Consider the following 140,159-nt stretch of genomic DNA (forward strand, 5'->3'; position numbering starts at 1 on the left):
GTTCCTCCTCATCTTCATCCTCCCTGTCTCTCTCTGTTCCTCCTCATCCTCCCTGTCTCTCTCTGTTCCTCCTCATCCTCCCTGTCTCTCTCCTGCTCCTTTGCCTGCAGTGTTCATGGCTCTACTCTCCTCCTTTAAGTGCCTGTTGCTGCACTGTGTCAGTACTGCAGCTGATGTTGAAGCTCCTGCAGCCCCGGCAGCAAACATATCGGTTATTTGGATCAATTTGGCGACATCCGCCTCGACAGTTTCAACTTTTTCGACCTGCAGTGTTTGAGGTCGATTCAGAGATGTGACTGGGCCCGCCCAGTGTCAGCAAATAAAATAAACCAATGGGCTGCTGTCGCCATTTCATGGGCCGGTCGTTGGCCCCACTTTTTGGTTTTTTTCTACATATCAATTAGTTTATAGATTAAATTGTATGGGCCCAAAAGTGCGTTGGTCCACTCAGTCCAGCCCTGGATGTGTAGCAGCACCAAATATAGGACTGAAAGTAGCAGGACCAGTCGTGTCCATGATGGTACAGTGGTGCCTGAAAGTTTGTAAACTGGTTGATTTTCAACATATCCTGGTGTTCAATCTACACAACCACTCATGTCAATCAAAAATCTTTCTATATTTATTTATTAATCTTATTATATTTGAAATGAAATTATCCCATTTTCATATTTGTTTTCTCCTGCAGATCAGAGCTGGATTCACATTTGTGCTGAAATATTTGGGGGTGTTTTCCTTCTTCTATTCTATTCTATTCTATTCTTTTATTCTATTATTTCTATTATTATCTTATTGCTTCTGTATGCTGCTGTAGCAAAAAAAATTCCCCTCGGGGATTAATAAAGTAAATAATACCTACCTACCTACCTTTGCTCCTCCTCAGGAGGGCGGTCACGTGCTCTGACAATACACGCGCTACACATGAAAAATGCAGGCGAATTGCGGCACGAACGCACTTCCATACTTATGACGTTGTAGCCCATATGTCCATGCACGTTAAAGGTAGCTACTAGTGATGGTGAGATGAAGCCTCATGAGGCATCGAACCACTTCAGCCAATTGGTTCGAGAAAGGGTTCATTACTCGAAGCTTCATGTGCACACGAAACCACCTACTGGCCAAGTGTATAATGACAGGCAGCTGGATCTGAACCACATGTGATGCATTGAATGTTTGTGTCTGTTATGGCTGTTGGGAATGACTATGAATTACAAAAATGTATGACCAAATAATTTCTGTACATAAATTATCACATATGTGCATAATAAAATATCTTTTGAATGTATTCTGTGTGTGTACATTTTCCCAAAATGGTAGTATCATATGATATGGCAGGTTGTGTAATCATGTTTTTCTGTCACTTTAGGAACATGGCATGGGCTTAAGCAGGCAGAGGACAGTGGAAGTGCTTGTGGAACTAGGAAGAGGGGACTGAATATGCTTGTGTAACTTGGACAATGATGTACAGGACAGGGGACATTTTATTCATTTTTATTCAGAAATAACAGTTTCTCAACAGTTTTTGGTTTTATGGATGTCCACATGTCCGAAGTAAGGCTAACAGCAGCCACCTTTTCCACTTTAGCCTTAGCCTTCTCCTTAGCTGACTCATACTTGGCCTCCACCATGGCCTTCAGAGCCTAAAGGAAAAAATATATAGTGCTGAACTGTGAGACACAATAAAGTACTCATTTGTTTCATGCATGCACCCATACATACCTGCCTTGTAGGGAGGACATAATTAGGATCCAGTTTGGACACAAATGCCCTGAATCCAACATCATCCACAATACTGAAGGGCTGTGTGTCCTTCACTACCATGGAGACGAGGGCTTCATCCAGCTCTTGTTTTCTGGTGGCTGGTTAAAAGAGAATAAATACAGTGTCTGTTACCTGTCTTTATTTGCACAATAAACAAAAGTGAACAGGGAAAAATTGTGATGGTGCATTTGTAATATTGTAATGACTTACCTTGGCTGGGTGAAGCTCCAGTTTCCTCCTTATTCTCATGCAAGGCACGGTAACGCCTCAGCATGGATGAGCTGTTGTTATTGTACCCCAACTCCTTGGAGCACAATAAACACCTCACCTTTGAATAAAATAAGAAACTGAAAAATACAGTTCTTGATAAGCAACCCTAATGTGTCTGAAATAGCTTACCTTATTAGGAGTTATCAAATCAAAGTGTTCCCACAGGGGAAATCCTCCTCTTCCCAGCTGGCTCCATCTTATCACCTCCTTCTCTCCTCACTCTCCTAAATCTCCAAACTATCTCTCTCTCTCTCTCTCTCTCTCTCTCTCTCTCTCTCTCTAAACTCTCCAAACTATCCAAACTCTCAACTGACCTCAACTCTCCACCAACAACCCACATTTTGAACGGAGCCTGAGGGGTTTATATTGCCGTCAAACCTCCCGGCAACACCTGAACCACTTCCCGAAGCAGTCACGTGGTACAGCCGGCAGCGAGGCTTCGGACGTCATCATTTTTGGCTCCTCCCCTAAATGAAGCAAGCTTCGACACACGCTTCGAGGAAACGCCCCCTCCATTACTCGACACACGCTTCGAAGCGTCGGCACACCTCGTAACATCACTAGTAGCTACATAACTATTGTACCTGCTCACCAGCCACGAGACAACAGGAGGATTTTATTATCACTGCAACATGCCAGGCTGTCGTTTTAATGACACACTAATGAAAAATATAAACGATGGATTCAGAGGAGCCGGAGAAAAGAGGGTTTACTGCACAACCTGCAGAAAGCAAATTAACATGTACATGATGTGGGAGTCGGCACTCACCAGCCATTCATGAGGTGAGAGTTCAACTTATCAAAAACTTGGTAACAGCTGAGAGGAGCTGTGCACAATTTAAACAGGTGGCAGGGATTAAAGCAGTAGGACTCAATTAGGCACCACCAGAGCTGCTTCATTTTATTTTTAGTTCACATATCGTTTCGTTTCCACGAGAGAAATGCAATGTTTTCTTTTTAACATTTATTATTTGTGGGAGTTTTGCAGTTTTTCGGCTTAAGTGCAATTAATTTGCAGCACTGTTACTGCCGGAGGCATGAAACTCAGCCAATCACTGAGGTACATAAAACAAATCTGACATCAGATAGTCAGCCTAATTATGAAAGAAAACATTGTCTATTATACCCAGCCTAGATGCAATTGGGTCTTTGCTAAGATATGTTTGTTTTTATGTGAAGCACAAAACATAAAATCATTGTGATGACTTTGTGGGCACATGCTGCACCTCAGAAAAACCTACTCTCAACTTTACAGACTCATCGTTTCACTTGTTGAGTTGCAGCAATGATTTGTTTAACTAAGACTGCTAAAGCCTCGTGTTAACTTCAGGTAAAATTTGAAACACATATGTGCAAACTAAAGGCTGTGGATTTTACAATAGAAGTGTTGTACAGGAAGATATCTAATGACGAACAGCTGTGGTGGAAAAATAATTGAGTCCTAAAACTTGCATTTTCGTTCTTTCAGTTTGTGCTATACTTTATACTCCACTACATTTATCTGACAGCTTTTGTTTCGAGTCACTTATTTAGGTCATGTAAAATGTAATCAACAAAAAATTATATAAAATATTGTAACAGGAAACATAAGATGCATGCACGAGATTTACTTGTGAAACAAAGTGTTTTGTTACGTCCTTCCACCACAGTTTTATTGTACATATGTGCATGTGGCTATAAGACAGACTTGAAACGGTGCCAGGCTGTCCATTGGATGAGACGGAAGCTGCAGGAAGAACAAGCTGCTGCAAGTGGATAAAAGAGCGTTACAGAGCCAGAGTGACCACTCAAAGCAGATATGGGATCAGGACGGAGCGTGTGTCGGATCCAGCTGTTGCTGCTGGCCTTTCTGCAGGTGTTGTCCTCTCTGATTTGTCAGGCTGATGGCTCTCCATTGTAAGTAGACCTGCCTGAACTTCACACACCCTTCCTGAGCTTGAACGCTTGTATAGAATAAATTTTAGGTTAAAAGGGGTAAAATATTATTGACCCTTCTCCGCTGATGTTTTTGCTATGGTTGTAAAAACAGTTACTTTTCCTGGTTCCTCTGACACACATCTGACAAATAGTTTTCATCCCACCAAATGAATTATTCTGTATTCACAATAAATGCTTTATTATTGCTAAATGTAATTTCTTACTAGCAGTAGCTTATTCTGTGTCTCATTGACATGTAAAATGAAGATTAACCTTTTTTTTTTTAAAGTACTTTCAATACTGACGATCTCCTACAAATTCAGATGTTTTATTTAAGTCAATAAGAAAAAAAGATTTGTCATTTACTGTTGTGTTTTAAATCTTATGATATACATCAGTGTGATGACGGTATCAGGTTCTATTAATCACATTTTTACCGTATTCTGAAAATTGTACTTCAGCAATGGAGCAACATTGAAATACAAACAACAATCAGTTAATTATTCTTTACTTTCCCATCACTGACAGTAAAAACACAGGTTGAATATCAGGAGTATTTGTTTAACTCTACAGTGTCATCTCTGTTTGTGGAACATAAGTCAAAGTACTTTAGTCTTTCAAATGCCAGTAAATGTTGTTTAGAGTTTGCACAGTTGTTTGTGTTACAACAGACCACTGTGCAGAGTCCAGAAAAATGATGGAAGGTTTTGTTGATCCAGTGCTGCAACTGGACCAACACAATTAATTGATTATGGATTGTATGCAAAAAAAAAAAAAAAAAAAAAGAAGGGGATCATGATCTTCATTCTGTCCCTTCGCTTTCCAAGTTTTCACCACATTTTATTAATTTTTTTTCTTTCATAATGCACCTCAGAGAGCAAACAAAGAGTACGGAAGCATGCTGATGTCCTTGCCTTTAGCTCAAAGCACCACTGTGCATAGATACAACCTCACAGGGATACTAAATGGAGGGAACTTCCTATATTTTGTTATAATGCACATTTTACTTAAGTAAAAACCTAAATAAAAACCTAAGAAAATTTGTCCGAAAGGCCAAATATCCCTCACAGCAGTTTGATTTTTTTTTTTTTTGTACAAGCAGCCCTGTGATCTCTGTCTCTGTCCTCTCTCTCCAGGGAGGTGATGTCCGCCCCCAACATACTGCGAGTAGGAACAGCAGAAAACATCTTCGTAGAAATTCAAGATTGTGCAGTTCAAAGCGTTCATGTTGAAATCACCGTGAAGAATTTTCCGACCAAAACCAGACGGCTGGCATTCACGACTGTGACCCTTACAAACAAAAACAACTACCAGGCCTTTGGAAATATTACGGTACTGCAGAGCTCTTACTCCTATTTGATACAATTGCAAAAAAAAATGTTTTCACCCCACTATTTTTTTTAAAATTAGCATTTGAAAGAAGCTTCCTCCCCCCCCCCCCCCTTTTTTTTTTATAATCAACAAATATGGAACCCAGTTAAATTATTAGCATACATATGCTTTAATTTGCAATGATTGTGCTTTGGAAAATAATATTAAAACTTTTATCATCTAAAGTTTTTAAATTTGATTACCAAAGCAGCTGGGAGCTTTTTATATAATTATGAGGTACTGTCATTTTATTTGCAAATGGAGACTTTTTTTCTTTTTTTGTTTTCTGTTAATTTAAAAAAAAAAAAATTATATATATTGCAGTAAAATCAGTTATTGTGTCCTTTATTTTAGAATTACTTATGCAAGATATTTACAGAAAGTACTTTTGAAAATAGAAAAAAAAAGTTTAGATACAGAGAACTTATTATTAGTAGTATTATTATTGGTACTGTTTTGATAGTGCTGGGAGAGAAAAACATTACAATAAGCCTGGAAATAACGTTTCTTCCTTTTTATGTAGCGATCATAGAAAATTGTCAGTTCAGCCGAGTTGGTTTTTGTCCATGCATTACTCCTTCTGCCCACCAGATGTCCCCAGTTTTCAGTCCATACCACAGACTACATAAAATCGAACATAGTCTCGAAGATAATGCAGAAGTGCTTTAAAGTGCAATACCACTGAGGGGCACTAATTGTTTTCATTTTGCAGATATGTAGATTCAGGGATTTTAAAATTGTCAGCCATCTTTCAGTTCACGCTGTGTCTCTTTATACTCAGATCCCTGCTGATGACTTCAATAAGAATCCCAATATGAAACAGTATGTTTACCTGCAAGCTGCATTTCCTGACCGAGACCTGGAGAAGATTGTGTTAGTCTCCTTTCAGTCTGGTTACATCTTCATCCAGACTGACAAATCCCTCTATACGCCCAACAGCAATGGTGAGTCTGGTGCTGCATCGCTGCTGCTACACACAAACCCATCTTTCCTGTGCAACAGCATTTCAGAAAACAAAGAGAAAATGTAAATAGTTTTATTATATGAATATTCTTCTCAGTCAATAATACAAATAAACAGCAATAAATGGGAATAGACGTGCACCAAACAGTGAAAAATTTTGTCACTAAAACACGATACACCCTTAAACATGTGTACGTAGAGTCGTTTCCAACCGCAGATTATTTTACCCTGTGAAGTTTAGCATTTTAAAAAAACCCAATTATATTAAACATGATTAAAAACAAATATCACTCTTCTTTATAAAGCATGTAAGTAGGCTGGTGACCTGAGGTATGAAGTTTTTACAGATGTAAACTGTAACTTCACTGCTCGTTGAAGGCATACACCTACATTTATTATTAACACTGCTCATAAAATCATTATCATTTTAATATATGACTTCATCTGCTCCTTTTGAATTCATCAAAGCAAGATGTTCAAAAGTGCGTCTCTACCACGAAGTATATCTTTGAACTTGATGTTGTTTTCTTGTGTGCTAACAAATGTTCTCAACTTAACGCAACCAGTTTTCTTTTTTTTTTTTTTTCCAGAATTCACCAATATATCTTGTGACATTTATTAAAAAAGAAAAAAAAATGTTCAGTTGACAGGGACTCGGTTAAGTTGTTATTAGATGAAATCGGATTTAAATTTAGGCCACGTGATAACAGGCATCACAAAAGATGCGGTGCTATGTTGTTGTTTTTTTGTTTCAAATAATATAAAAATAATAAGGGACAGCGGAGCACTTTCTCTAAAAGATTCCTCCAGCTCCGCTGTCACAAGGACAGATACAGGAGATCATTCCTGCCCACTGCCATAAGACTGTACAATAACTCACCTCTGGCAAAATCCATCACAGTACAAAAACACTGTTGACTGTGTTTCTTGGTTGCTTGTATATTATATGTATATTATATATATAGATATATACTGTACCGTATGTATATATATATATATATGTTGACTGTGTTTATTGGTTTGTTGTATATAATATATATAGATATTTAATGTACTGTATATATACTGTATGTACTGTGCATTTTATATTTTATATTTATGTTTTATATTTTATTGCTTTTCTATTATATTATTCTATTCTATTATTATTTTATTCTATTGTTTCTATTATTGCTCCTGTATGTATGCTGCTGTGGCGAAAAAATTTCCCCTCTGGGATTAATAAAGTATATACCTACCTATCTACCTACCTAATCTATTTTTCATGAATATTAAACATTGCTCAGTATTTTAAAACTACAAGCACAGTCATGTGAAACATGCCGTCTGCTGCTGTCAGCTGTGTGGTGTTTAGTTGCTGTACATGTTGTGCCTGGCAGGCAGTTGACAGCAGACATGAAGTAAATGATCAGAGATTTTGTGTTTGTCTCTCTCTGGCAGTCTTCTACAGGTTGTTTGCTGTGACTCCCGGCATGCAGCCCGTGGGAATTGACGCCAACATCGATACTTCAGTTGCCATTGATATTTTGGTATTGTACTGTATTTTTCACAAGTTGATAACTGGTATTATAAAGGTGTCACTGGGAGTACAAAGTCTCTTGAAGGAGCTCCAAAATACGATCACCATACATTACACCTGAGTAATGTAACTAACATAGCTAAAACATTCATCCAGCAGAGGCCAGGTGAAAATACTCACATGCACAAGTTGCACACGACTTATCCCTAAAAAAAAAAAAATACAGCAAACAGGTAAATTACACAAAAAAAGGCTTAAATCAATGAGAAAATATACCACATAGTAGCCACAAAACGTGTTCAAGTTAGAGTTTTCCATGTATGATTTTCTGCTATAGGGGAGAGATTTAAAATTTGGTGATGTTCACTTTTAATATTTGCTTAATGTTGTTCATTTTTTAGACACCTGACGGCATCATTGTCCAATCTGACATTTCAAAACTGCAGTCAGGAATCTTCCCAGGAAATTACCAACTTCCTGAAATTGTAAGGTGGGTTTTTTTTCCCCAGTGTCCCAACATGGCTCTGAAACTTACATGTAACTGTGTCTTTTATGTCCGCCGGCATGTCATTGTTGTAATGTGTCTTTTGTGTGTGTGTGTGTGTGTGTGTGTGTGTGTGTGTGTGTGTGTGTGTGTGTGTGTGTGTGTGTGTGTGTGTGTGTGTGTGTGTGTGTGTGTGTGTGTGTGTGTGTGTGTGTTTGTGTTTGTAGCTTCGGACTGTGGAAGGTGGTGGCGAAATTCCCCAACAACCCACAGCAGAGCTTTACTGCAGAGTTTGAGGTCAAAGAATATGGTTCGTCCATCTTAAAGTTTCCCTTTCCCTTTCCCTTTTTCACCTGATTGGACACACAATTAAATGCACTGTATTTCACAGTGCTTCCCAGTTTTGAGGTTAAACTGTCACCCGTGAGCTCCTACTTCTACATGGACAGCCAACAGCTCACCATCAACATCAAAGCTACGTATGTGAAGGTTCTCGTTTTTTGGATTGAGAGGCCGAGTTTGATTCATAGATTAGTAGTTAGTATTGCTCTGTCTTTCTGCATAGTTAGTTTAACCATTTACTTGTGGTTTTAGGTATCTGTTTGGTGAAAAGGTGGATGGGACAGCCTATGTGGTATTTGGTGTTATCCAGCAGGGTAAAAAGTCAAGCTTTCCAAAGTCTCTTCAGAGAGTGCCGGTGAGCACATGTTTATACTTTTAATGCATCTGTCTGCCAGTTGATCGTTCCCTCTTGTGTGTGTGTTACTTTTATCTTTCGCCCTTTATCTCTTACAACATTGGTAAATAACATCTTCTAATTGCTGTAACTTTAAATCTCTAACACCCCCACTAAGGGCCATTCCCAAATCCACCACTTGGCCTTACCACTCCATTTTGCTCGTGCCCGTGTAGGGTCGGGTGTCCCGCTTCTTTTCGGGATCGAGGGGTAGTTCATCGAGCCCTCTGAGTGTCCCTCCAAACGGAGTGATTTCAGATTTGAACTCCAAATGGTAGACAAGAGTGGTAGAAAAATGCTTTGCAAACGGAAGCGGCGTAACATGAAAAATAGTCCATGAAATAAGATTTTTTTATAAGATTTTTTATCTGAAATTGCAGCTTTGGGATAATAACGCTATTTCTGGGTCAAACAGATTTAATGAAGTCTTGTTTGTGAGCATTAATAACTGATTCTCTTAGATACATGATTTTGTCATCATACTGTATATTTCCATAAATGTAATAATACAATTTCTGAGACATACAAACTTATGAATAATTAATTCAGGAGAATTGCAGCTACTGTTTGCACAAAAGAGTGGTGTCCCATTTCCTTATTTTAATTGAATTTTAAGCCCCGCCCCTTGTAGCTCCACTCTGAAGGGCCACTACCCAGTAGAGCCTCTCCTAAATGAGGGGTAAGGCCACAGGATGGGAAATGGGATTTTCCTTGATCTATTCCAATCTATTTTCACTGGCTGCCACACTTTACTCTCATCTGCTGTGGGCCATCTGCCTGTTATGTCCCATTCACATCCCCCTCTTCAGTGTGTGCACCACTGTCCTCTGTGCCTGGGGTACTATTGATATCCTGCGAACTAGCTTTCTACCCGCCGCTGGACTTCAGACAATTCTCTTGACCGACTACTCAGATCGTAACTCAGATTCGTTCTACAATGTGCTAAAAAAACAACCTCTGAAAGACTTAGAAACATGTCAGAGATGTTACTCTTCTCCCCATGTCTGTTAAATTCTCTTCAACTGAAATAAGAATTCACGTCTTCAGAAAAAGGACTCACTAACTAACCCATTTTTGCATTATGTCACATCAGATCGTGAAAGGTAATGGAGCAGTCATCCTGATGAAGGAGCACATCACAGACATCTTCACAGACATCACCGTACTTGACGGGAGCTCCATATATGTAGCTGTGAGTGTGCTGACAGAGAGCGGTAAGAAACAGAGACTGAGTGTTTTCACGTGTAAAGCGTCACGTCATGTGGGAATCATATCGATTCTGCTGAGTATCTAGTAATAACTAGTATTGAGTGTCGACATTAGCATCTTTGTTTTTTTTTTATTGGATATGTGAAGTCCATTTCATATTTTATTGGACCTTATGTGATGTTCATCTTTGCTGACTTTTCCTGGTTAGATAAATATAAAAGACTTGAATTGTGTTTTAGGAAAGGACCCATTTTTGTGAGTTGAACTGGTTTTGTTTTTTTTACATGATTGCGATGTGCATGTGTCACATACAGGCAGCGAAATGGTGGAGGCACAATTGAGAGATATCCAGATTGTCAAATCACCCTACACCATCTCCTTCAAGAAAACAGCCAAATATTTCAAACCAGTTGTGTCCTTTGAAGTAGTGGTAAAGTACTAATTTACATTTCCATCAAGGGTCTTGAGGGTGGATCACAAAGTTCTGAGACTGCTCCTGTTGCATGCCAACAGAGCGAAGCATCGTGACATGATGTAAACTTTGTGAGTAAATACTCCAACTTTCGTCGCTTGATCAAAATCAGCACCCGAGTTACACATTTTTGCGAGCAGTGGTCAGATCAGAGTTTGTGACAACTTATTGGTGAACAGAAAGAAGTGGCAGGGAGCAAAATCCAGTGAGAGGTGGTGGTGAGGAGCGATGATTGTGTTGTTGTGGGTGAGAAACTTGTACGTTTTCATCATCATATTGGAGAACCCAAGTGCCATCGCACCACAGTTCAAGTCATTTGCACTGAATGTTTCCACTCAGACACCTCAGAACATCACGGTAGAACTCGGTGTTGACAGTCTGACCCTCGGGGACAAATTCACTTTGTGGAGCCCAGTGAATGTCAAAGAAAACCCGCCTGTTTGCAGACCTGATCTGATGCGCATTTCCCGGTTTTGAACAGTGAACTTCCGCCCCTCGGAAACACAACTGTCACTCAAAGCACCTTGCCCGGCTCATTGCGTCATTGCCGTAGGCTCCCTGAAGCATTTAAGGGTCTCCGTTGCAGATTTCTAGAGACACAAAATTTGATGTGCACAATCTGGTCATGTCCACAGAGAAATCCGCATGCGAACAGACCAGCGCTCACAAAATCGTGTACAACTGGGGAACCGATGATAATCAAGCGACGGAATTTCTAACACTTACTCATTAAGGTTATACCTTCCACCTGCTCTGTTCACGTCACAGTGCTACGCATCGTTCGCACGCAACAGGAGCAGTATCTCTGAACTTGTTGATCTACGCTCGTTAAATCAGGGTGGGATAAAAATCTGATGACTGTCTCCTTAAAAATGATGCGCATACTGGGTCATTCCTTATTATCTTAGTCAAAACGTTTGTTATGGAGCTCCTGCAGTTTACAGATGATTTAATTATTTTCACAATAGTTCTAGACGGGTCTAAATCATCTTTAATGTGCTTTTTTTTCTGAGGCAGATTGAAGTTCTGTATCCTGATGACAGTCCGGCGAAACAGGTTCAAGTGGTGGTCAATCCTGGTAAGAAGCCAGGCCAAACTGATGTCAATGGCATCGCAAGGGTTTTCGTCAGTGCACAGGGGCTCAACGAAAACTTCACTATTACAGTATGTCTTCAGATTATTTTGATTGTCATTTAATCTTTTGCTTCATTGAACATAATCAAGGCATTGTCTCCTGTGTTCTCATCTCACTGGTGTTGCGTATTTTGGTGTATATGGCTCCGTGACAACCAGGTGTAAGCATTATTTTTTTGTGGGGGGTTATCCTAATCTCGTAATTGCAATATCTCAACAACGCTTTGATTGAATTTCTTTCAAACAAACTCTCACTTGATCCAAATAATGTTCTGATTAGATATTCGTGGTTAAAGGTCACTGTTGTCTCATGTCCGTCCCAATCTTGTGAAGATCACTCTGACCTCATGTCTGTTGTGAACCTCAGAAATGGCCCGAGGGACTTTAAATTTGGCACAAATGCTCACTTGGTCCCAAGGATGAACTTATAAGATTTTGGTGGTCAAAGGTCACTTTTATCTCATGTCTGTACCAATCTTGTGAATGTGGTGCCAAAACTCAGGACGGAGTGGGAGATTGTGACCACATTTAGTCTTTAGGCGTGTGCTGAATTGGTGATCTTGGGTGACCACCTTGAAACTGTGGTGATTGTAAAAATCTTCTGTGCTGTCGGATTGAAGATGTGTGAAACATCCACGTTTTGGAATTTGTGGCAACGTCCATATTTGAATCATTATCTGCTGTCATGGCTACAACTTTATCTAATTGTAGGTAAGAAAAGATTATCCTCATATTTCAAGTTCTATTTCGAGAGTGATGCATATGTCGTGACCAAGTCATCTTTTTCGACTCTCTGTAACAACAGGATAGAACTGGAAAGACTTGATGCTTTATAGGTCTTACTTTTTTTGTTGTTGTGTATGCTCACCTGTGTGCTTTTAATTACAGGCAAAAACCAATGATCCCAGTATCTCACCTGAAAGACAAACCTCAGCCAACATGATAGCTCACCCATTCACCACTAAAGGAAACAATTACATCCACATAGGTGAGGAGGATCCTGAGATGAAATCAGATGATAAACTCACTGGTAATGGTGGTAACAGTGTCATGGGTGAGACACTCGTATATAGGCTGAGCCCTAATTATGGGAAGTTGCAATTGCAGGCATTCATACAGGCGAGCTGAAATTCGGACAAAGCCTGACAATTGATATCAACCTCTACGGTCGGGAAAATAAACAAACCGACATCACATACCTGGTGAGAGATATTTTGCACCTGTGCATGTGTGTGGTTGTGGACATGCATTTTTTTGTTTTGTTTCATCACTCTGTATATTAGGCTGGACAAGTGTTGATGTATAAATCTCTTTCCCCAGATCTTGAGCAGAGGTCAGCTGGTGAAATATGGCCGGTACAAGGTGAGAACAGAGTTTCTGATTTCCCTGCCGGAAACCATTACCAGAGAAATGATGCCGTCGTTCCGCGTCATAGCCTACTACCATACAAATGCGAATGAAGTGGTATCAGACTCTGTTTGGGTGGATGTGCAAGACACCTGCTTGGGATCGGTAATTAGATTACAATTACAAAACACTTACGCATATATTGGTAAAGATGTAAGCACATGCATTGATTTATGTAAATGCTTTAGCTAACACAAATCCACTCCTTCTTCCTTCTTTAGCTGAAATTGGAAGCAGTAAATAATTACTTTTCCTACAATCCTCGCGGAATGTTGAATCTGAAAATCACAGGATATCCAGGAGCCAAAGTGGGACTGGTGGCAGTTGACAAAGGCATCTACGTCCTGAAAAATAAGCACCGCCTGACACAGAAAAAGGCATTTTTTTTATTCTATTTTTCAAAATATTTGATGTATTTGTATTCGTATATTTGAATTACTTCCACTCCTCAGGTTTGGGACATCGTAGAGAAGTACGACACGGGCTGCACACCAGGTGGAGGGAAGGACAGTATGAATGTGTTCTACGATGCTGGTCTGCTGTTTGAGACCAACACCGCTTCTGGGACACCGTCCAGGACAGGTGACACCACTTCACTCTTCACTGAGACTTTCTCCAACTGTCACTCTCTGAGTAAATGGTCTGCACTTATATAGCACCACACACGCTCACACATCAGTGGAAACAGAGCGGCCGTGGAAAGTGCTTGTGTGCCATCGGGAGCAACTTGGGGTTCAATGTCTTGCCCAAGGTGCAAGTGGGTATTGAACCACCAACCTTACGATGAGTAGGCAACCATCTAAACCACAGCCTCCCTACACACAACTGAATTTGCTTTGTCACCTGTCAAACAAGCAAACGCTCCACCAAAGATACTCTTCCCAAACTCACGAATGCAATATCTCGGAACTGCTGGGAGGGAACTTCTTTAAATTTGGCATAAACATTCATTTGGCTCAAGGATGAAGTGCTTAGATGTTGGGGATCAAAGGTCGAGGTCACTGTTATTTCATGTCCATCCCATTCTTTTAAACGTGATATCTCAGGAACGCATGGCACAAACATTCACTAAACTGATTTGATTTTGTTGATTGATTATTCTTACAAACATTTCACACAAATGTCTAATAGGATTGTGAAATAGTCCTGTAAAAACACTCCAGGCCAATATTCAAAACCATGACCATAACTGAAGAGGAGATTGAGACCATATTTCACATCTCGTTGGATACTCAACTGGTAACAATAATCTTGGGTGTCCACCTTGAAACTGATGTGATTGTTGCTGTGAGGTTGATGATGTTTTGGAATGTGTAGCTTATTTACAGCAAAATCAAACTTATAAGAAGGAGCAACTTTAGCTAACAAGACTAAAATAAAATAAATTTATGGGAGTCTATGGAGCCGGAGGCTTTTTGGAGCCAACCTGTAGTGGCCTTTGGTGGTATTGGAGCTTTAGGCCCTTCTGCATCGGCCTCATTTTCCAGACCCAGAAGCTACGTTTACTTTTGTATACAGTCAATGATTTTAACACACTGGCTTCTTCTACATATATTATGTGGCGGGTATTTCTAATTTGAACAGTGTCACTTCACCTGGCCATCCAGACATGTTTGATACTTTCTGTGTTGTGTTTTAGAGACTGTAATTTTTTGCCTTTCCAGATTTTGAGTGTCATACCCCCAGCAGGAAGAAACGAGAAACCACTATAATGGAAGTCAGAACCAGCCTGGGTAAGAATCACAGCTCCAATTACCCAACATCCACACAATCACTGAACTTCTGTATGACAGCTACAAGTCCTTAAAATGTTTTAAGGATACAGCCATAAGACCTCTTAGTTGTCATGATTGTGTGCTGGTCAGATTGTTTGAGCTAACTTTCATGTTCAGATGATTTGCTATATGCAAATGTATAGTTGTCACAGTTGTGTGTCTGGAGAGTAAGGAGGAGGATTCATATGCAGACTGTGACCAGGCATGCAAGAGCAGTTTTATGGTGGTTTATGGATTAATACAGAAGCTTACATGCAGGTTGGCAGGCAAACAAAACCAACTTGTTTTGGGTTTTTTTGGAGCCAGAAGTGACCCCATTTGAATGGCTTCTTCCCAGTAATGTCAAACAAACCAGCCAAGCCCCAAACATACCTCTCTGTAACACCTAACATCTAATTAATTATGGAATTATTTTCTGATCCACTACCAGAACACTTATACTATATAACAGGTACATTTAATTAATGAGAGCATGATGGCTTGTGGAACATTTTTATTGACCTTGTAGTTCATGACACAAGTTGACACTTTTTGAATGGGAGTCAATTGGAGGCAAAGTTTTTTTTTTTAGTTTTTTTAGCCAGCCTCTACTGGCTCTCTGTGGTATTTCACTTTAAGGCACTTCCACATTGACTTTGTTTGGGTAAAACATGAAAACAAAGCAGGACTCAGAGGTGAACTGTGACAACTGCGTGAAATTACTACAAATCCAATATTTCTGAACCTGATTTCATTATCCTTATTTTCTGGACCAATTGTTTTGTTTTGAAAAGTTGCAACAGAAAAATGTTTCGTAGTTTTTCCATCAGAGACAGTAACATTTCACTTCTGTCACCCATATGTATTGTTAGTCGAAATAAGCTTGTTAGAACTGGACTTGTTAACCTCTGTGGTGCTAAACAACACAAGGACTATTACAAATGTCTTATTATAAGTGAAAAGTTTTATTTTGTGTTTCTGTCTGCATTCAAGACGTGTGCTATGCTTAAAAAAAAAGTATTTACATCTCTAAATAACCTAGTCTATTTGTACTTTACCAATGCATAAATGTAAGTGTCACCTGTCTTTCACACACAACCACCTTTCCTTCCAGTGAGTCAGTATAAAGACAAACTGCAAAGTGAGTGCTGTTTGGATGGCTTAAGGGAAGTCCCCGTTTCATACACCTGCGAGAGGCGCAGCGAGTACATTGTGGACGGTCCAGACTGCGTGGCGGCCTTTCTGCACTGCTGCACAGAGATGGAAAGACAGCAAGCACAGAGGAAGAAGGACATCTTAATACTGGCTCGCAGTAAGAGATGGAAAGAAAGGATGGGTGGTTAGATTCAGATTATACTTTAGAAAACAACACTGATTGAAAATAGTAACCTTTTCATTGACTTCTTCAGGTGAGAAGGATACTGGTTATAAGGACAGCTATGATATTACTTCTCGCACCAATTTCCCTGAAAGTTGGCTCTGGTCAGATATCACCCTGAGCGCTTGCCCTGCGGAAACACCTAAGTGGTAAGGACAGCAATAGAAAACAACGCACCAAAACAAAAATCATACAACCATTAAAATTTCTCTGAATATTCTTTTGCTCTTAAAACTTATAGCACTTTGTTCTTTCTTTCAGTGAGTCCACATCACTTGTGAAAGAGGTTTCTTTGCCAGACTCAATCACCACCTGGAAATTCATCGGCATCAGTCTGTCAAGTACTCGCGGTAAGGATTGTCTCTCTACTATTGTCATTCTTTGTCTTTACATTAAATGTAGTTTGAAAGGTTTTCTTCTGGTGAGATAACTGCAATAATAATGGTGTGATTCTGTCCTGGTCCTTTGGTATTTTTATTTGATTAATATATCAGTCCATCAAAAAAGGTGAAACTGCACGCATGCATTTTTTTTAAATTTTTTTTTTTTTACAATATATAACGCATACAAATAGAGAGATGAGAAAATGTGATTCGATTTCAAACACTGCATGCACATCGCTAGTTCGAGCAGGGGCTACTCAGGCAGGACAACTGACTGCATGAAACTTTCAAAGCTTTCAGGAGACTGCGACAGTAGAATACTGAAGATTGGTCAGGTTCTGGATAAAGCATTTGGATTTTAAACACTAAAATTATTTATCCATGTCACCGTCGTCTTCCCCTCCTTTCTTTACTGTTGTTTTATGTTGCAGGTATCTGTGTGGCTAAACCATTTGAGGTCCCTGTCCGCAAGCAATTCTTCATTGACCTCAGGCTGCCGTACTCTGCTGTCCGTGGAGAGCAGCTGGAGATTAAGGCGATCCTCCACAACTACAACCACAAAACTATCACTGTGAGTCGGGGCTATTCCAACCCGAATGGTTCAGGGTGCGCCGTGAACATTACAGTGCTATGCTACATTTGCGTGCAACAGGAGCAGTATCTGAACTTTTTCATTCACCAATATCCATTAGTGGATCCCAGAAAAGGGTATGCATTATATAATATGCAATCCCTTAACTAAAAACAATGTGAGTCTATACTGCGACTTTGTTTAAAGTCTGTTTGAGAACTGTTCAGGGAAACGTTGCAGCAGTGCGAACTGGACTGCCTGATGGTGTCGCCTGTGACTCAGCTTATTAAGTTGACTGCAAGGCCGGATAGTTTTCTGACACCAACTTCTACGACAGAACTACTCTGTAAAAAGGTTCAGGTTCTCATGTCCACAGCACAAATTTGAATGAGTCACCTGGATATTTCTTTGAAGCACCTATGGGTGTTTTTTTTTTTATTCTCTACCCTCTCGTATTTTTATGTTTTCACAGTTTCATCATGACTAAAACTGCAGCTGTTGCAAATAACTCAGTCACAATCCTCATTTATGTTTTTTGAACATTTAAAATTATATCTAGTGACGAAAACTCCTGAAAAGCCAGCAAAGCAAAGACAAATACAGAGAATTGTTAATGTAAAGATGTTACACTATCTCATCTCTTTGCTTTGATGTAAACTGGCATCTTTCAGAGAGTTGCCGAATGGAAAATTGCAAGAAGTTGCAAGTTTCAAATCATCTTGTTGCAAATCTTTGATCTGAACTGGCACTAAGAGACTTTTCATCTGACCTGGAGATCTTAAACCCATAAGACAATACAGTTATTAACATAGCCAGTCTCATTGGTAACAGTTTCCTCTTGAGGACAATTTATAATTTTTAAATAGACCGCATCATTAATTAACTAAACTTAACTTTTTTTTTATACTTATTTTGGGACTGAATGTGATTCACATCATTGTCATATTCACTGAACCACTTAGTTGTCCATTTAATATATTTTCCACTCATTTTGCCTTAAAATTTGTCTAAGTCAAAATGTCAGATTCTTTCTTTGAACCCATATTCAGGTGCGTGTGGCTCTGAAAGAGGTCGATGACGTGTGCAACGCAGCTTATAAGAAGGGATGGCATTATCAGGAAGTCAAAGTTGGAGCGCAAACCACACGATCTGTACCGTTCATCATTATTCCCATGAAGGATGGAGAATTACCCATTGAAGTCAAAGCAACTGTTAAAAACTCCGACCTCAACGACGGAATCACAAAGAAGCTGCGGGTGGTGGTAAGAGACTAATAGAACTGTTCTCAGTTCAAAAAGTTCAACCTGCGTCTAAAGTAATAAGCATTCAACTTTACACTTTCATCGCAGTCCAGTAACTGCCTGAGAAACGTGTTGCATGGCCACTTAATATCCATTTACAAACACATCAGACTTGCTTGTCTCAATTTTTATCCAGTTCTCAAATTTCATTTGAAATAAGGTTAAAACAGACTGTGAAAGACACACTGTTTTTTAACGTCTGTTTTTTTCAGCCTGAAGGTGAACTGATGCGTATTCCAAAGACTGTCACACTGGACCCTGCTAGGAAAGGAGACGCAGGTAAGCGTCCTGTTGAAGTAGCTGCAATAAGCCAAAAACTAATAATATCTGTTTTTCTATTTTCAAAACACTTAACTTGCTTTACTGTCTCTTTCCTTAGATGGTGTACAAGTGGAAATTATCAACAGTCAAATTAGTTTAGAGGATGCAGTTCCAAACTCACCAATGAACACACAAATCTTTATGACAGGTGAGATCAGGGGGAATATTTTCCAGAAATATATAAAATAAAAAATAAAAAAAAAAAAAAATATATATATATATCACACAATGAATGTTTTTAGTGGAATGACTATGATTCAGGGAATATAAATATTGTGTTCAATTAGTCATGCACATCAGAAAGTAATCAGACCCCTCAATTTTGCACATTTTTTTGCATTTGAAATTGAATTTTAAATGAATAAAACTTGAATTTTTAGTTCACAGATCTACACTCAGTAACCCATAATGAGAATTTTTTTTTAAATGTTTTCAAATTGTTTTGCAAATTTATTCAAAATAAAACTGAAATGTCTCATTTATAAATTTGTACACCCATTTACAATTAAATCAAAAACATAATAAAGTGCACAAAAAATTACAGGGTCTAAATACTTTCTGAAGTGACTGTTATTATTCCATCTTATTGCTTTAACTGTCCTTGAGATGTGTCTCAAACTTTAGTTAGTTTTGGCTAACTAGACGTAGTTTAGAAAGTTGCCCACCACTGTTTTTAAGGTCCAACAATTTACACTACAGTCCAAGAAAGGTGTGCATAAATGGAAGGGATCTGAATATTTTCAGAGGCGGCAGCATGTTTCCATCTGCACAATAATGCTATCACTGCAAATACTGGAAGGTGTGTTTGTCTTACAGTATTCGCTCTCAAGGTTGGTAAACGGATTATTTGTCTGATGCCGTTTTAGGAAGCACAGAAGGCCACCGGCTGCTACATGCCAAGTGTAAAATTATCCACAGGGACTGCAGATTGGGAAACACAAGCTCAAAATTAAAAAAGAAAACATTCTTATCCACAGCTCTCCACATACATCTTTACAAAATGTGCAAACAAGTCGACTCACCATTGCATTGCAGCTGCGTGTACAGTACTACATTACATTACATTTCATTTAACTGATGCTTTTATCCAAAGTGATTTACAATAAGTGCATTTCAACCATGAGGGTACAAACCCAGAACAACAAGTATGCCACACTCACCTATTATGCTATTTAGGGGTGACAGAGTGTCTGGGAAATTTCCTTTTGCACTGTACGTTGTTGTTGCTGCCATGGAAGTCTTGCATTTGCAGTTGAAAATGACCCACTAAGTGGTTGTGTGGACTTTTTTCCTTGTCTATACAGGAAGAGAGCAGATAAGTTTTCTCATGGAGAACGGCATCAGTGGAAAATCTATGGGTACTCTGATCCGCCAGCCCGGAGGCTGTGGAGAGCAGAACATGGCCGCCATGACCCTGCCTGTCATTGCAGCTACGTATTTGGATAAGACCAACCAGTGGGAAGCTGTAGGCACTGACAAACGTGACAAAGCCCTAAAACACATAGAAACAGGTAGGCTAAAAGAGATGCTCTCCGACACATTGAAAAAGGTTTTCTCAAATACATCAGCAGAGAATTGAACGGCAGTCAGTAAAATGTTGGTGTGTTTGATTTTGTCCAGGCTATACCACTCAGGCTGCATACCGTAAAGAGGATGGGTCTTTTGCTGTGTTTCGATTCTGGGTCAAAGGCAGCACCTGGTGAGGCACCATTTACACACAATCCTTTAAGTCCCATTCTAAATACTGGTTAGTTATTGGATTGTAGTTTATTGTATTTTATGAACAAATGAATAAATAACATAAAGCAAATGCAAAACTATTTACCATCTCTCTTCTTGTCCATAAAGGCTGACAGCCTATGTTGCCAAAGTGTTTTCCATGGCCAATAATTTGGTGGCTGTGCAAAGCAACATGATCTGTGACGCCATCAAGTTTCTCATTCTCAAGACGCAGCAACCCAACGGCTTGTTTAAAGAAGTTGGATACGTGTACGATAGAGCAATGAGGGTCAGTGCATTGATTTCAGTAATGCCAATTCTTAAACCTGGTTCTTAAAAATCACCTTTTTATATGTGTGTGTTCATGTGCAGAGTGATGTGCTAGGCACAGATTCACATGCCTCCATGACGGCCTTCTGCCTGATAGCCATGCAGGAGTCACGCGAAATATGTAAGAACACTGTTATGGTGAGTACATCGCCTGCATACATTGATCTCCCTCCTACCTTCTTCTTTATATTTCATCCTCAGGACAGATACAAAGTACAGTATACAGATGTGTACATTGGAATAATCAACCTGAACATCTGGTCTGAAGATGCAGTATTTTACTGTTGTTTTAAAGGCACATTGTTAAGATGGTCATTTTAAAAAAGCGGCGCACAAAAACGCATAAGATTAAAAATCCAATGTAACAGTTTAGTATTGTGTCCATGAGTCTGCTTCATTTGCGGGTGAGGAGATCTGTTTCCTCTGCAGAAATTCCTTCTTTCCCACTACTTGGAAAATCTGCCATTATAATAGCAGCTTTTAAAGGGAGATAACACTCTGATTGGTTTATATCCAGTTAGAACACACCTATGACCCACCTTGAACACCTGGACACGTTCTTAAATGCACATGTCCTATGTGTTACACTCCACTTAGTTCATTAAAATATAGCTGTCAGTTGCTGCTTTGGCATGGAGTTGACTTGTTGAGGGGAGGGGCTAGAGAGAAATTTCCACATAATGAGAATAGAACATCACTTTTCGTGATATCAGGACGAGTTACCTCAAAGCTCCCAAACATGACAGCTGGACCTTGACTCTGTATCTTTGTCTCATTAAGCTTTTGGATTTATTAGTGCTTCTCATTAGCTGCCTGTGCCTTTTGTCCAGAGTCTGCCAGGCAGTATAAACAAAGCGGTGGCCTACCTGGAGAGACATCTGCCCAGCCTCACCAACTCTTATGCTGTTGCCATGACATCAAATGCCCTGGCCAATCAAAATAAACTGAATCAGGACATCCTCTACAATTTTGCTTCACAAGGTTTTATGCAGTACATACACGTACGAAGAATATGTGATTAAAAAATACAGAGTATTCAAATAAAGTGTGTGTTCCACAGATGGATCCCACTGGCCGGTACGTGATGAAAGAATTCACACGCTGGAGGCCACAGCTTATGCTCTTCTTGCTCTCATCAAGGCCAAGGTGAGCACGTCGCACCTACACGAACATACGAGAGAGACGGAATTCATGTTACTAAGACACAGGATTTTTTTCTTTCATGAAGTGTAAATGGTAAATAGTTATTTGGTTTTGGTTATTCAACCTAAAACTCATTTGCTCTTTTATGAACACACGGCAGCTCTCTGTTTGTGCCATTGTTCGATAACCCTAAAGTAATTGTTGCGATGTTAGAATGATTGCCAAAAGCTTCTGAGATCAGACTTTTACAGTTACTAAGATAATTTTACAAAGCTCTTCTTGCTTTCTGCTATTAAAGGCCTTTGAGAAAGCCAAACCTATTGTGAGGTGGCTCAACCAACAGCAGAAGGTGGACGGAGGCTATGGATCAACTCAGGTAACAGAACTTTGTAATAACACTTTTTAACACAGCTTTTCTTTTAGTCTGGAAATATGGGCTCCTGTTCTTGATCATGTCTCTCTCTCCAGGCTACGATTATGGTGTACCAGGCTGTAGCCGAGTACTGGGCCAATGCTGAAGAACCAGAGTATAATCTGGATGTGGACGTCTTTTTCCCGGGCAGGTCAATGGCTCAATTGTACAAATTAAACAAGGGAAACCCCTATACCACGATAACATTTAAGGTGAGAGCACAAACACAGAGGGCCTCATTAAAGCTGCGTTAATCTGATGTCTGACCATACTGAGCAGAATTTATTACCCAATTAGTCTTTCATGTTTCAGCACCTCCGTCATCTGTTTAAACCTGGAGATACAGTTTTAGCATTTTGTATGCACACCATATTATTCCTGGTCTATGATCATTTATTTATGTTTTCATTCATCGTTTTAGTAACTAAATGCTTATATAGTTGTTTTTTTTTAACCTAACTATTGTTTCTAGTATCATGACTTTCATCTTAGCCTAATGTGTGTATGGTGAACATCGTGAGCCCTTCACAAGATATCATAGAGAAGTCATAGAAGGAGGCGTCAGGTTCTTAAAAGGTGTGTTTACTGTCCTGACATTTTAGGTTTTTTTTAAGCGGTCCTGGATGTTAAACCACACAAACTATACAAAGCTGACCTATAAAACTAACTTTCTTTGTTCTCTGTTTTTATGTGGTTTTGTTCTGTCCTATGAGACATGTGGAAGAATTTCTTGCTGTCTCTGTTGCATTATTTCATAGATAGAGAGAGGACCTAAGTGCAAACACACCAGAACCTAGAGGCTTATTACAAACAAAATCACCAGGTCAAGATGAATAAAACACGGGCAAACAAAAATACAGGGATTGAGTCTAAAAAACAGAGGTCAAAAACACAAATAAAAAGAGGCATGGAGCTGACACAGAACTAAATGACAAACTGAAAAGCAAAAGAGGGCAACACAGGGACTAAATACAGTAGTGAGAGGAGAACCATGAGGGACAGATGAATGGGGCAGACGATCACACAAGCGGGAAAAGGCAGACAGTGAAATAAACTAAGACACGGGGAGCAAGTGATTACATAATGGCAGAACCATAACTGTATCTATAGTGTTCATTGTATTTTTTTAACCAACAACTTGGTTGTTTTGTGTGTTATTCAAGTTGTAAGTATCACAGGCAGTTTTCCACAACACAGTCCAGTTAGTAAAATACAGGCAGGACCTGCAAAGTCAATGCAACTCAGTCAAAGTCAAACATGTACAACGGCAGGCACAAAGAACCAGTTTGCGTTTGGTGTCCAGAAACTTCTGAAATACCCGGGCTTTGCATGTGTGCAACGTTGCTGACAAACTAGTCATTTGTCAGTGTGTCTTCCTGTGCTGGCTGAACACATCTTCCTCCTTAGAAAAGATTTGGTGAGAGCAAATCTTACAGCTAATATAGAGCTGCAGAGTTCTTGTGATTCTCTATGGATTTGTCACGTCTAAAGTCAGATTCAAAGTCAAGCTGGCTATCAGTCTTGTGTGTTTGTTAGTTCCTAATATTCTCATCATCGTATGTAAATGTAAATATTTGTTTGCCCCTTTTAAATCTCAACAGTTCAAACACATAAACAAGGATGTAAAAGTCAGAGCCAATGGAACAGGAGAAGCTACGTTCAAGGTAAGCATAACACCTTTTTGTTTGATATTTTATCATTTGTTGTGTGTCCTTTTTTTTTTAACCCAAAATGAGACTAAAAACTGTTTTCATTATGCAGTGAAGGTTGTAAATGTACTGGCAATGTTACCACCATACTGGCTTTTATTTTCAGATCCTAGCAGACACCAGAACATGCACATTGCAGTTTAAATTCTGAGATATTGAATCTGCTGTGTGAAAACAGTGGAACTGTCATAGAGTTGAGCAAAGAGCACACATCAAATTTTGTGTCAAATCTTTAGACCTTTTAAATACTTCAGAAAGCCTACGGTAAATAAATGGCCTGCAACTATATAGCGCTTCATCACCTTAGTGGTCTCAACGTGATTTATAGTGAGCGTTCTGCTCCAGTTTCAGATCCATGGTGAAATTGCAAATCTGCACGTACCTCTGATCACAAAAATGTGTAACTCAGGTGCTGATGTTGATCAAGCGACGTAACTTGAAATACTTACTCATGAAAGTCCTGCCTTCCCCCTGCTTCAAGCACATTACTGTGCTGTTCTCAGTTTGTGCCCGACAGGAACAGTTTCTGAACCTTTTGATAGTACCTCATAATATTGGTGACATATTACACATTCTGTTCACGTCACAAGTTATATTTTACATTAAAACAGCAATTTTAGTTCAAAATAAAGTGAATTCCAGGCCATCAAAATTGTACTTAGTTTGTTAGCTTTACTAATTGCAGTTTGCTTTAGCTATCACTAGTATTAGCCTACATTGATGTTCAGTGAAGCACTCTGGCACCAAATATGGCTTGATAAAATGCAGCTGTGAATAATGAAATTGTAGCTCACCATTTGAAATATGTATTAAACTTGGATGGTTACCGTGGATACAAACCAAATTGCAGTGGGTTCTTGGTGTATTTTCCAGCAGCTGATTGAGATTAGCAACAAAAAAAAGTTAAGATAGCACAGTGACTGATTTTTCTAGCCATTAATAATGGAAACAGATCAACGCATCAACACCATGTACTCATCACAGTAAAAATGGACAAAGACATTAAGCACGCACACATACTGTATAGTGAATGTAGAATAGGTTTACAATTGTCCTTACATCTGTCTACTGAAGCGTGGGAGTCGACAGCAGTAGTGTTCGAAAGGTAAATTGTGATTTTAACAAATTGAGATTTCATAATAAAAGATGTATGTAGGTCATATCTTAAGCCTTCTTTGACACCTTGGCAGTTCTTTAATTTGAAAATGTGTTTTTGTCTATTTGATAGATGGTGTCGCTTTTCTACGCTCTTCCTAAAGAAAGGGAAAGTAACTGTGAGATGTTCAACCTGACTGTGCAGCTCCTCCCAGGTAATTTTACTCCCCCGTCCCTTTCTTTCTTTTGCTGCTTGTTTTTGTTGTAGTGATTTTTTGCTTGCTCATATTTATCTATATTGTTTGCATTTTGCTGTTCCAATAAAAACAAACAAAAAAACAACATCAAATATTTTGCTCTTGCAGTGAAAATTGGTGAGGATGAGAAGATTTACAAGCTGAAAATAAAGGTTTTGTAAGTACCAATAAGAACTCAAACTGACAAGTTGTACAATAACATGGGTGATACAGCTTCCATTATTTCACTTCCACACACTCTATTTTTTATTTAGTTTGTGTATTTCTCTCGTTTATTTTGCTCTCTTTCTATAATCTTACATTTCTTACCTTCTGTTATGCAATTTAAATTTCCCTACTCTCCTGTTACCAGTTCTGTCTCACCCTGTGTTTGTCCATAGTTTAAAATTATGTAAAATATTTTAAATCTGTATAAAGGTTGTTTGTTCTCAACCGTTGTTTGTCTTGTGTGTCATCATTTTAATTATACCATCATCCGTATGTGTAGTTTCAAGGACAAGGAGCGCAACACAACCATGTCAATCTTGGATATCGGTTTGCTAACTGGCTTCACTTTTAACAAAAATGACCTGGAATCAGTAAGAACACACAAACACACAGGGTTAGACAATCTTACACACATCTTGAACTGTAACTTTTAAACTCTGTGTGTGTGTGTGTGTGTGTGTGTGTGTGTGTGTGTGTGTGTGTGTGTGTGTGTGTGTGTGTGTGTGTGTGTGTGTGTGTGTGTGTGTGTGTGTGTGTGTGTGTGTGTGTGTGTGTGTTTGTAGTTGTCTAAAGGACATGCTTCCTCTATCAGCAAATATGAGATGGACACATTTCTGTCTGAGAAAGGCTCGCTCATCATTTACCTGAAAACGGTAAGAATATCTTTGTGGCTCCCTTCATTAGATTCAGACATGTTAACCAGAACACTGAAGCTCCATTCATTCTTCATGTTGCTCCAGTGGTGCTTCTCGTTGATGTGATCCGGCCTGTTGATGGTAGAAAGAGCTACTACGAAGATCTTTCCTAAAATATAAAAAACTTTGACCTAATTTCTACTGATACCTGCTATTTAAGGATCAGTATACCCTAATTATTTTTGTTTTTTCTCTGGTGGTATTTATCATTGTGGATAGTTCTTGTTTGTGTTGATTAAAAAAAAAAAAAAAATCTTTCAGCAGCAATCCTGCTTTGCAAAAACAACAACCTGGTTATGTGTTCGAGCTCAGGCACCATAAAAAGTTTTAATTGGAACTACAGTGCAGTAACTTTTACAAAATGAAAGTGTCCGAGAGCTACTTATATTTGGTAACATTTATTCACATAGCCGAGCTCCACCCAAACCAGCTGAATAAGCTTCTTTTATGAAAACAATAACAAATTCGTCCTCAAACCAGACCCCTGTTCTAAATGATAAGAAATTCTGCTATTGCATGTGTGCATTTAGGTTGTGTTTTGTCTCTTCCACACACCCTAAGAAACTTAACCTTTGTTGGACACCCCCACAGATTTCTAACGTACAGCCAGAGGAGATCTCTTTCAGGATCCATCAGGACATGAAAGTGGGCGTCTTACAACCAGCTGCTGTGTCGGTCTATGAATATAATAACCGTGAGTCTTAGAGATGTAAACTGTAACAACATATGCAACCTCAGACAAACATATACCAACAAATGCCTGTTCAAAAATAATTAAGTGGTACTTCTATTTACCTTGAACACATACATTTACGATGTTTAATGTATATTTGCTGATTTTCTATGATCCTCAGTACAAAGTATTTGATAGCTACCACCTGTTTTTATTGTTGCAGAGAAACGTTGTTTGAAATTCTACCACCCTGAGAGGAGAGATGGAGAGCTCCTGACGCTCTGTGGTAACAATAATGAATGTAGATGTGCTGAAGGTAAAAATGAAATTACTCAAACTACCTGTTTAAACATATTTATTACATCTGAAACTCTACAAAATAAAAAAAACACCAACATTCAGCTTCAAGGATGGAAATCATGCCTTTACTAATGGTGTGTATTGTGAAAAAAAAAAAAAAAAAGCAAGGATGGAAGTAATCAATTATAGTTCCGACCTTTACTGTAAGAAAGGTATTTAATAGCTTTGATTTCTTTAATATATTTTTAAAAAATCTATCACCTTTAATTGAGTTTTTTTCTATTTCAAGCATTGTATTTTGCTTCATTTTAGTTACCTGGGTCAGTGGAGATCCAGGGCTTGTAGTCGTGACAACAATTTAACAGAATAGTAGTGTCCTCACGCATGCATCACCTTTGATAAACAACCTTTTTATTTGTCTAAAATTACATTAGTGCAATGAAACGGTAACCATCACTGTATGTAATAATTATTGATAACTATGAATATAAAAAGAACACAAATGACCCCAAGCATCTTTTTTTCTGCATCATATTCTGCGTCATATAAAGAGAATTTTATATCGGCAATATATATTGTCTGATATATGCCAATATGACTTTTTATTTTTAATATACTGATATATCTGTGACAATAAAATCATTAATTTGAGTTGTCAGATAACCATTTACTTTGTGCCCACTCTGTATTTCCAGAGAAATGCAGTCTGCAGAAAAATAAAAACATTGAAGATGGGGAACGCCTTAGTAAGGCCTGTGAAATCACAGATGAGGGCAAAATAGATTTTGGTAAGTGTGTGTGCGTGCGTGCGTGCGTGCGTGCGTGTGTGTGTGTGTGTGTGTGTGGAGTAAGAAAGCACACATGTGAACTAACAATCTGCAACCTGTCTTTTCACAGTTTACAAAGTAGAAGTGGAAGACATTAAAGACGAGTTGTCCACTGACATTTACAAAATGCGCATAATAACAGTCCTTAAGGAAGGTGGGTGTTAATCTCTTATGGTCATATATATATAAGTTAGACACAATTTATGTATATGAATATAGTGGTGTTATAGGTAGAGGAAGTTACAGTATATTACTGTTGAACATATGAGGTCAGTAAGAATGTTGTGTATTTATCTCATTTGAGCTGCCTGACCTTTAATTTACTCTGCAGTAATATGTTTTAATAGGTTTTAAAATGAAGTAACAATTTTCCAGATTGTGTTTATAGTCAGGCAGAAAAAAAATCATTACCATTTATGTAAACAACATACAGTTTGATGTTTCCTTTCATTGCAACGCAGACGATACTCATCTGTACTTTTTTTGATAACTTGCTGACTCAGCTTAGTTATCTTGTCTGTATACTGTACTTGCAAAGCTGCGGTGGAGGATCGGATTGCAGACACTATCCTTCAGCTAATCTCCTCCAAAACAGAAATTCTCATTACGTCCCTGGAGCAGTTATGGCCAAGTTTTTCTCTGCATGCGGTGTCACCGTCAAGATCCTTGGAGTTATTTTAGATCAGAACCTCACCACCGGGCTCAATCCTGTTTTTTCCCCTTAAGACATATCTCCAGAATTAAATCTTGTATTACTTTGAATGATCTTCAAAGAGTTATTCATGCCTTGAATCAAAGTGTATTTACATCAGAAAAAAAAAACGTGATTGCACAGCTTCACTGTGTCCAAAACGCAGCTTTCAGACTCTTTACCAAATCTGAGAAGCATGACCATATCTGTCCTGTTTTAGTTTCCCTTTACTGGCTGCCTGTCCATTTTAGAATTAATTTAAGGCCCTGTGTGGTGCAGTACCGAGCTACCTGACTGAGCTTCTAAATCTTTGCCTCCCAGCTCATAGTTTAAGGCCTTGGTAGCAACTCCCCGATCAAACTTGCAGACTAGGGGTGACATGGGCCTTTACTGTTAGGACTCCAACTCTTTGGAATAGCTTAGCTGAGGAACTTCGATGAGAAAATTATTTTACTTTGTGGCCTCTTCTTACCGTTATTGTATTCCTTACTAATTCTATCGGTTCTTTAATGTGTTTACTTTTATCATGACTTTTAACTGTGGTATTTTACCTGTCCACTGTTAGTTTGTATTTGTATTTGTTCCAATTCTTTTATTGCCCTCGTTTGTGAAGCACTTTGTAACTATTGATTTGAAAAGTGCTTTATAAAGAAAGGTATTATTATTATCATCATTATGATGATTTGATGGACAGTGTGTTTTGGAGTGCAATACTAATGCTCCTTTATATAGCCTCTTGTTATTCCGTTCTTGATTTCTCTTCTGTGTTCTCTTCTCCCACTTTATATTTTAACTGCAGGAACTACTGATGTGGGTCCAGAAGATAAAGTGCGCGCATTTCTCAGTTATCAGTACTGCAGAGAGGCTCTCAATCTGAGAAAGAACAACACCTACCTAATCATGGGCACATCCAGAGACATTCGCCTAAATCCCAGGAATCAATTGTGAGTTTTTTTCTGCGTGTGTGTGTGTGTGTGTGTGTAGGTCCATTTTCTGCGCGAGTCGAAGACCCAATTTTTCACAAAAACACCAACAACTGCTTTTGCACTTCCTCATTTAAATGACACGCCAACCTGTTTTCACCTTTGCACCGTTCGTGCTAAATACCCAAGAAAGAGGCATGTTTTAAACTGATCGTAGTGATAAAGCTCCTATTGTACAGCATGCAATGATATTTCTAATCCTTTTTTATGATGATTTCCTTTTGACATGTTATATAGACTGTAGAGCACTTGGCAGAATGAAGGCTGAATGTGCTTTTCACTTTGTTCTGCTCAGGTACGAGTATATTCTTGGTGAGAGAACCTGGATCGAGTACTGGCCCACAGACACAGAGTGCCAGAATGATCACCGAATGTCCTGTTTGGGTATAAACGAACTGAAGAATGTGCACTCAAAATTTGGATGCCCGCTGTAGTGAAACTAAACAAAATAAAAGACTGATGTTGTTTCAACTTGGCCTTATTTTTATCATGTAAAACATTGATTACAATCAGTGCAGTGATGCACATATTGATTATTTAATTCACATTTCAAAAACTGCTTAAATGTTTCACATAAAACAAAAAAACTGTTCTGTATAGTGTAACAACCTCAAGCCTTGATACTTTTCCGAAAATGCACAAAAGCAGTCGTGGAAAAACAAGGGGAACGATCATAGAAAGGATTACACACATTTGCAATTAATTAAAAAGTTACTGAAACGGGATCTAGAGTGATAAACTTTAGTGTAACTCCATTTAATCTGTGTTTTACATAGTTTGGACTTCCAGTCCAGTTTGCAGTTTTGGTTTCATAAATCAAGGTTCAATGTTGTGTTTAGTTTACATGGTGGTTCTTTATGACAGCCACAGTAAACAATGTCCAGAACAATGAGAACATTTTATTTTGTTTCGGTGCTGGATTTTAGTCGATGGATCACTGTGTGTCCCTGCTGAACCAGAAAAAAAAACAACCTGACAGACTGAATACAACTGTTAGTAAAACTAAGAGAAAAGTCAACCCCTGTTTGTCAATGGTCTTAAATATTTTGGTATGTGTTGGACTTGGGCTCCTGCTAGTACAAAGCCAATATGTGTCAGCCCCCAGTCCTGCGTGTTCTTTAATGAGGCAATAGGAGAATATGTCAGGCTTCAAGATATTTATTTAACAGCAGCAGAATAACCAGTTTACAGAGCTCTGGGTCCAGACTATGTTTCCCTGACCGCAACAGAGTATGTGTCAGTTCACGAAGTCTGATCTCCTGACTTTCCCTGACCCAGTCTTCTTATAGTACTGAAAACAAAAAGTCATGTGTATTGATGTATCCGATGTTGATTGGTCGAGGTGGTGGTTGTCTTCCTTCACACCCTGGAGTCCTCCAGACAGCTGTCTGCTCCTGTTTATGCCTCAAAGAACAACAGTATGTGACCCCACAGGTTGCCGACCCCCTCCTGTGACCTTTTGGTTTGGCACAGTACTTTCACTCTCATTCACAACCACACCCTTTTGTCTACACCTTCATTCACAAGCACCCTTTTGTCGACACCTTCAGATGAATAGTTGATAATACGACCTATATATAATTAATATGATATGGCATACACATATATTGCATTATTGTAAACATAACCTAGCACAGAATCGCACATATGCGAGCGCTAAAAAACTGCAAACAGTCTTTCTGCTCAGTGTGTCAACAAAAACAAAATTTCCAGCAGCAGTATTCTGGACTTCACGTGAAAGATTTGGACCTGCAGTTTAACAAATGACCATTGAGGGGCAGCAACACGCCACAATTGCAACTTCTTGCCTACCAGAAATAGAGACGGCGAAGAAGAAGAAAAAGACTGACGTACTTCCTTTAGCCAATCCGCCGCTGGGTTTTGTTGGTGTTCTTGAAGACGAAAAGATTCAAAGTTGAACTTACAGACTCAAAGACTGGCGGCCCCAGAGCTTGTGAGCCAACCGGGGAACACGACGACAGAAAATTACCGAGTGGCTCGTTAAACTTGGTTCACGTAAGAGAAAAACAAAAGCTAATCCGATTTCCAGGTGGACGTGCCTCTGAAGATACTGCTATGGCTAAGGTACAAGTGTTAAATGTTGCTGTACTGGATAACCCAAGCCCTTTTGGAAACCCGTTTCAATTCGAAATAACGTTTGAATGCATGGAGGATTTGCCGGAAGGTGAGTATATTATTCAGCTAACGTGTAATGTCAGTTAAATTACTCTTTATTGTGTGTAAGCTATTACATAGCAGCTACGTCTGCGCGCATTCTGCTTAAGTGTCAACTTCACTGCGGGTATGTTATGTGTGGTGCACCATTAGTACTTAACTAGCGCGTTATTTTGTTAGATGATAATTTAATATTGTCCGCCACTGCGGCTGCTTGGCGTCAATTCATTTGACAAGTTGTTGAAAATTGGCGCTGGCGCGTTTGTGCTGAGAGCCCCGCCTCCTCCCTGCAGTGATTGGTTCGAAGGCCTCCGTCGTCGTTTTTTCCGAGAACCTGATTGGTTAATCACGTGAAGTTACTGTAGCAACAAACATGCTCAAAGAGTTTGCCGCGAACCGCGGGGAGAGACAACCGGGAAGTGCTACCATAATTATAATTAATAATTCAGTGTCAAAAAGTGCCTAAAATAAAAAAGTGTTATTAAAACATCAAAATGCTTTTTCTGGGACATGTTTATTCGTGTGGATGGCTTAAGACATCAAATCAAACAGAGGATAGAGTCCAAATGTCCGTTTTCTGTTGTTCACTTCAGTATAAAGAGCAGCAGGCTCGCTTAGATATCTCCAAGCACAGTGCACAATGTGTGTGTAACTGCCTTTTTTTTTTTTTTTTAATTAAACTGAACAATACTTTTTGATAAATGTCTCTGTTGCTCTGTGCTCTCAGATCTGGAGTGGAAGATCATCTATGTGGGTTCAGCTGAGAGCGAAGAGTATGACCAGGTTCTGGACTCAGTTTTAGTCGGCCCGGTTCCGGCCGGGAGGCACATGTTTGTGTTTCAGGTGAGTTTGCTGAGTTGGAGCTTATCATATGTTGTTGGTCCTGTTTCAAAACAACTTCACCACAAAGCACATTGAGTGAAAATGTCACTACTTGCATACAAAACCCTTAATTACCGAGATCCATCTTATCCTATAGATCTCATGGTACCATATTATTCAAACAGAACACTTTGCTGTCAGAGTACAGGCTTAGTCGTGGTTCCTAGAGTTTCCCAGAACCTTTACCTTTCAGGTTCCTCCAGTGTGGAACCAGCTACCAGTTTGGGTTAAGGATGCAGACACCCTCTTCACTTTTAAGATCAATCTATAAACTCATGGTTGTCTTGGGGCTGGCCCAGATGTTTGCTGATTTCCTTAGTATTGATATTTTAACATTGATAACTCAATGTGGTTGTCTATTATTCCGTTTACTGTAATTGTAAAGTGTATAACTAAGTCACTTAGCTGTGCTCTCCTTTTGCTCTGTGCATATTTGTATACCACTATTGCATGTTTTAACATTTTCTGGACACTGATATTTGAATGTGGTATTCTATTCACTGTAGTATTGCCACCGTGTTGCATGGTGATTTTTGTAACTGAATTGAAAACCATAGAAGTATACATAATGTATTTTGAGTTCCCTGGTTTGATTCATTGTTATACTCTGTGTTGCATTAATGTCCCAGTTACAGTGGTTTAGTGTGGTTTCTTCACCTTTACTTGCGTATCCACCCCACTAGGCTGATGCTCCGAACACGGGGCTGATTCCAGAGAGCGACGCTGTAGGAGTGACTGTAGTCCTTATAACCTGCACCTACCGTGGACAGGAGTTCATCCGCATCGGTTACTATGTCAACAACGAATACACAGACCCCGAACTACGGGAAAACCCACCTCTCAAACCAGACTACACTCAGGTAACACACACACACACACACACACACACACACACACACACACAGAGGTGCACAGATGGCAGTCCTTGATTTCTGTCGAGCAGCTGTTCTCAGCTCTCTGTATTTACTGGACTGAGTCACAAAAGTGCCTAATTTGAATGTCTTTTTAAAAAGGACAGCAGTGCATGAGCTGTAGATGGCTGAAACATAAAGTGTGGTACATGTGCTGCACTTGTGGAGAGGGTCTGTGGAAATATGCAGTTTTCTGCTGCCCTCTGGTGCTCTGAAATGTACAGTTACAGGCAACAGTAGCATCAAGAGAAGCATAACATGAACCATTTGGAGAGTTTATTCAGTTTTTAGTGTGTTCTTTTCTCTTCATTTGAAAGCAGCTATCGGTTCAGACTGAGTGTAGGTGTGTTTTTATCACTTTAGTAGATGTAGCAAAATTTAAATGATACATGAATTCATAATAAAGATGCTGCTTATTCATATTTCTGACTAGTTTAACACGGATGTTAAAGTTAACATTTTCTCCCTCATCTTGTTTACATATTTAAAACTTGATCTTCCCATAAATGCCATATAGAATCGACAATTATTATTTGTGTAATGTTAGTAATAATGCTGTTATAGAAGTTTGCACCATGGTCAAAATATTTATCAGATTGCGCTCCTGTATTTGTTGGGGAGTTTATCAGTTAGAACTTGGGGTAAATTGAGTCACTTAAATACAGCAATTTTTGTAATTTTTTTTTTGTAATAAAAAAAAATAAAAAATCAATATGCTGATTCCTGAATGCATATTTAGTGTATTATTTTCATTGAACCACTGTAATAATGGTGTATTATTGAACTTATTCCCATGGTGTAATATTGTATAATATTGAATCCCAGTACCTGTGGAATAGCCAATACTTAAAAATCGGAAACTCGGCGATACTACGTCCCGCCCACCGACAGCTGTAACCCAACTGCACCACAGACCTGTCAATCAAACAGACAAGCCCCCAAAAACATGTCTTTTGGATGCTTATTTTAATGATGGGATTATTTTCAGATGGACCACCAGAAAAGTAATAAGAAGGAGTGACTTTAGCCAACCTCTAGTGGCACTTGGTGGTACTGCAGTTTAAGGCACTTTTGCATTGGCTTCATTTTTCAGACCCGGAAGCTACGTTCACTTTTTTTTTTTGATTATACAGTCTATGGCCATAATATTATTGAATCAGGAAAAAAAAAGCATGCAGTCCTAGCCCTACTGTGTTAGCGCCCCCCTGAGGCCCGAGGGTGGAATAAACTTCCACTGGTACTTGATGATAAACCAACAGCCATAATTGGGGAAAAATTAGCCATTACATAACAGTGTGACAAAAAGTTGAGATTTGCCTTAACGTACATGTGTATGAAGTACAGCCATCTCCCTGAGCTTTTCTGTGTCTCTTATGCTGTTAATGAGAAAGTCCACAGCAAGGTTTCTCTGTAATGATTCCAATAATAACGTTGTTTTGAACGACATTTTCCCTGTTATCTAATTTCAGTACGAACATGCAAAGAATGTACACACAAAATTATTTTAACTGCAAGTTGTTGTTTTTTTACCTAAATATCATCGCAGCTCCAGAGGAATATTTTGGCCTCCAACCCCCGTGTCACCCGCTTCCATATCAACTGGGATGGCATGGCAGACAAGCTGGAGGACAGCGAGAACGTTGACCCGTCCCCCAACATCAGCGGTATGCTCCCTCCCTCCTGTATACCAGGAAAGATGCCGCCTCTTGGACTGATGCCGGACAACTCCATGGACTGCATGTAAGAGTCATCAGATCAATATAATGGACAAGGGGCCCTTCAAATCCATTTACTCACCCAAATCGCAAACACACATTTGAACAAGGAGGCCGTGGATGTGTCTGCATGACGTGTGGACATCAACAGGAAGCACGGACTGCCGACAAGGACATTATTTTCATACAGCGCACAGAAATGAGATGGGTTTGGGACTGTTGCCAACTTTGGTTCTCTCTTTTTCAACACACTCGTAGATCTGCACAGCCAGAATTGCCTTAATTTATCATATCTCCATCTTGGATTGTGTTCATGCCGAGGTAAAGAAAGTTGGAGTGATCAGGGTGGAGCGGTCTTTAGACAGGATCGTCATGTTCACACATCCCTGAGACTTTCAAGTCATACTCGTACGGTGATTTTGATATCCGTGCAGTGCCGTTTATTTTGTCCTCTTGAGAACAGATCAAAGCCTCGGGCACGGCTTCGTGTCACAGTAGATGTAGCACTAGCTGCTTACATTAAAACACTCCATTGTTCTGAAGGTTTGTTTCTTCTGACGCAAACCTGCGGTTTAAACGCCGCCATTTTCAGGAGCCTGTTGCAGGAACCAGCGTTTGACGACAACCGCGTACTCCCAAGTTTTTTTCCGAGGGTTATCCACATTACGCTTCTTTGAACAGACCCCAATTCACATACTGTTCTCTGATCTGTTACCTTAAAAGCCGGTCTGTAAGTATGCGCAAAACATGTAGGTAAAGGAGAAACGGAGGCAGTCTAGCTGTGTGGAGGATTTAGGCTTACTGTAAATAATGTTTTCCCAACGCTTGTTTCGTCTTCAACATGAGAAGACCTGACTGTCCATTTTGAACTTACGGTTATATTCTCTGGCTCATTTTTTACAACAACAATGATGTGGTTAATAAAGTTTGTTTTGTTGACCTTGTGCTGCTTATTGATAATCACAGTATCTTACTTGCAGCTGCTTTCCACTCTGACTGGTGAGGAAGGAAGCGCAGCAGCACGTGTGTGTGTGCACATCGGCCCACTCTTCACCCTCCCTTCTCCAGCTCCTTTCATTTTTCCAATTTCATTCATAAAATGCAGCAACACCACTCCACCATTTTCACTCCAGCCTCATGTTGCTAGGCAACTGCAGTATAAAAATGGAGGGGGGAGGCGGCGCTGTCTACTCTCACCCATTTTATCTTAGTTGAAGGGACTAACTCCCCCATCCATCTGTTAGCTCTGTCTGCGTCTCACATGTTTTACACGGTTGAGCACGACAATGAAAAGTGCCGGAGTCTGTTGCGCGCATATTCATATTTGACATTAAAATCCATATGCAGGATTAACTGTCCCCCAATAGCAGCCTGTGGCAGCGCTCCATTGATTAGTTGACCAACGGGAAATGAGTCAAGTGCCACCTGTCAAATAAAAATGCCAAATATTTACTTTTCTGCTTCAGATCCCTGTTTTGGTGTTACAATGTTGGGTGCACAAAACAAGCCATCGCCATATGTTTTGTGGAATGTGTAATAGGCATTTTGTTTACCATGTACTTCCTCTATTTTACAGAGATTTATTATGATAATAACTACAAATGAAAACAAGTTAGCTGCAGTCTAAAACTGTAGCTTCGTCCCAGAAGTATAAGATTAACCTGACATCGCCACCCACGCCATATGGCAGGTAAGCACCGATAACAAAGCGTTGATAATAATAATACATTTCAGCTTGTTGCATAAAATGCATGCTTGCACAGAATAAGCAATTTAGAAGGTGGCTGCAGATCCCTAATATGATGTCAGACCCTGCAGTGTAGCTGAGGGATCTCCTATTTATAGAATGAATGTTTGTTCATACTGTAGGTCCTTTTTAATCTGTTTTGTTTAACCAATACAAACTCAGATTATTATTGAAATCAGATATTCGGATGCAAATCCATGTGAAATCGTCTCTTTCGAGGATCCTGATGATAAAGGGCCCTTCGTCATCTGCGAGGCTCGCCCTGCAGGTGATCCAGGTGCTGGGGCGAGGAATCTGACTCACTGGGAAAGATTGTTGTGCACGGATTGACGGACAGTTTCTGGCTCTGCGTGTTTTCATCCTGCACCGATTGTAAAAAAAAAAAAAAAAAAACAACCTGTCTTTTATTTCCTAAGATTAATTTCCCACTAAATAAAGTCGTCCTTCCATGCACGGCAGTCTGCGAGATGTTTAGAGGTCCTGCCAGCCAGACCGCGCCGCGCGTGCGTTAAATTCTCACCAACATTTCTAAAAATAGCTCGCTGTTGACGTCACTTAGCCAAACGTGTATCAGTCGCTTTCTTCGCTTCCTGTCAATCGTTCCTGACAGCCAATAGACATCCTCGCATTCACCGAGATTCCCACGGTTCGTCCGCATCAAGCCAATGGAGGACAGAAACCAGAGAAAGTGGGCGCGTACGTCGTCGGGAGGAAAATAATCGGTGACGTTCCCCTCGCTCGCTTTGTGTTGGGCGGTAGGACCATAGACGTTTATATGTCTATGGGTAGGACGCTGATAGATTGCGAATGGCCAATCAGAGCGCTCCGCCGTAGAGATGGCCAATCCGGAGGCTAGTTTCAGCTGTCAATCAAAGCCGGTTCAGACAAGTAGGCGGGACGTTCACTCGGCTGTAGTTCCGTCATCTCGCTCGTCTCCGAGGCTACGGGGGGCCAATGTTGATTTGGGTGAATTCCCGTCGTTGCCGGACCCCGCCGAGGTTTAATTCTTAAAAGCTGGGTTCGGTAACGAATAGGGTCAGTTTTTTCTATTGAGAATTGTATCCCCGCCTTCGGTATCGTTGTTTTTTGGGCCGGGGAGAGGTGGGGAGCCGGGGGGGGAGGGGGGGGCTCGTTCGGCGGGGGCTGCAAGGAGGGACAGGCGAAGACTGGATCCTCCGTGTTCAGGCCAACTGCGCCGAGCTCGGCCTGACGGTCCAGTGAAGCCCCAGCGACCGAGGTATCTCAACGGTAGCTCCCCGTGGATTAAAGCTCGATATCGGTCACCGGTTGTTGGTGACCGTGGATTGAGTGAGCGCGCTTCACTATCCTGTCTCGCCGTGGCGCCGCATCAGCAGCTGTCAGGCTATTAAAGACCAGGACCTCGGAGTTAACGCTCGGTACTGCTGGATTTAGGAAATACTGTTCAGACCTAATCAAGATTAGACCGGCTTGAGGAGGCTGCAGGGCGGCCAGGAAGCCACGGATCGCCCGTTGACAGGTTGTCATCATGGGCAATGCGCCCACGGCCAGGAAGGGCAGCGAGATGGAAAGCGGTGGGTACCGTCGTCTGTGCACATCACTCCTGATCACCTGCTCTGTTAGAGCCTCATGAAATGACCAGAGACGATGTGGCACAGCAGGCTATGTTAGCTTCACACAACATGCTGTACAGCGGCCTATTCCAGCCATCTGATTTATGAAGATCCACTCGTATGTCTTTGTTGTAAATGAATGAGCGTGTGCCATGCAAGCGCCCCCCCCCCAAAAAAAAAAAAAAAAAATCTAAATTACGCTGCTACATTTCAATTCAGGAGCATGCCATAGATGTAAAGGTGTCTTAAAATGAGGCTTTGTGGTACTGTTCACTGGTGGACAGGGCATTTCCTAGTGAAGGTAGAATGAAACAGGGTGTAGTGCTGTTTCCATTACCAAATCACTTTATGAGCTGCAAAACAATTGCAAACAATTGTAGGCTGCAAGGACCTTGGCATCTTCACATCCTCCTGTACTCAAATGTTGGCGAGATCACAACACGCTGTGTCAGATATTTCCCAAACGCTCTGTGCCTGTTGCTCTTTGGAAAGAGGTGCTGCTGAACCTGTGAGTGGGACTATTGGATATGGTGGACCCTTTGAGGTCCGGAGGTTTGGCTGAACGGGTCTGATTGTGTCTCCTGTAGTGTTTTGTCCAATGCAGGATGGCTGTGATGCAGAAGGATGAGAGTGTGAGGCTGCTGGTGTATTTTTTTTGGGGGGAGTAGTGATATTTCTTGGACTTTTGTTTTTTACCCTGACGTCTAAAGTACCAAATAATTTCTTTCTTTTTCTAACATACGGTGGCAAAACACCTCACTCTGTTATCAAAGAACCGGGGATTACGTGAAGTAACCCTACGTTTGTCTACAGGAAATGCACCTCAACCTGGATATTGGTCAACTAGGTTGGATATTGTGCGACCAGAGTGTGTGATTATCCATGCAGTAACGGTTCATTGCTATTTATTAACCAGATACTTGGGATGCACGATAGTATCGGCACATCGTTAGTATCGGCCGATAAAGGCTTTAAAATGAACTATTGGCAAATAAAACTTTAATGCTTTAATAATTTCTTGATGCTTGACTAAATGCTCAACGTCAGGTTGGTCTTCTGTTAATCGTGAAAGAGCGTCCAACAACATGTCTGTGTAAACATTTTTTTTTAAGTGTCCAAATTATATAGCAAACTTGGTATTTGCAATGATTGCCCGGCGGCGGCCCGGTGAGGAGGAACCACATGGCATTCCTTCTACACTGCACATGTAATAGCCAATATTAAGAGCTGTCATCCTGATCATTAGTACGTATTTATGAAGGACAAAGAGAATATTTGCCTATACTGGTATCGGCACAGTAGCGCTGTTGCCTCAGTAAGAAGTTTCTGGGTTCAGATCTCGTTCTCTGACCTTTCTTTGTGGAGTTATGTTCTCCCTGTGCCCTGGCGGGTTTTCTCCGGGTACCCCAGCATCCTCCCACCGTCCAAAACCATGCATCTTAGGTGAATTGGTAACTCTAAATTGCCCATAGGTATGTGTGGCTCTGTGTTTCTGTGTTGGCCCTGGCAACTTGTCCAGGTTTGTACCCAAAGTCAGCTGGGATAGGCTCCAATCCCACCCCACCCCCCTCACTAAAGCGAAACCATGCACGTAATTAAAATATTCCAAAAATGCAAATGAAAACATAAGACATAACCTGAGATCTATTTAACTGAAAGTCTGACTGGTTGAATTCATAACGTATACAAGGTATCCTACCTCTTATTTCGTGGTTTCTTTCACTCTCTCTCTTCACACACACACACACACACACACACACACACACACACACACACACACACACGCACACGCACACACACGTATCACTAAAGTCTTTTCTTCTGTAAACACTGCTGTTTTTTCCCCCTCCACAGTCAAGGAGTTCCTTGCTAAAGCCAAAGAGGACTTCCTCAAAAAGTGGGAGAGTCCTGCACAGGTTAGTGTGTTCTCCTAACGACATAGAAATATGATAAACAAAACTCTTTCTATTTTGATCGTCCTTTTTGTGCACGTGTTATCATACATACAAACAAGTCCGAGTTTTCAGTCCCATTCGTCGTCACTTAAGCTATGTAGTATGGGCTGCTGTCTTTAATTTCTCTTGCTATTGAACAATGCCAGTCATTCCTATTTGAATTACACTTCTTTAAAAGTAATGTGCAGTCCCAAGGTTTTTTATGTTTCATCAGCTGCCAATGCATGTAAATGACAGCCACTTCTTTAGATCATTTCAATATATTGGGATGGCGATAATAAATTGCTCATAAACTATATCAGTTTTGTTGTTTAGGGGCTAAAACTGAAATCTTAGTGATACTGTAATCATATTGTCTGTAATATTGTTCAACCATACTGAAAAACCCACAAAATGAGTTACTTAACCTTTTGATTTATAAAGAGGTTTGTCATATTTATGAATCTCCATGTGAATTTGATCACACCTTTGCATATCATATATAATATGAATCACGTAGAGATATTTTGGGAAAATATTGTTTTTCTTTTCTTTTTGTGGTGTCGATTTCAACTGTATCATTCAGCCCTAAAGAAATATGTTTAAAAACTCGGATGTTGTGTTCCCTTTCATGCTACAAATATTTTAGGTCTCCCAAAAAGTGAACATACTTTACAGACAAAGATCAAACACATGTAGGATTTTTATCAATATTTCTTAACTTAATACATTATATCATTTTCTCTGAATCATATAATGGATTTGATGTATCAGACACTGACTATTCAGGTTTCCAAACTAAATTGTTACATTGGTTGCACTGATGCTCCTGACTTTTTTTATTTAGATGCACCCAAAATCTTTCACCATGTCTTTTCTGGCCCCACAATAATAGTGAAGTGTTACCTTTTTTGTCATTTCCCATACACATTGGTGAGCACAATATTTAGTCCGACAGATTCTTGGCCACGTGCAGCTGAAATGGTGGCACTCTGGAGCCCTGATTTGAATAAACTAAGACCTCTTTGATTCTGATTGGTCAAAACGTGTGTATTATTATAAAATATGTATTTTTGTATATGTTGCCATGATGCAGAAGTCACTGTTGTGAATTGATATTCATCAAGCTATTCCTTCTAGTAAGATGCAGCTCCTGTTACATTACAGTATTTAAAGTTTTTTTTACAAGACCAATAAAGATGACACAAAGCTTTCACTGACACGTTTTTTTTGCCCCCTATTGTGAGTAATAGTTATGTTTTGATGACTGGAAAAAGTGGAAAAAAAATGGGACATTTCATTCTGACTCAGCATGTGTCAGTTTGACTGCATTTTTTTGAAAGATAAATGTGTAGATCTCAATGAGGATTGTTTTTACAGTCTTACATAATAGTATTTCATACAAATCACATTTACATTGATATTCTGTACATTTACAATAAAGCCTGTATGCACACATGTCTGTTGTGCATACTGTAAAACAAATTATTGTCAATCGTATACACCATGTTTCATATACATTGTATACTGAATATGACATGCACATGCAGTATACCTCACACGCACAGAATGAGCGTTAAATGCGAGTATGGGACAAGTGGAAAATAGAAATTCACTTCCACCGACACCATCCTCTACCTCCCATTTCCCCCCAAAATTAGCTAACCCTTTTTGTTTTGTCTGTTCAGAACACTGCTGGCCTGGAGCAGTTTGAGAGGTTGAAAACCCTGGGCACGGGCTCATTTGGCCGTGTTATGCTGGTGAAGCACAAAGAAACGGGACAGCATTATGCCATGAAGATCCTCAACAAGCAGAAGGTCAGTATGGGTCGGAGTTCAGAATGTCAGCCGGGTCACAGGACAATGGAGGGTGTTTAAAGGTGTCTGTTATCGAAGGACACTCACAGTTTGTGCTCCTCCAGGATGGTCATAGAAAACATGGAAATGTTATTGGTGTGAAAATTGCACTCACAAGACTGTAAAATGAACTTTTTGCAGAGATTTAAATACACGTGCGAGCTTTATCTGAATCCACCTGTGCTGAAGCAGGCGTCAACTGGAGTGGCAGAGCTGAAGTTGCCTTTATGCAGAATACACCATGTAGAGTAATTTTAGTTCCCAATTTAGAGAATTGTGCCTAAATTTCCCCATGTCATATTTATAGATATTTTTATTGATAAAATGCTCAAATGGGAAAATATATTTGGCTGTGTTGGTAAAACTGTTGACTGTCAGTATGTTCTGGTGAAATGGTAAATTACCTCATCTGTTGGTCTCGCAGTGACTTGAATGCTGTTCACACTAAATATGTTACAGTAAAATACAAATAAAAAGAGGAACCGTGTACCAAAGCCATTGTAACATGAAAGGGGAACAATTAAGAGTTTTCTAGCATCTTATAGTTACACCAATATCCTGTTAGAAATTATACTAGAATTTCTACCTCACAGTTGTCTGCCTCCTCCAGCCAGGCAGGTTGCAGGTTAAATCCATGTATGTCCACATTTTTATAATACATGTTGTGAAAGAATATCTGTACGTGCTCACATGCTTGGCCAGTAAAGCTGAATGACAGTAGACAATTCTTCAAATATGGATGTTGCTGCAAAGAAGCTACGAGTTCTTGAACGCGGATGCTTCACACACATATTCAAACCAACAGCACAGAAGTTTAAAGTCAAGACAGTTGAATTTTTATAGCACATATACAACATAAATACAACAAAGGTTGCCCAAAGTGTGCACAATATTAAAATTAGAATTAAAAACAATCAGAAGGACTGAAAATGTTTTCAGCAATTCAAGACAAAATAAGTAATGAAACAAATCGAAATAAATTTCAACCAGAGGAACACACAAGAATATGCATGAGTAGTAAATAATACTCAAAAAACATGAAACTAAAATTAAAATAAAATTGGACCTATTCTGGAAATGCCAAAACACACGTTTGCAATCTTGAAAACGTTCAAAGACCTGATCTGAAGTCTTTCTTTTTTTCTGATTTGAATTTTACATTTGTTTTATTATATAATAACATATAGCCACTGTTTCTCCCTTTCTAACTCTAGGTGGTGAAGCTCAAGCAGATAGAGCACACTCTGAATGAGAAGAGGATTCTTCAGGCTGTCAGCTTCCCTTTTCTGGTGCGGTTGGAGTACTCATTCAAGGTATGGAGAACTTTAGAAGGTGTGTGTGTTTAGACAATCCTGTGTGTGGCCGTGTGATGACAGTGAGTGACTGGTTTGTTTTCTCCCGTCCACTCCAGCCGTTATCCATCACACTACCTCCATCACACTACCTTTAGTGTTTCTCTGATATGTTTGTGAATGTGGTCCATTGAAAACGTAAATGTTTTACCTTAGTACACCCACATAGTTGTCTGATGGCACTAGGCCTGTCACAGTTATTACATAATCATAATCATAATTATTTGAGCTGTCCGCAACCATCTTGAAAAACTGTTTGAATTATTTCCTTTCAACAGTTAAAAAAAAACCAAAACGGAACTAACAGAAATGTTGTAATTTGATCACTATTTCCACATCATTTTCCACCGTTTTGAGGTGTGAATGACGCTCCTTTAATGATGTCATCTGTCTGAGTCGCCTTCTTCTGTGGATAATCAGCGCCATTAGCTTCGAATGTTTGACTGACCACATTTCGATGAGCCTCTGTTGACATAAACATATGTTGACAAATGTTGACATATTTAGTTGCAAAGGCAAACATCACATCACCGCTAGAAAAATGGTGGCTCATGATACTGCTGATGAAATGTCCATTATATTATATCTTAATCTGTGTTTGTTGTAACTCATTGGAGCTGGAAAAATGGTCGTAGCCTGCCAATCTGATAGACGAAGCCAATGCTGAAGTGGTTTTAAAGTGCAATTACATTGAGGGCCACCAGGGGCTGGCTAAAAAAAAACCTCTGGCTCCAATAGACTCCCATTTAAAAAGCGTCAACTTCTCTTGTGAAATACAAAGTTAATTTTTTTTTTTTGCCACAAGTCATAATAGTGTCATTTGGTAAATTAACTTCTTCTGATCAGTGTGCTGTTGGGCCTTCTAAAAAAGATTAATGAATTAATCATATTTCTGGCTTGAAAGAGAGGAATGTTTGGGGGGGTGGGGGCGTGCCCGGTTTAATTGACATGGCCGGGGTGCAGTCAGGTTTCAGGTGGACGGGCCTTGTGTGCTCTGCTTCTCCGTCAGATCCAGCCCTCACTCGTCCCCAGATCGACCAAATATGGTCACTTCTGGCAAAAAACAAAACAAAAACAAGATTGTGACGACCAAAATGCCAGAGTCAAGGCTTCAAAACAGCTCATAAACCAATTTGTGACATAACAGTGGGTTTCCACTTGGAGCCAAAACAGTAAGCTGAAAGAGGCTAGAACGCTCTGTAGAGTTGAGGAGAGGCTCGCAGAGTTGGGGATAATTAACTGCAGGTTTGTCACTGCAAGCAACACCTCACATTATACATTCACACGTCGCACACAATTTACACGCATGTGGTCCATAGTTAATATAGACTATTGATTAGTACAGTTTTATTCATCTGAACTGTGAACTTCTCTGGTCGCCTCTTATCAGCTCATCATGAAAGACCACTCCCAAGCATTGACGGCGATCTTTTCTGCCTCATCGTCATATAACTGTCCTTTTGTTTGTTTAAAAAAAAAAAAAAAGTCGACCGCCATCTGTAGTGTTAACTTTATGCAATTCATGTTGCACTCATCTGTCAGGTCATCGATCTCATCCTTATTATGACTTCCACCACCGCTGACAATCCTGTTAAGGGTTTTTCATCAGCAAATATAGAGTGAAGTTAGCTTTGTTGGCCACATGAGCGGTAATCTTTACAAGAGGTTGTTTGCACCTGGTTGTTCAGACGAGCGGATGGCCGTACTCCAATTAAGGCCTTATTCAGGCTAAGCTGTTTAGATGCACCTGGATGCCGAGGGCCGGAATATCCTCAATGCCTTAAATAAACCTATTAACATAATTTTCCTCCTGTCCATGTGTGTCGAGCTGCTAGCAGATGGTAGAAGAGTCAACAACAGACAAAATCAACTCAGCTTGTTTAGAGTGACTTAGTTAAACTGCTGTTAGATGCTCTAAAGAACATGCTGTAAAACAGGTTTTGGGAATAACATTTTTAAGTCAAATTATTATACAAACAGTTACAGGCACTTTATCATAAATACTTTGTCATGATAACAATTTCAGTAATGGTCAGTGAATGTGATCAATAAAAAAAACAAAAAAACAATGTCAGTCAGATTGAAACTGTTGTTAATTTGCTTAATTGTGTGTTCACATCCTATATGTGAGTTGGTGACACTAACCTGTGTCCTCCTTTCACTCAGGACAACACTAACCTCTACATGGTGATGGAATACGTACCAGGTGGAGAGATGTTCTCCCATCTACGAAGAATTGGCAGATTTAGGTCAGTGTCCGTTATGCGGTCAAGCTTTACAGCCAGAAAGAAACAGTAGACTTTCGTATTCTATTCCGTTCATTTCTACTTTATTCTGTGCTCTGCTGTTCTATGCACTGAGCTGGTGTGTTTTCGTCTCCGTGTGCTTTTTGTGTGTGTGCAGTGAGCCTCATGCTCGGTTCTACGCTGCTCAGATCGTTCTGACCTTTGAGTACCTGCACGCTTTGGACCTGATCTACAGAGACCTGAAACCTGAAAACCTGCTCATAGACCAACAGGGCTACATACAGGTGATTGTTTTATATACCTGCAGAACTAATGACATTCCCATCAGCCTCAGTGGTGCTTTGTGCAATTTTCTGTGTACTGTATGCTGAATGGTGCGCCATCACATTGCTGCTGCCTCGTAGTGCAGATTCTGCCACCCTCTAGTGGTGAACTATGAAAATAACAGCCGGTGACAAGATCACGCTGCTCCAGGATGCTCGTTCTTCTCCCGCTCTCTCTACCTCCGTCCGGCAATTTCCTTCCTGCCACCTTTCATGTAGTTAGTTAGTTGTGTGTCTGCTGATTTGTCTTTTGTTTGTCCCGTCACTCATTGTCCTCTCCTCTCTCAGGTTACAGATTTTGGCTTTGCCAAACGTGTAAAGGGCCGGACCTGGACACTGTGTGGCACCCCAGAATATCTGGCCCCAGAGATTATTCTCAGCAAGGTGAGCCACCATTCTTCCCCTTTTACAGCTGTGTGAAATCGAAGGTGGTCAGAGGAGTGCGATAGAAATTTGAAGCTGCTGAAATTACTCAGAGGCTGTATTCAAAATCAAACATATCGGACATTTATTCTTGCAAGAAGGAGCAAATACATGTACACTCAAAGAAAGGTGTCCAGCATTGCTCGAAGTCTCTCCTCCGTAGTTCAGCTTATATACAGTGTGACAAACAGTTGACAGTCACCCCCATTCCCTCTGTATATCTGATTTTGTGGATAATACTGAGTGAGGTCGTTGGTCACAAGATAAAGGTACAGAGACGTCGTAACTGAGACTATAGAACCATGTTGTGCAACGGATAGACAAACATTTGACAAGTATGATGAGTTCATTATTTTTCCATCAGAAGTACAAAAGGATTGTTTCCACAAACTGTAAATACATTACAACACCTATTTTTTAAAGACACTTAACATGGTGAGGCTAAGACCTTATGCTATTATAAACTTCCTAACACGCGGTATTAGGGTTGCTGATATTGAGAAAAAACACAATCTTGATTAACGTTATATAACGCTGTATATTTCTCCTTCCTCGATGAACCCACCAGGGGTATAATAAAGCCGTAGACTGGTGGGCGCTGGGTGTACTCGTCTACGAGATGGCAGCAGGGTACCCACCTTTCTTTGCTGATCAGCCCATTCAGATCTATGAAAAGATCGTATCAGGGAAGGTGAGTTTGACTGCTCGATTGAACATCTGTAACATTTTGGTGGTTTAGTCGAGAGACTGACTTACAGTATATCCTCTGGTTTATATTGAAGAAGTGTATTCCAGTTTGGTTTATATTTACAGTGCACCTCAATTTTGAAAATGAACAAGGAATGTTAGCATTTCTCGTGCACAGCATTTTCAGATTTGGGTCAAGCGTGCCTCTGCACACTTTGGAGTATTTTCCCTTGAATTATGTTATGTTGTGTTTGGTTTCATCTGAATTTTGTGGTCATTTTGAAGATGACTTCACCACCTTAACGGTAAATGCAACGAGCAGTGTGTTTTGTTGTTGTTGTTCTTTATAGAGAGACAAGCCATGATGTATACTGTCATAGACTTTTCCGTTGAGAAGGTTTTGGTTCTTTCAGTCTATCCACCATGTTTTCTATTGTTAGTTTTAGAAAATATGTTTTGATTGTATTTATTCCAAACAAATTGTTTTTGCCTGAACTGTAAAACGCATCACTTTGTCAGGTCACCGCATGGGAGCTGTGAGCGCCTGAAGTTTAGACAAGAGTTTGGTCCTTTTTTTTACTCAGACTCACCGAATATAGAAAGCATAAACCGACCATTGATCAGTTATTTCAGCCAATGTTCTCCTCGTCTTCTGCTATCTGTGTTTTTACCATTTTCCAAATCCCTGTCGCAACGGGAAACATCGACGACGACAACAACAACAACCTCTTGAGTGGTGCCAAATCACAACATAAATCAGCTCAGGGCACTTAACATAGTAAGGTCTTGAGCTCACAACATTAGAGAGAGAAACCCAGCGATTCCTAGGAACGACGGTGAGGAGGAAAACTCGGGTGAGAGGAGAGCAGAGAGAGAAAAGAACAGTATAGAGAGACAACAAACAATTAACAGTGGACAGGTTGATGGGGTCAGTAACCACAGATCAGAAACATGCAGCTCCGTAGCCAGAAATAAGCGGCAGAAAGCTACAGGGAGAGAGGACAGAGAGGGGAAAAAAAGCACAAACTACACGAGAGAGAAGAAACAAAGCTTTAGATCATCCAAATCATCCAATATGGCCGCACTGCTTGGTTATTTATGGTCTTAGTCGTTATAATGCCAGGACTCGCCTCACAATGTGCAAATGTCCCACCAAAACAAGTTCCCCACCCCGACTCTTTTTTACAAGGCCACGCCCTCGTTTCCTCCTGAGTTTAGCGCCACACAAGATGTAATCGGTTTAAGGAAATTCAAACAAGCCAGGGCGCCCCCCCACTCCTCCCCCCACCCACCCACCCTTTACCAGAATGACGTATGGATGCAGCCAGACCATTCCTCAGTGCGGTGGCGATAGGTCCGGCTGTGTAGAATAAATCTGGGAGGCAGGAGGTCAATTAGGATCACTCGTCCTCCCCGATTTCGCTCACCAAAGTGCCCTTGAGCAGGAATGTATGTAATCAAGTGCAGTCACATGGCTGCATCTATAAAAACACTACCTGAAGCTACGGCTGCTTCATTCGTCTCCTCGTCGTCTGTCCTCAGGTGCGTTTCCCGTCTCACTTCAGTTCAGACCTGAAAGACCTCCTGAGGAACCTGCTACAGGTAAAAAAAAAAAAAAAACGTCTCAGTGATTCCGATGTTAAAGTTTAATTTTCTTTGTTTTAATGTGAAAGTGAGGAAATGGTTTTGGTATTATCCTCAGGTGGATCTCACGAAACGTTACGGGAACCTCAAAAACGGCGTCAACGACATCAAAGGACACAAGTGGTTTGCAACAACTGACTGGATCGCCATCTACCAGAAGAAGGTTTGTGTGTGCGTTTTCTGCGTATGTGGTTGACTTCCCCGTTTTGTTAAGTTTGCTTTTCAACGAGGGCTTTTCTCTGTCTTCAGGTGGAAGCTCCCTTCGTCCCAAAGTTCAAAGGACCAGGCGACACCAGCAACTTTGACGACTACGAGGAGGAGGAGATTCGCGTCTCCTTCACTGAGAAATGTGCCAAGGAGTTTGCTGAGTTCTAGAGTTAGAGAGCAAGGGAGGAAGAAAGAAGGAAGTAGGGAGAGTCAAAGGTAGGCTGGTCAAGTGGGAGACGTACGGAGAGAGCACCGTCTCCTGTCCAAACACAAGCACCAGCTACAAACAGAGGATAAATGGGATAGAAAAGGGAAAAAGAGCAAGGAGACTGATAACCAGCAGTGTTGCCTTTTCTGTTGAGTTTCTGTTGAATTTTATTTATTATGCTGTCTTATTTATGGATCCCTTTACAATGAAGGTGTGCTTCATGGGTGTAGGGAACCCCACTAATTTAGAGTTGCCTCTGCACATTTTCACCCAAGATCCTCCCTTTTCTTTGATGCTTTTATTTATCTTTAATTATTTTTTTTGCACCACAACACAGAGAAATCAGTCATTCTGTTCTGACCTGCTTCAGTCTGTCAGTCTTTACATGAAGACCAGCGAGTCTTGTGTCAGTTTATGTCCCAGTCCGCACAAAAAGTTTCTTGAATTTAAACCGATTACTGGGTAACTTGCTCTTTGCTTGGTGAGCAAGAAGAGCATGTCGGCAAAAAGTTATAACGAATCACACACGCATATGTATGTACTGTCAAGTTAGGAGACTTTGTTTCGCATTTTTCTTTGAACTTTTACTCTCTCGTGATGGGCCAAAAGACAAACAAAAAAAATAGACGCATTGTGTGCTCTAACAAATTTCAGTCAGAGACAGATGACACTTAGAGGAAAAAAGTCAAATACGTTTACTATGTAACTCCATCTGTTATTCTTATCATCGTTAGCACAGCCAGAATCAGCGCATATCTACAATACTTCATTATTAAATGTTATTAGATACTAGTGGCTCCAATGATATCATGTCATGCTAACAAAAAAATATGATTAAGGGATGGAATTATCTCAGTTTTAATGGTGTTGTGAAGAAACACCGTAACATAAAGGTATCTCAGGTTTGAACATATCACTTAATAGACATTTTATCAATGTAAAACAGAAGGAAAAGCAGGAAAATCTGCGATATAGATTTGGCAATTTAAAGCTCTGGTTCAAATCAAGAGAAATAAAAAGGAATATTTCGACTTTTGTTTAGCGTCTTCCATAGATTGCCCTTCCAGAAGATTTGATTTTGCTGACTCGACAATTTGGTTTTCATTAAAAAAAAAAAAAAAAAAGAAGCACTTCCTGTCTCAGCTAATAGCTAACTTACTAGTCAAGATGATTCTGCTTGTTGAATCAACATTTTGGCCCTTGTCAACTAAAAGACACCGTCTTATGCAGACTACCTCAAACTGCTTCTGGCTGGTGTTCCTTGGAGCCCTTTGACCAGTCGCTGATAGCAGTCTGGATAACTTGCTTCATGTTTATGTCCATCTTCACCATCACCCAGTCCTTTTCTCTTCTTACCTGCATATTAAGGCCACACTCCATGTGACAGCAACTCTGTTACCATTGACGTGTTTAAAACATGCAGTTTTTGATCCGTTTTGTTTTTCGTGTGTTGGTGATGATGTAAAGACGACTGCCACTCCGTGGAAACAGCTTAGGAGAAGATAGAGCACCCGGAGGGGAAGAGAGCTATGTGCTGACATACCTGCAAACTCGTCGCCTTTCGGTGACACTCACCGTTTTTCGTGTCAACCAGGTTCATTCACGTGAATCCTGTCGATCCGGAGAGTTTTTAGAAATGTGTGTGTGTGTGTGTGTGTGTGTGGGTGTGTGGGTGTGGGGGAGGGGCCTGACATTAACAAAACGTGAGGGAAGCTTTTATTTTCGTAAAGGCCATTAATGTGCATTGTTACTCTTGTCACGTTTGGACTCACCATGTTTGGAGGCTCCAGTGCGGCACATTATTTGCTGAGGTTAAACTCGATTGCCTCTTTCATTAATGGTTAGCACAGCTAGCAGCGCGGGCTAATCCGCCTGACGGCCAACAAGTAGCTGGTGACGGTGGAGACGGTGCAGGGACCTCGACGAATCAATCCAGGCCAAACCGAGCCAAAGCACTTTTATTCAGATTTGCTTGTTGCCATTACTGGTCAACTGGCTAATATGCTAACAGGCCCTGACAGTTGTGTGGAGTTGAACTTTTGGCCGTATTTTTGTGCAGTTTCCTCATCTCCGGTCCCAAATCCCCTCCCCCCCCAAAAAAGACAAAATTTTGTCCCAAACTGAATTAACCTTTTTATAACGGCCCCAGGACGCTAGTTTGTCACAAACCCTGTAGACCGAAGACAATCTGCAATATCACAGTTATCTTTTATTCATTACAATATTTGTGATGTTTACCCAATGGCTCAGTGAGTAAATTTACTGAAAACGCAATCAGTTTTAAGAATGAGTAATTATTTAGAATTTCTCAAATTTTATGAAAAACTGAAGGCTGCAAGAAAACCAATAATCAATTTAATAAAGTTTATTAACAATTATGTCTGCTTGTGCAGAAACTTGCATTTAAATATGATTAATTGATCACATGTTCAACTTTGTAATTTTATTTTGTTAGGGTGTTTCTTCTATCTTCAAAGAATTACAGTTTTACTATATTACTTTCTAATTTGTCATACGTGCAGAGTTATTGTTTATCCCCCTCTGTCTTAATTAAGGTAAATTGAATATAGCGCTGCAAAATACTTAATTTGCGTTTTAAAATCACTAAAATATTCTTCCGGACCTGCCTACCTGACTTTAGTTTCATATCTTGTCACCTTTTTCCTCACAGTCGCGGGTCTGACTGAGAACAGACAAAAATGTCATTGGTGCATGTTCTACAACTTGTCAATTGAAAGTAAACAACAAATAGCACTTCGGGGGTTCAATGTCTTTTCAGTTCCTGAGCGATGATGGCAGAGTAACAATGTCCAAAATGGTGCTCACTGGAGGATTTGTTCATTCAGAATTTGTCAAATGAAACCGAGTGACACCGATGTCTGTTTTAGACACTAAAATGCCTTCTTTATAGTTATGTTTTAATGTGCCACCATGTGAAGATTTTCTAATTTGGTCGATATAGGCGCCTCGGTGTTTCTCATAATTTAAAACGGGATATTTTGAATTCACGAGTCCCTCCTGTGCAAAACCGTTCAGACACGGAAAAAGATAACAAGCCTTTTCCCAGAATTACACATTTGCTATTTGTAATTGTTTGTGTATCATCTTGTAATATGGAACGATATTTGAAATGACCCACCATGAAGGAATTTGGAACTTGAGCTGTTTCAGATTGTTTATAGCCCATAGCATCGACCTGCTGCGGAGGCCCGGGGCCGCTCTTAAAACGCCGGTCCCACTCTCTGTACGTGGCCCTAGATTTACTGCGTGCTAATTTGTTTTAAACACACATTAATTTAGGAATGTGCACCACAGAAGCACAGTATCAGAAGAAGTAAAGAAGGTCTCAAAGGGTCACTCCAAAGATTCAGTGTTGCACTTCACTAAAACTCGCAAGAGCGACGCAGCAGAGGCTGAGATATCCTGACTTGTTGTGCCTTGTGTGGCATGAAAATACTGAATCCTACATCATCCTACAACTCTGTGTATCTGTGTCCAGTTTGCAGGCTGTCTGGTACTCTTCAACCCCGTGTCTAAGACACATGGGTGGCGTGGCATGTCTTATTTTGATTAATTTAGCCTGGAAGATCATTTTCAGGATAAAATGACACCACTTATGATTCACAAAATAATACAGTACGCATCCAGTGCAATCAAATATCACACCAAAGCGTGTAAGGCACCCGTCAGTCCACCAGAGGATACCGAGTCACATAGTGTCACGTTTTGCCTCACCGAGGGGTGAAAATTACTCGGAAGCATGACCAGGGGTCGAAAAGTCTTCGGATATAAAGTAAGAGTGACCAAAGTGGTTGGATGAAGCAAACCCAGGACTTTCACCGTAAACTGTTTGTAAAAGTGGACGTAGCTTCCGGGTTTGAAAAATTAGGCCAATGTGGAAGTGCCTTAACCTGCAATACCACAGAGTGCCACTAGAGGTTGGCTCAAAGCCTCCCGCTTCAAAGACTCATTCACCTTGTCTCATGAAACTCAGTCAGTCAATTTTTTTCCCAAAAGTTATTTCAGTGTCACTAGATAAAGTCATTCCTTCTTATTAGTTTTCTGGTCGTCCCTCTGAAAATAATTAGAAAATAAGCTTCTAAAAGCTGTGTTTCGGGGGCGTGTCAGTTTGACTGACAGGCCTGTGTTCCAGTCAGGTTACAGCTATCGGTGGGCGGGACGTATTATTGTTAGGTTTCCAAACGTGGTCGCTTCTGGCTCCAAACCGCTCCGAACTAGCAAGACGGCGACGGACAAAATCCAAACTCAAGGCTTAATACCGGATATTCAGAAACCAATGGGTGACGTCACTGCTGGTTGCTGCTTGAGCAGCAGACTAAGATTTGAGGCCATCGGAAAGGGATGCAAATTCCTTAAAAGAAATCCTTTCCCTACCCTAACGAGAAGTACCCCCCCCCCCCCCCACACACACCTAAACCACGTGCCCATTTGTAGCAGCTAAATCGATGGCACCTTACTGTTCACGAGGTCAAGACGTGACACTGACACGGTGTCCTGACGTGCGTATCACAGGCTTTGACGTGATACCACGTTGTCCAGTGATAAATAATTGCCACGGAGTAACACGCGTTAGGTTTGTTGAGTAGTGGAACCACTCGGAGACAGAGCCTAAAAAACAGGCAGTGATGATGGATCCACCTTCAGGCTCCTTATAATGCGACTTGATACTGTGCTTCAGTCCGGCATATTCCCAAGCGAGGGTACAGTTGAAGTGCCACAGTAAACCTGGGGGCTTTTGAAAGAAACGGTTCTCTTCCAACCTGCTCGGCCCACGGTCCTCCTTACTTTTCATATTCAGTGAGCGACGTTTCCACTTCTTTCTCATTGAGCAGATGAAACAGACTTAAGGTTTTTTTTTTTTTTTTTTTTTTATCACTGAAGCTGAAATCACACTGGCAGATAAATGGTGTGGAGAGCTGCAGGCTGCACATCTGCCGTAGTCATCAGCTGGCTTTATTGGTTATTACGGACTAATTTACAAACCATTATTATAATGATCATATTGTTTACATCACTTGTTGAGACTTCACCTCCACTGTATTTCCCCCATGTCAGGTTTAATGTTGACTATCTCAATCATGGACAAAATGTTTGAAGTTACAATTCCAATATGATTATGTGTGTCCTCCCGTGTTTTTGCAGTGATACAACTTCCTCTCAATGCAGGCACAATGCTGGTACATACTGTCGCACTTTTTAGGGAAACGAGACCCCAATGTAAACCATGTTAACCCCTGCCACAAATACACACACACACACACACACACACACCGCAAAGGGAAGCGTCTATAGTCACGGGAGCAGTGACATAAAAACACGAAGTGTAATATTTTGCAACATGAGTATCATTCCAATAAAGTTTTACTTGTAAAATTCTACTGAAGTCGAGTGAGCTTCCTGGATGTGTGTGGCTGTTTGGAGGTTCGGCTGTTGCACGTTTGTGGGAAAGTGACGAGAAGAGACGTTGTAAATGTTGTCGGCGGTCGAGCGTCTTTCGCCGTGAAAGTCAGGCATGCATCGCTGCAGCCTGATGCGGAGCGGAGCCGTCATCCACCCATCTGTTGACCAGCCCGGCTCAAATCTGATTCGCCACAACGCTCCAAAACACCGCGCCCAACAACTCGCTCGTCTCCTGCGCGCAAGTGTGCGTCGGTGTGTCTTTGTGAAGAAGTCGAACGGGCTGTTATGAACCGCGGGATGATCTGATTAAGACTGCGAACAAAGAACGGAGCTCCGGGGCTCCAAAAGCGAACCGATTCCACCTTAAATTCAATTTGGCGTCTTTGGCGGAGACCTAGGCGCCATCTTCGGTCCACCTTAAGCGCACGTTGTGGCCAACAAACGCAAGCGTACCAGTCAGGCTTCCGTCCTCGTTCTCCAGCCGGGGATCGCACTTTGGCTTCCCAGCTTTGACACAGCGTCACTTGTGAAACAACAGGGGGAGGAGGAGGAGGAGGAGGAGGAGGAGGGGGGGGGGAAAAGACGCACTCGGGCCAAACCTCACCCGCACCAGCGAGGAGAAGATGTCCGAACCCAATAAGTACCGAGAGTGGATCCTGGAAACAATCGACTCTCTCCGCTCGAGGAAAGCCCGTCCGGATCTGGAGAGGATTTGTCGAATGGTCCGGAGACGACACGGGTCAGACCCGGACCGAACCAGGACAGAACTGGAAAAACTGATTCAAGAGCAGACGGTGCTCAAAGTTAGCTACAAGGGGTCCATATCGTACCGAAACGCGGCGAAGGTGCAGAGGAAAAGCAGAAAGAAGAGTGAGTTTACGGCCGCTGGCGGCGGCGGCGGCGGCAGCAGCAGCGGAGGCAGCGCGGAGGCAGCGAGGGAGCGGACCAAACACGACCATCCGAACAACAACGGAGACAGCTCGCACAGCTTCACCGACCAGGAGGAGGGAGAAGAGGACTCGGAGCCCAGCCCAGATCCCCACACTCAAACATCAGCCAGCAAGAAGCTCAAGCCTGCCTCCAGCCCGAGTAGCGGAAACGGGTGCCTCAGTTGTGGCGCAACAACGGGCTGCGCTGTCGGGAGCGGCTGTAAAGAGGAGAAAGCAAGTGCACCGAGAGACAAGGGATTAGGACAGGAGGGAGCGGGGGACTGCCCGTCACCCGGTGTCGGCCACGGAACAAGCGCGCAGGACGGCGGGGATGCCGGCAGGACAACGCCGGGCAAAGCCGATGCGGCTGAAGGAGGAAAAGAGCCCGGTTTGTCCGGAGCTGACACCCAGAGCAAAACTTGCTCTGGGAGCGTCAGCAGCCTCCCTCAACCTCCGAGACAGAAGCAGGCTGTTCCCCTCAAGCCCAAACTTCGAGCCGGGGGAGGGAGCCCCAAAACAGCGGGGAACCACGCCAACTCGGACCTGGGCGACAGATTGGTGGCTTCTGTTCGCAGCCTGTCCGAGAGGAGCCTCCGTGGGGGCTCCGCCGCCGCGACCAGAGGCCACATGAAGCCGCTCGGGTTGAAGGAGATTTTGGGCTATCTGAGCAGCCAGGAACGACTGTCGGAGGAGAAGCTGACCCGAGGCAAAGTCAAAGTGGTCATGGAGAGAGAGGTGGCGAGGGGCAGGCTGCGCAGGACCCGCTGCGGGAACATTACTCTTCCTCTGAGGGGGATGGTGTTGGAAGAGCCGACGCCGAGGAATGCGTCCGCTGACAGACTTGCAAAGAGCACACTGCAGGACAAACACACCGTGAAAAAGGTGAGCAACGCCAACTTAATATTTCCAACACGTCCCGACTGCACAGGACACGCTGAGCAGCGGCTGGCTCGATGGCTTGCTGATAAATTAATGATCACTGGTTTTAAACCGCGCGCACGGCACCGGGGCGCGCTCGGCTTCCGTCGCCAAAATACATATTTCTTTCTTGTTAAACCTCGATGTTTCGTGTGTAAAAGTGTCTGAGGGGATTCCCCCCACATTTAGGAAAAATGCATTGTTGTTTCACTGTGTCGGTTCACTGTCAGCGGGATGCGACTGTGCCTTGTGTTGCGTTTGTCCTCTGTCGCCTCGGCAAACGCGTGCGTGTGTATGTGTGTGCGTGCGTGCGTGCGTGCGTGTGTTTGTGTGCAGCTCGGCTTCCTGCACAAAAGGTGCGGGTTACACCGGAGAGCAAGACAGCTCTGGAGCGCCCCCCCCCCCCCCCCCCCCCCGGCTCTCGGGACGAGCACGCGCGCCACAAAAGAGCGTCTCTGCATGGCGCGAGCACGAGCACCCTCCGTTTGCGTTGCCACATCACTATTTTTTTTTTTTTTTTTTTTGGGTCAATAACATTTGATTTGGCTCCTGTGAACTTTAGCTGTGCGGATGTGAGCGCGCGGTGTCTGGGCCTGCCGCGCGGTAGGCGGTGTCTGTCTCAAAACTTGAGACGTGCCGCTCCCGCGCTCCTGCGAGTGCTTTTCTCGGTCGCGCGGGGCTGGCTGGCGGAGGACTCAGCCCAAAACAGCCGGGCATCGCGTTTGTGTATATTAACATTTTGAAGCGCCATTTCTGAACCCCGCACGTTTGTTTTTTTGTTGTTGTTTTTTTTTTGGTCCTCTTCCCGTCGGTATGCCCGCATCCCTCCCGCTTCGTGCCTCATTAAATCCTTTGTACCGCTTCTGCCGGCACGCTCTCCTCCCTCTCCTGCTCCCCTGTGGGTAAAAAAAATATAAAAAAATAAAATAAAAAAATTTGAGTAGGCTACAGTAGGCGGTTATCGTTATTTCTTATATCTGTGTCTCTTTCCAAGTGAGAACTGTGTTAGGCTGCCCCGAAGAAGTGCAGCAGACCTGATATGCTGCTCAAACCTCAAATCGCAGAAGAACTAAATCCACCTGCGAGAATGAGAGAAGTGCTTCATCTCCACTTTTGTAATGTCAAAAAAGATCTGACACAACTTTTATGTCACCGCAGCCGCCGTCGCCCTCTCTGCAGGACAATGAGCCAATGGAAACAGCCAGCAAGGAAGAGGAACAGGGCGAGAACGAGGAGGAGGAAGAGGGGGAGGAAGAGGAGGAGGACGACGATCCCAGGAGTTCTGATGAGGAGAGAGGACTATCCCCGGTAGCCATGACAACCGAGCCAGGGCTCATTGAGAAAACCACAGAAGATGAGGAGATCCAGACAGCATCAAAGAAGGAGAGCCCCCAGCAGCAGCAGCCACAGGGTGACAAAGGTGTGTGTGTGTGTGTGTGTGTGTGTGTGTGTGTGTGTGTGTGTGTGTGTGTGTGTGTGTGTGTGTGTGTGTGTGTGTGTGTGTGTGTGTGTGTGTGCGTGTGTGTGTGTGTGTGTGAGATGGATATAATGTCATTACCACAAGCCTACTAATACTCTTCTTCCACCACACTTTCATGACCGCTGGTTCTCGAGTGCCTTCCTCTTTTCAAATAAAATTCCCAACCTTATATTTTACTTTTATCAATGTTTAATTTAAACTTTAAGAAGTCATTTCAATTTGCAACACGACCACGTCGGCCACGAACGCCACCTCTTGTCTCTCCTCCCGTATTGTTATTTCAATTTCACTTTATGTTTTTATGTTATATGTCTGCAGTGGATTTCCCCCCCGAGACGCAGCCGCCACCCGTTCAGGGAGCCTCGCTGTCTCAGTGTAACGGTTCACGCCTGCAGGACGGCGCCGGCGACTCTGATCCGCTACATACGGAGGCAAAAGTGAGTCCGAACACGTGTATCCGTACCGTTAGTTTTTTTTTTTTTACTGCTGGATGATGGGTTTTCCCGCGAGTATCAAAACAAGTCAGTAAGGTATACAAATATTATCAGAGTATTACGTTGTAAAAGTTATTTGTAGAATGACCCTTTTCAGAGAGTTATATACGAGTAATTATACTACAAGTTAAACGTATTATGGATTTAAGATAAAATGATGAATAATGACTACAGAGTTTAGTGAAAGATAACAAAAAGCACAATATCTTGACCAAACCCGCCGGTGGAGGTCTGGGAGGAAGAGAGGATGGAAGATAAACCTCTTAAACAGGCTGAGATCCATTTTATTGAGGTTTATACTATTTCTCAATGTCGTTCTCTAAATCCTCCCATCGACTCCCGAGCCAGGAAACCAAACCAACCGTACAAGGAGCACAAAGACAGGGAGTGACGTTATTATTCATGCTCATATCATTTTCTCAGCTGTTTTATCTTGTAGCTGGTTAAGGTAGAAGCTACAAAGTTGAGATACTTTAGAGTCCAACTTCACTTTAATACAATTTTTAAGTTACCCTTAACTGTCACCGTCAAAAAGATGGCGTGAAGGAAGAGTGTTTAGGTTGCATAAAATATACAGAAATAATCCAATTTAGTTCAAAACTTTGTTTTCCGAAATAAAACCCCCGAAAAATTCCACCTTTGTTCTTTCGTCCTGAATGAAATCCCTCCTCGTCTTCATCCCGTAAAACGACAGCAGGGTCCATTTTTGAAGGGTGTTTTTACAACCTGGTGTGTAATTTACGTTTATTGTGACCTCTACTGGTCGTAGTAAGCACGACGGGAGCAATGAAGGAAGTTGGGGGATGGAGCATAAAATGTGACAAAAAAAACAACAACCCTCTTTTCCATTGCTGCTACCGGCTCTGCTTTACTTACTCTACTTGCTTTTGGCACCAGGTACGTCATCTGGATTTCTTTTTCCCACTGCAGATAGAAGAACCCGACCGATACACCGGATGGCCACTATTGCCCCATCACAGAAATAACCGGATCAAAAATCCAGTATCAGTCGGGTTCTTGTTGATAATATACCCTCATGAATCTTCAACGCAATGCAACACACACACACACACACACACGCACACACACACACACACACACACACACACACACACACACACACACACACACACATGGACAGTGCAGCGTATGAAGGAGATCTCGTTCTTGATTCTCTGTATGAGGCTGTTCGTCGCAGCCAGTGTGACCTCACGTCTGTCTCCTTCACGTGAACGTCATGTCTCGAACGCCCTTAAGGGGATTCATTCAGATTTGGCACAAACATTCATTTGGTTGAGAGGATGAACTGATTTGTATTTTTTTTGGGGGGGGGGGGGTCAAAGTTCACTACGATCTCACAAAACAAGATTTTGGCCATAACTGAAGAAATATATTCACAAATTCATGTCTCGCAGGATAAAATGGTGAAGTCGTGACAGTTTATATCCGAAAGGTTGACTTCACTGTTGCATCAAAAATATTCTGCAAAAACACTTTTCTGGCCATTATTCAGCACCGTAAACTGGGGAACAGACAGGGACTGAGATTGTGACCGTATTTAACATTTGGTCAGATACTGAATTTTGGAAACTAATCTCGGGTGTCCACTTTGTTATCGGGATGATTGTATAGATATTATTTCCTCTCAGTTTGAAGATGTGTGTGAATTGTTCACGTTTTCAAATTTGTAGCTTCTTTGCAGCAACGTTTACATTTGAAGCATCCCCTGCTGTCGTGGTTAGCACTGCGTTTTCTATCAGAGTCAGATTTATCGGCCTAATTTCCTCAAAAGTCTTCACCACATGTATTATCAGCTTCCTTGACTCTGGACAAACCTGCATACATAAGCCATCTTTACCGGTTGGCGATGGTGCACAACTACGAGGCGGTGATCCGGCTTCGTGGTTAAAATTTGACTCGGACTTCTTGGAGATAGACGCCCGTCTGACTGGTGGCAGACGGGCGTCTATCTCCAAGAAGTCCGAGTCAAATTTTATCTATCTCCAAGCAGCCTGTTTTATCGTTTCAGAAAGTCAGGCTGAAAAATGCCATCGAGTCACAGACCTTTTTGTCTGTTTAAGACCGACTTCAGCTCTCTGAGGGGTGACTCATCAGCTTTGTCAAACTTCTTCACCCCCGACCCCAACCAGTCCACTTCATACCTTTTAATATCATCATTTACACTCCCACAGCAGATGGTCTCGATGCCCCGCTGCAGCTTTGTCTTTATGCATCTCGATGCAGTCCGCTCCTCTTGTCCTTCATTTTAGGCGGAGGTCGTATCACTCTGACGCTTTTGACATTCCTCTGGCAGATGTCTCTTTGCGTTTTGTTTGACCGTCTTCTCTTTAATGTTTAATGTTTTAATCGCTGCTCATAATTGTTTTTAAATGTCCTTTTCTTTTGATGCTTTTAATGGTTATGTTGGCCTTGTTTTTGAACTGTGCTGTACAAATAAACATGCCTTGCCTTCTCCTCTCTCCACGAACCGAATCAGATGCACCATGATGGAACAAACCACACCTCCCCAGGCTTTAACAGTGAGTTTCGCCTTTCTCAAAATGTGCGCGCATTTCTGCATATTTGTGTTTGGTGACGGGGAGTAACACTCGGCTTAATATCTCCTTCGTAGGCTCGGAGTGTAAGACGGAGGTCGGCGTGTCGTCCTGCCTGCTCACTCCCACTGCCTCCCCGAGAGACTCCGGCCTGCCTGAGGAGCGAGGGATTAGCGTTAGCAGTGGAGGGTGAGCGCAGTAGAGATGCCGGAGAAACCAGTGCATGTTTTTAGTTCATCTGCAATGCAAATAGTAAAGCACAAGTTAATGCCTTTTTTTTTTTTTTTTCTGGAATAATAAACATGTAGTATATTATTTATGTCAAGATTAATATAAATTAGAAATGATTTTTTTTTTGTACATGTCAAACAATCCATTTGAAGTCCTGCAGCTTTTACAGTCAGAAATTGTCGACTTAATTCCTTGTTTTATCACACCTGCAGTAATTTTACATCCACCAGCAGCCTGCAGTCATGCGAGGTTTAGTAGGCATTAGGACATCTATCTCAAATAATGTTAGTAAAATTAACAAATAAAGTTACATTACTTCGATGAAGTAATTCAAATAGATACATTACCTATTACATTTTTAAACTAGTAATCTGTAACCTGTTACATTTGAAAAGTGACCTTCCCATCAATGTCCAATATAACCCTGATTATGATTGTGATATCCTCTTAAAATTCAACATTTATCAGAATGTAAAATATCACTTCCATGTTTATATCAACCGTAACACAGAGCAAGTTGAATTCATTCATCCATAAAGACAACAACTGATGGTCACCAAAACACAGGAAATAAATACACATGAAATAAAACCATTGATAAAAACAACACCAACCTATATTTCATAATAACACTCCATACATGTTCACAATTTCAATCTTCTTCATGTTTTACAGTAAACAGTCACTCTAACCGCCGTCTTCCTCCTCTCTCTAGGTTTATTAAGTCTGAGGGAGCCAGCGGGAGCCCGGTGGACTGGACAGTGTCCGATGTTGTCAGTTATTTCACGGCAGCAGGTTTTCCTGAGCAGGCTGCTGCCTTCAGGACACAGGTGAGTAATCGTCTTTGACCACCACTAGGGGGCGCCACAGACAGACAGACTTAACACGGGTCCTATAAACTGAAAAATATAAAACAAAATGTAACCGGCATGCACTCCCATGCCTCGCTGTGCTCTCTTCATTAGGAAATCGATGGAAAGTCTCTTCTCCTCATGCAGCGTAACGATGTTTTGACGGGCCTGTCGATCAGGCTCGGCCCCGCCCTCAAGATCTACGAGCGCCACGTAAAGGTTCTGCAGAAAACACACTTTGAGGATGACGACTGCTAACGACACACACGAACTACACGCAGACCGTTGCGTTTTCAATCTACATATAGCTCAAGTAATGTAAAATATGCATGCATGATATACAGAAAGATACACTTCTCTTTTCATCTCATGTCAGGCAACACACACACACACACACACACACACACACACACACACACACACACACACACACACACACACACACACACACACACACACCTCTGTTTCTCTTCCTCCTGGACCTCTACAACTGGTGTGGTCCCTAAACAACACAGAAATGAGACTGCACTTTCTGGACAACACGGATTTTCAACCAAACAGCACAAATACTGGAGGGAGAAGATAGACTCATAAAACAGACATTTGAAGATGCAGAGGTTCAAAATTATCACGCAATTTTTCCTTTCTTTTTTTTTCCTTTTTTAACAATTAAGCACTTTGCTATTTTATTGATGAAACAATGCGAGATGTTTTGTGTTTAAACTGCTATGTTGTGCTGACGTTGAGGCACAGCTTGAAAGAGTTGGCGGTCATTCTGTGTGTGTGTGGGGGGGTGGGGGGGGATTTCGGTTGTGATCTGGGGGTTTCTTGCCAGTTGGTGTGTGTTTGTCCGTGAACATGTAGACTCAGCATGTTGGACAGAAAAGAAACACTTTAGAAGTTGACCAGATGAAATACATTCCCAGAAGATAGAGTAGATGATTGGGATGCTGAACCATCGTATTCATTCCTACATGTGGAGACTAAAATCCGGTGCAGGATTGTTGTTCAAAGCAGTAAACTGCTAATTACTCCCCGGATGTTTGGAGGACGTTGGACCTCTACGGCTTGTAGATCGTCAGGGGATTTTTTTTTTTTTTTTTGTAGCCTAATATCTCATGAAAATCTACGACATCAACTTGTTCATAATTGTTTTTGAACAGAGCGTTCATGATCTGCTGCTCTGGCCTATGCACCACGTCAGGGGCCGGTTTCACAAAGATACACAGAGGCCTGTGGCTTCGATCAAAGTAGTCTGATGCCTAAATGCATCTCTTGTACAACACTCTGTAGTTGTTCACTATCTTGAAGGAATAATCTCCGCGCACTTATGACCCCGCCCCCTTTTTTGGGGGGGTGAAGCAAGTGACGCTTGCTGCTAATGTGAAATAGCGCTTTAGAAACAAACTATAAGAAAAGCATTAGGGTTAAATTAGTTTATGTGACCCAAAGACACACTGTCAAGTAAATATATGTTCACTCTTTGTACCATAGAAAATTCAGTCTCCCGTCCAGCACCAGGCTAGTCCTATAACCCCACTCAGCGTCCAGAGGTGACCTACATGGACTTCTATTTTCATTTTACTGAGTCTCCAGGGAAGCAAGTTACCAACTAATTTTTTTTACTTTTCCATCACGCTCTACAAATCATGTGCTAGCTAACAATAGCGCTGTGTTCTGACAACTGGCCAAGCGTAAATTGCAACCCACAGCGTACTGTTGTCTTCCCTTCACTTAGCTTGGAGCCATAAAGTCGTTCTATCGGGATCTTTTTCAGGACACGTCAGGGGAACAAATAGAAAATCAGCGTTTTTGACGTTATTGTTGGTGTACCTTACTACGCAGCAGCTCTTCCGCGTGGACTTATTATTTTCGTTCAAAGTTGAAGTTTCGGAGAAAAGCCTCAACGTCCTTTGATTTTTGCGGGGCAAATAATAACAGAAATCCATGTAAAAAAAAAAAAAAAACGTTTTTGTAAAACAAATCTGGTCGTCTCCTGCAGGCACAGCACAAAATGTTGGCCAATCAGGAGACAGTGAGGGCGGGTCTTAAACAGACAGGAGCTCACATGGCTGAAAGGATGAACTGAGGAGCTACATAAAAGCCCTGTATAAGATAAATAAATACAAATTCAATTGTAAATCATGCAAAGCTACTCTATAGTGGCATCTTAGAATAAAAATAAAACGCTTGAAAATGAGCATTATATGTCCCCTTTAAGCAGTGGATGAATGAAATTAAGACTTTTTTTTCAAACTAAAAACTGTCTGATTGATTAACTGTATCGAACTGTTAAGCTGTGTCGCCTAAATATAGAGCTTTCTTCCTGAACTTATAAGCTTCATTTCAGAGTAAACTTCAGAGTTTCAGGTCAGTCTAACTTGTATTTAACTAATCTGAGTGCAAACTTAAGACTGACCCGAACACTAGAGGCCGGCCTAAAACATCTTTGTGAAACCGGCTCCAGAGTACCCTGCAGAAATGTTCAAACACACCAGCTGACTGAACTGAAATCAGCTGAACAATCAACACAACTATGTAATAAAGTGAACATGTAAATATATTCAAGCAAACTCATTTAGTACATTATCCATTTGTTAATTATTGGAATAACATGGTCTAACTGAAAGATGCTATGGCAGGGTAAAGCTGAGTCAAACAATCAACTAATCTCATACCAGCAGCATTTTAAACAGTTTTTAATGGTCAATAATTAGCAAACAAAAAACTCACTCCCACCTCCAACTACATCAGCACACATTCCAGGTTACTTTTGTTTACCTGTTATTTTTGTTTTGATTTCTTTTTTTCAGCATGTTAGTTTCATTTTGTGAAATGTTAATTTGATCCATTCTCTGTACTCTGATCATCGAATCAGATCTCATGTTTCTTTGTGCATTTAAACCTCCTCTACCTCTCACTTTCATTCTCTTTCCTCAAACACTTTTTTCATGTTATTACAGCGAGTAGAAGTTGTCTGTTACGGTGTCATTTAACATAATTTCATTCTTATTTGTTAAATCTGTTGGACAGAAAACGGCTTGATTCTCTGTGGGGAATGTACCCTCTGTGCCCTCATGCTAGTCTCCTGTCATTTGTTAAAGGACATTTATTTAGTAATAAAAGATTCAATTGAAATACCACAGTGTGTGGATGCTCATTCTGTGAAAGTGTATTCCATGTTTGAGGGCCGTGTGTGTGTGTGTGTGTGTGTGTGTGTGTGTGTGTGTGTGTGTGTGTGTGTGTGTGTGTGTGTGTGTGTGTGTGTGTGTGTGTGTGTGTGTGTGTGTGTGTGTGTACCAAATGTTCATGTGTTGTGTGTGAGGGAGGGAATCACCGTCGGTTTAGAGCAGCTGGACGACATCAGCAGCTCCCTTCAGTCACAAGCAGTCGAAGGTGGACAGACCATGTTGCCCTCTAGAGGACTTCTTCTGGAGATGAGACAGACGACATGTCAGGTCTTTTGGAAAGAAAAAAAGAAGAATTTATTTTGACTCATAAATATTCCACGAGTCTTGGTACCAGCCAGGCTTCAGCTTCTATTTGCTGGTTCGTAGCAGGGGGAGGAGGAAATATCACTCTATATCTGTTCTGGGACTCTCTCCAAGGTAAGTGCTTGGGATTCGTCTGTGTACGCGAGTGGGTGAGTGTGTGTGTGTGTGTGTGTGTGTGTGTGTGTGTGTGTGTGTGTGTGTGTCCGTGATGGGGTTATAATAAGACATGGGAGGCAGATGGGCGTATTTATACCTGACCTGATAAACAGGCAAGCTGCAGCTCCTGTAAACATGGTGGTTCAAGACAACAGAGGGGAAAGAAAACACTGAGATTCTCTGCTGGGAAGCAAAATAAGACCGAATCTGAAATCGTTGGCAACGATTAGAAACACCCAAAGTCGGCTACTGAATCCACTACAGCACACAACTGAAGAAGACAGTGGAAAACTGGGGTGTATCTGAAGAGACAAAGGAGAGCAGTCATGCCCGGCCCAGGAGGAGCAGAGTGAGTGAAACAGCACTGTATGTTTGTGCATGTGTCTGTGTGTGTATGTTTACTCATGGATATTTCAACATACAGTAAAATAACACGTTTTATCTAGTGCTAAATTACAGTGCATTTTGATCATGTTAATAAAAAGATCGAATATTTTCTAAGACATTTAAGACATTTTCACATGTTTACAGACTCAAGTAGTTGCTATGTGCTGAGCCAAAGCGATTCTAAATACAGCGCAGAGTCACATGAGGAAACCAGAGCTTCATGTGCAATGTGAGAGTGTGATGATGTGATTCTCGCTGGAAGCCCAAAGGGAGAAGATTTCTCCACTGCCATCCTGAAGCAGAAGCAAAGGCCGAACAGGCTCATTGTGGACGAGGCGCTCAATGAAGACAGCAGCATTGTCAGCCTGTCACAGGTGTGTGTGTGTGCGTGTGTGTGTGTGAAGTGTAAATACAGCCAACACCAGAGTCCTGTTTGTTCTTAGCCTAGTGTGTGTGTGTGTGTGTGTGTGTGTGTGTGTGTGTGTGTGTGTGTGTGTGTGTGTGTGTGTGTGTGTGTGTGTGTGTGTGTGTGTGTGTGTGTGTGTGTGTGTGTGTGTGTGTGTGTGTGTGTGTGTGTGTTTCTACTAGAAAAAGACAGAGGAGTTGCAGCTCTTCCGGGGCGACACGGTGGTGTTGAAAGGGCGGAAACGGCGGCAAACGGTGTGCATCGTCCTGACAGATGGCACCTGTGGAGATGAGCGGATTCGGATGAACCGTGTGGCGCGCAACAACCTGCGTGTCCGGCTCGGTGATGTCATCAGGTAGATCTCACACCTGTGTCTTTCTGTGGAGTTACCGTGTCGGTTTTGAGTTCCTTTTATTGTAATAACCAATAGGTGCCTGCTGATGTGTGTGTTGTCACAGTATTCATCCCTGCCCTGATATCAAGTATGGGAAAAAGATCCACGTCCTCCCCATAGATGACACCATTGAGGGTCTGACAGGGAACCTCTTTGAGGTTTTCCTCAAACCCTACTTTCTGGAGGCTTATCGGCCTGTGCACAAAGGTACAGCTCCGCCACTGATCATACCACAGTAACATCAGCTGTTTTCATAACATCAAAACATGAAATTGGATTTGTTGACTTGCAGTTGTATGTCTTCCACAACTAGTCAAATCGCTGTTTCAACCGTGTCTGTAGCCACGACAGCATACAATGCTTCACATATACAGTAGATATCGCTGCAAAGAAGCAACAAATTCTAAAATGTGGATGCTTCGCTCACATTTCATATTCACCGGCAATGAAGATCTCTACAATCACCACAGTTTTAAGGTGGACACCAAAGATTACTGTCACCAATTCCAAATGTCAAATATGATCGCAATCTCTCCTTCTGTTCCTGAGTTATGGCATCCCAAATTCACAGTGACCTTTAACTTTTGATCACCAAAATCTAATCATTTCATTCCTGAGTCCAAGTAAAGGGTTGTACCAAAATTAAAGAAATTCCCTCAAAGTGTTCCTGAGATATCGTGTTCACAAACCTGGGATGGACAACCTGAAAACATAATTCCTTCGGCCACATCTGTCACGTCTCGGCGTGGAGAAATAACATGAGATCAACTCAACAACATTCACTGTGGAGGCTCTTGTCTGTGAGTGTTGTGATTTCTTCTCTGTGTTGTCAGATGACATCTTCCTGGTGAGGGGGAGCATGCGGGCGGTGGAGTTCAAGGTGGTGGATACGGACCCCAGCCCTCACTGCATTGTTGCCCCAGACACTGTCATGTTCTGCGAGGGACAGCCAATCAAAAGAGAGGTTGGTGAGACATTTGTGTCTCTGGTTTGTGTGATAACAGTGTGCTTAAACATTCAGTAACACAGTCTTAATCGCATCAAGGAATTTGTGCAAATTTTTCAGTTAACTGATGTCATTCCACTTCATCCTGTTATGGTGGGACCATGAAGGCTCATCATACTGTTACCATAGGCTGTATATAAAAATGGATGTGGACTTTGGGCCACTAAGAAGTGAAGTCACTGCAGAAGTGCCCTAAAGTACAATACCACTGAGGACCACTAGGGGCTGGCTACAATAGACTCGCATTCAAAAAGCATTAACTTCTCTTATGAAATACAAAGTTAATTAAAACTGCAAGCAGTGATCTGTGGGCCCTCGCAGGCTGCACGTCGGGGATCCAGCGGGTCGGGGCCGCCGGCTCCCCGATGTGTAGCACGCAAGGGTCCGCATATTCCCGCTTGCAGTTTTAACTTTTTTCTCGATCTCGTTCCTTATTCTTCTTAAAAAAAAAAAAAAAAAAAGCCTTTTTTCATAAACATCTTCAAAAACTCATGAAACTTGCGTCAGGCAACAACTTTCATGAGTTTTGGAGCATCGTTTGACCTTAAACATCAACTTCCTGTGTCACGCCGAAACATCAAACTAAGCCGCATCGCCCTGGTTATATATGTACAATATACTATATACAATATACTCTGTACTCTGTACTCTAGAAAAATTAATTTTGGGTCACTTTTTGGACAACATGCTATAGAATGACTTTTTTTGAATATTTCGGATGACATAGTATGACTTTTTTGTTTAATCATATTTTGGACAACATACTTTGGATATTTTGGGTGATGACCTTTTTCTGAACTGACTCACATGCCTCAAGTTACTTCTCACTGTAAGGCAATTCTAACCAGTGCACAATGAAGAAAGTCACTCTCTATTAGTATGACTGCACATACAAACCCAAACCTGTGTGGCTTACCCTTAGAGAGACTTGCCTTAGGAGGTCTTGCCCTCCGTGCACCACGTGGCTTATTGAGGGGACTCGCCCTCTGTAAACCATGAATTGTGTGATACCTGGGGCTATGAGTCCAGCCTGGCGTCGGCGTCCTAGACCGCTGAACTATCTTCGGCGCCGGAGGATGAGTCGCGGCAGGAGAAAGTGTTTCACGGAGTTCACTCAGAGCGTCCAGTGACTCAACAAGTAAAAGATTCTACTTCACCAAGGTTGCTATTAATGGTTCAGATTCCACTTGGCCTATTGATGGTGATTCAAATTGAAAAAGTTTTGCATACACTACACATTACAGGAAGATATTTAATATCACTGCAGACCCCCTTGAAAACATATATATCTACTATCCAAAGAATGTCTGTGGCAATTTTGGTCGCATTTGAATGAATATTTATGGACGGTGCAGTTATAGGTTGCAGTGAGCCAAAGATTTGTCACAATGCTGTCTGACTCCTGGGAAGATTGGTGGCGCAGTTTGTCGCATCGCCACGGCGACGCCCTTTCACAAAGTCGAACGAAATTCTCAATATATCATCAACCACATGTTTAGGCTATTCTGACCCGACTTTAGGTTCATGTGATCAACCACCTCAACGTAGCATGTGAAATTATAAAAAGTGTCATTTCCAGTTGCCACCAGGGGGCGCTTTGACTATGAGTGAATATTACCATACAGGTGTCTTCAGGGGCAAACTGTTATCATACCTGTAACGTTTGGAGAAGTTCGGTCCATGTACATAAGATTTAGAGCAACTTGTAGTTTCATGGCGACACGCTCAAATGGCCACCACGCCATGGGCACATCCATTGATGAAAAAGAATTATTTTAACAACTTTTAACCCCAAACATGTTAAGAGTGCACAGAAAAAATTTCAAGTCGGTCCGACAAAATCCCTTTGTTAAGGAGTTCGTTAAAGTACATGTGCAAATCGCCAAAAATGGTGATTAAATACAAAATGGTGGACTTCCTGTTGAGTTGACATAATGGTGCAAAGTAACTTTTTTGTATGTCTAGGTGTGATATACCGATTTTCGTGCATGTATGTAAATGTAGCCGCCGGGGCATCTGTGTAGGGGACGCTAGTGAGCCATTTGGCCACGCCCACTCACGACTCCACTAAAATATGACATTTTTCGCCAGGAGACATTTTTTTTACCAACTTTCATGAGTTTTTGAATATTATAAAGCCTCCAAAAATGCATTCAAACTTTCAGGATAAAAAGAATAATAGTTTTACAAATAATAATAGGGCTTTCGCACCTTCGGTGCTCGGGCACTAATTAATGTTTTCCAAAAGTCGTTAGGATTTCATTTGGTAAATTCACTACTTCTTATCAGAGTTATTGTGGTCTTTCTGAAAATAATTCTGTAATTAATTAGATATTAAGCCTCAAAGAGAGGTATATTTGAGGGCGTGCCTGGTTTGAGTGACATGCCTAAGGTGTAGTCATGTTTCTGGTATAAGTGGGCGGAGCATAGTTTCCTCAGGTTCTCAGTCAGATTCACCCCTTGCTCCTTCCGAGCTTGTCCAAATATGGTCACGACTGGCTCCAAAAAAACAAGATGGCGACGGCCAACATGCCAGTCAAGACTTAAAAAATGCAGTTCACAAACCAATAAGTCGGTTGTCTCCTGACTATTACATACACCTGCAGCCTGTGCTGTTGAAACAAGGCTTCAGTAATTCAGCTTGAACGACCTCATGTCCCCTCCAGAGCCTCACCACTGAGTCTGTAGTTATCAATATATCCTGATATGTCAGTGCTTTTGCACTGTGACAGGACGAAGAGGAGAGTCTCAATGACATCGGCTATGACGACATTGGAGGCTGTCGGAAGCAGCTGGCTCAGATCAAAGAGATGGTGGAGCTTCCTCTGAGACACCCGGGACTTTTCAAAGCCATAGGAGTTAAGGTGTCTCACACACACACACACACACACACAATCAACGGTCCTCCCATTAAAACAGCCCATTTCTTCTTAATTTAACATTAGAAAATTCTCTTTTCTTGACTCTGTGTTGTTTCCTCCTCCCTCTCAGCCCCCCAGAGGTATCCTGCTCTACGGACCTGCAGGTACGGGGAAGACCCTGGTTGCCCGAGCTGTAGCCAATGAAACTGGTGCCTTCTTTTTCCTCATCAATGGTAAGGCTTTCTTCTTATCTCACTGTTAGAGACAGGAAAAAAATCAGCTGACACTGTAAAAATAAAGTGCTTTTTGGGGTTTTTTTGGTTGGAAATTAGATTTTTGCACTGTTTCTCTTACTTACGTGGGAACATGGTACATATCATTCGGTGACTAGGTCCTGAGATCATGAGTAAGCTGGCAGGAGAGTCCGAGAGCAACCTAAGAAAGGCGTTTGAGGAGGCGGAAAACAACGCTCCCGCCATCATTTTCATCGATGAGCTGGACGCCATCGCTCCGAAGAGAGAGAAGGTAAACAACAGGGGACAAGTCAAGAGGCCTGATTTCTCTTGTGTCACACCAACGAATGTGCAGTCGTGTGTTTCTTTTGTCCATACGCAGGCAAATAACAGTGAATTATTCTTGACTGCGTGCATGTGTGTGTGTGTGTGTGTGTGTGTGTGTGTGTGTGTGTGTGTGTGTGTGTGTGTGTGTGTGTGCGTGTGCGTGTGCATGTGCGTGCGTGTAGACTCACGGTGAAGTGGAGAGGCGTATAGTGTCCCAGCTTCTGACCCTGATGGATGGCTTGAAGCAAAGAGCTCACGTGGTTGTCATGGCAGCGACAAACCGGCCCAACAGCGTGGACCCTGCTCTGAGACGCTTTGGTGCGCGAAAGCCACATGCACACACACACACAAACACACACACACACACACACACACACACACACACACACACACACACACACACACACACACACACACACACACACACACACACACACACACACACACACACACACACATTTACAAGCATGCGGATGTCTCTCCAGGCAGGTTTGACCGTGAGATTGACATTGGAATCCCAGACTCGACCGGCCGACTGGAGATCCTGCAGATCCACACCAAAAACATGAAACTGTCTGACGACGTGGACCTGGAGATGGTGAGCCTGCAGGAACCAAAAATATTGTTTAACAACTCATATAACAACTGAAATGATGAGCTGTTTAACAGATGAATCATTCAACTACTAGTTGGATAAGCACCTAATTGGTTGGGTAGATTTTAAGGATAAAAAAATAAAATAGTTTCAGCTTTTAACTTTGAGCATTTGGGGTTTTTCTTTGTCTCATGTGACACTGAACTGAATACCTTTTGGGTTTTAGACTGTTGGTTATAGAAAACAAAAAAACTAAATCTTTCACCTGAGAAAATTGTTGTGACCATTTTTAACTGTTTTTTTAAACATTGGAATGAAACAATTAATTGAGAAAAGTAATCATCAGATGAACCAAAGGAAATTGTTCTTTAGTATTTTTATTATAGATACAGTATGAACTGTTGACAAAGATCAGACTCTTATTTAATGAGAACATTGCTGATGGAATTAAATGAGTAGGTTTTTAATTATACTGATTGAGAATCACTTTGTTAAATTAAATTAAATTAAATTAATTATTATTAATTTTTTTATTTTGCCGGACCTCCTCTCAACCCTCCTCAGTGTAAGTGCTTTAAAATAAAAAAAAATACTCTGAGAAAGAATATACATAGGAATATAGGAATCATGCATGATTGAGCGTACGTATGTATGTATGTGATGATTTAATATTCAATCTCACAAGTTGAAAATTCCCTGATGACATCTATCCCAATCCTGACATGCATGTTTGCCGCTTAATAAATTCATATTATCGTCCCTGATTTGCTTAACATGTGTCAGATCGCCAAAGAGACACACGGCCATGTGGGTGCCGACATGGCTGCTCTGTGCTCCGAAGCTGCTCTGCAAGCCATCCGCAAGAAGTTGACCCTCATAGATCTGGAGGACGAATCCATCGACGCTGACCTCCTCAACTCACTGGCTGTCAGCATGGACGACTTCCAAGTACAAAAACACACACTCACACATTTAGACTTCCAGACTCTGTGTGTGTATAGAAATTCAATAAAAATAAATTTCTTAAGGAATGAATGAATGAAGGCGCTTTTCTTCAGTGGGCGTTGAGTCAGAGCAACCCGTCAGCTCTGAGGGAGACGGTTGCGGAGGTGCCTCAGGTCAACTGGGAGGACATCGGAGGGCTGGACGAGGTCAAGAGAGAACTGCAAGAGCTGGTTCAGGTGGAGGAAACACTTATTTCAACACTGCACAAAACTGCAAACACGAGTCTCAGCAACAACGTGTCAAAGCTTTACTACATCTTTCTCTCCTCAGTACCCCGTCGAATACCCTGACAAGTTCCTGAAGTTTGGAATGACCCCGTCCCGGGGAGTGTTGTTCTACGGACCTCCAGGTTGCGGGAAAACCCTGCTGGCTAAAGCCATCGCAAATGAGTGCCAGGCGAACTTTATCTCCATCAAAGGACCTGAGATGCTCACCATGTGGTTTGGAGAATCAGAGGCCAACGTCAGAGACGTATTTGATAAGGTGAGCGTTAAGAAAGGAAAGAAAAGAAACACCTCTTCCTTTATAATTTAACCTCTGACCTCCTGACCTTTCCCCTCCCGCCTACAGGCCAGACAGGCGGCCCCCTGCATCTTGTTTTTCGATGAGTTGGACTCCATCGCTAAATCCAGAGGGGGCGGAGCGGGAGACGCAGGCGGCGCCGCTGACAGAGTCATCAACCAGATACTCACAGAGATGGACGGCATGTCCGACAAAAAGAATGTTTTTATCATCGGTGCCACCAACAGGTGTGCTTTTTTTTTTTTTTTTTTACATTTCTGCAATGACGAGTTGGGTCATAGAAGAAATTCTTTACTGATTTCATCTCACCCTTTTTCTTCGCTGCCCTCTGCTCTCACCAGGCCGGACATCATAGACCCAGCCATCCTGCGACCGGGTCGTCTGGACCAGCTCATCTACATCCCGCTGCCTGACAAACCCTCACGCACAGCAGTTCTAAACGCAAACCTACGCAAGTCCCCTGTCGCACGAGTGAGTGACACAAAGACAAATTTCTCTATAAATCCTTTTCTTTTTTTTTCATTTATACACTAAAGAAAACCAACAGAAAGTCGGAACGTTTAGTCGTAACAGCAGTAAAATGAATTAAATTATTACAGCTATTCACCGTTCTTACTCGAAACATTAAATTATTGTTGTATTAAACCATGAAAACAATTTCTATGCTGTAGCTGATTAGTCCACAAAAAAACTGTTTATTTATGTATACTTTGTCAATGCTTTATCTTTAATTAGTGTAGTGTATGTTTTGTATTTAAATCGTCTGATGAAAAAAGAGCATATAAATGTAGTGGAGTAAAAACGTGAAATATAATAAATATTTAAGTAAAGTGGCACAACCATAACATTATAAAACATTACGCCGCTCTCGTACGGTACTAGTAGCTCTCTGTTTTTGTAGAGACACACATACACAAAGAATGTCACAAAATAATGTGAATTTAAAGACTCAATATTTTCACATTGCTTTAGTTCCTGTCTCTTTCGCTCCTCCTCTCTGCAGGATGTGGATCTGCAGTACCTGTCTGGCATCACGGAGGGTTTCTCCGGAGCCGACCTGACCGAGATCTGTCAGCGGGCTTGTAAGCTGGCCATCCGCGAGGCCATCGAGGCCGAGATCAAGGCCGAGCGTCAGAGGCAGAACAGACCAGGCATCCCCATGGTCAGCTACCCCCAATGTTCTCCATCCTTACTGCTTTTCTCTCTCAATAATACACACACACACACACACACACACACACACACACACACACACACACACACACACACACACACACACACACACACACACACACACACACACAAAGTCACATCTCAAAGTAGTACCAGGCTGTGTGTGCTTGGTGCAGAAAGAGAATGTGGAAGATAAAAAGTTCCCTAAAGGGCGGCTGTATGTTTTGTAACTTTCAGCCTTTGGACTGGGAACACACACACACACACACACACACACACACACACACACACACACACACACACACACACACACACACACACACACACACACACACACACACACATTTACAGGGTTTATTGTTCTCAGATGTGATCCTAATGTTTTTCTCTGTCTGAAGGATGAAGACTTTGATCCAGTCCCAGAGATCAGGAAGGACCACTTCGAAGAGGCGATGCGATTTGCTCGTCGCTCTGTTAGTGACAATGACATCCGCAAATACGAGATGTTCGCTCAAACTCTGCAGCAGAGCCGAGGTTTTGGAAGCTTCAGGTACACACACAAACTACAGAAAATGTAGTAATGGACGAGTTGACATGGTTTTGGTTCCACTCTTGTAACTTCCTTTTTTCCCCACCAGGTTCCCTTCTGCTACCGGTACCCGGTCTGAAAGTCAGGGTTCAGGCTCCGGATCAGGGAGGCCCGGTCTGTACAGAGAGGAAGGTGTTGACGATCTCTATCAGTAACAAAAAAAACTGCACCCTGTGGTCCTTTCTCACCGTTGAGATTCACTTTTTGAAGAATGGAAATAGAAGAATAAAAGAAGTGGAAATTGGAAGTGATGAAGAATGTTATTTAAAAGAAGATACTTTCTGAAACATGTAATATCATAAATGAAAAAAATATCTGTCTCAACTAGTTTCGATGAAAAAAGCATATTAACTTTAGGCATTTGAGGAATATGAATATATGCATATGAAGAATAAATCTTTCACACTAATAGCTCAACGCTTTTGTAATCCGTTTGCACTATAAAAGCTGTGTGTATGTATGAGTGTAAAAAGTAATAAATACATATATGCCTTTATGATCACATCTTGGACTGCTATATTTATTTTATTACTAGAATTTTAGAGTATAGTTCTAAACAGAAATATTTCTACATGACAAAGCTTGTTTGCCTACCAGGACGTCCTGGGACAGCATTGAGCTTTGGGCTCTTTTTTTTTAAATTTTTTTTAAATCCCCTGATTTCTTCTACTTTCAGTAGAAGCATTGTGAATATGCTCATAGCAATAAATGTGTGTTTACAGAAGACATTTTGACATCAAAGAAGGAAAAGCACAGGTTTAAAAAAAAAAAAATAAAACTGATGACAGCTGAATTCTGTGTAGCTGCAAGAGTTCAAGTCCTTGTGTTTGTTTACTACCACCGCATACTGGGACACTTGAATACAATACAAATCGTTTTTTAATCAGTTTGTCATACATATTCATTGTCAAAGTTTTATGGTTTACATCATTAAATGTTTACAAGTGGAATTTTGTTACCGAACGTCTGAGTAAACGCCGATTTGATCCGAACACCAGCAAACTTTCCCAGCGGAACCTTTCGTTACTTATCTGGAAGGGACGGTGTTTGTCGGAAGCACCGCCGGGGCTGTTTATTTCCGGTGACGGGCGGAAGTGGGCTGCAAGGGGTTTCGTTTGGAGGTGACCGAATGGCGGTTTGCTAAATAATTAGGGGAAAAACATTACGTTAACGCCCGAGCGCAAGCAAACAGAGTACCTTAACTTCAGTTGCCGGAGTACAAACATCCCCGGGTGCCATGGGAGCTCACCTGGCCAGGCGATACGTCACGGAGACGGACACGGAGCCGGACCCGGCCAAGAAATTCGAGTTCGACCCCCAGTTCGGCTTCGAAGAGAGGAAGGAGAGAGGTCGGTGTGCAGCTGGGAGAGGATTCATGGCCTCCTCCTCTCCTCCCCTCCCCCACAGCATCATACAGTGTTCAATATTCATCTGCAGTTGATTTATCGATCCGTCGTGCTTTCGTAGCGCGTTTAGCTGACGTTAGCTTCGCGCTAAAGTCAGCTGGAGGAGGTTTCGTGTGAAGTTGAGCTGCTTGTGGCCTACTTGTCTTCATCTTCATCTTCATCTTCAAACTGTGGGCTTCACATATTTTGGTGTATAAAGATGGAAGAAGTATTCAGGTCCTTTAACTTTTAGTAAAATACTAATATCTCGCTGTGAAAATAGTCTTAACACAAGTAACAGTTCTGCCCTCACAACCCCTAAAGTACTTTCAGTATTTTCAGTAAAATGTACTTCAAGTGTCAAGTAAAAGTACACTATGTAGTGAATGCTTCCTGCCGGTGTTTTACCATTAGATCTGATATTATTATTATAATAATAATAATAATGCGACATTATTCGTGCAGTTCAGTTGTATTTATTTAAAGTTGAGCTTTTTTTTTTTATTATTATTTTTTTTTTTGACTTCGAGTTCATCAGAATTCAAAATCGCCAAATTTGGAAATGCGTTGATTTCACGAGACTGAAAAACTAGTGTTGATTTCATATTAATAGGCATTTCAGTGCTGCGGTTATTCACACCTGCAGTGTATTTGTATTTAGTGTTTGTGAGCTTCTCAAGTATGAACACCGTACAGCAAGTTTTGTTTTTGTCTGCGGTGGCAAAATGTCAGGGTCCGGTCCGATTTCTCCTTGAACATCCGACTTTTACAGAATGTCAGCTGAAATGGTCTTTTAGTTTTATATTAGAAGTAAATAGCTCGTCACCCGCTCAAGCCAAATTTCACCAAAGTCCCGTGTTGGATAAAGAACTATGTTTTTACTTGCGTTTTCATTCGGACTCTTGACCGTTTGGTGACTGAAGATTTTGTGTCTCTCCTCCAGAGATGATAGCGAGCCAGGAGCAGATGAACTTGGCCCAGCTGCCCGTGGAGCAGAGGGACTACTGCGCCCACCACCTGCTGAAACTCATGAAGTGCAAGCGGGACAACTGGCCCAACTTCCTGGCCTGCAAGCACGAGCGGCACGACTGGGACTACTGCGAACACGGGGAGTAAGTGTCCACATGGCCGAAAGAGACGTTTCGGGTCGGCTTTTGTAGGACTGCTGCGTCCAGGCGGAGGCGCTTCAGCAGCGGCGGGTCGTCTTGACAGCGTGAAAGGTTGTTTGTTATGTATAGAGACGCCGGTTTATGGTGGGTGCGTCAGTAAAGCTGTTGATACCGGGTGTCTACATGTGCAGTATTCAGACGTCGTTCAAAGTTACAGTCTCGCAAAATCCAGTTTCATTCTATTTGGAGATAAAAGATAATTGCACCTCGTTTTTCTTTTCTTTTTTTGTTTAGGACTTCCCAGAAATCCAAACAAATGTAGCGTGCGTGATGTCGGTCAGTTGAATAGCAAACCTGTTGCGTGAACTCCCGTCTGCCCCCCTTCGCCGAACGGTGCGCCGGGTGTGATTATTCCTGGGAATGTCGCTGCGGACTTCCAGCTCGTACAGTTTGTAATGCTGCAGCACTAAATGATCACCGAATGCAGAAGCGTTCATCAGAGGGCCGCAGGCTCACTCGGCGCTGGATTACCTCACTTTTGACAACGGGCGGTACCTGAACAGACATTCGAAGGACAATCCCAGGAGATCATAACTTTTAAGTTGAATTCTCATTCTATAAAACAAGAAGTGACGAGAAGGAAATTTGCAGGAAGTTAAAACTGTCTGGCTTCTTCTCTGTAGCACACTTTGCATCAGTCCTTAATATCGACAAAACTTTTACCACGAGGTCCGTTTAGTAGCTCTTCTGGAAAATGGGAGTCACCCTGTTGTTGTGAATTGTTCAAATTCCGTTCTTTGTGAGCATTTTAAGGACCTCTCATCAGAGTTCATTTAAAAAAAAAAAAAAAAGTCGAGACCGTTTAAACCATGTTGGTAGTTTTCCTCTTCGAACATTTTAGCTGCGCAAAAAATCTTGACGTCCTCCCCGCAGGTCAGGATCGAGTTTCCCGACAATATTGTGGGTCGATGGTTGAGTCGCTGTTAATTTGTAACGCCACTTTAACAGGAACGCCGATTTCAGATGTAACTATTAAAACTCTTTACATGGTCAAAGTATAATAATGTATGTCCATCCCAATAACCGCATACGCCTTCATGTTTCCGCCTCCAGCTACGTGATGCGCATGAAGGAGTACGAGAGGGAGAGGAGGCTCCAGCTGAGGAAGAAGAGAATCGAGGCTCAGGCTGAAGCTGCATGATCAGTAAATCCTCAGTCTTTGTATATACAAACCTGCTATTGTTCACATTAAACAATATTGTTGAAACTCTACCACCAAGAATCTTATTCATGTGAAAACCATACTGTGATCCTCTGTAGACTAAAACCGTTTCACCCTAAAAAAAAAAAAAAAAGAAGACCTCAAGACATTTTGGTTTACTTTTTTTTTAATAAATTACTTCAGATTCTGTCATGGTTTCGGATTTGGATTTCAGATGTGTTGAATATCATCACAGTGTGCCGATTCAACCCCAAAAACAACAGGATCGGATGATAAAAGCGAAGCGGCGATATTCAGTACGTCGTTTAGTAAAAAGCAGGTAGTTCGAAGGTGGAAACTGCTCTGGGAGACCAAGCGCACAAAAGTCAGTTAACCAGTCAGAACGGGTTTGTTTGTCTGCAATAAAAAAAATAAAAATTGAGCAAGTGTAGCGTTTTACATTTTTCACTCGACACAAACGGGGCTGACGACAGGAAGAGGAAGGTTGGACACACTTAGGTTCTTTCAGTCAGTCTAATAAGTTCCAGTGTAGGTTTTTTTTTTTTTTTGGAGAGGGTGGGGGAGGGTAAAGGGAAGGGCACGCCCTCCGTTAGCACTGGAGAGGTGGGGAGGTGGTACTCGACTCCTACAACCAAGGGGAGCGGCGGGACTAGTCCTCTACAGGACGAACGGCAGGATGGGTGAGCGGAGGGGAGGGTAGTCGCGGAACTCCTTCAGGTAGCTGCGGTGCTTCCCCTTGGCCCAAACGGTCATCTGGATGAAACCCACCAGGGTGAAAAAGGCCACCGGCAGACACTGGGTCATCAGGGTGAAGCCAAACCAGGAGCCCAGCTGCAGGAGGAAGAATCATCCCAATCAGAAAACCTTCTCGACCCCCCTCCCCCCCACGGAGGTTCATCACTTTGTTACAAGTGGTCAACATGCAGAGCCTAAAACGTGATACTGGTGGTAATTATAATATTTTAAATGAATAGAAAATGTACAACGGGGAGCAAATGTTCAAAAGTGGTGGACAGATACATCGGAGGTGCTCAAATGATTTCATATGAAGGACCAAAAATGTATCTGGATGGAGGGCTGCAGGCAAAATTACATTTAATTAAATTTCACCAAAAATGTGCATTCCTAATCTAAAATAAAATAACAAAAAAATGATAACATTACTCTTTAACCTGTGCAATAAATAGTAAGTTTAATATCTTGCAGAAATTATTGTCAAAGACAGTCGTTTTACCATTTTTGTTTATTTATTTTTTTTATATTCTTTTGGTCACTTGAGTCGCCGCTCGTCCTCCGATCTCGACGAGCAGCCCAAAGTGACAAAAGACACACTGACAGCACACAAGCATTAGCAGGAGACACTAAATCCCATAATTCTGCAGTCTTAGGCCAATGTCATTTAATAGCTTCTCTGTGCTGCAAAACCCATTAAGTACTTTTTAAGCTGTATCAAATTTATCGTTTCAATTAGGATTTCCAGCACCTAAGAACAATGAGAATAAGCACGAGCTTGTCAAACGCTGCGGTCCGACCCCGCTCTGAAATAGATTTATAGCTTTATAGCGAATTAACCGTCATGCGCAAAGGTCGACTGAAAAGTGTGAGTAAATTAAAAAGTACTTCAACAGAGTACTGATGGGAGATTTTACAACGGTTTAAGTGCATGTTTATGGCGATGCAGTGGTAAGTGTTTGTGGGCACTACGTGGTGGTTACATTTCACTCGGCGCTTTGGGGAACCAGGAAACGAGTGGAAGGTCAAATTATGTTGGAATAAAGGAGATGAGTTTGGACCCAGATGTACTGACACCAGCAGAGGGCAGCAGCCACACGCACAGTCAAGCAAACGAATGTAACCGAAGGGAGCGACCTTCAACAACAAACTTTATCTCTATAAAGTTTCATAATTGTCGTATCTCGGAAAATGAATATAGTAAAAAAAAAAAAAATCAAAAAAAAAATCCAGGTGACATAATACTTCTTAAGGCACTTAATCAAACGCTAAATGGGGCAGTTGTTTTGTTCTCGGAGAAAACTGCTCTCGGCTACCATGGTGACTGAAACACGTTACCTCGTAGGTGTAGTTGGGGCAGGAGACCAGCAGGAAGATCCAGGTGAAGGGGTTCTTGGTTGGATAGGGAATCTTCCTGGTCTTGGAGCCTGGATACGGGGAGCGCAAAAGAGTTAGGATATTTTTCCATCCATCTCATCGTTCATAGCTTTACATTTTTGGCCTGATGTCCTTAATAAACTCACTGATCTAATTTGACTTCTAAAGCACAAAAGACCAAAGTTCTCCAGCCAGCTTATAAAATATAAAATATAAAAATCTCTCATATAAACGTTTTTTTTTTTTTCTGTGAACAATTTCTGTTAAGTTTTTTTCACGAGAAACTTCTTGCCGTGTCGTGTCCCACGCTACACTGAAATCATAATTTAGCAGTATGTCAAATATACAACCAAATATGTTCTCTTTGAATTTTGATTTTTTTTTTCTTGGTTAGTCATGATACAAAGATGAATTATTATGTTTTGATTGAAATCATTTGTATTGAGTTTACGTCACAGATTATGTCGGAAGTGTTTTAACCACACGGTACCGTAACAAACGTACAAATCGTTTCCATGAATCACACTTCATTTCTCACAATAACACTTCAAATATCTTTAGGGATTAAAAAAAAAAAAAAAAAAAAAGGGACAGAAGGCAGCGTCCCTGAAAATATGATTAAAATCCACTGCGGCCAGAGAAGTACAACTGTGTGTCTGAGCGATGCACCGGTGTGGCTGCGGTGTTCACCTGGAGGACGAAGGTTACGGAGAGCGATGTGGATGGAAAAGTTGCCGATCTGACAGAACTAAAGAAAGAAAACATTGACAATGTCACACAAGTAATTCGATACTCAATGTGTGTGAAGCAAAACATGAATGTTGTCTGAAACTGATCAAATTCCCTTCTGGAAAACCAACCAGAATATCAACAAGACAAAAAAAAAATACAACACGCAAATCAATACATTTGACTAATCTTTGCAATTTTTGTGTGCAATTTCTCTGCAGTAAAAAAAATAAAATTAAAAAAAATATATATATTTACAGCCATTTCTGTGACGTGCAGAATGATTATTATCATAGGAAGTGATTACATGACTGTTTTGTCATTAGGTAGTAGTTTAAAAAAAGAAGAAGAAAAAAGTCATAACTTTTTTTTCCCTGAACTTACAATATTAAAAGATAATAAAGCATCCATCCATCCATCCATCCATCCATCCATCCATCCATCCATCCATCCATCCATCACCCCCCCAAAATAATGAAAACATTCTTTCTTGAAAAAAATAAAAATAAAAACACCCACTTGAACATTTAAGGAAAGCTGCTGCAAAGTCTTTTTGATGATAACATCACAAAACAAACAAAAAAAAAATTCAATTCCACAGGGAGCCTTTAAATTATGTTCCAGATAATAAATCAAAATAACACATTTATTAGTCAAATTAAAATGCTGCGCGAATGAATTAAAGAACAACGTCTTGAGGTTAGAAACGTTCTTACCAAGAATATGATGAGGGCGAGTCGGATCTGCTGCTCCCCGTAGACTGCAAAAAAGAAAATGAACACGATCAACGGTAAAAAAAAAAGAGTTACAATAACAGACGAGCGTGTGCGAGTGTTGCGTGTGCGAGTGTTGCGTGTGCGACCGCCTCGGTGCGGGCTCACTCACTGGGTGGTGTATACAGCGGGTGGTTGATGTAATAGGCCATCCACGCCGCAAAGCCCCAGTAATAAGTGCAGTTCTGAACACACACACACACACACAACGTGACAGAAAGGTGGTCAGTGAGGTGTTGTTTTTTTTCTTCCTGGTGTTGGTAGAGATACAGCCATCCTCCCCCCCCCCCCCCTTTTTCTTTTGAAATGACGAACTTTTTACTCCGTTACAGTTCACCTCTGCAGACGTTTAATCTGCGACAGCGAACGACGGAGGTCGAGCGGGAGAACGGGGATCACCTTGAAGATGTTGCGTAGCGGCATCGTGCCGTGAGAGAAGCGGTGGACGAACAGCGTCTCCAGGAGCCTCTTGACGTAGTGGAAGGAGTGACACATACAGGCGAGACTGGAGACACGGAGACGGACACGCGGACGCACACACACACACACACACACACACAATAACACACTTGCATTAGCTCCAGGATTTTAAGGTTGATATATCCAACTGTCAGATCCATGATCGACAGTTGAAGTATTTTTCTTCAGCCACGTCACGAGGGCGGATCAAAACGTTCCGGGTCTGTTCCCGTTACGCCCGAACGGCACGTAGCACCGCGACCCGCGCCGACCGGCGGTAAGCTACAAACTGCGCGAGTAAGTGTTCCGATATCTCAAGTCAGCTGTTGATCAGCTGATCGGACGGACGTACTCGCGTCGATTAAGTCTGATCGTTCCCGGGTTTCGGCGGTCGGGCGATTACTGACGTGTTCGTGCCAGAGGAGGGACGGAGGCGCGAGGCACGACCGGCAAGAGGTGCGTAAATAACGATATTTTCCCCCCAAGCCGGACGCGCGGAGACGCTCCGACTGGAGGACAACGAGGCTCCGCTCGAGATACGCAGAGCTGGCGAGGGCGCGTCGGAGACACTCACTGCACGACCCAGTGTTTGCTGGTGGTGAAGTCGTATTTGGGTGCGTAGATGAAGGGAACCCGGAAGTAGAACATCAGGTAGATGACCAGGGGGCCGGTGTACTCGGTCAGAAAAACCTGGAGACAAGGAGGTGGAGCAGGACGTCAGAGTCTCAAAGGCTCAAAGAACGAGCACATGCAGTCGTGTTTTTGATCGTCTGCAGCCGTACCGTCAAAACTTCTATAAACTGGCTGGTTGGTGGATAAGAAAAGATCCAGCTTTGTTCACACTTCACACTTCACACACTTTTTTTTTTCCACAGTGGGAAATCTCAATACAGCTCCGCTTGATCCCGTTGCACCGTGATGTATTTGCGCGGACCGCGTGTCGTACTCACTGTGACCCAGCTGATCTGAGCTCCCAGGTCTCTGAAGTAGAACGTTGCCGTGGTTCCCACAGGAAGATGCTGCAGAACGTCCTCGTCCTTCAGAGACTTCCCCTCTGAGAAAACGCAGACAGACGCGCACTTTACTTCATTTAGAGTTCCGGCACATGACTGCAGAGACTCGTACTACCAACTCGTGCACACTGACAAACGGTCGCATTGAAGCGGACGTACTGGGGTCGAGGCGAATGGACTGTCTGGCTGGGTACCACTGAGGATCTGAAACAGACAAGATAAATACTTCACAAACGTCTCGAGACTCGAAGTCAGTTTTTTTTTTGTTGTTGTTTTTTTTTAATGTGCCGTTGGGGGATTCACTCGATCTGAGGGCTGGGCGACAAAATATCAGGAGTGCGCACGGAGCGGGCGGAAGCTTTAATCTTCAGCAGTAAATAGTAAATCCTAGTTGCGTTGCTTAATCAACATCTGCACCCGAGTAACACGTGTTTTTATGACCTGGTGTGTTTTGGTGATGACGTTGCGTTGCACATCGAACTCGGGAAAGCCGTGTTTTTCACTCAATGTTTAAATACTGACTTTTTTCTTTTTCTTAAAAATCATCAGTCGTGCGGATATCGTGACAAAGTGATCGGAGTCAAACAACAGAACGACTCGAACAGTCTGGTTAGTTCTGGAAATGACATCGTTTACCTAATAAAGCCTTTATAAAAAAAATAAAATTTAAAAAAAAAACCACATTACGGGATTATGATATCCAAAATCCAAGACAATAACAAACCTCATATCACCATATAATAATAATAATAATAATATCCATTTATTGCCCAGCCCTACGTGATGTTGAAGCAGATTTATGAGGCTTTAGTCGCCTGCAGAGAGATGACACTCACGGCTCTTGTGGAACATCGACTTGATCTCCCCGATAGTGGCATTTGGCTCGACCTGCAAATAACACAATAAATAAGCTGAGGGACACACACACGCACACACACACACACACACACACACACACACACACACACACAAGGAACAGATAATAACCCTGTTTTCCATTCATGATGATAGTGGTAAATTTAGCTCTGGCTGTGCCCACACACCCACATGGCAATTTAACAGCTGCTATTAAGGTTTCAAAAGAGCCCACCCCCCCACCCCACACACACACACACACACACTAAACAAACCTTTTGCAGGCTGCCAGCTATCCCCAATTTAAACACAATGACGACTAAACAGAAATATGAAGAGCACACAAAGGTGAACATGGACACACACACACAACACACAGTTGTTACATGATAACAGAGCAGTGAAACCCTCTGAACCCACGAATCGGTTGATTCAAAGCCATCATCACTTTCCCACTTCTTGGATCAAATGGTTTTGTGTGTTAAGAGTTGAGGCAGGCTGAACTCTACCGTCCTCCCTTCTGTGATGGAAAAATATGAACACTTTTTTTTACTGTTCATTTATTCAGTCAGAAATGTTGTGAACGTTTGTACTGTGGCGAGTTCGGCAAGTCTTTAGGCAGCAACAGGTTTGTTCGCTGTACATACTGACGGTTTATTTGGAGTATTGCATGAATATTTGAGTAGATTTTAATCAAATAATTAGTTACTGGTGTCAGAAATAAACTTTATATATATATATAATTTAAAAAAATATTTTATTTTATATAACAAAAAATATAAAAAATTTAATAAAAATATTATTATTATTATTTTTTAAAGGACAATTTTTGCATGTTCATTGATTGGTTTCTCCAAAAATGTAAGTAGCAAACCTTCCGTTTATTTACCTGCTGGCCTCGACTGCAAGAGCCAAGATGCATTAATGAAATAAAGCAAAGTTGTGACTCAAGACTCGTACAAAAAAAAAAGAGGAGATTTTTCCATCTTCCACGTGACTGAGTGAAAGCTCAACCTGTAATTGCAAATAGCTGTTGCACCACCGAACCTCAAGAGGAATTTAAGGCACAAATTCAATTGTTAAATAACATCTCGCATATCATGTTGGTTGGAGAGCACTGAACTTAGCTGATCCTCTTGACAGTCCCTTATTTCAGCGTTCAGAACGAAGAGATGCTAGATTTCAGACACCATCACCATGGAAACCCTGCTAAGCCGACCACCGGGTCTAATCCAGTGAAGGGTAGCGCCTTATACTCTGCGCTCCTGAAGAGCAGCCTTTCGTAAGCTGAGTCTGGCCTGGCCGACAGCACCGTGCCCGATGCAACTCTATACACCACCGGGCCTCACACCTACAGTACACTAAACCCTCCTAATGCAACAGCACTAACCTGCAGGCCGCGCACCAACCGATAAAAATCTGCCTAACACAACAATAACAAAGTACAGGCCAAGTATTTGCTTCTGTAAATATGGCTGGTAAAACAATGGGCTTAAACGTCTTATCGAAATAAATATGCCTAATACGACCGTGATACCCTTCAGTCCCGACTGTAAACATAACTTAAGACCGGTCGACGTCACGCTGTTGTCGGACTACAGCTGTAAAACGCGCCGCACTTTAAAACGCTTAACTTTCAAATCCCTCGAGTGAGAAACAAAAAACACAAACAAGTGGAAAACTGAGTCTCCAGTGTTCCTGAAAGTTAAATTTGATGATTCGGTTTTACAATTTAATGGAAAAAGTTCTCCAGTTGCGGCATGAAGCTATTAAGATGCTTTTTTTTTTTTCAATTAAACTAGTTCTTAAGTATCAAAACTCAATAATATTCTGACGAGTGTTCAAAAAGTCAGAAGATCAATTCGAAAGCTGCCAACTGACTATCACAGTATACGCAGCAGAATTTCCTCCACCTGTAATAGTTTCTTCACATTTTTTTTTTTTTTTTAAACCATAAATGCTTCATCAAAATGACACCAGAGCGTTTGTGTCGGTATTTAACCGCGCGTTATGAACGTCTGTCACCGATATCGTGAACGATGTGGCGTCGTGCATTCGCATTTCGCTGCACGTAAGCACCCGCGTGTCTGAGGCCGCACGGTGGGCTGTGACGGCGGATGCAACGCCCTTACGCTCCAGGTGAACTGCGGCATCAAAATGTCAGGCTTAAAGCACGCGGGCGATTGGACGTGCACGGGCAGTCGTGGAAAAGACTTCTAAATCCGACTTGACGTAAAGAAGACCCGAGTTCTCACCTTGTCCAGGAAGCAGAGCTTGTCCTTGGTCTTGGCGTCCAGGATCTCCACCTCGAAGAAAACAACAGCTTTTTTAGCTTTTTTGGCGGGCTTGCGTTTGCCCGGTGCCTGACCCGCCGGCGGGGCCGCCGCCCCGTTAGCCGGCTTTTTACTGCTGGTGGCCTCGAGAGCTAAAGCATCCATGACCGCGGTTCTCCTCCTGCTCTCGGTTTAATCCCGTCGTCCCCTCGCTTCTCTCGTCACTCTCCACCTCTCTACTGTCTACCTCAGACCCGCGTCGAGCCGGAGGGTACGGGGGGAGGGGGGGGGGGGGGGGGGCAGCTGTGGAAATAAATCTGTCTCGCCCCTGCTCCTCTGACCCTCCCTCTTCCTCTTCTTCCTCCTCCTCCTCTTCTTCTTCTGTCATTCTCTCACTCTCCCTCCCTCGGTCATTCCTTCACTTCTGCTTTATTTAACTGCCAGTCGACCCCGGCAGCACGAACATATGCCGCATGTGTGCGCAGGGTTGCGTGCGCAGGAATGCCCAGCATCCCGAATGGCGAGCTGTCGTCTGGGTGTACATCTCGTGACAGAAACTTCTAGAGCCGAGAGCTGGAGTTTCCTTCCAGGGCTGTGAAGTTTTGAAATGTGACTCGATCCCTAAAACGGGCACCTGACAACCCCGGACGCCTCTCAACTCCCGGGCTAAGTGGCAAGATGAAGGTATGATGACAAACAGCACCCCCCTTTTTTTTTTTTTTTTTCATTTTCCTAGTATGCCTCCCCCCCCCCCCCCACCTCTCCCTTCCCCCCCGGTCTTCCTCTCCCCAGCTAAATATAAACACCTCCTGCTAACTCTGCATAACCAGCCCCTCTCCCGACAGACCCCACACCGATCTCCCCTGGGGTTGTAATGTCATGGGATGTCTTCTGATCACATTACGCTGACATTAAATTGATAACCAACTACAATTCCCATGTTCATCGCTAAACACCTGAATGCATCGCGCTCACTGGACGTCCAGCGTGTTGCTCCTTGAAACCGAACTGACCATTCAGATCTCTTAGTGAGAGAGAGAGAGAGAGAGAGACACACACACACACACACACACACACACACACACACACACACACACACACACACACACACACACACACACACACACACACACACTTTCCTGCCACCGCGGGGTGATAATACTCCAGACTCTTGAGGGCTTAGTCGGGGCATTCCCCTCGGTGACGCCCCCCCCCCCCTCCTCCTCCTCCCCCCCTCCTCCACCTTCCTCCACCCCCCCCATCTGTCTTATGACGAGCAGTCTGGATACAGTTTCCGTCATGAATGAAAGACATACGGTCACAAGTGGCAGCGGAGAGGTTGAGGACATGTATTCTTTTCATGGTTAGAAATGTACCAGCATGTATCCATAAATAATTTTCTGTCATGTTAAAAGGTGTAATTTCATCAAAACACTCAAATTAGCCAGGGGCCGAATACACATTTTTTGTTTTGTTTGTTTTGTTTGTTGATACAAACACCTTGTGCTGCTAATAAAGTACTGTTTGCGTTTATTAAAAGTCAATGATTTATGGCCATCTATCTGCATATCTTCCCATTACTCTTATCTACCGTATCACAAGCATCACAAACTAAAAACAAAATGGAACCATTTAGTCTCTGAGTAAAACCCAACAGTAAAAATAAAATGGGGCTTTCTAGTAACTCCTTTTTTATATATATATATATATATATATTTGCAAAAGGCATCCTCCATTTTTGCAACTTCCAATAGTGTTTTTTGTGTGTGTTTTTTTCCCCAATTGGCATAGTAGAAATAAAACAGGCCACGTACACGTAAAACAAGCAGGACACAGGACACCAGCGGTTCAGACTTCATGGAAATGAACGAGTCTCTGTCGTTGTGCCAAGCATGCCCAACTGAGCCCCCCACCGGCCCCCGCCCCATCTCGCCTATATAAAACCTCTGGCAGTGACAGTCTGTGCTGCTGACACAGGGTGGACTGAGGGTGAAGCAGGCAGCAGCACTGACCGCTACGGTGGACTTTAATCGTGCGATCAGTAGACCCCATAGTTTTGTTGGGTTGGCCGTGCACCTCCTGCTACAAGGTAAGACATTTTTTTTTTTTTTTTTTTTAAATGTCTTGAGAAATTCATCTAGATATATATTTTTGGAGTGCTTTTGCACACACAGCCCAGCAACGATGTGCGAGCAGAGCAGAACGCTGTGAGGTTGACGAAGCTCTCTGGTGTAAATGCGAAGAAACGACGATTTAACAGGTCAAATGACACAAACTAGAAAACATGTTCGGTTTGATTTTCATGACTGTGTGTGACTGTTAATACAATATGTCTTTAAGTGTTTTTAGTGCAGTAACACACCGAGTGAGTTCCAGCTTCGTATGCTTTACTCACAAAAAGTAAATGATAAAATGAATGTAGGGTTTGGTACTGAACTTTAATAGCAAGGACCAAATTGCCTATTAAGTATTGAAAAAAAAAAACAACTTCAAATTTGAATACCCGAGGCGTACCTGTCATTAGCGTCAGTGAGCTACAAGCCTACAGCACGCTTGTACCAAGATCTGGTTGTGCTGGTAATTGGCCAACGGTACAAGTGGTACTACATTATGTCCAGATATGAGGCTCATCGTGTTGTACTTCAAGAGGCTGGACCACGAGGAAAATGTCTCTGAAGAGCTTGAAAGTGATCAGATTTAATGCCAATAATGGTATGAAATGTCAAGGAGTTCATAAATAAAGAAATAATTGACACAGTATTGTAACGCAATAAAAAGTCAAAACAGTAGCCAGACTTCTTGCAGGTCATAGAAGAGGCCTACGATCCACACGGAGCTGATAAAAGCTGCTGATGAGTGTGAATAATTTCAACGAACCAGATTTATTATCAACTAAGTCGTGTTTAACGACACAAGTTCGGGGGGGCATTGTCTGTCACTTCAAATTACATGCTAGTCCCCGTGGTTTCTAAATACGAATGCTTTCGTCTCACCGTGAACTTTGCTCATATAAATGTTGTTTTGCCTTTTCTGACTTTAGGTCTGAAAAGCCACATCTGTCAACGGGGCGAAGGGGAACCTGAACAGCCACTGGTTGTGTTAAGTTTATGACAAGACTGCTTCAAATCCTGTCCGGTGGGTTTTCAGGTGCACGCGAAACCGTTTGAGAGAAGCTCTCGGTGCTTTCTGAATAATAATAATAATAGTAATAATAGTTAAGTTATGACTGGAAGCTTTTCATATTGGTGTTAAACAGTAAAACAGGCGCGTGTGGACAGTCAAAGCCTGGACTTTTTCTTCTTTTTTTTTTGGCACAGTTAACATTTTCCCCCTCTTTTAAGTATGTCATTATCTCACGGACAGGACTGGGTTGTTGTTGTTGTTGTTTTTTTTAAACTGAAAAAGAAAGAGTTAACTCAAGTTAGTTTGACAGAGCTGAGATTGCACACTTGATTGTTCACCTGCATTGTTGGGTAAGAACCGAGGTAAAAAAAAAAAAAAAAAAGAAGAAGACGCGCCATGAGTCCATCCAGCCACAGATGGCGATGAAGCCGAGCATTTATCCTGCACATGGTGGGGGGTGTGGGTGGGCTCTTTCTTCACCTCACCGAGAAGCACGCTTAAACGTAGAGAACTTAACGCAACGCAAGTACATTTGATCGTAACCGTGGGCGCAGTTATTGTTTCCGGCACGATATTGATCCACTAAAAACCGTGAATTCAACCCACAACGGGCCACATTACACCGAGTCACATAGCAAACAGCTGCAGCATGCGATCTTCACCGCTCACATTTAAAGCTCTACATCTGACTCACGTCGGAGTTCACACTTTGGAGAAATAACTGTGAGCTTCCGAGTTGGTCTCATTTATTAAATTCCGGACCCGTAAAGCGCCCCGTTAACGGCTAGAGTTTCATGGACACTACTTACCTCGTAGTGCTTCATCTTGGCAGTTAGCAACCCTTCCTTAATATCCCAGATGAGTGACAGGGAAAGCGTCCAATCAGCGGTAGTAATGTGCAACGGATGAGGACGCTGTGGGCGGGAACTACGGTGGTACTGTGGCCAATCAGCATCGGGAACGGTCAAAGCCATACCCACGCTATCAGCGAGGTAGCCAATGAGAGTTGAGCAAACGAAGAGGTTGCAGCTACACTAAACTAAATTAGGATTTCTTGAATTTTGAAATGCAGCACTCATCCAAATGGTGACGACAGAATGAGGACAACTTGATCAATAAATGATCTGGTGACTTTTCTAATCTCTTCCATGCTGCTGTCAGTATTTTCTTTTTCATTCTTTTGGTTTGTAAATTTGAAGCCACTAGATTTTAAAACTGTCCCATGTGAAGTTTGAGCTGTGTGCACTCTTGTTTTAAAATATTTGGTCTCCATTGTTTCAATACTTTTTTGTGTACATTGTGTTTTCCTTGCGTATGAACAGTATTGTATAAATAAATTTGCTCTTTCTTGTCATTTTCTTATCGCAAACGAGTTGGGTTGGGGCATGAATCGACTGTATGTAGGCACAATTACCCAATGAAATTATTTATTACAGCAGTAAACAACTCAAGGTCAAAATGAGCCCCCCAAAAAATGCCTTATTGAAAAGAGCAGAGGTTTTCAATTTTGGTGTCCAAATCTATGTAAACGTACAAGAAAACTTCAGAAAATTATAGACTGTAGGTGCAAACACATACTTTAATTTATACACGAAAATATAGAAAAGTAAGGGACATTCTTAGGAAGTTGAGCTCAATTTAAAAAAAAAAAAAAAATCCTCCTCTGGTGATTTGGGTGGGTCTGAACGGTAACCACCTTTTATCTGGCAATGCTTAAAACAGGTTTTGCTTCACTTAACAGATGAGTGTCGCATACATGATGTAATAATCCCCTTTTCACAAGCTAATGTTTACTTTGCACTGCAGTTATTGAGACACAGGGCAGGCACAGAGGGCAGACTGGGAATCACGTGATAATGTTTCATATGGAAAGAAAAGACTTTCTTCTCCTACACTCCTGGTCTGTCTTCATCCAACTCGTGTGACAGGTCAAAACCTTAGACTGTATATAAAAAATGGACATAACTTCCAGGTCTAAAAAGTGAAGCCAATATGAAAGTGCCTTAACGTGCAATACCACCGAGGGCCACTAGGCGCTGACAAAAAAAACCCACTTTGGCCCCAAAAGACTCCTATTCAACTTCTCTCATGAAATACTAAGTCAATAAATGTTTTCCACAAGTAATAATGGTCTCATTAGCTAAATTCCTTCCTTCTGATCATCGTCTTGTTTGTCCTTTGCAAAATAATTCTATAAATAATTAGATATTAGGCCACAAAGAGAGGTATGTTAGAGGGTGTGTCTGGATTGATTGACAGGCCTGTGGTGCAGTGAGATTTCCGCTACAGATGGGTGGGCATTGTGTCCTTGGGCTTTTCCAGTGTGTGCATTTCTGGCTACAAAAAAACAAGATGGCATCGGAGAAAAAATGACGAATTAGAGGCTTCAACCGGCAGTTCACAAAATAGTGGGTGACATCACGGTTGGTTGCCGCGTTCTCCAAACTAAAATTACCATCTCACGGTCGTATGCCTCCACCAGCCTGTCAAGTTGTAGTTTAGATCCATATCTGTACAGACTTATGTAATATATGTCGCAAAAATCCTGATATGTGTTCACATGCTTGGCCAACAAAGCTGATTCTAAAAGGACACAAAATTCAAGCCATTGGGCAACGCTCCAAATATGGATGTTGCTGCAAAGAAGCCAAAAAGTCTAAAACCTGGATGCTTCACATGCATTTTCAACCCGACAGCACAAAAGATCACCATAGCTTCAAGATTGGTTTCATCAGCTTGGTATTTTACCAAAACTCCCCTTGATGACGTTGAATAATGGCCAGAAAAAAAACCTTGTTTTTTTGAGGAACATTGTGACGTCACAGTGAAGTTGATCTTTAACCTTTTGGATATAATGAGTCATTACTTTATAATTTCATCCTATTTTTTTGTCAAACGGCTGTGTGACTGCTGGAGTTATGGCCACAAATGTGTTTTGTGAGGTCACAGTGACCTTTGACCTCTGACCACCAAACTCAGTTAGTCTCCGAGTCCACGTGGATGTTTGTGCCAAATTTGAAGAAATTCCCTCGAGGGAATATTGCACACGAGAGTGGACTGAATCAACAGATCTCTCATGAGGCATAAAAAAAAGTTGATCATTGAAAAGAAACATGTTTTAGGGGACTGAGCCGACCTGAGGACAAAGTGCACCAATGTTATCCCCTCCATCTCTTTGCTGTTCACCACTCTGTCTGCCAATATGCAAGGAATTCAGTAGTCTATAATCTGGGCCACACCCGAGCATAACAAAAGTTCCTGACTGCAGTCTATCCAGTTTCAGACTGCTTGCCAAAGAGACATATATGGAAGTACTTCTTCCTGTGCAATATTTGAAAAGTCCTGCGGCATAATCAGCTAAATAATGAAGTAACAAGGTTTCTAAAAGGCTAATCTATTCCTAATTGCTCTTGTCGTGCTGTTTAATGCCCCCCCCCCCCCCCCCCACCGAGTCCACGGAGACGAATTAGAAGCGGCATGTTGTGTGCGGGGAGAAATATTTCCGACAGCGCTTGAAGGCGGCGTGACGTCACGCCTCGCTGGGCGTGTCTCTAACTAAAGTGTTTCAGTTAGGATTGTTCTGGCTGCTTGTGGACAACTCTGGAAGTTTCGACGCTGTTTATAAATAAAATATTCAGGGGAGAACCGGTCAGAGTTGAGACCGACAGCCGAGCTGCGGAAAAGCTCATCAAACAGCCTACTCCGAAAACCTTTAGTAGTTCACGGTCCGCCGGATGGTCAAAATGGGTAAAGACTACTACGACATTTTGGGAATTAAGAAAGGAGCGTCGGAGGACGACATCAAGAAAGCTTATCGTAAGCAAGCGCTGCGCTATCACCCCGACAAAAACAAATCACCGGGATCCGAGGAGAAGTTCAAAGAGATCGCCGAAGCTTACGATGTTTTGAGCGACCCAAAGAAAAAGGACATCTACGATCGTTTCGGGGAAGAAGGTAAGTTTTCTGAATCGCTCAAACGTCGCAGGTTATTTGATGAGCGAGGTGACGTTACGAGTTACGTAGAGACGGTGGCTGACACGTAACAACATTAAACATGCGACGGGACGTCAACGTTATCTTGTGCGTGTGTGTGTGTGTGTATCATGGCGCTGTCGAGGCTTGTCTTCCGAGCCAAGGAGAGAGGTGAGGCTCCGCTCGCGGTAAAACTCACTTCACATGTTTATACACGAACGAGGTGGCGAACTAACAGCAGACAATGTGTTGAGATGAGTTTCGGGGAGGAGCTTGGGGGGCGGGGGCGGGGTGATCAGACCGGAAGAGGCGGGGATTAACGTACATTTTTATAGGATGTCACTAAATTGTGATGTGTTGATTTTAATCCTAGACTGTGTATACAATATATATATATATATATATATATATATATATATATATATATATATATAAAGGACGTAGCCTCCGGGTTTGATATGTGAAGCCAATGCACAAGTCCCTGAAATAGCAATACCACTGATGGCCACAAGGCGCTGGCTAAAAAAACCAAAACAACAACAAACCTGTAAACTGTAAACTTTTTTTTAACCAACAGATTTTACATTATTACGGTGTCATTAGTTAACTTCATTTACATATTAGGCCCCAAAGAGCAGGTATGTTTGGGGGCATGTCCAGGTTGATTGACATGCCCCGCGGCGGCGCAGCGTTTGTGGTGCAAGTGGGCGTGGCGTAGTGTCTTAAAGCTCTCATGCTGCCCACCAATGGACGGTTGCAACACGGAGAGTCGTGTGCATCGTACACTTTGCGTTTATTGCTGGGCGACGGCAACATAAGCGTCCACACACAGGGACTCTCCTCCTGAACACACAAACACAACCCCATTTGAACGCAGCATCGGTCGGGCCTCTACCCCCTCGTCCCTCCCCAAGTCCGTCCAAACAGGGTCACTTCCTCCTCCAAAAAAACAAACAAAAAAAACAAGATGGCAACAGACAGAATGTCAGACAAACCAATGGGTGGATTACTGCCTGATTTAGATGCACCAAAACGTTAATGGTGAGACTGTGCAGCAGAAAAGTATTACTGTTAGTTATTATTCTCGCCCGTTTCTACACGACCACAACTTAGACGAGAGCATGATGAAACTGAACAAAATGAATAATACAAAATATAACGCATCCGATACTAAACCTCGTGTAAAGATGAGAAGTCTGTCCAATAGGGTGCCTGAAGTGTTACCATAGCGATAGCGTAATGTTATATTCATAAGTTCGCTCGAATCACATGTTTGGTTCCCGCTTGAATAACGACGCTCATTTTCTTAAAAACAGTAAGCAATTTAAAATAACAGTCATAATTTTGATGGCCAGGTTTATCCGCTCAGACAGCGGTTTTGCTATTTTGCATGTGACTCTCTATTGATTTGACACCGAGCCAAAACATTTCAAACATGAGATCTCAAAGGGCATGCACCTATAAAAATAATTTCGGAAGGGATTTTGTCAGAGTTTGTTTTCGTGTATTAGGTTTCAGAGAGCTTTACGGTCACCTCTGTGTTGTTTATTAAACATGACAAGTGTTTTGTCGTTGCCATGGTTTCTTGGCCACTCTCTCTCTCTTTTTTTTTTTTTTTTAATTTTTGCTTCAAGCGTCGCATCTGCTTCTGTCCTTTGTCTTGCAGCTTGTTCGCAAAATCAAAACACAAAATAATCCAGTGGATAAATATATAAATAAATTCAAATGATTCAGATGTGTGTGTATGTGACTTCAAAACTTTTATTGATGCGAAAAAGTTAAAGTGAGTGAACGTTAAGTCTAATATTATTGTCGGTGCACGTGATGAATTGTACACATCTTACAAAAAGAACAAAACCAACATCCACAAGTGTCACAGCATTTCAATTCTTTTTCAAGTTTTAACTTGATTGTTTCTCTCACGCAGGTCTGAAAGGCGGAGGCCCCATGGGGAGTGGCGGTGGTGGTGGTGGTAGTGGTGGCGTGGGTCCTGGCACATTCAGCTACACCTTCCAGGGCGACCCTCACGCCATCTTTTCAGAGTTCTTCGGTGGACGTAACCCCTTTGAGCAGTTCTTCGGTGGCCACAACGGAGGCATGAACGAGCACATGAACACCGATGACTCCTTCACCCGCTTCGGGATGGGGCCCGGCGGGATGGGGCCCAGCGGGATGGGGCCCGGCGGGATGGGGCCCGGCGGGATGGGCGGCGGCGGGATGGGCGGCGGCGGGATGGGGGGCTTCCCCCGCTCCTTCAGCTCCGGCATGGGAGGAATGGGCGGTCACAGAAGCGTCGTAAAGAAGCCGCAGGACCCCCCCGTGATCCACGACCTCCGGGTGACCTTGGAGGAAGTGTTGTCGGGCTGCACAAAGAAAATGAAGATCTCTCGAAAGAGGCTGAACCCCGACAGACAAACGATAAGGACAGAAGATAAAATCCTGGAGGTACAGATAAAGAAAGGTTGGAAGGAGGGCACCAAGATCACGTTTCCTAAAGAGGGAGACGAGACTCCCATGAACATTCCAGCGGACGTGGTGTTTGTGCTGAAGGACAAGCCGCATCCGGTGTTCAAACGCAACGGCTCCGACATCGTTTACACCGCCAAGATCTCACTCAGAGATGTAAGAGTTGTAACTTTTTAAACATGTTGTAAAACTGCAAAAATACTAATCTGCAGAATTCGTTCGAGTACAGTGAAGTTCCTTTACGAATCCAATTTTTTTTTTTTTTTTTTTTTTTTTTTCTCAGGCGTTATGCGGCTGCACAGTCAACGCAGCCACGCTGGACGGACGGACGTTGACCGTGTCGGAGACGGACATCGTGCAGCCCGGGATGAAGCGGCGAGTTAGCGGGGAGGGCCTGCCTTATCCCAAACGGCCGGATCGTCGCGGTGACCTGATCGTGGAGTACGAGGTCAAGTTCCCCGAACGGCTCAGTCAGAGCGCTCGGGACACCATTTCTCAGGTCCTCCCACGATCCTAAAACAAACTGCAGGACTCCGACGAAAGCTGCCAATCACTGTTGTCAATCTTCACGTGGACTTTCATGGGAAGGTTCAAGTCACTCCAGACAATTTCAGGACGGACTCGTGGGTCAAACACGACCTTTGGAAAACTGCTCACCTTGAACGAGTGCTGCATTTCACAGGCTACAGTGTAAATATATGACCAATGTTGCGTGATGTTTAGTTGACTGTTTTAATGTCTAGTACTCCTTCGGAACTCCTTTGTTCATAATAAAAGTTCTCGTCAACAAGTTTTTTTTGGTTCTTTTGTATGAAAGACGAAGATTTGTATGAAATCGTTTACACAGGATGGGACATTTACAGTGTCTACAAATGGAAAGAAAAAAAAATTCCTGCACTGAAAAACCTGCTTTTCTCCGACGGAGAAAGACTTTGTGTGTCTGAACGACCGGAAACTGTTGGTTCGCCGATGTTCAAACAAAACCTAGTCTTTTTTTTTTTTTTTTTTGTCGGACTGTCGTTGAGGAAAGAACAAGAAAATAAAATCTGGTGCTGTAAACATTAAACAAACCGGTCTTACAGTCATTCAGTAATACTATGTGCTTTAAATGGAGTTCCCACTGGTCATGGAATCTCTGGAATATCATGGAATTATAAAAAGTCTATTCCAGATATAGAAAGTCACGAGATTTGATCTTTTTTTTTGGGCCCAAGTGACAGAATATGGAATTTTATTGGTCGTATTTATTATAAATTGTATTTTCCACTACGTTTTTTTTTTTTTTTTTTTAATAGCATAAATTAACTTGTTTCCTGAGTGGTTTCATCACCTTCCCACTCGTCAACAATCGCTTCAGTCAAGTTGTGCTTTTTCCTGTGCAGCTGCTACCGAAGACAAAGTCAGGAAAATAAGAACGTCAAGAGCTTCGGCTACAAAACAATCACTTTAAAGATTGAGTGAGTAGATGGCAGAAAAGCCAGATGTTTTGTAAGAATGTCTGTTGATCTATTAAAACATGGGAGAGGCAGCCCTTTTTCAGCCTTTTTCAGCCACACCAAGCATGCTACCCTTATGGTTCCTGTTCAAGCAGTCATAAAAGTATGTTTTACACTGAAAACAAACTTGTGAACTTGTAAATATAACTTGCTGGGAAAAAAATGTTGTCTGACCAGCACAAAGGCAGACAGATTTTCCGTACATAATAGGTCATAGAAATACATTTTGAGAGAGTTTATTGTTATTCATATGTATTTATCACTTCCACTTCTGTAAGTGTGCTAAAATCCGTTATGTCCACAAAGTTTGACATCATTATTTCTGACCAATGATGAGGTCTAATGACCAAAGCCTCCTCTGCTTTTAATATAAATAAACACACATCTTCATGATTTCTTTTTTTTAATTTAAATTTAGGTTAACTGTAGTATTGATCTAGAAAAAGATCTGCGCACTGCTCTTCAACTGACGTGACGTTGCTCCCCTTAAGGGATTCCTGCTTTTCCTCTGCAGGATTGAGAAACAATTTTCGGATAAACTTTGAACAGGCTTTAAAGAGCTGAAAAATAAAATCAAAATAACGTAAAATGAATCACAAAAACAGGCTCCGGAGCACTTCCATTAGGCAATAACAACACGACACACTGCAGCGCTGATAAGGGACTCCGGGGAAAGAATTTAAATGTACTTTTTCCTCATACTTGCGTCCAAAAGATCTCATCTAATCACGTATTTTTTCTGAAATATAGAGTGGTTTGAAAAGATTTTGGATCACAAGTCCATCAGCAGCCACAGATCCGCCGCCTGTGTCGCGGTTCACTGGAGGTGACCGTCATATCTGTTTATGTAACAGCTCAAACTGATTAATATAATGGCTGCGCGTTCACCATCACCGTGTTTATCATAAAGATTACTTTGAGACATTAAGGGAAGTATTTCAGTTTTGTTTTTTTCCAAGGCCTAGGGCAGGGTCCAAAGAAAATGATAACAGCGCTGTAGAGGCGCGTGCTCTCCCTTCACATCACTCACAGTCATTCAGCCCTCTGGGAATATCTTTGCTGGAAATAAGCCCGATTTGCAGGGCAAGTGGGGTTCGAGTGGTCATCTTGCCGTATGAAACGGCCCCCTGGCTGCCCTCTAATACCCGTGACAGTCAGCAGACAAACCGCTCGCCTGGTTCGATGCCCTCCAGCTCGGTGTACTGCAGATACACTGAAGTGCACACAGAGAGAGAGAGAGCTGGAAGAACCTGATGTCAACACCGAGGAGTTTACATCCCATCACAGTCATGAGCTGGCTCAAGCACAGAGAAAAAATAAGAAGGGAAAGGGGACTACTGTAGCCTATACAGTCTATTTAAAAAAATAAAAAAATAAAAAGCTAAAGTGGCATGGCGAAACAGCATCATACCCATTCAGTAATGACACAAGCTCAAGACAAACAAGCAGCTGCAATCGTTCCTCTACACAATTACATCTTTGTAGTTTCCTCAGCCTTTAAGACACTCTTGTTTTATGGTAATAATCAGATGACTCATTTGAGGCAGGCTGCTGCATTTGTCTGGATGCTGCAGTAATTCTTTACTTTTACTTCTAGTTTTTCTAACTTGGATAACAGAATGAAGTTTCTTCATGCCATCATGTTTTTTTGCCTCTCATGTGAGTTTTCATGTATTTTTTTTTTTCAACCAGAATATATTTTTTATTTGTAAAAGTTGCAGTCTCAATATAATGTGAACTTATATTTGAATTTAGGGCAAATTATTTACAAATTTAGGGCAAATTATTTATGATGTTAACAGATGTTTCAATTTCTCCCATTGACATTTTTCTTATCAGGAGCTTTGAAGTTGTGGCAAAGTCCTCCAACGATTCCTTAAACATACAAAATATTTTACTCATGGAATCTGTGATTAGTTGAGTTGCTGTGAATTACTCATTTTACCGACACAAACAACAAGTGGTGTACCGAGTTAAACAAGCTGAAACTTTTCTTCATTTAGTAGAAGTGGACTTTTTCACTTTAAAACTTAATTACATTCTGACTGTTGAAGCAAAAGTTTTAAAACGAAGGTGGTTAAGATGCATATAGCATATAACCACTAAGTCGAGGCTTAAGCCACGGCGGCATTTGTTGCATTTTAGGAGTGAAACATGCCTTTTGTGATCACATATAGTTGAATGAACTGGGCTAGATAATTCAAAGTACCTTTAAAATAAAATAAATATATGTAAGTAGGGAAGAGGTAAAATGCTGGGGAATAAAAAGTGATAACAATTTTGTGTTGTAATGGTTAAAGTTTCTTATTTTTTATTTGATACTTATGTTTAAATGGTAAAGTAATATTATTATTATGTACGGCGGGGGATATTTCAACATTTACAGTAATAGCAATTAGAAAGATTTACTTGTGAAAAATGCACTGTAAAGAAGCTTTTAAATAAAGAGTACTTGTTCTTACTAATATTGCTTAAAAGGTTCAGTGTGTTGGATTTAGAGGCATCTATCGGCAGAAGTGGAATATAATATTCATAATGATGTTTTTGTGATTGTGTATAATCACCTGAAATTTAGCCCTTAATATCAAACAGAGGGTGTCATGTTGCACCACCATGTATCTTTAGGTTTACTGTTTGATTGGATCGGCCAGAGGGAGGCTCACTCTAAACTCTAGTGCGTGATTGGGTGTTTCACTGTCAGCAGTCAAGTGGTCCCTAAACCTGCCCTCCACCTTAATCCGAACCCTAGTTTAACTCCGTCACAATGTGAGAAGCTCTCACAGGGACGCTGTCCCTCCCGCTGATCCAGTCTACGACCACACAAAACAGGGTTTTGAGTATTTTCTCCTCCACGCTTGGAAGAGAAAGGTGAGGTGGGTGAGGCACAGGTGGGTTCAGGTGTTTGCAACCACTAGATGCCACTAAATCCTACACACTGCTCCTTCAACGTTGGGTAACAAAAAGCTGTGCTTTTATAGCTTGAGCTGTAAAAATGTTTATAAACTTGGTAATCAAAAAAAAAAATCATGGTTTTATTATCCTTTTAAAAAGGATTTAATACTGAACAGTACAATGAAGCATCCGTTTGTGTGGCCTCTGTTTAGTGCAACTTCAATGTAGCTACACATATCGATGTTTTTATCTCGTTATTAGTAGACTTCTGAAGAGTCAAGAGGTTAAAGTATGTTTTTATTACACAGTTCTTTTTAGTGCCACTTGTAGTTTGACTCATTTTCACAACATTGCTGTGTAATTAGAGCTTTATTATTAGGTCTTCCCCAAACGCAGACCTGGTACTGCCTTGAATTCCTTCACTTAAACCCATTGGTAACCATTAAGTGCCAATGGAGTAGGTGTCAGTATACTTCACAACGTCATCCCTTAAAGCAAGGAAATAAACCACTACAGTGAGAGACAACGCTCACGCGTGCATCACTGCACAGAAACGGTTAAACTCAAGCCGAGGTAGCCGCCAGCAGCTAAGATCAGGCTCCTTTGTTTCATCCGGCAGCTGTGTGTGCGGAGGCCGCTGACGTGTTGGAGGTGAGCGGCCATGTCGGAGGAGAAGTCTCCGTCCACTGCTCTGGTAGCTGGACCCCAAACAACAGCGCCGAACACACCAAGCTGTATTTCTGCAAAGGAGTCTGCTCCGGTGGAAATGTCCTTATCGAGACGAAGAAGCCGAGATCTGCTGTGGCACGGCAGGGGAGGTACAGCATGGAGGTCGACAGTGGGTATGGCGTCTTCGATGTGACCATAAAGAAGCTGAAGAGGGCGGACGCTGGGCGATATCATTGTGGAGTGGAGAAAACCTTTAACGTGTTGTACCAGGAAGTCAATCTCAGAGTCCTAGTTGGTAAGTTTCTGTTTAATTGCTTAAATCTTCCTCTCGGTAAACGGGGTTAGTGGTTACTGTAAAAGGATTAATCCGCCATGTTTTCCACACGGTAATCCTGTTAAAACCAAGTAAGCTCCTTGTCTTGTAAAAACAAACAGTTTTGTCTGCAGTCTAAAATCAACCAAATAAGAGAGTCAACAGACTTTTAACAGATTATATAAAGCTGGCGTTGATCTGTTTAGCCCAGCAGAATATGTTTGTACCCGTTCTCCTATTACTGGTTTTGTACTGCAACTCTGAAATTCTGTATGCGATCTATATATACTGTATATCTTGTGATCATGCTTTACTTTTTTTTTTTATATGCAAAGTAAACAGTAACAATGTCACATGAACACACACACACACACACACACACAATCTCTGACCAGTCCCCCTCCATCCTGTTCTCTTAAAGCTTCCACTGTTCCTCCGAGGTCTCTTCCCTCCACCACCACCACCACCCTGGAGGCCGAGGCAGTGACTCTGTCCCGCACCGCTTCACTGTCACTAGCAGCATCAACAACGTCCGCCTCAGAGGAGAGAAAAACCAAGGAAAAAGCAAGTAAACTCACAGGTATTTAAAGGCCACCTGGATCCAATAGCAAGCTTCAAAATGGTTAAAAAAAAAAAAAAAAAGTCTATGTGTGACTCGGCTTCATAAAAATGGCGTGGTCATTTTGGACTACAACCTAAAGCAACAATCTTGAAGAGCTCCGTTTTATTCCCTTTGGGGCCTCGTGGCGATAAGCTGTTACTACAGCCGGGTTTGGAGACTTCTGTTTTTTTGGGTTTAGATGACAGGTGGACCCCCCGGAGATCCCAACAGTGTTATCTGTGTGACGTGAGTTAGTTAGAAGACCGATCCTGTAGTGTTAGCTTCATCCTCTCTGGCGGAGCAACCGTTTCCAGGGGATTTGGAAATCGCATCACTTATTGTTCGCGGCGTGTGATTTTTCCTTAACAGACATGCATTTAAATGACAGTCTTGGAGATCGTGACTTCAAGTATACATTCACTCAAAAATGTGTTTTGCTTGTCACTGCTTCTGTTTGGTGTTTGAGTTTGACGGTGCAGAATGGTGAATGTGTATTTTAACACCAGATTGTTGATTTCACGTTCATCTGCTGAAGGGGGAGAAATGTGTCTGTGCTCACTGCACATTGTGGATGTATGAACTTGATTTTGTGGCATCACAACTTGGTTGGATGCCAAAAGTGGTCAAATATGTAAGTAAATGTATGTAAAGTGTGTAAGTTAAACAAGTTGAAAACTCCAGTGGACACCGAGAACGCCGAAAATAAACTGAAGTAAAGGACATCTTGATTCCAGTAGTTAAACCTGAGGTGATTTTGTATTTTATCTTCTAAATTTATCAATGAAGGAGAAGATTATAATGATGAGAAAACATATGTAGTGGGGATCATCAAACATAATTTGATTTAATTTACACTTATTGTTATTATTTTTCCTCTTTTTAAAGGGATATGCTAATTAGCAGTTTTAATAAAGTCAGTGCTGTATGGACAGTAGATTAAACATCAGTAATGGTATCCAAAGGGTAATAAGACCCTACAGGCCTTGTGGTTTTGGGGTTTTTAGCAATAAAAAGAGTTTGTTGTTCTCTCACGGTGGCTGTGAATTTGATGTGAAATCATGTTTCACACTCAACCGAGATTAAAGGTGAGCAGAGAGAAACCGTCCTGCTTCAGCAGAGGATTATAAAATAGCATTAAACTTTGCGCACACACATGATTTTACGTTAGTGGAGGAATGATAAACAAAACATGTTTTGGAGGAGGAGGAAGATAAAGATATAAAATTGTACTGATATGTGAAGTTAAATACGAGATATAATACATACAATAAAAACGGATTCAAAGGAAATTTACTAAAATGTCAAATCACGAAAACGCAGAGAACATTGTGTAATCCTATATAAATATAGGTTCTCCATTTTATTGAATAGTTTTCTCAGAGCGTAGTTTCAAATGTGACTAGGACTTGTACTTTGACTAAAGGGCAAAATTATCACATTTCTTTCCCTAACTGAAAAAAAAAAAATGTTGTTGTCTTGCTTTTACAGTCACACATTACTTACTCAGGGTGAAATGGGTACACCAGAAAAGGAAATTACAAAATGTACTAAATATTAACAGCCAGAAAAAAATGATTTGCATTGACTAAAATGGAGTCGAGACTGTTGCGAATTTGTATGTTAAGCATGAAATTCAACGATGTCTTTAGGGACTATGTGGTTTGGAGGACTTGCGGTAAACTGTACGAGCAGAAATGTGTGTCTGTCTCCGTTGTTTGCAGACACCACACTGGTCATCATCGTATCGGCGAGTTTGGCTCTGATGGTTTGTGCCATCATCCCTCTTATATTCTACGGACGCTGGTGGAGCAACGCTGGTGAGGTGACACGAGCACGCACTACTTTAACCACACCGTGTGCTCTTAAGTCACAACAGAACAGGTTCATTTTAAGGTACTCAAACATTTAAATGAATATTGTTGCTTGTTTGTTTCAGAATATCAGAATAGTCCTGAAGAAAACAAGGGCGAGGTGAGTGAAAATGTGTTATTTCAGCTTGCTTTAAATGTGATGAAATGTCCATCTCTTATGGCTGTTTGAAATTACTGGTATTTTATCAACAGGGTGATTACTGCGTGCAAAATGCAGATGTTGCATCCACTCAGGTTGAAGTGAGGCTGCAGACTTTTGACCCAGAAGCTGATCCAGAGTCCAGCGTTCAGGACACCCTCCAGCATGCTGCTGTCTATTAAGCACTGGATCCCAAAACCCTGGACTGAGCAGGGTTTAGTCTGTTTAAGTTGATCCCACTCTCTTCTCTGTGTTTTTAATCGAATACATAACAACTGTTTCAATAAATTTCCATGCTGTATTTGGAGCCTTTATTTTTTACACTGTAAACATGTAGCTGAGGCATTGGAAACATTCAGAACTAAAAAGGAGAAACGAAGAGCGCAGACCTCCGCCAAGGCCAACAGGTTGTGGCTTTGCCGTACGTAACCACTGTCCAGAAATGCTCCATAACAACTGCTTGCCGTAAGTAAGTGTGAGCAAGTACATGTGTATCCCAGAGGGTCACTGGTACCCTTGAATAAGTACTGTGCAACCCGGTATCATGCCAAAGGGTTCAATACACCCACCAGTTCTCTGGATGGACAGCATGTCAGTGTCACAGCGTTTCCTTACCAAGGCATCAAATATTATGTGGTTTAGGAAAACCAGACCACGGAGAAAACAATGTGGTTTGATTTTGAGAAAAAAAAAAAAAACAGATGCTTGGGTTCAGGCAGCAAAACTACTGAGTTAGAAAAACATTTATTGAAACAAATCCATCATTGATTCTCAGACTCAAACCCTGAACCTCCTGTGTGAAAGGCGACTGTGTTAACCTCAGACCACACCAGCCACACCTGTCAAATGTGATGTGCATTTGCTTTCCGCACGGAGGCAACGCCAACCATCACACCGACACACGGTCGTCTAGTGGACCGGTGGGTGTATTACATGTTTTGGCGTGTTACTGGACTGATAATGTGATATAAATCATCAAATTTCTAGAATTTCCTATGTTTGATTTCTACTGAGCTCTACTGCCATCTACTGTACATTTGTAGATCATTTAGTATAGGCCAAATTAAGCCTGGTTTCGCCCTCACTTTCGGCCGTAATTATGGTCTGGAAAAACCCTGCTCGGGTGAAGGTTTGCTCAGCCACTCTGGAGGGCGAACTGATCGGCAACTAGTGGCGGTGGTTAAGTGTGATGACGTTGAAGTCATTTGCATATTTAAGAAAGTAGTTCAAACAATGGTGGCGGTGGAAGATCGAGACGAAGCGATATGCACGTTTCTAACAACGTCAGCAAATATCGGGGAACTGTCTGCGATGGTCATTTTTCAATATGGCGTTACACTCTGCTGACATTGGGGGAGGGTCTCTGTGCTTAACAGCTTGGGGTGTTTCGACACATAACATGCGTGCTATGGTGGTTAATGCTGATTGGTTTGCATTAACCAATGCATGGCTGCTCCAATAGTTTGAAAATTGACCCGAGGTCTACACCCATCAGAAAGCAACAACCAGAAACAATCCCTAACGGAGCTTGGGTAGACTCAAACGTTCACGCAGTGAATCGAGGTCTGGTAATACCAGGCTAGGCCAAATGCCCGACCTCGCAAAGTGAAAAATACTCCATGGATCTATCCCACGATTCTGTGCCGCTACAAAATGTAATGTGTTCTTCCTTGACACATGCTGCACCCTTCCTCCAAGTTTAATAAAAAAATCAGGCAGGTAGTTTTTCTGTGATCCTGCTGACAAACAAGCAAATCACACCTAAAACACCAAACCCCCTCAGCAGAGACAACTACATAAAGAACCATGGTGCACAGTGCACAGGACATATTGTTGGACTGGCTTCACTCTCATCAAGAAGTACAGTGGGTACGGAAAGTATTCAGACCCCTTTAAATTTTTCACTCTTTGGTTCATTGCAGCCATTTGCTAAAATCAAAAAAGTTCATTTTATTTCTCATTAATGTACACTCAGCACCCCATCTTGACAGAAAAAAACAGAAATGTAGAAATTTGTGCAAATTTATTAAAAAAGAAAAACTGAAATATCACATGGTCATAAGTATTCAGACCCTTTGCTCAGTATTGAGTAGAAGCACCCTTTTGAGCTAGTACAGCCATGAGTCTTCTTGGGAATGATGCAACAAGCTTTTCACACCTGGATTTGGGGATCCTCTGCCATTCTTCTTTGCAGATCCTCTCCAGTTCCGTCAGGTTGGATGGTGAACGTTGGTGGACAGCCATTTTCAGGTCTCTCCAGAGATGCTCAATTGGGCTTAGGTCAGGGCTCTGGCTGGGCCAGTCAAGAATGGTCACAGAGTTGTTCCGAAGCCACTCCTTTGTTATTTTAGCTGTGTGCTTAGGGTCATTGTCTTGTTGGAAGGTGAACCTTCGGCCCAGTCTGAGGTCCAGAGCACTCTGGAAGAGGTTTTCTTCCAGGATATCTCTGTACTTGGCCGCATTCATCTTTCCTTCAATTGCAACCAGTCGTCCTGTCCCTGCAGCTGAAAAACACCCCCATAGCATGATGCTGCCACCACCATGTTTCACTGTTGGGATTGTATTGGGCAGGTGATGAGCAGTGCCTGGTTTTCTCCACACATACCGCTTAGAATTAACGCCAAAAAGTTCAATCTTGGTCTCATCAGACCAGAGAATCTTATTTCTCATAGTCTGGGAGTCCTTCATGTGTTTTTTGGCAAACTCTATGCGGGCTTTCGTATGTCTTGCACTGAGGAGAGGCTTCCGTCGGGCCACTCTGCCATAAAGCCCCGACTGGTGGAGGGCTGCAGTGATAGTTGACTTTGTGGAACTTTCTCCCATCTCCCTACTGCATCTCTGGAGCTCAGCCACAGTGATCTTTGGGTTCTTCTTTACCTCTCTCACCAAGGCTCTTCTCCCACGATTGCTCAGTTTGGCTGGACGGCCAGGTCTAGAAAGAGTTCTGGTCGTCCCAAACTTCTTCCATTTAAGGATTATGGAGGCCACTGTGCTCTTAGGAACCTTGAGTGCTGCAGAAATTATTTTGTAACCTTGGCCAGATCTGTGCCTTGCCACAATTCTGTCTCTGAGCTCCTTGGACAGTTCCTTCGACCTCATGATTCTCATTTGCTCTGACATGCACTGTGAGCTGTAAGGTCTTATATAGACAGGTGTGTGCCTTTCCTAATCAAGTCCAATCAGTTTAATTAAACACAGCTGGACTCCAATGAAGGAGTAGAACCATCTCAAGGAGGATCAGAAGAAATGGACAGCATGTGAGTTAAATATGAGTGTCACAGCAAAGGGTCTGAATACTTATGACCATGTGATATTTCAGTTTTTCTTTTTTAATAAATCTGCACAAATTTCTACATTTCTGTTTTTTTCTGTCAAGATGGGGTGCTGAGTGTACATTAATGAGAAATAAAATGAACTTTTTTGATTTTAGCAAATGGCTGCAATGAAACAAAGAGTGAAAAATGTAAAGGGGTCTGAATACTTTCCGTACCCACTGTACATCCATGAGTGTCTCTTCATAAAAGTAGTGCTGCAGTAAGACCTGCAGAGGGTGCTGTACAGGTGTGGTACGATTCAACAAGTTCACTCTTCCTCCTCACAACCTTCTTTTAACTGCTTCATACTCGTGACTCTTTTCGAAACCTTGGAAGAAAAAAAAAAACGAGGGTCTTAAAAGATCACATAATGCCCAGCAGGCTTTTTACCCATTCAATTTATACTTGCCTGTGCGACATTAATGCATCACCACCTTTACCAAGACTTTGAGACGGAGAGTGACCTTTAAATGCAGTTGTATGGAAACATATTTGCAGGGGCATAAAAAAAAAAAAAAAAAAGCACCAGCATGTGCTTTGATATGGTATTGTTAATATAGTGAATTCGTTTTTTTTAAGATCTACTGGTGTTTAATGAAGGAATTTTGTTTAATTTGCCGTCTAATCACACCATCCAAAAAAATTTTTCTATGCACATGAAAGTCTGAATTGTGTTGTTTGCTTATTATTTTACGTGCAGGGAGCGTGTGAGGCAGTCAGAAATAAAAAGTCAGAGAAATACACGCTCAATTTCTAACCACACTTAGTAGCTACTGTTGTATAACCTCCAATCAGCTGAGGAGAACCTGGCCACAGACGTTTTAACAGTCGCCTTGCTGGCACATTTGTGAAAGTAACTCAAGCACAAAGACTCAGAGCTGTGCACCCGCTTCCTTTAAATATGCATCCACATCTGCCAGTTGTTCTTAAAATAACAGCAGAGTCAGTCACACTTCATACACGTAAAGACATAACCAGTCCGTTTTTAGCGCAAGCGATACGCTCTGAAAACATGAATAACTTAACTGTCCTCTAGTGTAAGAGAGAGAGAGAGAGAGAGAGACTTTAAGATAAAAGAAGACGTGCTCAAATTGCTTCTCTCTTTGGTATCGTGCTTTTTGGAGGAAAGTTAAACAGGAAGGTTGACATCACTCTCATCTGTCAGAAGTAGACCAGCAGCTCATTGTCTTATCTTAGTTTAGCAGATGGAAAAGTCTCGTCTGGCACCGTTTAAAAGGTAACAAAATCAAATACCAGCTCATTATTAACACATTATATTTTCTTTAAATTTGTACAAAAAACAGGTTGAAAGTAAATCAGTTACCGTCTGACAGATCTAATATAGCTGCTTCCACCTGTTTACTGTCTTGATGATAAACTAAGCTAACTGGCCACTTACTGTTAGCTGAGGAACAGCCATCAGATTATGTCCTCTAATCTAGCTGCCTGTCTGATCAAACAGCAATTCAATCAAATTCTCAAAATGTGAAAACTGTTCGCTAAAGCACAAAGAAATCCATAAAACTGTGTCAAACAATGCAACGTTTCTGATCATTTCCAGAATGTCTATCGCCAAATAAGAACGGTAGAAACTAGTTGCGAACATGCGGTTGATATGCAAACATGTGAGCAAACTGTTACTTTACACCATTTGACCATCCAGAAGTTAAGGAGCAAAATTACAACACGTCTCTTTCGCTGCTAAATGCACCACAATGTTCGCCGGCTGGTCACTCACCGTGGGGAGATCTGCCAGTGAGCAGGTAGTGCAAAGTGATTTTTCTTTACCTGCTGTGGCCACCAAGTCGAAACAGAAAGGTTGAGGTGAGCAGCGGATTCATGTGATAGCTCGTGTATATTCCCATATTGGGTTCACATGGTCATTTGTTACACTCTTATTATAAAAATATACAGTGGGGCAAAAAAGTATTTAGTCAGCCACCAATTGTGCAAGTTCTCCCACTTAAAAAGATGAGAGACGCCTGTAATTTTCATCATAGGTATACCTAAACTATGAGAGACAAAATGAGAATTTTTTTTTCCTGAAAATCACTTTGTCTGATTTTTAAAGAATATATTTGCAAATTATGGTGGAAAATAAGTATTTGGTCAATAACAAAAGTTCATCTCAATACTTTGTTATATACCCTTTGTTGGCAATGACAGAGGTCAAACGTTTTCTGTAAGTCTTCATAAGCTTTTCACACACTGTTGCTGGTATTTTGGCCCATTCCTCCATGCAGATCTCTTCTGGAGCAGTGATGTTTTGGGGCTGTCGCTGGGCAACACGGACTTTCAACTCCCTCCACAGATTTTCTATGGGGTTGAGATCTGGAGACTGGCTAGGTCACTCCAGGACCTTGAAATGCTTCTTACAAAGCCACTGCTTCGTTGCCCGGGCGGTGTGTTTGGGATCATTGTCACGCTGAAAGACCCAGCCACGTTTCATCTTCAATGCCCTTGCTGATGGAAGGAGGTTTTCACTCAAAATCTCACGATACATAGCCCCATTCATTCTTTCCTTTACACGGATCAGTCGTCCTGGTCCCCTTGCAGAAAAACAGCCCCAAAGCATGATGTTTCCACCCCCATGCTTCACAGTAGGTATGGTGTTCTTTGGATGCAACTCGGCATTCTTTCTCCTCCAAACACGATGAGTTGAGTTTTTACCAAAACGTTGTATTTTGGTTTCATCTGACCATATGACATTCTCCCAATCCTCTTCTGGATCATCCAAATGCTCTCTAGCAAACTTCAGACAGGCCTGGACATGTACTGGCTTAAGCAGGGGGACACGTCTGGCACTGCAGGATTTGAGTCCCTGGCGGCGTAGTGTGTTACTGATGGTAGCCTTTGTTACTTTGGTCCCAGCTCTCTGCAGGTTATTCACTAGGTCCCCCCATGTGGTTCTGGGATTTTTGTTCACCGTTCTTGTGATCATTTTGGCCCCACGGTGTGAGATCTTGCGTGGAGCCCCAGATCGAGGGAGATTATCAGTGGTCTTGTATGTCTTCCATTTTCTAATAATTGCTCCCACAGTTGATTTCTTCACACCAAGCTGCTTACCTATTGCAGATTCAGTCTTCCCAGCCTGGTGCAGGTATACAATTTTGTTTCTGGTGTCCTTTGACAGCTCTTTGGTCTTGGCCATAGTGGAGTTTGGAGTGTGACTGTTTGAGGTTGTGGACAGGTGTCTTTTATACTGATAACAAGTTCAAACAGGTGCCATTAATACAGGTAACGAGTGGAGGACAGAGGAGCCTCTTAAAGAAGAAGTTACAGGTCTGTGAGAGCCAGAAATCTTGCTTGTTTGTAGGTGACCAAATACTTATTTTACCGAGGAATTTACCAATTAATTCATTAAAAATCCTACAACGTGATTTCCTGGATTCTTTCCCCCCATTCTGTCTCTCATAGTTGAAGTGTACCTATGATGAAAATTACAGGCGTCTCTCATCTTTTTAAGTGGGAGAACTTGCACAATTGGTAGGTGACTAAATACTTTTTTGCCCCACTGTAAATCATAGCCCCTTTAAAAAAAAGCTGCCAAAGTGAGCTGTTCACTTTTTTCATATGTACACATGCCTATTTTGAATTGTTTGTCAACATGTCAGTAGTAGATGAGAATACAAGCAGTATTTACAATAATTTAAAAAAAAAAAAGAAGCTAAACTGTTCGATCACGAGATGTTTGAAGTTGACTCAATGTTTGTCCTGCTGCCTGTTTATATTGTATCCACATGAAATAAAATAAGTTCAACCAAAAATTAAAAAGTTGTATTTAAATCAACAAACAAATACTTTTAAGCTATTGGAGTGAGAGTAAAGTGTAGTAAAGAATAATTATCTACGTTGTTGCAGGTCTCAATTTCAATTCCTGCTTTGCTTTATAATTCCCATTAACTGTAAATGACCCATAACCATAGAAGGAATTCGCTTGGTCTGAAACCATGTGTACAGAAGCATCAGACAGACTTGGACTGCTCAGTTCTCGTAAGTTGATGTCAGACGCCCACGGCCCTCATCTTCTGTTGTCTTGCATTTACAACCACAGGAAGAAGTTAGACGGTCGGAGGCTCAGAGGTGTAACTTGCACAAACTGGTTCAGTAGTGGAGCATGTTGAAACGTTCGATGACTGTGTGGGCTTTTAATAGATTGGAAGTCCAGAGCACTCGGAGCGCGTTAACAGCCGGGATGGAGACCATTCCCGCCTTCTACTGTCTTTTATGTGGTAAGTGTCTTCCTAAAACGTATAGGTTAATGTATTTCAACATTCATTTAACTCAAAGATGATGTATTTACGATGCAATTTTGGCAGCTACATTGACAGCGGGAGTCAACATAGAGGGATTGGAGGGAGGAGAAGTCTCTTTCCAGTGCTCACACAGGAACGCATGGAACTCCAATAAGTACTTCTGCAAGGATCTGTGTCAAAAGAGTGACGACATATTGGCTACTGTGAAGTCTGGTGGAAAAGCCGAGTCAGGACGGATAACGCTGGTCGACTCGGGGCACGGAGTCTTCACTCTGACCTTCAGACAACTCCAGCTGTCAGATTCAGGGAACTACTGGTGTGGAGTGATAAGGACCGGTTTTGATACATATAATTTAGTACACCTCACTGTCAAGGAAGGTACGCGAATCCTCTCACCGCTTTAACTTTAAAGAAAATGTAACCATATGTTTACTTTTATTTTTGTTTCTGCTTTTATGAATGCACATTTCTCCTTTTGTGGTGGAATGTAAGTACGTTTGTTTTGAGGAACCTGTACTTTACTTGAATACTTCCAGTTTTTGCTGCTTTTACTCCACAAAATTCAAGTTCGAAAATTTTATTTTTCAGTCCAGAAATGTATTTTGCAATACATTGGTTAGTTTATAAAATACATTACATTTTTAAACATTCAAAAATCGGCAGAATTTTAAATAAAATAATTTTACTGACAACAACGTATCTATATTGTTGTTAAAGTACCAATAACAAGATTATATACCGATATATTGTTTTTATCTATAAAAATATGAATCATCTGAGTAGCTCTTACCTCTCTTCACTCTACAGCTGTTGCAAATGAGACAACAGCTGCCATACCTGATGTTTCTCCCACATGGACGTATCAGAGTATCACCAACTCAACACAATTATCAACTCAAATAGACACCAGTCCAGCAGACCTTTCAACACGTAAGAAGAAAATCAAATTTCAATCCTTACAAATACAAAACATTGAAAAACTTATATAAAGTATTATTGCTTTCTGTCTTACAGCCTCAAACTTCACAAATGGAACTGAACAGAACATCAGCACAGGTGAGTTCCTCTTTGAATCGTAACTGGTTCAGCTTGTGCATGAATAAGATAAGATGCATCTTTTGTTTTTGACCAGGCACCATCTTGTATGCTACCTTCGGGGGAGTTGCTCTGATCACTATCTTGGTTCTGGCAACATGCTTCAGGAAATGCAGAGAAATCTCACAACCTCAACCAGTTTGCTTCCACAGAACGGCCCCCGGAAGTGTGTGTGAAAAAGAGGTGAGACAGGAACTGGAAATCACCATGTCAGGGTGTTTCCTCACAGCACAACATCCGTCTTCTTTAACAAACATGATTGTCATTGACAGCAAATTAGATTAAGTCGAGGATGATTTGTACGTCAACTTAGCATTTTTAAATGGAAATATACTTGTGAATCTCCACCTATTCAAGTGGATCCTTTTAAATCTGTTGTGCCTTGGAGATTCACAAATATATTTCTAACTTCAGTGGGATTTTTCAGGCAGGACTTTTACTTGTAATGGAGTATTTTTACTTTGTTCTACTGGTACTTTTACTTTGATAGAAGATCTCAATTCTTCCAACAATGCAAATTTATAATTTTTGGAAAAATAACTAAAGCTGTCAAACAAATGTAGTAGAGTAAGGAGTGCAATATTTACCTTTGAAATGTTGCCGAGTGGAAGTATGACACAGCATAAAATAGAAAGTATCTGAATGTACTTGAACTTACTTTCCACCACCTGTAATATACGTGTTCCCCCTTTACATTTTTTCTAATTCACACTTTGAAATTTTAATTAAGTTAAACATTCATATGATTTCATACTAAATCAGTCTGTATGGTATTTATGAGTTTTGATACAAAAACACATCTAAGTTCAACTCGGAAAGCTGTAAAACACACAAGAACCTGCTGATTGTGTTTTCTTTGTCATTTTTCAACAGGAGTGTGGGGACACTGTCAAGGGGGTACGGTGCGTTACAAAGTTATCTGAGAGTACCTCTGCTAGTACTCACCACCCAAGACAGGATCCACCAACATTTGCATTCACAGCAGCTGAGGGCGGCGTACTCCCCCGGATCTATGAGAACATCTCTTTCTCCAGAGGGACTGAAGGTTCGAGATATTCACCTGCAAGTGACCGAGACAACGATGATGAGATCTACATCAAGCCTTTGCCATATGAAATGCCTGAAAGAACAGCTGATGGCTCACTTAGAAAACAGACATATGAACCTGCGACATGCAAAAATATCTGTACAAACAATGCCTCTCCATGTCTCTGCAGACCCTGCAGCGAATCCACTGAAGTGAGGCCCAGATCACTCTGGTTTGGGTTAGACTTATCAGGAATAAATCAGCGTTAATCTCAAGGATATGATTTGTATGATTTTTATGAACAATGACTGCAGAATGTCTCCAGTTCTGCCCAACATCTGTCTTCATCATTACCATGAAAACTTGTACACTCTCTTGTGCTGTTTTTGTGTCCACTTCATGTATGTGGCTCACCGTGTGTGTATGAATTACACTTTGCCTATATGGATATTCGAGGACTAAAAGTTGTGTGTGAAGCACCACTTTAAAAGGTTAACATCTGTAATGTGAGGGGAAGTGTTGGGGTACATCGCCAGTGGATGTGAAATCAGTCAGTAGTCCATTTAGTGTCCTGTGGGGACAAAAACTTTTTTTTTTTTGTGTGTGTGTGTGTACGACTATCTTTGTGAAGCCCAGTTTCAGTTTTAGACTGTCAGAGCGACAACATTTTGACCATACTTCACTTTCTCACACAACTTCGAATGGCTGAGGTTTAAGACTTGGTCTGAGGGTTGAGGTTGAAACAAACACTTCTGTAGTTGATGTCAGTGTGCATACACGTAACAGACTGTGTTTGCGGTCAGCTTCCTGAGCGTTTGGGTTCTCACGCCTATGCTTAATATGCTAAATACTGGGATTTTGGTGACTCCTGGTGGTCAGATCAATAATGACACTGTGGCAGAGAGAACTACATGTTAATATGACCAAATATGACCTTTCTGTTACTTCCTGAAATAAACTCTGAAGCATATAAATGTGAAATACGGGAAAACAAAACACTGACGTCTGATTCATAATGAATTTGGAAGAAAGAAAGGCTGGTTAGGTTTACGTGCTTTGATGCTGTAACACAAAACTTGATTTTTGGATTTTTATCAAATAGAAAAGGCAAGACAACGTGGGAAATTTGTGATGGGATAAACACCACAACACAGAGTGTAAAGAGATTAATGAGAGACGAAGCAGAAAATGAAAGGACAAATACAACAAGTTGTCGTCAAGCTTTCAAAGCTCATTTTTAAATCCTTTTGATATTTGAAGAAATAAATATGTATCAGACTAGACTGTGCAAATTTTAGTGGGACTGCTGCTCCTGCTGTCCTTAATCTGTTTGCTGTGGCTAAAAAGCCAAAGCGACTATTTTAAGATAATTCAGCTCAGTTTTCAGCAGTGGTCAGCAAATGAGTTCAGCTTTCAGAATTCACACGGCATTTTCTTGCATTTCCTCTTAAATCAAAGAGATAAATTAAGTAACCGAAACAGAGCTCAGCCACACCCAACAGGATGAATATTATTATAGTCAAAAGGTGAACTGGCGGTTTGAAGCTACTTGGCTTGAAATACTTCGCTTCAGTTGGTTTGTTATAGTACAACAACATATAGTGGGACTGTATTTGCTCTGCAATCCCACCAAGTTTCATGTATCTCACATGTTTCATTTTTAAACATGCTCTAATTGTATATCTCTTCATTACTACATCAGTGAAACCATAAACACGTGTTTGTTTCATAATGTACATAATGCATGTAATATAGGTATCGCTTTTTAATAAGCATACTTTATAAAAGATTTATACGAATATTCATTGTTGTTTCTGTTTTGTTTAAAGACCTGAGGGCAGCAGAATAAGCTGTGTGATGGATGTGTTGTCAGACAGCTTCCTATTTAAAGATTCAGCCAACACAGAGTCATGCATTGGTAGTTTTGTTTTAGGTCTCCCAGCAAAGTTAAAGTCCATCACTGACTGCGTTACAGCTATGTTCACCAGCTAGTCAATGACTGTGTCTGTTTGCTGTTTTCGGGTCGGGCAGCTGGTGTACAGTTAGTTTATTTAAGAAAAGCGAATCAGTTTCCTGCTGCAATGGATTGGTAATAACAACAGAACCAGATATCAATGTTACGCAATCACACAGGTAGATTTCAGAGGACTTTGATGGATGCAGAAAACCGTGTAGACAAATAAAAGTTGATCAAATCAAAAGTCACTTGTTAAAGTCGCACGAACCACCAGAATTTCACTTTCATAGGGTAAGCGTTATAGGCGGAGAGGCTTGTGCATGAAAGAGGAATAGGTTCAAACACACGGACATGAAAGCACCTGACACACCTAACACACAGACACAGATCAGTGTCAACATCACCGTTAAAGGTGTAGAGGGGCAGAGATTTGACTTCAGGTGCAAATATCCTGACAACCAGAAGAGCCATGCTAAGTACTTCTGCCTCGTTGACGATAACGAGCCCTGCGGCCACCTGGTAAAGACAGACAAACACGACCAGTGGACGAGAGACGGACGCTGGTCTCTGTTCGACAACACCACCGAAGCCGTCTTCACCGTCAGGGTGGATAAACTGAAACCAGACGACAGCGGGACGTACTTATGCGGGGTGGACGTCCCGTTCGATCAGATCAGTATCAGATACCTGAGCGTTTCCCAAGGTACAGTACGTCAATGCACAGCACATGATCACATCGGCTTATAGTCTTCTATCATGCAAATTATACCAGATACACATCATCAAATCTGCTTTTTTTGTGAGAGCTTATTGCCTTAGAATAAAATAAATATATGAAGTTTAAAGATCAACTGTAACTTTTCGGATTGTTGAGTCCGGTAACATGACTTCACGATTGAAAACTATTTAATAGTGATTTAAAAACCGTCTGGTCTCTCGTTCTATAAATGAGAACTAAGTAATGTTACTTTTCCCGTCCATGTTCTGCTTTTCTGAAGTTTCAATTCCTATGGAAAGACATATATATATATATATATAAAGTCTTTCTTTGCCTTGAATAACAATTTGACCTGTGACACGTTCACTCTCCCGAGTGTCACCTGAACGCTTCTTCAGTGTAAAGGAAACGCCTCAAGGAAATCTGAGCTTTTGAACAAAGGTCGTTCTATGCTTTTGAACAAATCTGAGCTTTGTTCAAAAGCTCAGATTTCCTTGAGGCGTTTCCTTTACACTGAAGAAGCGTTCGGGTGACACTCGGGAGAGTGAACGTGTCACAGGTCAAATTGTTATTCAAGGCAAAGAAAGACTTTCTTGGTATCAAATCAGGGCGAGACTGAAGGTTTTGAAGAAGGTAAACACTTTGCAGACACTCGGTCAGTTTTATGCAAAACAGGATTGGGCAGACCAACACTTCAATACATCAAGCTTTGTTCACTTAGAGATAGAATAGCAGCTTCATTACAGACACAGAATTTTGCTAGACTCCCATCATCCAAAGACTTGTCCGACACCCACACCTAATCGACTGCACCCTGAACGAGAAGAAGCACTCAGCGTCAGAGACATGCTCCACCTTCTGGTTTGCATCTTTGTGGAAGAAGAATTCTTCCCAAAAACACCTCAAAGATGTGCAAGAACTACTTGAAAACCAAATAAGTCCACAGAGTGCTAACGGTCATGAAGGTGTTTGCAATGTGGTCAAATCCTGCTGGGAGAACACGAGTCATCAGATTTGAACAAACTTGTGGAGTCCAAGCAGCTCAAGTGCCAATAAAGCAAAAGGGAGGGAAACAAATACTTGTGCTCATACTTATACTTTGACATTCAACTTTTTTAATCCAATAGTTAGGCTGGTAACATTTGACATGAGACATTTTCATTAAATTCGAACTTAAAGCAAAATAGAAGTGTTCTCACATGCGGTCTTAGACGTTTGGACAACACTGTATATATGAAATCTATATCAGGTATCTTTTATGGCTCTGTGTGTTCATTGTATTTGTGTTTATATAAATACTTGGTGCGTTTTTGTATTTGCGTTTTTCAGTAATACCGGCCTTTCCCATGGACCCTGCAATGAACAGTGAGTGATATGTGTGTATGTGTGTGTGTCTCCATGAGAATAAATAGCATTCCTTATTTTCTGCGTGTTCAGCGAGTCGCCCAGCAGGTAAACCCGAGGTTGTTGCTTTCTCACGCAGAGCTCCACTTCTCGCTGTTCCTGGCTGCTGTGATGTTCATGGTAGCGCTGCTGTTCGTGTGTCTCTTTACTCTCTGTCTTCTTCGGGCTGTGAAACAGAGAAGATCAGACCTACGTCACAACAGAGAGGTTTGTCCAACATAGAAATTTTAAACCATGCTAGCAATGTGGCTCCAGGGATGTCAATATTGGTCGGGTTACAATGATTGAAATTTCTCAGAAACAAATGCGATGCGATTATGAGATTTGGTAGAAATGTTCGTGTACCTCTCAGGATGAACTGTAATAACTTTGGTGATCCTTTGATTTTTCCTCTTGTGCCTCCATTTGGCCCAAATGTGAATTTGTCCAATACCTCAATTTCTGACTAAATACCTGCAAAGCTATTGACATTCCCATCATCCTCAGCTTTACTTTGTGTTAACATGCTAACATGAAACACTATGGTGAACATGGTAAATATTAGAGTACATCGAACCGCGTGAAAAAAAACCCTAATATTTCAGTCATCAGAAAAGTAAGACTACCAACATTTATCACACCTTTCAATCCATTAAATTAGAATCATTAGAAATCAGGTGTCAAAGATCAAAACGTCTTCAGAAAGTGACAGATTGAATCTATTTTTTCTAAATGTCTGGCATTCAAGGTCTGATGTTCTCTTAGCTATTAGAGGGTGTTTTGCCATGGTGCCAAGGTCTAAAGAGCTCTCCAAGTCCTACAGGAAAAAAGTTGTGGATTTCTGTGAGTCTGGCAAGGAATTAAAAAAGATCTCCAGATTATTTGAAATAAATCATTTTATGATAAGGAAAATCATCAACAAGGTGTGAATATTTCAAACAACTGCAAGTTTGTCCAGAGCTGACCACCCGAGCAAATTCAACCCAAGAGTTGACGGTTCGATGGAAAGACAAGTCTCAAAAAAACCCAAACTTCATAACAGGATCTGATCAAACAGGATCAAAGCGAAAGCGATTACAGTCAGAAAGACATCTCACAAATTTGACTTACATGGTAACTGAACCAAGTAAAAGCCTTTTGTTGTCTATAAAGAACATTAGAGCAAAACTGCAGTTTGCCATTGAAGATAAAGGCAAATATAGAGACGGTCAACAGCGTTTCAGGAGAAGAACCTCAGACCCACTGTGAAGCACGGTGGTGGAAGTGTTATGGTTTACATTTATTGATATTTTTGTTGGGTGAATGATTTAAAAACAAAACAAAAACAAAAAAAACACTGTGGTGTTGGTTAAGTAAACCACATCTATCTCTAGGCTTCAAATATTTGTTTGTTCAAATGTAAAAACAAAAAACAAAACAAAAAAAAAGCCAAAAATTGACATGGGTTGTACTTATTTGTTCACCTGACTGTACCTGTGTTAACATCAGCATGTTAGCATGCAGACATTTAGCCCAAACAAATGCTGTGCTGAAGTACAGTCTCACTGAGTCATTAGCCTAGAGTACCGGGTTGCCTGGTAAACACTGACAAAATATAATCGCTGACTCAGCTGGATTGTGTCCTCACAACAGGCGTCATCTGACTACGAGACAATGATGGCCGGTGTAGGACCTGAACCTGAGCTTGGCTGCGGCTATTCGGATCCAAACTGTCCCGATTGTTCAGCTTTACCTCCGCCGCCGGAAGACTTCTCCCGCTGCACATCAAAGCATCGGGTGTCCACCGTGTCTGTCGGCGTGGGCGACTATGTGGACGTGGCTGAACCAGGACACACCTGTCATTATCAACGTCTGGATGTCAGCCAGTTGGAGGAGCACGTTTATCACAACCTTCACAGAAAAGGCGACTCGAAACACGAACCTTGTAAAGAGCATATCAACTGTTGACATGACTAACAAAGGATAATCATTTTAGGCTAATTACAACGCGAGCCTATTTTGTGTGAAGTTATGATAACTGACAGAAACTCTGACTTCAAGAATAATTGCTGAGAAGATGGAAATATCCTTTACCGTGTGTAGATTATTGAGGGAGTTTAGTGATTCAAAGGTTTGTGATCTTTAAATACATTAGTTGTTAGTGTGATTTTTTTTTGGGTCATGTTTTGTTATTTTTAAAGGAACATGTGGCCTTTTGAATGGAGTGAAGAATGGACTGAAAAGAGATAATGAGGAGAAATCTTAACTCAAACTGTCAGATTTAACAAAGTCCGCTACGGAGAGCAGACTGCATATTTTAACCAGTCTCACTTTTGCTTTGCGATATATTCCCCCCCCCAAATAAACTAAGTGATAATATGTGCAGCGTTTCCTGTGTTGATTGCCCAGAACCTCTCGAAGATTTACTGAGACAGATGGGAGGGACTTCTCGATGCTCACCACATGTTCAAAGTGTTTTTTTTTGAGAGAGAATTAGGCAAGAGGGAACTGGCCAGCGATAGGAAGTGCAAGAACAAAGAGGAACTTAGGACAGAAGCAGACTTTGCAATTGACATGGAGAGAATTACAAAGTCTTGAAATCAGGGTAAAATAAAATAAAAATTCAAGGAAAGTGACAAGGTCTAATTGTATGAGAAGCATGGAGATGACTCTGGTCATTGTGGTCTTTCTTCTGAGAGGTAAGTTTACTAAAATAAATGAATTTGTCCTTTTGACTCTAACGCAGAAGGAGGAACTCTGTGTTTGGTGTCTTTGTGATTTTGAGTTTGAGGTTAACATGATTTAATTCCCATTCCTGATTTTGTTAAAGGGCTCTGCAGCGCCTCCTGACTCCAAATAATTCCTGCTTTCTGTTGTTTTGGAGTCTCTCCTGTAAATTTAGTTGACTTTTAAAACACTTAAAGCAAGCTAAGAGGAAATTTTTTTCAAATCTGTAAGCGCTAATGAACGTTGTATAATGCACCTTAAAAGCAGTCATACCCACCTGGAAAAAAATCCTTCAAGTTAAAAAAAATGCTAAATGTACTGCATAAATTTATGGTTATTTTTTACAGACCTCTCTAAAATCTTACATTTTCTTGTAAAGTACGGCAAAGTTTTGACTCTTCAGGCCTCTGTAATTATTCAAATGAGACAATCAAAACAGAATAGACGTGGAAAGTATGTCAGAGGTCGGAAAGTTAAAGGGTCTTAAACATTTTTGGAACCGCTGCTTGAAAGAACCGAATATTTTTATCTTGTTAGTTTAAGAGTTTATAGAAAATGCACAGTAAAACTAGTTGGGATCAAACAGTTCCGGATGCAAACCAAATAAAGATCTGACTTGTTGCTGTTTGTGTGTTTTGTGCAGGATTATTTGAGACTGAAGCCATGACAGTAACAGGACTGGAGGGAGACAAGATCAGAATAGAATGCTCTCATTCCAACGCTTTCTACAACGTCAAATATTTCTGCAAGGGAGAATGTAAAAATGAAGACGTCCTGATAACTAGCAGGGAGACGGAGAAGGGGAAATACAGGATTACAGACAAAGGAAACACATTCTTCGTGACCATCTCTGATTTGACAAAGGAGGACTCGGGAATGTACTGGTGCGGAATCGAGAGAACTGGTTTGGACACATACAATGAAGTATTCCTCCTCATAGCAGGTGAGTTGATTCAGCGCTGTACATGATTGTCTTTAGTGATGAAATTCATCCTTGCCAGTAGAAATAAAGTCCTTTCCTCTATTATATTTTTACTCAGTGTGGTCAGACATTTCACAACAGTGTCTCAACAGTCATTACAGGAAGAAAATGAGACAGGAACAGAGCAGAAAACAGGACATGACAGCCAAAAAGCAAAGAACAAAATCAATATAATTTTCTTTTTGTCTTCCATAAAACACGAACGACCCTGAAAACGTCTTTCAACCATCAGATTCAAATGGGGCAGTCGATCCAAATTCTTCATCCACCAGTAAGAAACTGTCTGAGTGTGTGTGCATATGTACGCGAGGCAAAATACTAAGTGTTGCATCATTACTGACGGTCGTCTTTTTCAGAGATGCTGGTGTATATCGGAGCAGGTCTCGGCGTGGTTGTTCTAGCTCTAGCGATAGTTCTTCTAATACTCTTCAAACATCGAAAGAGACGCATCACCGCATCCCCTGGTATGAAACTAACAAACTCATATAAGAACGTTGTAAAAACCTAACATCACCTGGACATGAATACTTTAACCAGCCCCTACCTACAAATCAGATTGCGGTGTTCTAGCAGCTGTTAGAAACTTCCCCTCTAAAAAAAAACCTAGCAACAGCTCATAGAGCCATAGCAACCATGTAGCAACAAACCAACACTACAATAAACCACACATTTATCTATTGTAGAAACTGGACTGCCCAGCCACTGCTCACCAAGTGCATAAGCCAAGAAACGCTTGCCTACTTCTCCACTGGCCCCACACACGCATCAAAAATAGATTTCCGACACCCCGGGAAAGTTTAACTGACCTTGAGATACCATTCACCAATCTCACCAATCACCTACCTGCACTGGAAACACCTTTGCGGCAACTTAGCGAGCATCTGTAAGCAACCTGATATCACACCAAAGCATGTAATACGCCTGTTAGTCCACTGGATAACACCATGTCAGTGTCACGTGTATTCTCTGGTGGATTGATGGGTGAATGTGACATCGAGCTGTTGCTGCAACTACCAAAAAACAAAAAACAAAAAAAAAGCACCATCTCAACATGTAGCAACAGTACAGAAAAACGATGTAGTTCTGATTTCATCAAAATTTTTTAACTTTGTCATTGCGTCATCGCTCTCTGTGCAGGAAAGCACAGTGAGGTGGTCTACGCAACGCCCTACGTTCGGAAACGAGACGCATGCCGTGACATCACCACTTCATCCACCAATGAGGCTCAAGAAACAGACAGCAGGGTTACCGGCGCCTTCTGCCCGTTGTCAAATCAGCACGGAGACACCAGCGGAGCTCACACGGAGGACGTTTACTCCGACGGCTCACCGAAGCCTCCGATCGAGCCAGACGGCCTCTTTTACTCCAGTGTTAGCTTCAACAAACACACAGACTGCAGTGCTGTCCCACTTCCTTCTGCCACTGCTACATATTTGTCCCTAAAATGTGCGTCTACCAACGAATCAACAGTCTACAGCAACGTCTAAGCCCAGTGCTGATGGTCCTGATGTGTCAGGTTGAGTATCGCCTTTCACTGTAGAGTACGTGTAATGCAAAGCACAGCATTGATAGATAGATACTGATAGATACTTTATTAATCCCCAAGGGCAATTTTTTTAATGCATGTTCACAATTATTTATTTTAACAATACTGATTTATTATCTAAATCAATGTGTCGATAACAAACTGAAAAAAATGAAATGTCACATCCAGCCCTTTTTTTTTTTTTGTTTTGTTGTTTTGTAAAATGACATTGGACAATACATATATAGCCTTTCCTCTCCATGTGTTGTTTTATTTTCTGGAACTGACTTTCTGTATGTGACAGAAACTGAGAAAGGGATATGAGCAACGACAGAGGTTACAGTGGACAAACTTCTCACCAGTAGCTTCAACTTAACTCACCCACGGTTGACCTCAGAGCTTCGATCACCTTTCTTCTAAAGGATGAAAGCCTGAGATTGAATTTAGACTTTTTGAAGAGCAGGAAAAATAAAACAAACATAAGATTTACAAAGTAAAATGATTTTTCTCAGCTCTTATCCAACGAGCATGAGTACTGAGCGAAACTAACGCATGCAAAAATAATTTGATATCCCGGACTGCTTAAAATATTTGCTTTTTTGAGTCATAATTCACGGTTAAATAAAATCTCTTTGAACACAACCCGTGATAAACAACCAAAGCGAAAATCTTTTTGCACTTTTGACTGCATCAAAGCAAGATTTGACTCTTTCAAAAAAATAAATAAATAAACAATGGTAATGCCTCCATCTTGTGGTTTGTCTTTGTAATTGTCAAGTTTATTCATATATCATAAAACAAAGTTCAAATGCTTGACATAAGAACAAAAAAATGCATTGCGGCCTCCTCCCACAATCCAAACACATGCAGGTACATGCACGGTGGGTTAATAGATGCTTCTGAATTGGCCAGAGGTGTAAATGTGAGCTTGAATGGTTGTCTGTCTTTCTGTGCTAGACCTGTGATGGATGAAGGTACTGAGGACAGATTAATTATCCCTATTATTTTTACGATCTGTATTTTTTGTCGACAAGGTCAAAATGTGCATCTTCTTTGTACCACTCCTCTGAGTCATTTAAAAGTTCTGTGAATGGAATAAAGCTAAATTGACTTCATGTCTTGTTAGGATAAGAATACACAAAATAGTTTTTTTTTTTTTTTTTACCTTAAATGAAACTGCATGACAGATACGCACAGAGCGAAACTACAAAAATGTGTTCATGCAGGTTTGAGGCTACATTACAGCAGGTTTTGAATGCTTCACTCTGGCCAGAATATATTAATATCTTCTCACGCCATAGTTACATTACTTGAACTTCTGACATCTGGATATAAATAGCAGCTATTATAATTATTTTGATCCCAAGATAAGAGTGAGATTGAGGATGTTGCTTTGTATTGTAAAACTAAATTTGTTTGAAGAGATCGTAATGGATAATTACCCTGAAAATGAGTCAACACGTTCACTCTCCAGCCCTCTTTCTCTTCTCTTTTTCCGCCTCTGTCTCTCTCACTCTCATTGTAACAATACCCGCATCCTCTTTTTACAACATCATGCAAATATTTCAATATCAGCTCTAGAAATGAGAAGTTGACAGGTGTTTATTTGTGCAGAGAGGATCAGAGTAGAGATCCCTCATGACGACGGATTGAGGCGAGATTTTGGTTTAGTTTGGATCAAAACTGCAGAAAACAGTAAAAAGCTTCAGACCGAGACGATGAAGATTTCATTGAAAGTCATCAGCTGCTTAATGACAGGTAGTATTATTCTTCTGTGGGGTTGTGAAGGTGTTTGCCTGTGTTGACGTATATTTTGACCGCGTTATGATCAAATAACTTTAATATTTTCTTTCTTGCATTTTCGCCGACAGCCAGTTTCAGTTTTTTCCGTGTCACGGGGAACACAGAAAGACCGGTCAACAATAACTGTAAGTACACCGAGGATGTAAAGCATCATGCAAAATACCGCACACAGACACGCCAGTATATTAGATGTCATCATGAAAAAAGGAACTAACTGCCATACTTCAATAGAAATGTCAAATGTACTTGAGTGTTTCTGGTTTGTTTTAATTGTTGCTTTATACTTTTAATGTACTTTTACTCCATTTAAATTCATCTGACAGCTATAAAAAAAAAAAAGTTACTAATAACTTACTAAACTGTAACAGTAATACTTGAAAACATGTGAACTGATCAGACCACACCCATACAGCAGATGAAGCAGGTGTACTATATTTTAAGCATGACATTTTTAACAAATAAAACATGGTTTTTGTTTGTTTCATTGCTGCTGTGAATGAGTGATTTTTACTTGCAAAGTAAAACATCATCCATCATGAATAAAAACGGACCTGTGTGCGTGGTCATCCAGCGAACAGCTGTGTGGGTGTGGACAGGTTTTTAGATGTCTGCAAACCTTTCCTTCTTCAGGTGACAAAACATATCTCCAATTTACGTTCTCCAACTCTGTGGCAGGCACCAACAAACCGGTGAACTACACCGGATACGTTGGAGGCTCTTTCACCATTGAATGCAAGTATCCCGGAACACAAAAAAGCAGAATCAAAAGGTTCTGCAAAGACTCTGGAAACGTTCACTGCTCAGATCTGATATCGACCGACACTTCAAATGAGACAAAACGAGGCAGGTTTTCCCTGACTGACGATAAACAGCGAGGAGTCTACACTGTGATCATTTCCACACTGACCCGGGAGGACGCTGGAAAACACTGGTGTGCCATGGAAAAAATCAATGAAAGTTACATTGCCTGTTTAACCGAGATCCACCTCCATATTTTGAGTGAGTATTAATCGTCCTCATTCAAAACGAATCAACATACTACAAGTTTAAAAAAAAACAAAAAAAACCAACCTACATTTCAAGAAAAAAAAACCCAACATAATTCAGTTTGTACACAAGTAAATGTATAAATCTGGAGTTTCCTTTTTTCAGACTGGGATGACGTTACAACGATGCACTTTACTTATCCTGCCTCAAAGACTGCAGTTATTACATGTAATTATTCACTCGCCAATGCGGACAACGGAAAATTCCTGTGTAAGGGGGAGAATCCTCTCGACTGCAAGAAGTTAATTCATACAACAGAGAGGGCAGTTAAAGGCAAGTTTGATATAAAAGATAACAAAAGATTGAGGTACTTCAATGTGCACATCGCCAACCTGGGCAGAGACGACTCTGGAACGTACTGGTGTGGCTCTGGTAGAACAGAGCAGCGGGATCAATACACCAAAATACACCTTTCTGTAGGTGAGTACACAGATGCTGTACAACACAGATGTAAATAAATATTCAGTTTGTATCTGTGCATCAAAAAAGTCCGTACTGGTTTTTATGAATACATGCAGCTCTGCAGGTTGTTATTTACTATCAAGTAAAAAGGTTTGTTTATATTCTCTGTGAGATGATGACATGCAATTTAGGTTTCAGTCCTGTTTGGTTTGGCAACACTCGTTACCACGGTAACGATGCATTTTAACGCTACGGGCAAACCTCCTTGAGCTACTTTGTTAGAAATACATCAGAGGAGCAACAAATGTGTCTGCTGTAATTTAAATGAATGGTGAAAAGTACTTTATATGTAATACAGTAGGGAATATGTAATATAATACAGAATATGAATGCATTGACTTTTGCAGACAAAAATGTTGACTATAAATAGCTTAGGATCATGGGTTTAAAATGCCGCTTGTTTGTTCATTACTAATATAAAATGTATAAATGTATCAATAGAACATCACAGTTTCACAAGTGCTTTCACTTTTCATATTTAATTAAGCTAGTTCTTAAATAAGAGTTTTGTTTTTTTTCACTTCTGTGTTACTACCTTTACTTAAATTATGGATCTGAATAGTTTTTCCACCTATGAAAATATTGCAAAGAAGATTTAAAATGACTCTAGAAAGTGGAGTGAAAAGAAAGACAATGTGAAACCGTCTGATGGATGGAGGGAGCCAAGCTTCCCATATTAAAATCAACTGTGTGTCCCTGTGTGTGTGAGAGAGAGAGAGAGAGAAGGTTTTGGCATTCAGTAATATTCAATTATGCCTTTTGTCTGTAACGCTCTGGCTTTATATCCTCACGCAGCTGAAACACACGTCAGAACCAAGAAATCGGACGCCAAACTTCGTAAGAGAAAAGAAGAATCACAGCAGGAATTAAGCGAAGAAGACTCTAACGAAGAACGTAATGAAGAATCTAACGAAGAACGTAATGGCGAACCTGACGAAGAACGTAATGGAGAACCTGACGAAGAACGTAATGGAGAACCTAGCCCGAATAAACCTAACGTAGGTAAGTGTCTGCTGACAAGCAGCTGCTGTTCATGGCTCCCTCAACTATACAAACACACTGACACGTCCTCTGCTTTATGCATGAATCCAGAGACAATTCAAGTTCATGCTTTAGCTGTTTCTCCTGCTGTCTCTTGTTTGCAGGCCTTATTGCTGGTATTGTGGTGGGTCTGGCAGTGGTGATGGCAGTTGTGATCGTACTAATTCTGTACAAACGGCCTCCAGGTGAGGGGTGGAAATTAGACATAATGCTCAAATACAAATATAAATGGTCAGTTTTTTTTGGCATTCTTCCCTTTTTTTGGGTGGGAAAAATATCTGTCTGTCAAAGTAACGGTGACTCCTGAAATATAGAAGTTATGCTGATATGTTTGTGAAACACTGGAGTGATATTGCTGTCGGACGACTCAAATATGTTTTGGCGAAGAAATGAAAAGAGTTGTTTGCGCACGATAAACAGAGACATGCAAACAAATGCAAATGTTGACCTGTTGTGTGTATTCATTAAAACTCTCTTTGTCTCAGCGTGTTGTGCTGCAGGTGGATCATCAGAGCAGAGCACAAACACTGGACATCCCACCGAGGTGTGTGTGCGTGCGCGTGTGTGTGTGTGTGTGCGCGTGTTTAGTTTCCATACGAGTACAATAACGCCGCTGCCCTTCCTCTCTCCAGAGAAATATTGGTGATAATCAGTATGAAGAGATAAATCTGCAGAACCAGCCGGCAAGCTCGCTACCGTCCGTTTATGCCACCGTCAACGCTCCGGTGGACCCGCTCCACTACGCCAGCGTCAGTTTCCAGAAGGACGGAAACGCACCTCCCGACGCAAACAAAAGTGGCGACTCTGCCCTCGTCATCGGCAGGGCTCTGGGTGACGGCCAATCAGCAGCAGCAGAGACATCTCTCTATTCTACAGTCTCAACCCCGGGGTCACAATAATACAGTCGGCCTTTTAACGCGTGTTCGAAGTGGAGCGTAAATACCGCCCATACATCCTGTACAGAACAGGACGAGAAATGTTCACCAGCTGCTGATTTATACAGTTATTTGGTCATTTTTGTTGAGTGATGATGGACTGTGTTGTTTGGTACAATTTACAGTTTACTTAACATCTAGTGTGGTTGTGTAACTATTATGAATATTAATGTGAATGTGCTCTGAGTAGGATTGTCTTTAGAAATCTTACCGTCTGTGTTTAAGTCATTCTCTGTAAAGACTGATATATATATGCGTGATATATATGCGTGATGCTCTACTTTAGTCGTGGTCTAAAGACAGTTTTTTGAAGAATTTTGGTCTCATCTCAGTAGCCGAGTCACAAAAGGACTTATTAACTGATCTTGATGTCGCCTCAAAGATTTGTTCTGAAATATTTGATCCTCACAAACTACTTGCAGTTATGAATTAGAAATAGTTACTGGTTTGTTCAATTACAAGCGGAGCATCCTTCCCGCTGATCCAATCTAGCACCAGCCGCTCTTCAAATTGTCTTCTTCTGCCTGGTCTGGCTCCGCGTCACCCTCTTGTGGCCAATTTGGTGATCAGCCGAGAATACATTTTTTTTTTTTTTTGTCTCTCCCTCTATGTTACTGTACGATTACCAACTGTCAATTCCTGTTAATCCTTTTGTGTGATGTAATATCGCTACAATAAGGGAAAAAAAGTGAAAAATAAACTGTAAATTCTCCAATAAAAGCTCAATGTAAAGGCTGAGTTTACACTTAAAACACAAAGTACCATCAGAAAATTAGGATCGTCAATATAAGTACATAAGAAAAAAAGAGTGTCTCTTTCACATTTTAAGAAGTAAGCAAGGTAAATAAAAAAATAAAAAAATAACTGTCCTGTCGGTAATAGTCTTTTTTAAATTTTTTTAAATGTCAGCATACTTAATTATTATATAGCATATTTTACAAGGTTACAAGATGAGTCATTGCAGATGCACATAAAAAAAATAAAAAAAAAAAAATGTCACGGAGAACAGAAAAAAGAGAAGTTGAAATAAAATATGAATTAGGAACTGTATTTTGTTTTTTTTTTCTAAATGGAAATGTCCTTCAGACATTTTGCCAGCCAGCTTTCAAAAAGAGGTTGTTTACACTGTCAGTCCAAGTAACCACCGTAAACAGCTTTCCCTCCATGGTCTGTTTTCCCTCTAATTTATGCTGGTACCACACTACAGGATAATTAAGCTGATTTTTTGGTCCAATTCGCTCCTTCCCGACAATCGAATCCAGATTTGGCTGATCTGAACCGATTATCTGCTCAAATAATCCTGACGTGGGACAGGTTTGCAGATGTAATTTAAACGTTACCACTCGAGGCTCTCCTTCATTTTGACACGAGCGTGTTTGATTATTACAGTTTGAAATCTTGTAGTGTGAAAGGAATACTGAGCAGAAACTCCTAAATGAGAGGTAGTCAAAAGTGTCACCGACTGCACATTAATATTACTAATATGGAACAGCATCTACACGGCAGCAGGACATCAGATAATACATCATAATGACTACATTTCTAATGATCACAGGCTTACCTCTCCCCTCCGCCTGTGTCCAAATAACAGTAATGTCAGCTTGTGGCAGTAGCTTGCAGTTTGAGGCCAACAAAAAAAAGAAAACTGTATTTCTTACTCACCTCCGGCTTCGCGTTGCACAATATATGCTGGTTCTGTCGTCTCAACTATTACTTCTCCAACGTGGTTTTTTTTTTTTTTTTTTAATTTTTTTTACTCATTTTAATTGTAGTTTTGGTGAAACACATGGAACACAGCTGGCGACGTGGTCCACCTCCGCGTTTGTTTGGCACCGAAGTCACGTTTTATCTCGCGAGTTTCTATGAGATATCGCCTTGCTGGAGTCGCCACTCATAAATCGTCTCTGGTATGAACGCCAGGTATTTGGCACACAGCTTTGTGACCGAATCATCAGGTGCGTGCGTTTTTGATATCAGAATATTAGATAAATTTAACTTGTCTTGGGATTTAAGAAATCCTCGCTCCACCCTTCCGATTTGACTGATTTCACACCTATTTTTAAATTGCAGTATTTAGCAATTTAAAAAAAAAAAAAAGGTTGTTACTTAAATTTGGTATCATTTATGAATACAGCCGAATATATTTCATAATTTCAGATCAGCGTCTTTTTTTTTTTCTCCCCATGATTTTTCCCATGATTCAGTCACTGAAACAGTCTCAGGAAGTCACCGACAATCAGTTGTTAACGTCTGATGGTTCTGTTTTGATTCTGCTTGATCTCAGCTCAGCTTTTCACCATTGATCAAAGAAATTCTGTCAGACGGCCTTGAAAAGTGGGTTGACCTCAGAGACAGGTCTATTGTCTTAGACTAGTTTAGATAATACTTGTCCAACAGAGCGTACTCAGTATCAGTTGGCGATGCCTCCTGACTCTTCATCTGCCCCTCTGACTTGTGTTGTTCTCCAAGGCTTCATCTTGACCCCTTGTTGTTTTCTATGTTCCACATCCCATTTACGTTGTCTCTGCCTGACGAACTGAACAATCGGTGACTTCTTTTAAATCACCTCTTAAATCTTTTTTGTTGTTGTTTTGTTTAATGTTTTAAGGCATTGTCTAATATCTTTGTTTTACTTTAGTCACCAAGACATTATTAGTAGTAGTAGTATTTACTGATGGGATTCATTTGCTCTCTGCACCTTTAGTGGCTTGTTTCTGTTTCATTATATAAATGTTTCATTGTGTTGAATTGTGTCACCTAAATTTCTCTAGTCTATGTAAAACACTTTGTTACATTGTTTGTGAAGGCTTTTCTAAATCCAGTTATAAATGTTTGTATCACAAGTGGAACCCGGATCTTCTCCGCCTGAATTCAACAGTAGGTGAAGCAAATTTATAATTGTTGTAATTTCTTGTGACTTTCCTTATTTCCTCCTCTGTTAAAGTTCAAGTCCAAAAGTTGTGTATTGTAAAAAATTATGACATGTAAGAGTGCAGTTGACAGACGTCCCACCTGACCAATGACTGAGCGGAGTGACGCTCGAGGCGGAGCCACAATCCCTGGCGGAGGCTGGGTGTCGCCTGACCGGATGATGACAGAAGTTTTCAGTCTAATGTCGCTACTTTTATCATGCCAATACCCATTTAACAAGCTCGTGGATTCTTTCAACGCTCTCGACACTGTTCACTCTCAGCTGTTTTTTTTTTTTTTTTAATGAAATAAACTCACCGAGACTGTGTCAGACTGCGGTACCATCTGGGAACTTTTGGCCCTTATTTGACGGGAGAGCAGGGTATAAAGCCCGCTGGGCTGACCGAGGTGCAACTATGGGAAACCGGGGGATGGAAGACCTAATTCCCCTCATCAACAAGCTCCAAGACGCTTTCAGCTCCATCGGCCAGAGCTGCAACTTGGATCTGCCGCAGATAGCGGTCGTCGGCGGGCAGAGCGCAGGGAAGAGCTCCGTGCTGGAGAATTTCGTTGGGAGGTTGTACTGTTTAATGTCTCGTCTCAGATTAATCTGACACAGTTTATGTTCATTTGTCATGTGGTTGACTGAAGTATGTGAGTGTTCGTTTATTACAGACAACATCGAGCTTTTGCGTAAAAGTCGCCAACTAAGCAGTTGGTTACGCGCTGTGTGTGTAGTTGCCTCCCAGTTTCTAACGTTTCCCCCCCCCCCCCCAACGTTTTCTTTCCAGTTTGGAGCTGAGCTATTCACGATGGGTAGTTACGCATTTCACGCAGAAAACAGCTGTTGATTTCGTCAGAAAACATGAAGAGAAATAGGTTTAAAAGTGACTTAAGTCTGACCCAAATTCTGAAACATTTCAAACCTAAAAATGTAACTTTCTCAGGAGGTGTATTACTCCTGTTCTTTCCTGCCAGTGCTTCATATTAGGCCCGTCCAGTCAAACATTTACAAAGGCTGTATTTCCTTGAGATGGCTGGAGTTATACCCACAGATATCTTTACAGACCTCATATTCCACGGGTCAGGTTAATGTTTTACTTTCAAGGGTGAGGTGCAAAAAAGAAAATGGGCAGGTTTAATGAGGTCATCGTCAAGATAAATGAATTATTAAGACAGTTTCAGTTCGCTCTGTCAGCATGCAGAGAACTGCTGAATTTCTTTGTCAGGCTGATGAATGAGCGCAAAGGAATTTCAACGAGCAGTTGTGGGTCCGTCTTGATGACCAATAGCAGGAACAACAACTGTTACATTACTGGCATTTGTCGGGATCACTCGGCTCAGTTTGTAACATTGTAGAAAACAATCAGTCAAAACACATCCCTACGTGGCTTGAGATAAAATCGCTTTAAGAGGAAAGGGAAAGGGAGGAAGACATGGCCGTGCTGCAGCAGTGGAGGCCTAATCTGTACTGAAGATAGCAGCTTTGAGGGTTTTTTTTTTTTTTATGTCGAAGTGAAGGAAACACTTTCCTCGTCTCCATGTCAGAATGATTTCATTTGTTGTCCAAGAGATTGGGAATGTTGATTAGGCAGCTATGTCTCCTTTTTTTCCTGTTGCCTTTTGTCTCCGAGTCCCGAGCAGCGGCTGAGGGAGACAGTGGGGGCATTGATGTGTTTGTGCTGGGGTCATCAGTGATGTCACCAGCTGCACTGTCATGTGTATATGACACACTGGGTACCAGATACCCACAGAAGGGTTTTCATGTTTCTTAATTAGCCCACTTACATGCATGGATGTAACGCTGGCTTTTCACACTAGCGTATTTGACTACTGGGTTCTAATTAGACAAGATCAGTCAATGTGCAACGAACAGTTTGATTAATGTAGTTACTGTTTTCTATTCTTTTGTTTAGATCAGGGGTTTCCCGTTTGGGGGTGTCGGGATCTTTTAGTGGGGCACAAGATTAATCTCTTGACAGTTGATGGAGTATAATACATTATTCCATGCCTTATTTTAAATTTTCTAAATGCTTGGAAATAGAATTTCAACTATAAATTATTGTCATTATTGATATTTTTTTCAGGATTAGTGTACGAAAAGTTAAGAAAAATTTCCATACATGGCTTCTAATGTCTTGTTTTGTCTTATTAACTGGCCGAACTGGAAAAAAAAAAATCTTTTTAAAAGATATTTTTACAGTGATATAAATCAGAGAAAAGCATCAAATCCAAAGCTGAAACCATAAAAAGTTGCCATTTTTGCTTGATTTAAAAGACGCAATGAACAATAAGATACATTTTGTGCTGATGGACTAATTGATGAATCAACACATTTTTTTCAGTTATAGTCGGGAAGCACTGATTTAGATTGTGAAATGTCAATGTTAAAATGTTAATGTTAAAATGTTTAAAAAAAAAAGAAGTGTTTATCTCAAATTGTCCACTCGACTGGATAAATGACTAATTGATCAGATGTCTTGTTGAGAATCGTCGTATTCATGCTGTGCTTTCACAAGTGACAGGAAGAGCTGAGGGAACAGGATAGGGATGACAGTTGTGCAACATCCTGTCTGCTCTGTCAGCAGTGAACATCAGAGCGCAGTGTGTACGTACGTGTATGCGATCACACCATTATATCGCAGCACATGTGTTCGCATGTTTTTGCGTGACCTACTTACCTTGCGCTAAAACTCAGGCCTCGCCGCTGACCTGGTAAACACACAGACACGAACACATCGTCATGGCCCGGAGAGATGTGTAGCCACTGACCTGGAAATGATCACAGTTCTATTGAACAGGAGTTTCCATTCTGATGAACGTGTATGTGATGAGAAGGGAACACAGAGGGAGACGCTCGTCTGTCGTTGCACTATTTATAATGAACAGGGTTGTAAGTCAATCTTTGGCTGACATCAATAATGCACCGGGTCCGATAGAAGCCTGCGTGTGGAATTTAAACCAGTTGGAAGCCAGTTTACAGCATGAGCTCTTATTTTGATAGAAGTTGAGACATGTTTAGTATTTTCACATAATTTGAAAGTTGCAACATGTAGTGAAATACAACTGTTTTTCATCACTTAAATTGATTTTAGTGCATGCACTCAGTCTAAAACACCTCGCCTTAATATTTATGTCAGTAATTGGGTGTAGCTGCTGATGAGGGTACACGGTGTGTTTATAGTGTTGTGTACGCCTGCATACAGTCGGCGTGTATCCTGTCATCATCTGCATCAATCTGCAGCGTTGTGGTTGTGGTTTGTGTGTGTGTGTGTGTGTGTGTGTGTGTGTGTGTGTGTGTGTGTGTGTGTGTGTGTGTGTGTGTGTGTGTGTGTGTGTGTGTGTCTGTGTGTGTGTGTTTGTTAACCTTTACCTCTGTTTCTCCATCAGGGACTTTTTGCCCAGAGGTTCTGGCATCGTCACCCGTCGTCCTCTCATCCTCCAGCTGGTGAACAGTAATGTAGGCAAGTTGCGTACATGGCGTCTTAGATGTCGGGAAATGATGTGTGCCCCTAAATCGAGGCTTTCCGAGAGACAGTCAGGTGTCCGTAGCTAAAATCGACAGTTTCATTCGGACAGAAAGTTATAAAAAAAAAGAAGAGAATTGATCGACTCAATCGGACTCGCAGACTACGTCGTTTTTACACATGCAGCTGCATTTGAGAAGCTGGCAGATACGCACACAAGCTTCCACAGATATTCTCTAAATTTAGAACAGTAAAAGATCATAACATGTTTTATATAACTAATTTAGTTACAGCACTGTCCTACTTTGTGCAACCTTCCACTTTCCCTCCCTCCTAGATATTTGTCTCTGTATATATTTCATGTTAATCCGACACCCTCTCTCGTTTTCTGCACGTAGAGCACGCAGAGTTCCTGCACTGCAAGGGACGCAAGTTTGTGGACTTTGACGAAGTCCGTCTGGAGATTGAAGCTGAGACCGACCGGATCACTGGATCCAACAAGGGCATCTCCTCCATCCCCATCAACCTGCGTGTCTACTCCCCCAATGGTAACACACACACACACACACACACACACACACACACACACACACACACACACACACACACACACACACACACACACACACACACACACACACACACACACACACACAAAATCGGCCCAAATTTCAAACTCTGGCCGACTGATTTCCTCCTCCTCTCTCAGTGCTGAACTTGACCCTGATTGACCTGCCGGGGATGACCAAAGTGGCCGTGGGTGACCAGCCTGTGGACATCGAGCATCAGATCAGAGACATGCTGATGCAGTTCATCACTAAGGAGAGCTGTCTGATCCTGGCCGTCACCCCAGCCAACACTGACCTGGCCAACTCCGATGCCCTCAAGATTTCCAAGGAGGTGGACCCTCAGGGTAAGTGACAGGATGGCATCTATTCAAGGACGAGGGTCTCTGACTGTAACCATTTTCTGCTCTACTTTTGTATAAAACCAATTAGTTTAGGCTTTAACATGCAGCCATTAGCACGCTTCCTCTTTCTATTAATCTTTGCCTCAGCGAAGGAACCTACTCGTCAGAATAATTAACTGCTACATTATTAAAACACTTCCTGGCAGCAAAGATGTCGTGAATAAGATTAGTAGAGATATAATTAAATGTAATTATTCACACCTTTGGCCCGTTTTAATTCAATCCAGAGGACGTTTTCAACCATTTTAAGGCACAGGCTATTAACTGTAGATTAAAGGAGAGTAGCTACATGCTGTGTGTCTGCCGATAACTGAGTTGAATGTTTAGATTTTCCCTATAAGTCCTAAAAAAAAAAAAATCCAGTTTTATATATGAACATAAAAAAAAAAAACCTTCGTGACACTTATTTTTTTTCTTCAGGGCTTCGGACCATTGGCGTGATCACAAAGTTGGATCTCATGGATGAGGGGACCGATGCTCGAGACATCCTCGAAAACAAACTCCTGCCCCTCCGCAGAGGTACGGACACACACACACACACACACACACACACACACACACACACACACACACACACACACACACACACACACACACACACACACACACACACACACACACACACACACACACACACACACACACACACACACACGCGCACACACACAATAACAAACAAACACAAAGGCAGCGCTGTCAGAAAGCATCAGGACAGATTCTATTGGTCTGTCGAGTTGGATGTTTGTCTTGGGAATGTAAAAATATCTATGACACCAAAGAGACACTTGTATTTAATTTGAGATGGACAGATTAATATCGTAGGAAGTGCTGCCCTTTATACATCCAGTTCCCCTAATTTTAGAAGCTAATGGCACAAAGTAACATGAAGTCGTTTGATGTGATTGTTTTTGTCAATTCTGAGGAGAAGCTCTACTTTTTTGGATTCAGTCTGGACAAGTCAAACAAATCAAAGTCAGAAGCAATCTGCTGTTTGGACATGAAATGGAGGCCTTGTTTCTGTTCTTCTTTAGGTTACATCGGTGTGGTGAACCGCAGTCAGAAAGACATTGACGGAAAAAAAGACATACGTGTTGCTTTGGCTGCTGAGAGAAAGTTCTTCCTGTCCCATCCTGCCTACAGACACATTGCAGAACGCATGGGCACACCGCACCTGCAGAAGACACTCAATCAGGTGAGGCACACATCTAATCATACATACAAGCACTTTACTATACGTCACTATATCTTTTTTGCGTTCCCGGGTGTGGTTTAGACGGCACTGAATCGCCCTGGCTCATTGGAAATTCAACTGCACACGTTTGAACTTAACCTATATTTCACTGCAGCAACTCACCAACCACATCCGCGACACGTTGCCAGGGTTACGCAGTAAGCTGCAGAGCCAGCTGCTATCGCTGGAGAAGGAAGTGGAAGAGTACAAGAACTTCCGTCCTGACGACCCTACGCGCAAGACCAAGGCCTTGCTTCAGTCAGTACCTGCAAAGCACACGACCGCACACGCAAAATGATATTTAATAAATCGAATGTATACAATGTGAAATCTGTAGGATGGTCCAGCAGTTTGGTGTGGACTTCGAGAAGTGCATCGAGGGGTCTGGAGATCAGGTGGACACTTCGAACCTGTCTGGTGGAGCAAAGATCAACCGCATCTTTCACGAGCGCTTCCCCTTCGAGCTGGTGAAGGTGACCCGTGTTACATGATGTCTATTTTCGTCAGGATTGTTGTCTTTACTTACACTTAAGTCACATATTTTAATATTTGTCACTGATGTCATGCTCAATCAAAACTCGCTAATTACACATAGAACAAATACAATCTATGCCTTTGTGTCTCAGATGGAGTTTGACGAGAAGGAGCTGAGGAAGGAGATCAGTTACGCCATCAAGAACATCCACGGAGTCAGGCAAGTTGAGCCAGCATGCAAAAACAAAACATCACATGTAGCACACATTTATCTGCTTACCTGTCTGTCAGCTCTTTTTTTTGTTTGTGTCTGTGTCCCAAACTCTTTTTTTTATGTTTCTTTTATATGTGCTGGCTCTAGTTGTTTTTCTTTTATGAGTGAGCAGTATATATTTATCACCTCCTGGTTGCGTGTCTGCTTTCCATCTGTTTTCCGCGCCATTTGTTCCTATTTTCCCTCCGCTCTTCATCATTTGTTCCTCTTCGTCTGCGTCCTTGTGTTTTTCCTTGCCTGTGTGCTTGTCCCACACTCTTCCCGTGTGTCTCCTGCTCCACTTCTCCATGTCTGTCTTTTGTCTGTATGTCCTTCAGGACAGGCCTGTTCACCCCAGACCTGGCGTTTGAGGCCATAGTGAAAAAGCAGATCATTAAGCTGAAAGAGCCCTGTCTGAAATGCATCGACCTGGTCATCCAGGAGCTCATCAACACAGTCAGACAGTGCACCAATAAGGTATCACTGCATGGTCTCCTGCCCGCCCGCCACACCTGTGCATAGTTAGTGCTGCCAACAGTAGACATTTTAGTTTCTTAGCAATGTGCTTCTGAAAAAAAAAAAAAAAAAAAACAAAAAACCCTGTAAAGAGTGGATGAATTCAAAGTAAGGATTCAGTTTTGACAACCCTGCTTTGAAGTTCACGAACATCAGTGGATGAATTGGAAGGTGCCGGCTGCGCTGCAGTGCATCGGGGTGGCGTCTGAGGGAGGCGGTGGGATCAGAAACAGACGGGCTGTGACCTGTTCCTGTGCAGGTTCATTGCAAAACAAGCTGCAGGCCTGGTTTGAAGTTCTAGCTTGAGTTAGCTGTACTTAGGCACTGCCATGCCTTGAGCTAAATGCTAATGCCGGCTTGCTAACGTTTGCTTTTTGACGCTGAACACAACATACAGCTGCGATTAATGGCAGAACAGTAGTGGGTAAGAGATTACCAAAGTCATAGGCTTTATAATACACATCTACACACGTTGCCATGGCGGTCCATTCAATAGTTGTTGGGATCAGTCATGTTATAGGCTGACTCTTAATACGCACGTGCACTGTGTGCTGGAAGCTGAAATTTTAGAGAACACTTTGAAGAAGCTGCAGCTTGTTTCTGTTCTGAACATGAAGTAGAACTAACTAAACACCTGTTTTTATTCTTTGTCATATTCCTCAATCTTCATCTTCCTTTTCCTTCTTGGACCTCTTTCTGT

The 140,159-nt window shown here is 41.6% G+C and overlaps 12 protein-coding genes across 22 annotated transcripts in view; 11 read left to right on the top strand and 1 right to left on the bottom strand.

The window, feature by feature from the left end:
• The first annotated feature begins 3,826 nt into the window (after positions 1-3,826).
• Positions 3,827-30,460, top strand: LOC138630338 (complement C3-like). Its single transcript, XM_069714597.1, has 43 exons — positions 3,827-3,924; positions 5,082-5,277; positions 6,098-6,260; positions 7,720-7,808; positions 8,200-8,288; positions 8,510-8,592; positions 8,674-8,761; positions 8,877-8,979; positions 10,112-10,232; positions 10,542-10,657; positions 11,717-11,863; positions 12,722-12,821; positions 12,941-13,035; positions 13,154-13,345; positions 13,462-13,617; positions 13,693-13,822; positions 14,905-14,973; positions 16,109-16,306; positions 16,404-16,521; positions 16,634-16,722; positions 17,187-17,326; positions 18,376-18,588; positions 18,840-18,906; positions 19,007-19,096; positions 20,253-20,459; positions 20,569-20,647; positions 20,797-20,956; positions 21,040-21,135; positions 21,828-21,978; positions 22,058-22,143; positions 22,439-22,516; positions 22,609-22,764; positions 24,154-24,216; positions 25,490-25,571; positions 25,722-25,770; positions 26,101-26,191; positions 26,384-26,473; positions 27,107-27,209; positions 27,412-27,504; positions 28,184-28,276; positions 28,386-28,469; positions 29,806-29,950; positions 30,285-30,460. The coding sequence occupies exons 1-43, from the start codon at positions 3,827-3,829 to the stop codon at positions 30,421-30,423; spliced, it is 4,995 nt and encodes a 1,664-aa protein (XP_069570698.1). The 3' UTR covers positions 30,424-30,460.
• A 1,394-nt stretch (positions 30,461-31,854) lies between these two features.
• asf1bb (anti-silencing function 1Bb histone chaperone) lies at positions 31,855-36,611 on the top strand. Its single transcript, XM_069714585.1, has 4 exons — positions 31,855-32,174; positions 32,892-33,007; positions 33,730-33,906; positions 35,504-36,611. Exons 1-4 carry the CDS (start codon positions 32,066-32,068, stop codon positions 35,699-35,701), a joined length of 600 nt encoding a protein of 199 aa, XP_069570686.1. The 5' UTR covers positions 31,855-32,065; the 3' UTR covers positions 35,702-36,611.
• A 1,673-nt stretch (positions 36,612-38,284) lies between these two features.
• LOC138630361 (cAMP-dependent protein kinase catalytic subunit alpha) lies at positions 38,285-55,288 on the top strand. Its single transcript, XM_069714657.1, has 11 exons — positions 38,285-38,972; positions 40,866-40,927; positions 42,634-42,762; positions 44,016-44,114; positions 46,320-46,402; positions 46,557-46,683; positions 47,011-47,106; positions 47,714-47,836; positions 49,375-49,434; positions 49,535-49,639; positions 49,726-55,288. The coding sequence occupies exons 1-11, from the start codon at positions 38,927-38,929 to the stop codon at positions 49,849-49,851; spliced, it is 1,056 nt and encodes a 351-aa protein (XP_069570758.1). The 5' UTR covers positions 38,285-38,926; the 3' UTR covers positions 49,852-55,288.
• Positions 55,289-55,895: 607 nt separating this feature from the next.
• On the top strand, positions 55,896-63,428 carry samd1b (sterile alpha motif domain containing 1b). The gene is made up of 7 exons (XM_069714579.1): positions 55,896-57,123; positions 58,318-58,579; positions 58,958-59,075; positions 61,624-61,673; positions 61,766-61,877; positions 62,635-62,749; positions 62,885-63,428. The coding sequence occupies exons 1-7, from the start codon at positions 55,936-55,938 to the stop codon at positions 63,026-63,028; spliced, it is 1,989 nt and encodes a 662-aa protein (XP_069570680.1). The 5' UTR covers positions 55,896-55,935; the 3' UTR covers positions 63,029-63,428.
• A 2,808-nt stretch (positions 63,429-66,236) lies between these two features.
• Positions 66,237-76,422, top strand: LOC138630303 (transitional endoplasmic reticulum ATPase). Of its 2 annotated transcripts, XM_069714550.1 has the most exons (19): positions 66,237-66,378; positions 66,534-66,769; positions 67,070-67,181; positions 67,396-67,568; positions 67,672-67,814; positions 68,441-68,571; positions 71,346-71,477; positions 71,605-71,707; positions 71,866-71,999; positions 72,217-72,352; positions 72,520-72,632; positions 73,413-73,577; positions 73,688-73,810; positions 73,905-74,117; positions 74,205-74,383; positions 74,498-74,627; positions 75,160-75,318; positions 75,728-75,879; positions 75,968-76,422. In XM_069714550.1, the coding sequence occupies exons 2-19, from the start codon at positions 66,747-66,749 to the stop codon at positions 76,071-76,073; spliced, it is 2,427 nt and encodes an 808-aa protein (XP_069570651.1). In that variant the 5' UTR covers positions 66,237-66,378; positions 66,534-66,746; the 3' UTR covers positions 76,074-76,422. The 2 variants fall into 2 exon arrangements, with proteins under 2 accessions (XP_069570651.1, XP_069570650.1); XM_069714549.1 differs by lacking the exon at positions 66,237-66,378 and having other exon boundaries at positions 66,457-66,769.
• Positions 76,423-76,992: 570 nt separating this feature from the next.
• On the top strand, positions 76,993-79,684 carry ndufb7 (NADH:ubiquinone oxidoreductase subunit B7). Its single transcript, XM_069714643.1, has 3 exons — positions 76,993-77,267; positions 78,247-78,415; positions 79,526-79,684. Exons 1-3 carry the CDS (start codon positions 77,156-77,158, stop codon positions 79,611-79,613), a joined length of 369 nt encoding a protein of 122 aa, XP_069570744.1. The 5' UTR covers positions 76,993-77,155; the 3' UTR covers positions 79,614-79,684.
• A 98-nt stretch (positions 79,685-79,782) lies between these two features.
• Positions 79,783-91,836, bottom strand: tecrb (trans-2,3-enoyl-CoA reductase b). 2 transcript variants are annotated; one of them, XM_069714645.1, is made up of 12 exons: positions 91,778-91,836; positions 87,828-87,878; positions 85,554-85,605; positions 84,877-84,921; positions 84,655-84,758; positions 84,279-84,394; positions 83,645-83,750; positions 83,358-83,430; positions 83,189-83,232; positions 82,434-82,491; positions 81,705-81,793; positions 79,783-80,465 (listed from the first exon to the last, which is right to left on the bottom strand). In XM_069714645.1, exons 1-12 carry the CDS (start codon positions 91,790-91,792, stop codon positions 80,292-80,294), a joined length of 927 nt encoding a protein of 308 aa, XP_069570746.1. In that variant the 5' UTR covers positions 91,793-91,836; the 3' UTR covers positions 79,783-80,291. The 2 variants fall into 2 exon arrangements, with proteins under 2 accessions (XP_069570746.1, XP_069570747.1); XM_069714646.1 differs by lacking the exon at positions 91,778-91,836 and having other exon boundaries at positions 87,828-88,517.
• A 2,686-nt stretch (positions 91,837-94,522) lies between these two features.
• dnajb1b (DnaJ heat shock protein family (Hsp40) member B1b) lies at positions 94,523-98,948 on the top strand. The gene is made up of 3 exons (XM_069714644.1): positions 94,523-94,922; positions 96,868-97,562; positions 97,690-98,948. The coding sequence occupies exons 1-3, from the start codon at positions 94,703-94,705 to the stop codon at positions 97,921-97,923; spliced, it is 1,149 nt and encodes a 382-aa protein (XP_069570745.1). The 5' UTR covers positions 94,523-94,702; the 3' UTR covers positions 97,924-98,948.
• Positions 98,949-117,387: 18,439 nt separating this feature from the next.
• Positions 117,388-121,477, top strand: LOC138630327 (CMRF35-like molecule 1). The gene is made up of 4 exons (XM_069714588.1): positions 117,388-117,739; positions 119,084-119,119; positions 119,238-119,365; positions 120,770-121,477. Exons 1-4 carry the CDS (start codon positions 117,388-117,390, stop codon positions 121,082-121,084), a joined length of 831 nt encoding a protein of 276 aa, XP_069570689.1. The 3' UTR covers positions 121,085-121,477.
• Positions 121,478-121,606: 129 nt separating this feature from the next.
• On the top strand, positions 121,607-124,384 carry LOC138630316 (CMRF35-like molecule 7). 2 transcript variants are annotated; one of them, XM_069714565.1, is made up of 5 exons: positions 121,608-121,815; positions 122,487-122,786; positions 123,058-123,096; positions 123,182-123,289; positions 123,963-124,384. In XM_069714565.1, exons 1-5 carry the CDS (start codon positions 121,767-121,769, stop codon positions 124,310-124,312), a joined length of 846 nt encoding a protein of 281 aa, XP_069570666.1. In that variant the 5' UTR covers positions 121,608-121,766; the 3' UTR covers positions 124,313-124,384. The 2 variants fall into 2 exon arrangements, with proteins under 2 accessions (XP_069570667.1, XP_069570666.1); XM_069714566.1 differs by lacking the exons at positions 123,058-123,096; positions 123,182-123,289 and having other exon boundaries at positions 121,607-121,815.
• A 2,617-nt stretch (positions 124,385-127,001) lies between these two features.
• On the top strand, positions 127,002-129,886 carry LOC138630315 (CMRF35-like molecule 8). Its single transcript, XM_069714563.1, has 6 exons — positions 127,002-127,152; positions 127,306-127,620; positions 128,458-128,664; positions 128,808-128,888; positions 129,189-129,247; positions 129,336-129,886. Exons 1-6 carry the CDS (start codon positions 127,092-127,094, stop codon positions 129,600-129,602), a joined length of 990 nt encoding a protein of 329 aa, XP_069570664.1. The 5' UTR covers positions 127,002-127,091; the 3' UTR covers positions 129,603-129,886.
• Positions 129,887-132,714: 2,828 nt separating this feature from the next.
• LOC138630359 (dynamin-2-like) overlaps positions 132,715-140,159 on the top strand; it is a 17,258-nt gene continuing 9,813 nt past the window's right edge. For 4 of the 8 annotated variants that reach the window (XM_069714652.1, XM_069714655.1, XM_069714648.1 and 1 more), the window contains exons 1-9: positions 132,715-133,125; positions 135,939-136,012; positions 136,414-136,563; positions 136,725-136,928; positions 137,406-137,504; positions 138,017-138,177; positions 138,332-138,474; positions 138,554-138,689; positions 138,843-138,910. In XM_069714652.1, the coding sequence (XP_069570753.1) occupies positions 132,965-133,125; positions 135,939-136,012; positions 136,414-136,563; positions 136,725-136,928; positions 137,406-137,504; positions 138,017-138,177; positions 138,332-138,474; positions 138,554-138,689; positions 138,843-138,910 (1,196 nt within the window). In that variant the 5' untranslated portion in view covers positions 132,715-132,964. Of the gene's footprint in view, positions 133,126-135,938; positions 136,013-136,413; positions 136,564-136,724; positions 136,929-137,405; positions 137,505-138,016; positions 138,178-138,331; positions 138,475-138,553; positions 138,690-138,842; positions 138,911-139,281; positions 139,421-140,159 lie in introns of all 8 variants that reach the window. The other 4 variants (XM_069714653.1, XM_069714647.1, XM_069714650.1 and 1 more) reach the window with 2 other exon arrangements.

Source organism: Brachyistius frenatus, unplaced genomic scaffold, assembly GCF_029030835.1.
Source record: "Brachyistius frenatus isolate BFR_SWC_R1_liver_20210118 unplaced genomic scaffold, ASM2903083v1 Contig_132, whole genome shotgun sequence".
In the NCBI taxonomy this organism is placed as follows: Eukaryota; Metazoa; Chordata; class Actinopteri; family Embiotocidae; genus Brachyistius; species Brachyistius frenatus.

Excerpts from the sequence above, each read along its gene's own strand:
- LOC138630338 (XM_069714597.1), top strand. The coding sequence starts at position 3,827 with ATGGGATCAGGACGGAGCGTGTGTCGGATCCAGCTGTTGCTGCTGGCC. Across the intron at positions 8,593-8,673 it reads GTTTGAGGTCAAAGAATATG|TGCTTCCCAGTTTTGAGGTT; the intron begins GTTCGTCCATCT and ends TGTATTTCACAG. Across the intron at positions 20,648-20,796 it reads TGGGTCAAAGGCAGCACCTG|GCTGACAGCCTATGTTGCCA; the intron begins GTGAGGCACCAT and ends TTGTCCATAAAG.
- LOC138630361 (XM_069714657.1), top strand. The coding sequence starts at position 38,927 with ATGGGCAATGCGCCCACGGCCAGGAAGGGCAGCGAGATGGAAAGCG. Across the intron at positions 42,763-44,015 it reads AGATCCTCAACAAGCAGAAG|GTGGTGAAGCTCAAGCAGAT; the intron begins GTCAGTATGGGT and ends TTCTAACTCTAG. Across the intron at positions 46,684-47,010 it reads ACCAACAGGGCTACATACAG|GTTACAGATTTTGGCTTTGC; the intron begins GTGATTGTTTTA and ends CTCCTCTCTCAG.
- LOC138630316 (XM_069714565.1), top strand. The coding sequence starts at position 121,767 with ATGAGAAGCATGGAGATGACTCTGGTCATTGTGGTCTTTCTTCTGAGA. Across the intron at positions 122,787-123,057 it reads AGTATTCCTCCTCATAGCAG|ATTCAAATGGGGCAGTCGAT; the intron begins GTGAGTTGATTC and ends TTCAACCATCAG. Across the intron at positions 123,097-123,181 it reads TCCAAATTCTTCATCCACCA|AGATGCTGGTGTATATCGGA; the intron begins GTAAGAAACTGT and ends CGTCTTTTTCAG.
- LOC138630327 (XM_069714588.1), top strand. The coding sequence starts at position 117,388 with ATGAAAGCACCTGACACACCTAACACACAGACACAGATCAGTGTCAAC. Across the intron at positions 117,740-119,083 it reads ATACCTGAGCGTTTCCCAAG|TAATACCGGCCTTTCCCATG; the intron begins GTACAGTACGTC and ends TGCGTTTTTCAG. Across the intron at positions 119,366-120,769 it reads ACCTACGTCACAACAGAGAG|GCGTCATCTGACTACGAGAC; the intron begins GTTTGTCCAACA and ends TCCTCACAACAG.
- LOC138630303 (XM_069714550.1), top strand. The coding sequence starts at position 66,747 with ATGCCCGGCCCAGGAGGAGCAGA. Across the intron at positions 71,478-71,604 it reads TCAAAGCCATAGGAGTTAAG|CCCCCCAGAGGTATCCTGCT; the intron begins GTGTCTCACACA and ends CCTCCCTCTCAG. Across the intron at positions 71,708-71,865 it reads CTTCTTTTTCCTCATCAATG|GTCCTGAGATCATGAGTAAG; the intron begins GTAAGGCTTTCT and ends TTCGGTGACTAG.
- LOC138630315 (XM_069714563.1), top strand. The coding sequence starts at position 127,092 with ATGGAAAAAATCAATGAAAGTTACATTGCCTGTTTAACCGAGATCCAC. Across the intron at positions 127,621-128,457 it reads CAAAATACACCTTTCTGTAG|CTGAAACACACGTCAGAACC; the intron begins GTGAGTACACAG and ends ATCCTCACGCAG. Across the intron at positions 128,665-128,807 it reads CCCGAATAAACCTAACGTAG|GCCTTATTGCTGGTATTGTG; the intron begins GTAAGTGTCTGC and ends TCTTGTTTGCAG.
- dnajb1b (XM_069714644.1), top strand. The coding sequence starts at position 94,703 with ATGGTCAAAATGGGTAAAGACTACTACGACATTTTGGGAATTAAGAAA. Across the intron at positions 94,923-96,867 it reads CGATCGTTTCGGGGAAGAAG|GTCTGAAAGGCGGAGGCCCC; the intron begins GTAAGTTTTCTG and ends TCTCTCACGCAG. Across the intron at positions 97,563-97,689 it reads CCAAGATCTCACTCAGAGAT|GCGTTATGCGGCTGCACAGT; the intron begins GTAAGAGTTGTA and ends TTTTTTTCTCAG.
- tecrb (XM_069714646.1), bottom strand. The coding sequence starts at position 88,010 with ATGGATGCTTTAGCTCTCGAGGCCACCAGCAGTAAAAAGCCGGCTAAC. Across the intron at positions 84,759-84,876 it reads GTCCATTCGCCTCGACCCCA|AGGGGAAGTCTCTGAAGGAC; the intron begins GTACGTCCGCTT and ends GCGTTTTCTCAG. Across the intron at positions 81,794-82,433 it reads CCGTAACCTTCGTCCTCCAG|GCTCCAAGACCAGGAAGATT; the intron begins GTGAACACCGCA and ends CCCCGTATCCAG.
- asf1bb (XM_069714585.1), top strand. The coding sequence starts at position 32,066 with ATGGCTAAGGTACAAGTGTTAAATGTTGCTGTACTGGATAACCCAAGC. Across the intron at positions 33,008-33,729 it reads GGCACATGTTTGTGTTTCAG|GCTGATGCTCCGAACACGGG; the intron begins GTGAGTTTGCTG and ends CCACCCCACTAG. Across the intron at positions 33,907-35,503 it reads TCAAACCAGACTACACTCAG|CTCCAGAGGAATATTTTGGC; the intron begins GTAACACACACA and ends ATATCATCGCAG.
- samd1b (XM_069714579.1), top strand. The coding sequence starts at position 55,936 with ATGTCCGAACCCAATAAGTACCGAGAGTGGATCCTGGAAACAATCGAC. Across the intron at positions 61,878-62,634 it reads ATTAGCGTTAGCAGTGGAGG|GTTTATTAAGTCTGAGGGAG; the intron begins GTGAGCGCAGTA and ends TCCTCTCTCTAG. Across the intron at positions 62,750-62,884 it reads CTGCTGCCTTCAGGACACAG|GAAATCGATGGAAAGTCTCT; the intron begins GTGAGTAATCGT and ends TCTCTTCATTAG.
- ndufb7 (XM_069714643.1), top strand. The coding sequence starts at position 77,156 with ATGGGAGCTCACCTGGCCAGGCGATACGTCACGGAGACGGACACGGAG. Across the intron at positions 77,268-78,246 it reads CGAAGAGAGGAAGGAGAGAG|AGATGATAGCGAGCCAGGAG; the intron begins GTCGGTGTGCAG and ends TCTCTCCTCCAG. Across the intron at positions 78,416-79,525 it reads GACTACTGCGAACACGGGGA|CTACGTGATGCGCATGAAGG; the intron begins GTAAGTGTCCAC and ends TTCCGCCTCCAG.